Below are 144179 nucleotides of genomic sequence, written 5' to 3' on the forward strand. Positions count from 1 at the left end.
ACACTGTTAGGCAGAATCATCTGCAGTACCCTTTGGGAACACTACAGGCAATTAGGACTACACGTGTAAGCACAATTTCACCTTTGGTACAAGCCTGTAATACACAGTAAAGTGGTAGCGATGGCTGAACAGCCAGACTTATCTCAAGAGTTTAAGTGAGCAGTAGAACAAGTTACACAAAAGACCAACAAATACAGTGATTCAAATATACACTTACTCATGGTTTCTTGGTAAAAGAATATACATTTATTTACACAGTTCGTTTGAAAACATTACACTAGGAAGAGCATCTCAATATCACACACTAATAAACCACAAATAGGCAACCGTAAATGAACAAGTTTAGCTCTCCGGTGAAGTGGGAGCAAAATGGCACTTCATATACTTTTAAAAGGGGTAAAAATACAAGGTTATGTGAATCAACAGCACAAATGCATTCATATGCAGGGCAAAGGGTTTCAGTATACTACAACCAGCAATTAATCTCATAGGCCTGGCCCAAAGTCAACGGTTCAGAGTCTTTGTATTGGATAGCACAGTTCTGGTAGTAACGGTAAGGTTTTTGCCACGGAGTTTAGAAGAATTTGGTGAGGCGAAAAGTTTGACGAATGTTTAGGGAAGGACAAGCCTTCATAGTTGAGCAAAGTTCCACAAACTTTAGCGATGGCCAAAAAGATTTCAGGACCGCGTTTGCACAGTACCTTTTTAGTGAATAAGAGCTGTAGCTGAGGCAGTTTTTTGTGGCACTTCGAGCAGATCCTGCTGTTCCTGAGCTTCTCATGGGGACAAGAAGGAGGACGTTGGGAGGTTCCTGCACTGCCCAGGGATGAAGACAAAAGGTTAGCAAGATGTTGGTTTAAGGTGTGAGTGCCTTATAGTCCACGAGGTGGTTTCCTTCCCTCTGGCTAGTCGGTTTTCAACAGCACTCTGATGAAAATTCGAACAGATGGGAACAGTGTCCAGGTGGCTTATGAGTTGGTTGTTCCCACCAAACTCAACGGAAGAAGTTAACCTTGAAGGGCTTCTCTGTCGATTGGAGTTTCGGGCAATTCGGACCTGCAGCAGGGCTTCACCGGTCGTCTAGAAGTTGCAGCAGTCCTCTTCCTTCAGCTCGTCTTCGGTTCTTTCGTTCCGGTGGTCGACTCTGCTTTCCAAGTCCCAGAGACCTGATTTTAAACAGTTTCAGCCTGGCTGTCACTCAAACAGCAGGGTGGCTGTCCTTGCAGAACAGTCAGCTGGCCAATCACGGTAGAGTGCATTCAGGTCTCTTAGGAGACTAAGCACAGGGAGTTTCGGGCACCTCCCTCAAATCCTGTCCACCCCAGACACTCAGGCGCCAGAGGAGGGCTTCAGCACTGAAACCCGCCAAAAGCCAACGAACAAAGGGACCAAACCTGGTTTGGCGCGCAGAGACAATCACAAAATGGACTTTTCCTAAAAGAAATGGCGAAAAAAGATGACAGCAGTCTGTTTTTACAGATCGGTCTTGGGCGCCATATTGAAAAACATGGCTGACCCGATTTTTAGCTACCGTTGTTAGCGGTCGGGAAATATCACAGTAATTGATCTAAACCACTGTCACCAGCCATTTAAAGTAGGAAAAGGTAACATTTGACTGTTTCGTGAGTGTTTTGACCCAGGGGAAGCTAGGCAACCCCTCCAGCACTCTATAGGAAGATAGTGTGTGCTGGGTCAGTAAATTTAACTTTACAGGCTCTGGGAGACAGTAGTCAGTCCCAGAGAAGGTATTTAAACCTTGGGAAGTCTGAAAGACATCCCTGTGCCACTGCACTGAAGGTGCTGTGTGACACACAGAAAAAGATGATGCCTATGGAGTTGTTTTAAAACTCCATAACCAAAGAACACAAAAGTAAAACACATTGAAAATGAAAAGTTCAAAGCCCCAAAATATGGCAAAAGAGCTGGAGGGCTCTAAGGTAGAGGGAATTAGGCACTTGTGTGAGAAATCTCCCTAACAAACACCACAGCCCAACTAGTTCCTCATAAATCGAAATAAGTCAGACACTCTAATTCTTGGTTTACTTCCGACCTTCTAAAACTAAGCACACTGAAACGACAAGCGTAGCTATCGTGGTTAAAGAATCCCACGACATTGCTAAACAAGACTTCTCCAAAATCGCAAGATGCTACAAATCGGCCATAAACACAGCTAAATCAAATTCTTTCAATACCAGAATCAGCAATGCCAAGTCACATGCTTAAGAGATGTTCATCTGCACAGAACCAGAATCCGCAGCAGCACCCTCTACAGCCCTCACTAACGACACAACCTGGTGTTCAAGCATTCAAGCAAAACACAGTCACTAGCAACCGCTCCCCACTCCCCCAAACTCCCACACCTCAGTTCAGCTCCCCAGTCCCTCCACATCTCAATTCTTCTTAAGAGACCGCTCAGAAATAGAAGTCACAAAATTGAAAAAAGTCTTAAACCCTCAAAATGGATAGGCAATATTTGCCCTGCATCCCTCATAAACGACTGCATTGGCATATTGACCCCCATCATCACAGCTATCATAAAAGCCTCCTCTGCCCTAAGCATTAGTCCAGCCAGTATCAAAGAATCCTGGGTCCTCTCGCTACTAAAATAAAGTCCTTTGACCAAGCCATTCCCTCAAACTATAAGCCAATCACCACAGTCCTTTTCCTCCTAAAAATGTTGGACCGTGCAGCCTACTTGCAAGTCCAACAGTTCTTGGAGGACAATCAAATCCTTGGAATGCAACAATCCGGCATGATACTGAATCGGCCATTCTCGACCTGAAAAATCAACTAGACGAGATCAGGGACGAGGACAAATCTGCCCTGCTCCTCCTCTTAGACCTATCTGCAGCATTCAACCTGGTCAACTACGAAATCCTGTGCCTTCGCCTCGCCACTCATGCTCACTTCTCACCCTCAGCGACAGCCTGGAGTCATGAAAGTCTTCTCAGATATCACTAATTCCTCTCCGTCGCCCATCACTTGAGGTGTACAGCAAGGTTCCTGCATCACCCCAACACTCTACAATATCTATACTGGGCCCCTATTCAACATCCTTGACTCCCTCGGCATAGCCTACACCAACTATGCTGACATCACCCAAATCCTGATACCTCTCATAGGCAACTACACTGACGACTCCAAAACCCTTAACAAGATCTACTTCACAATACAGACCTGGATGGCAGCCAATCATCTGTTTCTCAATAGTGACAAAACCGAAATCTTAATTGTCGGACCCCCTACGACCCCAAAAACCCTCAACAAGCAATACTCTGCCTTCCAAATTGACAATTGTTCCATTGCTTTATCAAATACTTGCTAAACTGTAAGGGTCTATGTGGATGCCTCCCTCACTATGAACAGACAAGTAACCACCGTTGCCTCCTCAGCAGCCTACGCCACCAAGGTCCTTAATGCAGCCAGACCCTTCCTCTCTAAAAATAACAGCCTGACCATTGCCCGTGTAACAATTGGCTCCAAGATCGATTACTGTAATGTCGCATTCAACGGCACCACATTCAGAAACAATCACAAACTCCAATTCGTCATGAATAACGCACTTAATGCAGCCCTGAACATCCCTAAGAGAGAGCACATTTCCTCAGCCAGGAGAGAAGCACACTGGCTTCCCATCCAGGAGCCATCTGCTTCAAAACACTCTCCATTGCCCACAAGTGCCTCTCCAATACAGCGCAACCGTATCTCTCCCAAAGAATCTGCAAAGCCCACTCACCTAGACCCACCAGGACCCCCTACACTCACCAGGACCCCCTACACTGATCGACTAATGGTTCCCAAAGTAAAGAAATGCAATGCCGGAGGCTACAGCTTACCTTGCTGCCAAAATTTGGAATGACCTCCCACCATCCCTGAGAGCAGAAAAATCCTACTGGATCTTCTGTAAGACGCTTAAAACTCAGCTTTTCAAGTAATCCTTATCTCTCCTCTGCACACCAGGATTTTCCCCATGCCACACCTACCACACTAGCTTGTCCTTGCATGCTGTTTCATGTATACTAATTGTACCTTTATTACCATTGAACCTGTATGATAAAAAAACAATGTCTGTATGACTCTAGCTTGACTAGTAGTCTCTCATCTGCAGTAGAGCCTCAGTGCCTCTGGGTTGTATGTCCGCTATACAAATGAAATAAATAAATAAATAAAACACACTTCCTATAAAAATATAGATTTGATATTGATTTGATATCTTTTTGATATCAAACATTTTTGTGATTAAAAGGGGGTGTTCCCACCTGTGAAAATGTACTTGATGAGGAAAGGGGTCCCCATGTACTACTTACACTTGATACGAAGTAGCCAGAAGCCTCTAAAGAGGGGATTGAATTCTAACAATGCTTTGAGTTTTCACTGAGTGGTCCCATGAAATGTCTATTTATTCATAGACAAGTGACTTGTAAGGCAACAAGCAGGTGAACACAGTCACTTCATAGCACTGTCTATCTCTTTTATCCAGTCCTAGCGTTTGTCAAATGTGGTTTCATTTTGTGACTTGAAATGTTGCTGTCTTCTTAAGTACAGCCTACAAATTATTAAAGTGAAAGGGGCTGTTGCCTAAAAAGTAAAAACAGCCACCTGTTAGCTCTTTCCTACTACTACCTACTTACTGCTTACGGCTGTTGGGAGGGAGAGATCAACACCCCCACAGGACAGGTTTGAGTGCAGAGGCGTCGCTAGGGGAGACTGGGGGTGGGGGGCTATAGCCCCAGGTCTTTTGGTTGTAGCCCACCTATAGAAGCACAGGGGCTACAACCAAATTGCTAGCTAGCTCCGAGTCCTGGCAATTCTGACATTAGCCCCGGATCTTTTCCAGACCCAGCAACACCCGTGCTTGAGTGGTTCCTCTAGTTTTGCTTCTTTGCATTCTTCCACCCACATGTGTATCTTATCTTAGAAGTGCAGAACTGGAGGTACTTAAGTGACGAGACAGAATTTGCATTTAGAATGTGAGGTCACGGAGCAGAGCATATTTTGCAGCATTGTGATAACCTATGCAACCTGTTTGTTGCCTTTTTATTTAATATTTTATTATTATTTTTGTTTTTTCCCTTCTCACTCCGCACTCTCCTTTTGTTCCCCCTTCCAAGCACTTCTCCCCCTTCTCCCTCTACCCTGCACTTGCACGTTCTCAATGTCACTGGGCCTAGTAAGATCGTTGTTTTTGTTCTCCCCTGTTCCCTTTCCCTGCCTGGTTGCGCTCTGAAACACTTGTGTATGAGCGCGATAGAAATCAAATACCAATCAATCAATCAATCAACCTGTCAGGTGAGAGAGGTGAAACCTGTTCTGTTTGTTTCACTGCATTTTGGTGCTTGTAGTTCTGCTTCAATTCTGGATGTTCTATTGATACTGCCATGGGACAGACAACTGGAGATTTAGCTATGCTTTGTTTTGAGGTGCACGATTAAGCATCTGCGCGGCATGAATATTGCCATGATGCATTATGAGAATAAAGTGTTTGGTGTGCACACCCAAAAAAAATGTTGCCAAAAAAGCAAGCCGCTTGGTAAATGTTTCTTCCGTTTATATGAGCCATCTCCTGTGGTGGGAATTTGGCTTTAAAATGCATGTGACCCATCAGTGGTACAGTGAGCAAAAAGCGATGGCTGCGAACTCTCAATGTGGGAAAAAACCACAGAACAGGTTATCATGCCATGTTCTTTCTGGAGAGGGGCGCTTGCTTATTATTTTTGTATTTTGTTCAGTCAAACATCTTGACATCTTCATGTGTGGTTTGTCTTTTTGAACAATTATTTAATTCATTTGATAGCCTTACTTTTAGTATGTTCAGGTTTACATTATTCTCTCATATATTTATTTTCGGGAAGATGAAATTTGGCTTGCCTATTTCTTCTGTCTGTCTCTTCTCGAAACGTGTTACACTGTATAAGTAGCTCGTGAGAAAGAAATAATACTTTCAGCCATATCTATTTCTCTAGACACCTTACAATATGTGTTCCCTTATTTTTGTTATAATTGTATTTATATATTATGCTGTCATCAGTAGTTCATTCAATTCATTATTCTTAGCGGGCACACCTAAAAATGGGAATTTTGCGAAACATGTAAATGGTTAACTGAATTTCATGATTTGTTTTATGACAGATGTCTAATTAAAGGATAATATGTTCACATTGACCCAACAAGATTTCAAATAAATTCCAACCCTATCCACTGCCAATGTGACAGCTTTTTTATTTTAACTATTAAGACATGGTGAATTAACTAAAGACGACATCAATGGTCTAGCCTCAGAAGGTAGATTAAATCTAATATCAGTTTGGTTGGTCTGACCATGAAGTTTATTGCCTCCAAGAATGTGATTGTATTGGATTGTAATCCTATTGGAATCAATGGAGAGTTGCAACTCACTCTATTTTAATTAAATGAGACTGTGGCAGTCACTGTGGAATTAGTTTGTCTAGCACAACACAAGCACAATAAGTTAATCACAAGGCGAGTTCTCTGATGATTCAATGACCTGGGCATAAAATAAATCTTTTGAGCGTTATTAGACACTGGAGCCTCTTGCCCAGATGGACCTTTCGAGCAATTTTAACATCCCACCCTTATTTTGTGTCTAATTGGAGGCAGAGTATTTTAATGATATCTTACAATGTAGCTTCTCATGCACCAGTTTATCTAATAAAGATATTCTTTGAGCAGGATTTGAAACAGTAGATTCAATGGAAGAAAGTGATTTAAAACATGTACATCAGTCATATCTGCTGTTACATATGGATTAGGCAAACTGTTTCTATGAATGCATTTGACAACACCTGGTGGTAAAAGTTCTAAAGTCAAATGATTCCATTTACAATTATATGTTCACTAGGCCCCACCTTTTTGATATTGTTTATATGTTTCTTCTTTTTTTGGTAACTCTAGGCCTTCCCCACCTGCTGCTCATGCTGTCCTGTTTGTGCATTTTTGATATTCTTTGTATGTTTCCCCTTTTTTTGGTAACTCTAGGCCTAACCCACTTGCTGCTCATGCTGTCCTGTTTGTGCATTTTTGATATTCTTTGTATGTTTCCCCTTTTTTTGGTAACTCTAGGCCTTCCCCACCTGCTGCTCATGCTTTGTGCATTTTTGATATTGTTTATATGTTTCCCCTTTTTCTGGTTACTCTAGGCCTTCCCCACCTGCTGCTCATGCTGTCCTGTTTGTGCATTTATTATATTCTTTGTATGTTTCCCCTTTTTTTGGTAACTCTAGGCCTTCCCCACCATGCTGTCCTCTTTGTGCATTTTTGATATTGTTTATATGTTTCCCCTTTTTTTGGTTACTCTAGGCCTTCCCCACCTGCTGCTCATGCTGTCCTGTTGTGAATTTTTGATATTCTTTGTATGCTTCCCCTTTTTTTGGTAACTCTAGGCCTTCCCCACCTGCTGCTCATGCTGTCCTGTTTGTGCATTTTTGATATTCTTTGTATGTTTCCCCTTTTTTTGGTAACTCTAGGCCTTCCCCACCTGCTGCTCATGCTGTCCTCTTTGTGCATTTTTGATATTGTTTATATGTTTCCCCTTTTTTTGGTTACTCTAGGCCTTCCCCACCTGCTGCTCATGCTGTCCTCTTTGTGCATTTTTGATATTGTTTATATGTTTCCCCTTGTTTTGGTTACTCTAGGCCTTCCCCACCTGCTGCTCATGCTGTCCTCTTTGTGCATTTTTGATATTGTTTATGTTTCCCCTTTTTTGGTTACTCTAGGCCTTCCCCACCTGCTGCTCATGCTGTCCTCTTTGTGCATTTTTGATATTGTTTATGTTTCCCCTTTTTTGGTTACTCTAGGCCTTCCCCACCTGCTGCTCATGCTGTCCTCTTTGTGCATTTTTGATATTGTTTATGTTTCCCCTTTTTTTGGTTATTCTAGGCCTTCCCCACCTGCTGCTCATGCTGTCCTCTTTGTGCATTTTTGATATTGTTTATATGTTTCCCCTTTTTTTGGTAACTCTAGGCCTTCCCCACCTGCTGCTCATGCTGTCCTCTTTGTGCATTTTTGATATTGTTTATATGTTTCCCCTTTTTTTGGTTACTCTAGGCCTTCCCCACCTGCTGCTCATGCTGTCCTCTTTGTGCATTTTTGATATTGTTTATATGTTTCCCCTTGTTTTGGTTACTCTAGGCCTTCCCCACCTGCTGCTCATGCTGTCCTCTTTGTGCATTTTTGATATTGTTTATATGTTTCCCCTTTTTTTGGTTACTCTAGGCCTTCCCCACCTGCTGCTCATGCTGTCCTCTTTGTGCATTTTTGATATTGTTTATGTTTCCCCTTTTTTGGTTACTCTAGGCCTTCCCCACCTGCTGCTCATGCTGTCCTCTTTGTGCATTTTTGATATTGTTTATATGTTTCCCCTTGTTTTGGTTACTCTAGGCCTTCCCCACCTGCTGCTCATGCTGTCCTCTTTGTGCATTTTTGATATTGTTTATATGTTTCCCCTTTTTTTGGTTACTCTAGGCCTTCCCCACCTGCTGCTCATGCTGTCCTCTTTGTGCATTTTTGATATTGTTTATGTTTCCCCTTTTTTGGTTACTCTAGGCCTTCCCCACCTGCTGCTCATACTGTCCTCTTTGTGCATTTTTGATATTGTTGATATGTTTCCCCTTTTTTTGGTTACTCTAGGCCTTCCCCACCTGCTGCTCCTGCTGTCCTCTTTGTGCATTTAGATGCTGTGGGATTAAGTGGAGCAACTGTATTCAAGTTCTCACCAGCTACCCCCTGCCCTACTCTGGGCTATTAGCGGCAGCAGTTTCATTAAAAGGGCACTAATTTCGAGTGGAAATATGCTACTTTTTAGCCAGTTTTCCACCAGTGGAAAAGACTGTACTTAAACTTTGCATTGCATTGGCTTTACACCGGTAATCTGCTTGCAAAAAGCTGTCTGAAAATCTGCAGTGAACAACGGGGATTGGCAGATATTCTACTAGTTTTGCGCTGGTGAATTCCTGATGAAAAGCCAATGACATTTAAATTGAAATTAAATGCAAACTTTAAATTCAGCCCAAGTTCCCCTCATTGGAAAACCGGCATATTTTCACTGCAAATTAGGCCCAAAGTGTCCACTGAATGAGACCATTTTAAATCCAATAATTTGGATTGAGGATTGGGTTGACTAACAACTTCAGTCGCAGTAAGAGTCAGCAGAATCTGAGAAGACATTTGACTAAAAAGTGGTGAAATTGACATCTACTTTTGGCGGACATTTAAAGTGGGAAAATAAGTTGCCAGGCTTGCCGGGAACACCTCAGTCACACACCCATTTAAATCATAGTGCTATGAGCATTAACCTGAATGATCTTTTTTTCTAACTCTGTCACCAGCTTTTTAAAATAAGTTTCTATAGTATTCAGGGCTGCCGCTTTTTTGTTTTCTCCCTCTTATGAAGTGGTCTTATGTTCTTACTTTTGTACATATTTATTTAAGGACGTCACGAGGAAGACAAACATAAACAAATGAAACTTAAAATGTCATCTTAGATGAGCAGGACAAAAAGCGACTTTGGCTCCAAGGCTTAGAAAAGCCCCCAGTCAACTCTCCTAGCAAAATGACAGTTCAGAAAGGTAGCTAATAAGGGAGTACTCACAAGAAATAAAAAATCCTCGCTTCTCCTTTGGCTGTTTATTTGATTGGCCCTCATTCCTCAAGAAGTCTCCTGTGAGCATCAGAGGACACCAAATTCCAAGCCCCAGAGGAACAAGTGGAAGGTTCACAGGTGAGCTCCTCAAAGCACCTCAGTTATCAGTGCTGCAATCTGGCTTGTTTAAGAGATCCTATGAGTATGAGAAACACAAATGCATGATAATTTCATCAACAACATCTGTAATTACAGCATACTGTGGTCTGACTGCTGACTGCCACTGACTGCCCCTTCACACGTTTTGGACAGAAGACATTACATTTAATAAACATAAACATAGACATATTTTAAAGGTTCCTCCTTTCTTAAAATATTGTCTCCTCATGTCTCATAAAGCCCTCTTCCCCACCACAGTCTGATAGCCACAGATGCTACCTTCATAGTCCATTGATGCACTTCATTTAAAAGTAAGATTTTGAAGACTTCTTCCTTCCTTCATGGTTCTGCCTCGTCTGGGTCCCAAGGCTTATTTATTTAGTTAGTTAGCTATTTATTTATCGATCGCTTGTTAAGCACTTATACAGCAAAGAAATACTGTTTCAAAGCGCCCACAGGGCAACAGGGAGGGAACATGGGATTGGAGTAAATACAAATACAGACAATATACAATGTAAATACAGTGGGATGAAGGAACGTACAAACCTACTATGCCTTGTGAGGATTCAGCACGTGCGAGTGCAAATAGGAAGAGGGAAGTGGGGTAGGTGCTGCAGTGTCTGTGCTCGTGGGTGAAACACAGATGAAGCGCAAGGTAAGGTAAGTGCTACATGGTCTGTAGCCGCCATGGGTGGAAAGTGCAGGTCTCCAGAGTGGAGGGTGTGCCGAACCAAGTGCTGAAGGTAGGCAGAAGCTGGGGAGATTGGGTGTGGGCAGTCATGGACCCAGAGGATGCATTTGGGTCCAAGACACCAATCACACCAACTGAGAGATTAGCTGAGTAGCAAAGAATGGAAGGAGGAGGAGAAGAGGAAAGTGTTGAGGTGCTTTTGGAATTTGAGACGGTCCTGCTCAAGACGCAGAGAGAGGGGAGGCTGTTCCATAGTAGGAATCCAGCTGAGGAAAGTGAACGATCTTTTGCTCTTTGTTTAGCGAAACACTTTATACACAAGGAGTTGGTGCCAGAGGAATGTAGAGGTCTAAAAGGAGAGTATTTTGTAAGAGAGAGTTGTAGATAATGAGGTCCCGGGCACCAGACAGCCTTGTGGATGATGCAGAGGGATTTGAATTTAATCTGTACAACAACAGGGAGCCAGTGAAGACTTTTTAGGACAGGAGAGATGCAGTACCTGGATTTAAGGTCAAAGATTAGCCTTGCTGCTCTATCCTGGACTAACCGAAGGGGTCGCAGAGTGCAAGAAGGTAGATTAAGGAGTAGGCTATTGCAATAGTCAAGCCTACAGAGACATTGAGCTTCTGGGGGAAAGTCAGAAAAGGGAGAATTCCTTGGAGAAGGAAGAGTTGAAAGTGGGACTTATTAGCAATGTTCGGAGTGTGAGGTAGGAACGACAGAGAGGAGTCAAAGATGACTGCAAGGTTTCTGGCTTTAGAAGAAGGAGCAGGGGGAGAGCCCATGGTGGAAGGCCAGAGAAAAGGGAAGAAGGAGGGAGCAGCGGTCCCAATGGGAAGGATCTCAGTTTTGCTGGTATTGAGGCAGCGCTTGTGGGTAGTGCGCGAGGCCTGGATGGCAGATAGACTGTCGGGGATGAAGGAAGGTGCGAGAGTGTCAGCAGGAAGACTGATAAAGAGTCGAGTATTATCGGTATAACACTGAAATGAATCAATTCCATGACTATTAATGCAATAGAAAATTGGATTTATTAATTTTCTGGTAAACACGCAGCATCCCCCATTGGTCTAATGATTAGAACTGACGGAGAAAACTCCCCTATGACAAGGAGATCAGAGATGCTAAGAGGAATCTTAGAGCAGAATTGCGTCAAGCTAAGAAAATGAATATTCCAGTGGAATTATATTATGAAAACATGAGAAAAATTAAGAACAGATACAGGTCAGTTATTAAGGGTAAAAGAACAGCTGAAAGAACCCAGGCTTGGCAAAGATTAGTGCAGACGATCGGCTCTAGAAAAACCTGGAGTATTTGGACACTCCTAAGTGAAGCTAGAGGGAATGCGAAAGGACAACTAATGAACCCAATTGGTAGATCAGAATGGGTAAAATTCCTTGAAAATCGGAATGCCCCCTCTGGTGTAGAGGAGACAATACCTATGAATAGTGCCCCATTAGAGCCACCCATTGATGTTTCCTATGATTCAATAAATAGTAAGATCCTAGAGTTAAAATCTTCTAGAGCCCCTAGACCCAATCTAGACCCAATGGGTTGGCTAATATGGTCATCAAGAGCCAACCAGAATTCTGGGCCACTTTATTAGTCATCTTGTTCAAGAAGATTTTAATTGAAGGCAAAATACCCTGGTTATGGCAAACAGCGGTCCTAGCCTCGGTTTTTAAAAAGGGAAATCGCCTAGATCCTAATAATTACAGGTTGTTATCAATGTTAGATACAACAGGTACATTATTTGCCTCGTTATTACTTAACGAACTGCAGACATGGGTTGACCAATCAAACATCTTATGTAAATTTAAAAGTGGGTTTAGACAGGGCTATTCCACTGCCCATAATCTTTTGGTAATGGACATCATGCGCACTAGAGCACGTAAAGGGGGGCAGCCCCTGTTATATGCATTATACATAGATTTTAAAGCTGCGTTCCACTGAATCTCAAGAGGTCGTTTGTGGTTGAAATTGGAGACGATGGGCTGCCTAAAGGGATTACTATATTATCTCAAATTATTACATCTAAATACCTCAGTCAACCTCAAATTAGACCAGCATGGTCATATGACAGAAAGGTCTATCAGAAGAGGGGGGGTGAAGCAGGGGTGTGACACTGCCCCGCTTATCTATAATCTATATGTGTATGACATACCCTTAGCAATAGCTGCAGAGAAAAACTGCCCGCCTAAAATCAGTGAGGCTATCTGCCCTGTTCTAGCGTATGCAGACAACCTGGTCATATTTGATTATACCATCAGTGGAATACGACGATCCGCTATTGCTTTATGGGAATATGCGGAAAGGAACGGCCTTACGGTTAATCTGGAGAAGACTAAGGTTATGAGATATACTAGTAAAAAAGCAGCACAAGTTAACCTTACAATGGGAGAAGTTAAAATCATGTATGCTCCACACTATCGCTATTTGGGAATTGAGTTTGATCCTAGTGTGGACTATGTTACATGCAAACAAATACAGACCATTAGAGCAGCACAGGTGACTGCTATGATCTATAGTTTTACTATTAAACAGGGAGGCTTTACATTATGGGGAACTCGCCAATCATACATACAAGTATTTTCCCCCATGGTGACATATGGCCTTGAAGCACTATTACATTCTGACTTAAAATGGCTTCAGGTCATTGAGGGGAAATTTTGGCAGCGGATCCTAGGCTTAAACGCTTGTATACCCATGGAACTCATAAGGCTAGAGTTAGGGCTGATTTCCTTAAAAGCCATAATTCAGAAAAAAAAGGCAGGGCTTTATTTGAAGATGATCAATGGTACAAAAAATGCATTATGATAGCGGTCCATCAGGAAATATCCAAAAGGTATACGGCTTGTTTATTGCAAGAAACTATGACAAAATTCTTTGCAGAGATAGGATGGACCTGTAGAGGTACCGGCTACTCAGAGGAAAGGCAGAATGCATTAGGAAAACGTATTGATCTATGGGATTGGTTAGAGAATTTCGATAGGTTAAAAAGTGATCAGTTTGTACAACACACTGGCCCTCATTACGACCCTGGCGGAAAGGGGTTTACGCCAGCGTAAAGCATGGCGTACCTTTCCGCCAGACTACGAGTTCCCGTAGCGCCATGGTGATTTTTACGCCTGCTTTTTGCAGGCGGAAAAATCCATGGCGCTACGGGACTTGTTGTTAATTACGCCACCGTAATTTACGGTGGCGTAATTAACGCCTTCCCCACTCCCATTATACCCTATGGGGCAAAAATGGGAATGGGGAAGGGTAAATGGGGATTGGGGACTTACCGCCCCGCCAAGGTCGGAATGGGGCGGTAAGTCCGCCAACCACCATGGCGGAGTTGGCAGCTTTGCGCCATGGACCATGGTGCAAATTTCACCATGGTTCTCCGCCAGGGTCGTAATGAGGGCCACTGTATTCCTTTAAGAAGCAACAGAGTTACCTGAATGTATGTCCATCTAAAAGGCTCTGATGCTTCATCCTATTATTTAGAATGGAGCAACTACCAACGAGGATGGTGACGGTATCAAAGATAAGATACCCATTGAACAGCGTTATTGTTGGATGTGTAAAGATCAGGAAACTCTAGAGACAGCCAAACATCTGCTGACCGAATGCTGTGCAATGACCAGTATAATCAAGCATTATATTGGTATGTATGTGCATAATTGGGAAACTATTGGGAGATGTCCTTTTGGCTTTACTGCACTAACACTAATAGTATCCATTTGCTGACTTCCCTGTATAATATCTGGTTATAAATTGAAGCCAAACTGGGCATTACATTTTAAGCAATAGGGATTGTTATTAAGAACAAGTGGTATTGATGTGTTGGATAGAAATGTATGTATAACAAGTTTCATAAATAGTATAACAGTAAAGGATATGGAATGATGGGAAGATTATTCGAATATCACTACGGGAAGTGATAGGCAATTTTCTTTTTAATGTCTAATTGTTTTCAACGGAAACTGGTTAAATGTGTTTGTGTGTTAGAAAGGTTTGCTGTGGAATAGAGATGTGATAGTACGATGTATTTTAGTTTGATGATTAATGCATTTTATTATGAATTTATAATGAATTGTATATGTTTTTTTAGCACTGATTTTTTTTGATGTTATATGGATAACATGTTTTATTGTATGTAATATGTGTAAAGTGTATTATTTCAACTAAATCACATTAAACAAATTATTATTATAATACTGAAAGCAGGGGAAGAAGGAGGGGAAGAGGAGTGCCAGTTGAGCAAGGTAGATGTTAAAGAGCCAAGGTGAGAGGATTGAAACCTGGGGGACACCACAGGTGGAGAAGGAAGTAGGATAGGGGAAGGTGCCAAGGATTTCTTGGAAAGAGTGGTCCATTAGGAAAGAGGTCATACACTCCAGTGCCCGTTCCAAGATGCCAAGGGTATCATGGAGCTTTTGTATGAGGATGGAGTTGTTGACCATGTCAAAAGCAGAGGAGAGATCAAGTAGGATGAGGACAGCTGGGGAGTTGGAATCCAGGGAAGCAAGCAGTTCTTCATGGGTGTTCAGAAGAGCAGTTTCCGTGCCTCTGGATGCTCGGAATACAGATTGATGGTCATGCAGACCACACACAAGTTCTGTGTGCAAGGTGAGTTGGGGCAAGGTCAGCTTCTCCAGCAGTTTCCCCAGTAAGGGGGCGATTGAGATAGGGCGGTAGTTGGCTGAACAGGTAGGATCTGCAGAAGGTTTTTTCAGGAGGGGGCACACAAGAGAGTGCCTGAGGGAGGAGGGAAAGATCCAGTGGTAAAAGAGTGGTTGCAGAAATCAGCGAGTGCAGGGGCAAGAGAGCCAATGTTGTCCTTGTTGGTTCTGGATGAGCAGGGGCGAACCTCTTTGGAAGAAACCTTCATTGAGCGGACAACTCAGGTAACTTCTTCTCGTGTGACAGGTGCGAAGGAGGAGCAGGCGGTAGGCATGGGTGTAATTTTAGGGGGGGCAGGGGTGTTTGTCCCCCCAACTTTCATGGCACACCATTTTGTCCCCATTCATTTGGCTGGGGCACCTTTTATTCAAATGCCATGTCCCCCCCAACTTTTGCACCAAAGTTACTCCACTGGCGGTAGGTCGGGGGTGAGTGGCCAAGGCAGGCAAGGGGGTGTAAAATGGAATTGGCGGGTGGGTAACAAGGGTTTTCAAGATGTCCTGAGTTGTGGCGGCAAAGTGTGAGGCCAGTACATTCCAGACGGCCTGGCAAGGAAGAAGCAATGAGGAGACTGCAGAAGGGTTAGCTAGCTCCCTGCAGATTTTGAAAAGTTCAGCCCTGTTATTGGATGCACCAGACACCTGTGCCTGAATGTGGGCCCTTTTCTTGGCATGGATGGAAAGTCTGTATTGCTTTTGGAGTAGGTTTGCCGCTTCCTTTCTGCCGCTCTGCATTTTCGTTTCAGGGCTGCAAGATCGGAGTCGTATCAAGTGTTATGCTTAGAGGCGGGTTTCCGGCTGATCCTGATGACTTGGACAAGGATGTCAAGAGTATTGGTGATGGCCAGGTGGAAGTTGCTGAGAGCAGAGTCAGTTGAAGAGTCTGCTGTATGAGGTAAGGGAGTGATGAAGGTAGAAGCAAAGGCAGCAGTTGACACTCGTTTCATCAGGCGGATGTTCGTGATCGAGGTTGGCAGGGATTTTGAGGGAGTGGATGGAGAGCCGAAGGGACCCAGGTGGCAGAGAGCAGAGAATAATCTGACCAAGAGAGAGGGATAACCGGGGGGGCAGGTCAGAGTGGATAATGGCATCCAGAGTGTGACCAGCTGAGTGGGTCTGACCAGAGGGAAGAATGGAGAGGGATAGAGAGGTGCAGAGGTCAATGAAGAGAGTGGTTGCTGAGACAGGGGAGTTCAATTGGTTGTTGAGGTCACCCAAGAGGAGGAGGTTGAAGATGGTTGAAAGTAAGGGGGAACAGAAATCAACCCATTCAGAGAGGAACAGAGTGGTAGCGCCTTGGGCTGATTGATGGTAGCGTGGTCAGAGTGGAGGAGGGAAAGATGACCAACTTGCATACCAGGTTCTTAAAGGAAGAGTAGAGCTGGGTGGGTAAAATGGAAGAAGGAACCCACTCAGGGTAGATTAAGGTGACCCCACTGCGAGCACGATGAGGACAAGGCTTCAAAATAATCTTAGATGGCATTGTCCCAATATAAATGAACAAACCACCTGGATTAGATTTTTAAAAAGCAGAGCAAAATGCAAGATAAATGCACAATCACCTGGATTCGATTTTTAAAAGCAGAACATAATGCAAGATAAATGCACAATCACATGGATTCGGGTTTTCAAAGCAGAGCACAATGCAAGATAAGTGCGCAATCACCTGTATTTGTTTTTCAAAAAGTGGAGCACAATGCAAGATAAATGCACAATCAAGCTGGATTCGATTTTAAAAAGCATTGCAGGATTTTAAAAAGCATATGGAGGCAGGATGCAAACACAATCCACCTGGATTCCATTTTAAGGAGGATCGCGGTGGAAGCAGGAGTCGGAGCAATGAGATCACATATCTGGCTCACTTATTTTTGTTCACTGAAATATCTAGGCCAGGTGGTTTTGTTCACTGATATTCAGAATAATAAAATTCAAAAGGTGCTGTATATCTAGACATTAACCTTGTCATATGTTCTTAAAGTACTTTCCTTAGGGTTTGGTATCAGCTCATGGTGCACATATATGGGGCAAAAGCAGGCCTCAAATACACAATTCATTTGTATACATGAAGATAAACTTTAATGCTATTAACATTTTCTGATGATGCTGTTTCTTTCTTCCTCCATTTAGTTCCCCTGTATGTGCCTCTGATTTGTATGCATTATGGGTCTTCATATGTATTGTTTGTACTAGCACAATTGTGTAGTAAGTCTTAAATTGTTAGCTAGTTATTACATGTTTAACATTACACAATCAACCCTGACATCTTGTTTCCAACATTATAAACACAACCCCTTCTAGGGACTTTTCATTAAAATTAATGTCACATGTGATGCCATCAGGATGTCATCAATGACATTTGTGATATCATCTTTGATGTCATGGTTGTTAGTCCTTTCAATGCACATTGGTAGCGTGAGTTATGGTTGCGTACCGTACCATAACTTGGAAATTTGTGTGTTTTTTAGGTTTTTACCTATAACAATAACATCCATGTAGCAACAGTTTTCCATTGAATTTCATAGATTTTTTAGTAGTGCAATTTAACCATAACGTCACGTTAACAAGTTTTTTGTTAGTGAATTTCATAGGTTTTTATTGGGGCAATTTGACCTTAACGTTGTTTTAGGCTATTCTTTGCAATAAAGGGGAAATGTTTTTAGTAGAGCAACTTAACCATAACGTCCCTTTGACAGTTTTTGGCAGTGAATTTCATTGGTTTTTAGCAGGATACCCTTAGTTTGTAAGGAAGAACTGTGCAACATAGTGAAGCTGCTGGTACCATGTTAATGTGGACAGCAGTTGCAGACTGTGATTCTGTTTGGAGAGATTAGCAGTTGCAGACTGTGTGTCTGTTTGCAGAGATTGTGTGGCATCCAACCTGCTGAGGAAGGCAGATGCTCTCTTACATAGTGGTACCAATCACCAAAAGCAAAGAACATATACAAACCGCACCATGTGGAAGAATTACAAGTGAAAAAAGAGTAGGTCTGCAAATTGTGTACTTATGAAGCAAACAGGATAAAGGCATAGGTAGTACACCGTAACGGAATGCATGAACAACAGAAGTGACATCCGCTTTCAACAATGTACCGCACTGCTACTGTAAATGGGAACAAAGAACAAAGTGCCACAGTAACGATTGGAAAGTGCTAAGATCTCAATGTCACTACAATGTAGTATGGACACTAAACTTTATGTAATAATTACACATCTGCTGCAATATGCAATAGAACATAACCATAACATGTTTTTGTGTAATGCAGCAATAGCAAGCACCTTAGAGTGGCAGGACGAAAATGTCCCTCATGACGCAAACAGTTTCTATAGTAACCCAATTGCTATGCACAGTACAGTGAACCGTAAATTATGTAATATATGCTGCAGCATGTACACTAAACACATTCCACATTCCCTTTTCGGTAAGAGAACATATTGGAAAGGAAAGCAAGGCAGTACAAGCGGCAATCCTTGCACAACAGCATACGGGCATAGGAAATGAAAGAAACTCTGAATGGGGAAATGGACAGCCTGGAGATGAAAGTGGAAAAACTGGTGAGCAAATGCACCGCCGTAATGTTTGCGTACAAGGATATATTTTGAACAAAATAAAACAGCAGTGGCACACCTGCACTTGTACTCCTTCCCCATGTCATAGGCCACCATCCCCTCAAAAACCATGCCATGGGAGATGTTACGGTAATACATCAAGCTCTTCCTCCCCTCAAAACCAAGTTCTGGAAATCCCCATTTCACCACAATAAGTAGCCACTTCTGCTACCCCTTCCCTTTCCCAATAATGCGTATGATTGTGTACAAGTAAACAGTAATATTGTAAAAGTTGCTAAGGGTTTGTGTGGTGTTTTTTTTTCTCCTGAAAGGGGTTCTGACTCAGTTGCAAATACCGCAATTAATAAAAAGCTAGGTGTCCTACGGACACCGCAGCTGTCCGCCTATCCACAATCACAATGGAGGCATCCGTACGCCGCCAGCAAGGTCTGCATGTCTGCATGTTGTCCACCACCTATCAATGCGTGTGGGAGTGGACGTTTGTGCGTAGTGCAAGTACAAGCCTGTGTATGTGTTCCTGTGTGTCCTAGTAACAGCACCACTCTGCTGCATATGCAAATGAACTTTAATGTGCTCGAGGCGCCCACCCACTTCCTGCAAGTAGCTATACACATCAACATTCCACCTGCTGTGCACTATAAACCTCCAGCGGCTCCCAAAATGGTTGACGCACGTTTGTCGCACTATTATTCAGTTAACAAGTGGCAGCGGTGTGCATAGGACACTTCTCATGCGCATAACGTATTCCGGCCAAAATGCGTTCTGCATACACTTGTCCCAAAGGAGAACAGTGGCGACGGCAGCATACGACCGCACCAACGCTGCGTGTAGACCCTTATTGCGGGAACACCATCTGGACCCTCGGACAGCGGAAAAGTGCAGTGTTTTGTAATGTTAAGATTGTTTTTGTGAAAGTACACGCTTACAAACACACCACAATGTGCCGTTGCACATGTATGTATCTTTTTAAAAAATGCAGACCTGTTTGCCGAGTGCAAGTTCTCCACAGCAGTCCTACAGAAGTGCACACCGCAATTTCTTTGTAGCTTCACAAAACAGAGTAGGAGGCTACAGTACTGTGTCCTCTAAGTGAGTTTGGACCGAGTCTGCTGTGCTGCATTTTCTTTGCAATGAATGCCTATCCAGCTCATTACGTACTGTAATTATGAAAGCATTAACTGCCCTTCCTGTAACCCACACCCTAAGTTGCAATAGCCCCCTGTAGTGGCATATCAATCATCACACCAGACGTGAAGGTTAATTTCCTGTGCTTTTATTAACTCTTCACAAATAGCACTGATGTCAAATTTTAGTCACCTGGCATCATACATTTCAGCATCTACGAATGTGATTATCCTGCTGATGGTCCCTGTATTTAGGTGAGTCAATGTCTGTGGCGTCAGGTTGTAGGGGAGACCGTATGACAGCCCACTGCTGCCTGGCTTGCCAGGCTGCCAATGTGCTCAGCGGGAGCTGGCACACATGATCTCACAGGTTCTCCCACGTAACTTCCACCAGTACCTGCCTAATGTCCTTTACTGTGCAAGCCCCCAATGTCATTTCATAGGTAGCATGCTACAAGCGGTTTTACGTGCTATGTGTGTTCCTTCAACTACAGTGAAGGCCATACCCCAGTAAAGCACAAACATTCCTTCCTCCCTTTGCTCTTCCTTCTTTGCATCACGCCAGCAGCGATTGCGGTTAGAATGTTCCACACACATCTGCCAATCACATTGAAAAGGTCTCCATTGAACTATATTAGTTTTGTACACCAGGTCTCTGCGCACATACCACACCCAGAAGCGGTATTGGGCAATTCCTCTGCCTGCACAGTGCCGCTTCCATGGCCATCCTCAAAATCCCTGGATGGGGATTTTGTGCTGCATGCGGCCGTAACTTAATAAAGTACAACCAAAGTGGGGGAGGTCGTTTGTGCGGGCAGCTCTGAAAATAGCACATTTCGTATTAAGTTGTATTGTAGATGCTTCTGCTAAACACCCTTTCTCTCAGGTTTCAATTGCTTTTGTGTTTGCTTGTGCTTACATTGTCACACTGAAGTCTTCAACGCATCCCGTAGGTGGGCAAACAAAACAGCATTACCAATGGTGTACAACGACATACCTTCTGCTTGCAAAGACTCCGCTTTTGCACAACGACTAGGTTCATTGTTGCTGAGAAATATCCCACAAGAGGACAAAAACATGTACATGCTTCTGTTCAAAAGACACCTTCCAACCTATGGCTCGGAACAACTTTCAAGACCATTGTCCCACACTCTTATTACTATTAGGCACCAGAAAAGCACCTTGGTAGTCCGACGAAGCTTCTGCACGACATTTAGCAACCTCTTCAGTGGACGGAGGATGTGCAAACAAGGCATGTAACCCATATACATGTCGCTGTACTTCATGACAATAACATCGCCAGTATTAAAAGGGGCCATGTCTCTCCAAAGGACATACATATCGGCAATATGGCTGTCATACACAGCGCACCACAATGCGTGCACTCCTTCCAAATCTCAGTGGCCATCAAAGTGTCTTTCCTGGGCATACTTGTGCATATATAGCACAAATGCATCACTCAAAGGCAACTCAAGGCGTTTCACCATGCCAAAAAGCCTCACTACGCAGAGTATACAACAGTATGACCGGGCCTTTTACGTGATTCACACCCACAGTACCTGATGTCATATTACCCACAGTTCCATTTCTATTGGCCCACATGGTGAGACATGCAGATTGCAGCACATGTGCATCCAAAAGTACAGCGAAGGCCACACCCCAGTGAAACAGGAGAAGTCCTTCTCTCTTTGGCCGCCCTTGACTGTGACACACACCCTGCACACCTCATTGGACAATGCCCACAGTCCCATTTCCATTGGACACCATGGTGAGAAGAGCTGAATATGGCACGTACGCTTTCTCAAGTATCGCTACTGGCGCGGACCACTGAAGCATCAACAATTCTTCTTCCCTTTCCACTTCTTTCCTTCTTGCACGCCGTCGTTATGTTCTCTTACAATGTTGCACACGCATCCACCAATTACATTAAAGAGCTCTCCATGTAACAGTATGAGTTTTCAACACCAGTCCTCTGCGTACACACCACACCCAGAAACAGCATTGCGCAATACTTCAGCCTGCACAGTCCCATTTCCATGGCCATCGTGAAAATCCCCAGATGAGATTTTTGTGCTGTGTGCCGCCGTGGACCGTTACATTTCAGGCTGTCCACAGGCTTTCTTTTTTTCAATTTCTCGTTTTAGATGCTTGTTGCGAGACACCTTTTTTCTGTTTTTAATTAGTTTTCTGTGTTCTTGCAGTCACAATATTACAGTAAACTCTCCACTGCATATTGTAGATTGGCAAACAAAACCACATTGCCAATGGGCGACAAGGAAAGGCCATTTCCATCAAAAAACACAGCATTTCCACAACTAATGAGGTCATTGTTGCAGAATAACATCCCACACGAGTGCGCACAATCTGACAGGCTTCTGTTGATGTGACACCTCCCAGCGTCTGGCTCGGAACAACATTCATCACCAGTCACCCATACTCTTCTTGGTAGTATAGATGAAACAAGCACCTGGGCAGTTGGAAAAAGGTGACTCACTGCATTCAGCAACTTTCTGATTCGACGGAACAAACCTAAACAAGGCACGTAACCCATATGCATACCGCTGTAGTGAAGGACGACGGCATTCCACAGTCCCAAAGGTGGCCAAGTCTCTGCAAATTGTATGCATATCAGCGAAAATGCGCTCATAGACAACGTTCCACAAAGCGTGCACTCCTTCCAAACCAAAATTGCCATCAAAGGCTCTTTCCGAAGCATGCTTGTGTAGATCGAGCACAAACACATTACCCAAAATCAACACGGTGCGTTTGGCCATCTCAGCTACCCTCACTACGCATATTAATGGAACAATGTATGACCGGCCCTTTCACTGAACCATACACTCAATACCTGATTGGATAATCTCCACAATCATATTTCTATTGGGCTGCATGGTGAGAAGCACACAATGTGGCACGTGCGGTTCCCAAATTGCACGCAGGGCTGTGCCCCAGTACAGTAGCAGTCTTTCCTCCCTTTCCACTATTTCTTTCTCCACCAGTACCTGATTGGCTATGTGTAAACAGTCACACACGCATCCACCAATGGCATCCAAGACCTTAGCATGTAAGACTGTGGGATCTACGCAGCACTTCAAAGGTACCATTACTAAATCAGCCTGCAAGTATCCAGTCATTGGAAAACACTTGTAGTAGAAAGTTATGTGAGAGAGTGCAAAGTTGTTGCATCCACGTTCACCCACATGAGCACCCAGCACGATAAAATGTAGGTATGCTAACTTCTCCCACAGTATGTGTACAACTTTGTTAAGGAACACCTCTGCGCACGGTATCTGCCACTGAGCGGCCATTACGTTCTTTACAAGCAAACTGGATGCTTGCCCATCCCCAACCATTAAGTAGCACTTCAGCGATATGTGCTTGCAACATTCTTATTTGCCCACATCATACATTGTAATATTGAAACAGGAACTTTTTGCTTTCCTTACGACAATTCGACGAAATCTGTTACCCACTAACCCACCTACTACATAAATCAGGCAAAAATAGCTAGAACCAATAGCTGCATCGAATGTATCACACTAGGCGAAAGGAGCTTTCCCAAACATCACTATGTGCACAGCTGCACTTATGTCTAGGTACCACTATTGCCACAGTCTTCTTTTAAATCTGCCCCTTTCTACTGTCGGCCCTCTGGAACACATCCAGAAGACAAGTATGCGATTTAGGATGCAATATGGCCTGCACTGAAATATCACCAATAACTTCCAGTGGCTGCTAAAATTAAAATGAGAAGACTGTGCATTATGCAAAAGGCTTTCTGGGACCTCTATACCTCCAACTGTGACTTCCTATATATTTGCATGCGCGAGCACTTCCCTCATCTGCCTCCAACTCCCTCAGTGCCACGCACGTCTACAAATAACCAGTTTGTATTTTGTATTTATATTTTATTTATTTATATTGCACACCTAACCCCAAAGGGGTAGCAAGGCGCAGAGGCAACAAGAGGATTGCAAAGCTTGGTTACATACAGGGCAAAGAAGTCCCGCCGTGGTTACAATGCTGGACACGCCAAAAAGAAACAACGCGCACCGAAGAGGCATCGGTTACAGAAATATACAACATAGGAAATACTATATACAATACATCGGTTGTCTAGTGACAAGGTATCTGCACTGATCAGTTGGCAACCTAAATATACATATTTACAATCATAGTGGTGGAGTGTCAGGGCAGCAAGAGAGCTTGTTAGGTGTCATGAATCTTGAGCCAATGGATGGTCTTAGTTCTGAATAGGTGGCAGGGGAGGTCCTTCCTGCAAGGAGGTGGAAGGGAGTTCCAATATTGTGCTGCTTTAACCGGAAAGCTATTCCCACCCGACATAGAACGCTTAAACCTGGGCACCAGGAGGAGATTGGAATTGGTCATTCTAGAGGGGCGAGCGGAGGTGGGTCTGGTGAATCTAGAGATAAGGTATTGAGGGGCTTCTTGGTGGAGGCATTTGTGGGTCAGGGAAACCGATTTGAGGAATATTTTGTCTTTGGTGGAAAGCCAGTTGACAGACCTTCTAGTATCAGAGATGTGGGTTTTCTTTGGGATACTGAGGGCCGCTCTTAGGGCATTATTTTGAACGATCTGAATTTTGTTTGTGATATGTTTGTTGCATCCTACATAAAGCGCGTTGCAATAGTCCAACTTGGACAAGATCAGAGCCCTGGCGAGGGTGATACAGTTAGACGGAGAGAGAAAAGGTTTGGCTGCTCTGATGAGTTTGCATGTGTAAGATGTGGCGGATGCCATAGCATTAACTTGTTTTTTAAAGGTGAGAGTGGAGTCTAGGTGGAAGGCAAGGGTTTTTACCTCCTTGGCTACCGTGATCTTATTGTTGTCAATTACGAAGGAGAAGTAGTTTTGGTCTAGTTTGTTCAGGTTATGTGAGGACCCTAGAATGAGGAGTTCTGTTTTGCCATCATTCAGGCATAGACCGTGTGAGGCCAACCATGCCTGGATGATGAGGTACACTTTGTTGAGGAAGGCCAAATCCTTGTCATAATCCCCCGTCAACGGGATGAGGATCTGTGTATCATCGGCACAGTTAGTGTAGGTGATACCCAGACCGTCTAGATCATCGAAAAGGGGCTTCGTGAAGATGTTGTACAGGTCGGGGAGACGCAAGATCCCTGAGGTACGCCACAGGTGATGGGTGTTGGGTCGGCTGCTGCTAGTAGGGAGAAGACTCTCATTGTGCGGTTATTTAGAAAGGATTGGATCCAGTCAGTTGCCTCTTGAGAAAAGTGGGCGGCTTTTTGAAGGTGGTCGCATAGGATCTCATGGTCGACCAGGTCGAATGCAGCCGAGAGATCAAGAAGAAGCAGTAGTGCCACTTTACCCTGATCTCTCAGCTCATCTATCTGTGCCTTGAGATCTATGAGTGCGGTTTCAGTGCCGTGTTGAGGCCTGAGGCCCGATTGTCTGACACCTAAGAGATCGAAGTGCTCAAGGTAATGTTGGATTTGTTGGTATGCTATTTTGTCGAGGATTTTAAGAAGGAATGGTACTGTAGTGATGGGCCGGTAATTGGTGGGAGTAGAGGGATCTAGATTCATTTTTTTAAGCAGGGGGAGGACCCATGATTGTTTGAGATTGTTAGGTACGCTGCCTGATGTGAATGACGCATTTATTAGTTTGGTAATAAATGCTGCGAGATCACAGGCCGCATCCTTTATCAATTGTGCGGGGCATAGGTCCCCATGGCAATTCGAAGGTTTGAGGGTGAAGATGACCTTTTCTACCTCTTTAGTAGATACTCTGTGGAAGTTAAAGTGGGTAATATGCACAGGGGGGTGTGTCTGAGTAGGGTGTCTCTTTTTAGGGGTGGGGATACTGGGTTTGGTAGAAGAGAGAAGGGAATCTTTTTTAATGTTTATCTTAGTCTTGAGAGAGGAGATTGTTAGCTAAGGCATTTTGTATACCCGTGCACCAATTTCTGTCCTTGAGGCACAAGTCAGGAGCTTGGATGGGAGATTCCACCTCTTTTAGTATTGTAAAGAGCTCTCTAGTGTTGGATTTGGCGTGTGAGATTTGAGTACTGTAGGACGTTTGTTTGGCCAGGATGATTTCTTTTTTGTAGTGAGAGGCTAGTTTACTCAAATTTTTCTTATTTTTTTCTGAGGGAAGTGATCTCCAAATTTTTTCACAGCGTCACTTTTCTTGTCTGAGGGCTTTAAGATAGGAGAAAACCAGGCGTTGATATGTTTTCTGGGTTTGCTTTTTTTAAACTTCAGTGGGGCTATGGCATCAAGAGAAGAGAGCATGACTCTATTATATATGTCTACCATCATTGAGGGATCTGTGTGGTCCGGAATGGCATTCAAGGTCGGTGCGATAAAGGGATCAAATTTTCAGGCGTGATGTTCTTTTTATTTCTAATCTGAACAGCTGGAGCTATACTGTCCATTTGCGCTGGTGTCGCCTCTAGGGTGAACAAGATCAAGTAGTGGTCTGTCCAGGGCTGTGGGAGTATAGAAGAGATCAAGACTGGGCAATTGTGCACAGCTAGCCAGTCCAGGGTTCTACCTTTGGTATGAGTGGGCTCTGTGATTTTTTGGGTAAAGCCTAGTTCCTCTAAAGTATTATTAATTATTGTGGCGTTAGCATCTGTGGGGTCGCCAAAGCCAAGGTTAAAGTCACCTAATACGATACTTTGTGAGGAGGTCTTAAGTGTATTTGATAGGATGTTTGTGAGGTCTTCTTCAAAAGATCCTAAGGGGCCAGGTGGTCGGTAAATGAGGTGAATGGAGATGGATTGTGTATTAGATAAGGATAGCTTTGCAGTTAAGGATACACAAGATCCTATGTTGGTTGGTGACTCAATGGTCAGAGGGAATTTAGTTTTTGCTATAATGGCAAGACCTCCGCCTCGAGAGGTGGTACGATCGAGTCTTAGTAGCGTGTAGTCATCTGGTAAGGCTAACATAATTGCGGGGCCTGCTGTTGGATGTAGCCAGGATTCAGTGACGGCTAAGAAGTCCAAGTCTTCATTGTGGAGTAGGTTGGCAATGTCTGTAGCGTGGGCTACCATGGAGCAGGCGTTTATCAGTGCTTCCTTGGTCTCAGATTGTATTGGTTTTAGAAGTGTTAGTGAGGGTTTATGCGTGTCTTTCTGGGCGTGGATTGGTTCACGATAGAGTCTACTGTTTAGTTGAAGAGGGTGCTGGGAGGGGCTGTGAAGGCTGGTAGTAGCCTTGCTATGGGCTAATTTGGTTAAAGGGTCATAAAGCATTGGGAGCCTGGCATGTAGTTTGAGGTTTCTCTGGAGGACAGTGCAGGGTACAGAGCTCATATCAGTTGGTTTGTGAGAATTCGGTAGGGACTCGTGTGAAAGTGAGTTTGGTATCATGGTCGGGTATTGGGTATTCATAATATAAAGAAGTGATCTAAGTAGCACAGCATAGACCGTATGGAGATACATTGTGTGCGTAGGTGAGATAGGAAAGTTTCAAGGTGGTTGTTGGCAGTTAGCATGCAAACGTGAAGCACCTGGGTATGAGAGAGGAGTAGTATGAGTACAGGGGCAGTAGCACACCACAGATGGGTTAAATGCAATTCTGGGCGCAAAGCACCTCTAGGCTAGTCAATGCAATAATAGATAGGCTAAATGCAATCATAGATGGGCTAAATGCAATTCACTTAGTGGTAGGTATGCTTCTTCACCTGTATCCTGCCTCTGTAACAGCCTCCCTGGCTCCCTGACACTTAAGGGGTTTCATCGGCAGTTCGAGAAAGCACCTCAAACCCTTTCTCTTGGCGTCTGCTGTTTATTCCCCTCTCCCCGGCTAACTGCCTGATGTACACTCATCCTGCAGTAGTTACCATGCAACTCTGGTATGTCGGATGTGAATTCCAAATGCGCCTGTGCCTATTGAATAGTATGTAATGCGGAAGTGCTGTATATATAATAGTAGAAACGGAAGAAGGAGTGCCTCAACTTTAATGGGGTGTGCCCCTCGCTGTAGGTGGGAAGGGGCACGTGTTACAATGAGACCTTCGGACCATGATGCCTTTGCAAATGGGACAATGGGGATTATCAAATGATGTGTGGAGGGTGTGGGTGACAGGAAGGGGTGGTGGTAAATGTCTCCAAATGTTGCTGCAGTGTGGTTGACTGAGAAGGAGGGACACAGAGTTATTATCGTGGGTGATACTTTTGTGCAAGATGTGCTCAGGTATGCTTTGGGAAGACGCTTTGATACTATTAGTTGGGAGGAGTGGAGGCTTTTTGGGGCACAGTCTATGAGTGGGGTTTCAGTGCTATGGTTCTCCTTTCTACATGTGTGACATCTGTCGGTACAGTGGATGTCGTGGTAGTACATTATGCAGCACTACATTTGGCCTAGATGTCATGTGCACGTTTGCTACATCACCTCAAGAAGTGGCTATCAGCAGTGATGCACATTTTTCCCACTGCCAAGGTGATTTTCTTCTCCATACGACCAAAAGGGGCTTGGAACCATGCTGGTGTAAGTTGCCGACAGCCAGAGTTTGGGAGCTGTTTAAAAAACAGAGGCTTGTGTGAGTTTATGTGCAGTGCTGGGATGTTCGGCACCGACTATGACAGCATTAACAAGCAAGATTGTCAGTGATTGCAATGAAATGTTATTTTTGGACCTCCATTGGCAATGCTGTTTGGTTTGCAATTCTGCAGTAAGATTTGCAGACAATCTTGTAGAACGTGTTAACATTAAGTATGTTTAACTGTAAATGTGAGGAGGATAAGGAAACAGAAAGTTATTGAAAGAGAAACATGTTTTTTTGTATGAAAGCACTTACGTAACAGAACCAGGACACAACAAAAACAAACCTTTTGTTTTTTGAGACAGTTGTACACACCCAACCCACTACCCTGTTTTACAGTTCCCCTCCTACGGACCCCCCAACTTCCCTAGCACAATAACTCAGCAGATTAAGGTGTACTTGTACTTAAAGGTCACCGTCCCCAGAGAGATACCAAGGCAACTCGGCAGGGCTGCAATGTGGTATGCTGGCTGCCATCAATGGATACGCTCTTGGGTGCACAGTTTAGGGCCTTTGGCCATGTACCCAATAGTCTAGTCCTTACCCACATCCATCACACCAAAACTAGCTCATTAAGGGGAACATTTGCCACATACCACAATACACAAACGTAACATACAATTGGTTTTTGAAAAGTCAACTGATGACAAACTGTAATAGCACCGTGTGGCTCCCTAATGTCAACGGTGGTGCAATAATGTACAGCATATAGAACTGCACACATTCAAGGTCAGTGGTGCTGTTCTACCACGTCTACAAGCTCCTGCACAACCATTTATTGAACATCACCACAATTTGATACATATATACTTAAAACTAGATGTCTGCGTTATGGTGGCATACTACAGTGCATGCTTAGGCTCTTTCAGACCTTGCTACACCCTTTGGCCTTTTGCCACACACCCAACAGTATACACCTGGGCCACACCCAACACTACATAACAGAGTCGTGCAAGTGAACAAGTGGCCAGGTACATGCAGGTCACCCTAATAATCCAGTGCTTAACCACTGCACACACAGGACACACTACACAAGTTGTCACTTCATGAGGTCCAGGCATCCAGTATGCAGTGTACAAATTACAACCAATCCCCATGTCCAGGAATCCAACATGTTATGCAATAATCACAAATACCACATCAAAGGCAACAATGTTAAACCTAATTCACCCAGGGCACATAGTTTGCGGTTCATTGTACCCACCCATTCTTTTAAAGAGCTACAGGCATTGCACACGCAACACACCGTACTACAGTGTATGTTTCAATGTTTATGTCGTCTTCATTATACTCTGCTTTCACCATTGCTGTACCAGCACTAACCGCTTGGCCATCACCACACAAAACACACTCTACTACAACCCATCTTCTACTCCTCATGTCATGTGTAATGCACTCCCCATCTCCAACAGCGCCTGCCAACTTCCACCCTGTTCACATCTTCACATGCATGCATCTATGACATTGTGTTGCCTGTGCTAAAGGGTATGTAATTAGCTGTATACATTATCCATATTGCACATTTGCAATCCAGACACCTTCCTTCCACAGCACAGTGTGTTACAACACTTCCTCAAGCAAAGGTTGTACTAGGGCCCAACCAAAGGAAACTCAAAAGGTGACGTATGCCTCCCTGTTGTACAACAGGGCCACTAATAAACAGCATATGTTAATGTACGCATGGCTCCTCACTTCTGCTGTTCTATCAAGTGTACAATATCGTCCACAACCATTGTGTGCTCCTCACTAACTTCAAACGCTTGCAGAGTAACAACTGCATCACTGCATTATGTTCTGGTGGCTCACATGCAGGCCTAGCCTGTTGGGTGCATGACCTATGGCCTTCGGCTTTCGGCCATGTACCCAACAGTCTAGGCCTAGGCCACACCCACCACAACGTAACAGAGCCATGCAGTCGAACATATAGTCATATAGCAGACATCAGAAATGCAACATACGCACCACCACTTCCACCCATCCACCACACCATAAAGCAGGGAGGCAGGCACACATGTTCCACTTACCCTAATGCAGTCACAGATTGATGCGTTTGCACCGCTACCCACTTCCTATCACTAAGTACTATAGGCATCTCAACCAAAGAATAAAAGTGTCACTACATTTCACCTGCTCCCAACACTGTACTATGTACTTACAACCAATGATTAGTTGTGCATTGTAACACTTACTAATCCCAGCACTACCCACTAGGCAAGCACATATAAGAACCAGGTGCACCGTGACCTCTTCCATATGTACACCATTCTGTTACTGCAGCCATGCAACACACTACACGACTCGTCACTGCTGCATTTCCACCCATACACCGACAAGTGTACACTGCTCTACCAATCACCACACCCACGCTGCCAACATTATGTGCACTGCAGCCAAAGCACACACATAAACTCACCATGTAGCACCTACTTCCAACCAATGGACACACTTTTCAGTGCTAGGGCTGCAGCCGTGCATCGAAAGTGGTACAGACTTACCTCACACAGCACACCATACTACGAATTATGTGCACATCCGCAAGTGTCCTGCAATGCACTGGCCTTCTGCAAATGTGCCTGCAACCACTCATCACAAAAAGGCATTTACTCTGCAGCTGCCATTTCATTATGAACGCTGCTTGCAGTTACCACGCAACAGTGTTGTCTGGTCACGTAACCGCACATTGGTGGAGTTTGAACCGCTAGCAAGGGAGCGTCTTCTTCAAATGAGGTATATGACATGAACCATTTCTCACTCCCGCACCTTTTCCATCCCTTCCTCCCACCACCAAATAACGTCCATTATGTTTCTCCGTCCCTTTCGCCGCCGCATTGTCCTCCCATACAACATGCCGCCGTCATTTTACACTTTTAACAGACATCCCCTGACCACACACTGCAGTGCACTCAAACCTTTCTCCACTGAAATGAACAGGTAAATGGGTCGCTGAAGCAGAGCCTCATCAGACCACTTTCAGTTCGCACACCAATACTTACAACAGTCCCAGACATGCTCACAATGTCTTGCAGCCTTGCCACACACACCACAACACTATCCTCTGATACACCATGGCAGCATTTCCCGAAAACATTGACGCACCGCACGCTTCCCTCCAGCCAACCACCGGCCGCGTCCAATTTTCACCATCATCACGGTGTGCCGCACGCCAATCAGACTGTGGTCCGCGGAGCAAACAGGGAATTGGGTCCGCAGAGCAGACCAAGATATCAAAACATTTTTGGGATGTACATTTCTGCGATTTGCAACAAAAGTACCAGTCGGATTTCCACCAAACACACAAAAGCACGCTTTCTGGCCCAAGCCCCCGCTCCTGGCGCAATTTTGGTAAAAATCAGTCCAGCCGTTCGGCCTGTTCTTCCCCATTCAGTCTATGGGGAAAAAAAGAAATTTGGGACCCCTCACTACAACTTCGCCCACCCCGCACGACACCTCATCCAACTTGGCGGAAAAATGCAAAGCTGGCCATATACTTTTTTTTGCAAAGTTTGGTGTGAATTGGTCCAGGGGGAACGAAGTTGTAAGCCGCTGAAAAAGTATACTCTTCCTATGAGTTTAGCAACTTAACCATAACTACAGGGCCACTACTGCGGCCCCTGTAATATCTATATCTATATTTATAGATATAGATATTACAGATATTATCTATCTATATATATATCAAAAGGTTTTGATGCACCTCACATTTTTCACCACCCAATCAGCGGACATCACGCGGCTCTCTGATTGACCCGGGAGGGTGTCCGCGTACCGAAAAGAAGTCAGTTCACTGAATGAAATTGCATGAAATGTTGTGATATCATTCTAGAGTTGACCTTGAATGGTTCTACGAAGTTTGGTGCTGTTTTGCAGGCTACAGGGCTAGCAGTGGTACAGAAAGCATAGAAGGAGAAGTTGGCCAGAAAGAGGCAGCAAGTTGAAGATTGAGAGAAAGGGTGGGGAAGAGTGAGATAGAATGGAAGAAAGGATGCAAGATGCAGAAGGTGCGATAATAAATGAAGGCCTGTACACAAGAGGAGGAATTGGGGAGCATAAGGTGTGAATTGGTAGCATGGCTTGGAGTGTGTGGCAGGGACTTATGAGTGCAAGTTCCTCCTTGGCAGTATGACAACTCGTGAGTATGCGCATGACTGGCAGAGTGAGAAGTTTGGAAGTGTACATTGTGATGGGGAATTGGTGAGTGTGAGGGGTGTTGGTGAGTGGGGCATCTGGGTGCTTGGAGGACATAGAAAGGGAATATTTTTACAATTGCAACTGATAATGATCAATAAAGTTAATAATATTAAATAGGCACACATATCAAACCTAAAAAATAGAGGTAAGCAAACACTGTTCCGTCAAGCCTGGGTCATCTGGGACTTTTCCATTAAATTGATACAAAGGGTGATAACAATGACAACCTGGCTCTCTTGTAGCCTCACACACAGCCTTTTTCTTGCAACTTGCCAATTTTACACCCTGCAGTCAATGCAAAGTGTGCCGCAAAAATGCTGCAATAAATAAAATGATGTGCTGCAAAATGTGCATCTTTATGCCGTAAAATTTTCAATTTCATGCTGCAATATCCTGGAAGGTCTGAAAAGTACATTAGATGTAGACCTATAATTAATGTTAAAAGAAAGTATGAAATCATATTTTTGTCATAACAATTACTAGATAAAAACAAATTTAAAATATAATACACACAAGCGTAATTCCTAAAAAAGGTTGCAATAGAAACACAGAATATTAAAAGAATCTACAACAACAAAATACACATAAGCATTCAAGTGTAATACTTTAGATGTACACCAATATCAATTAACAAGCTACGTGTCATTATAAATACATATTATTTACTAAACAATAAACGTAACATTATGAAAGTTAAAACACACTAAACAACTAAAATGGATTAAAATAACATATACAGTAAAAGCTTAGTAACATTTATGACTACAAATAACAATTTATATATGCATTTATAGTCATTACACTGCATATAAATGCAACCATGTAATATGTGTGCTGAATTAAATATAGTAAATAATCCAAACTGTAAATACTAACAAAAGCAGCACAAATGTAATACACATTAAAAACATAAATACATTTACAAAGGTTAACATTTTTATTAAAAACAAACAAATATTCACACAACTCATTACATTCTTTCACTATAAAGCATTTTAGAGTAAAAACAAAATATTGCAATACAAAAACAGGGTTAGTTAAGGTTACCAGGATATTTGAATTAAATTTGTTTTAAATGCATTAATAAAATGTATTATGTTATCATTATTTTTTAATCTTTTTTTAACCATTTCTATTTTTCGGTAGAGACATAATCAATTACAACATATAATCATTACACTTCGTTATCACAATGCATAAACCAAATTTTCCTTTCAGGGTTATCGTCACCCGTTGCTGCGTAAATTGTCTCCAATTTTTTAAACTGTAAATTATTATCCCTCCACCCTCCCCACCGTCCCTTTTTAAAATTTTTAAACAATTTTATTTTCTTGCCGAGGTAAAGACATTTTACTTTCAACAAATGCGCAAGAGTATAACTTTTGACAATAGGAGCCCGCGTTGTAACTTCGTTGTTTGCTGCTATACAACAGAAACCTCCCAGTTTTATCCATTAATTCTTAACTTTCTTCCTCACCCCCCACTGAGATCCTTTTTCTCTAGGTTCCAGAGTCTTTTGTCCCTTCCGCTAAAATGTCCCCATGTGAGAATCCCACTCCTTTTGTGCTCCTGGCTGTCAGGAGATATAACGTTTTTTAAGATTCTGAGGTTTGAAGAAATAGGCTTCTCTTTCTTCGACAAAGTTTTGGAAGGGGGACCAAGTAGACCAAAGTCTCTGCAGTGTTCATTTCTTTCATACACAGGTTCTTGAGTGTAACAGTTAAACAGTTAACTCCCCCCCTTTACTTTTCCCTTGTTCCCTTTTCACGTCGTGCTGATTCTCTCTCTCTTTCTCTGTTCTGGGTTGTTAGGTAATTGATATATTTCTGAGGGTCCGTGGTTTATAGAAATGGGCTTCTCTGTCTCCGACAAAGTCTCTAAAAGGGGACCATATGGACAAGTATCTCTGGTATGTCTCTGTTCTTATGGCAGTTGCCTTCTCCATTACTTCCCATATTTTCACCCACCACCATGGTGTCGTCGGGCCCTCTAGCGTTTTCCACCTTTGTGCCAATGTCATTCGTGCTGCTGATAGTAAGTGTGTTATTAGAGTAGATATATGCCCCGAAGCCGTGTATATCCCCTTTGACTCTGCTCCCAGCAGGATCACCTTAGGTGATAGTGGTAAATCTCTGCCAGTAATGTCTTTAATGTGTCCCAGTATCTCCTTCTAATAGGTAATCGCTTTGGGACATGTCCACCACATTTGGACTAGATCTCCTCTCCCTCCACATTGTCTCCAACAGTTTGGGGGATATTATGGGTTTATTTTGTGTAGTCTGTGGGGTGACATGTAACATATGTGGCATAATTTATATGCTGCTTCTTTAATTGCTGTACATTTGGAGGATCTATTAGCTCTTGTCCATATCTGGTCCCACTCTCTCTCCATTATCGGCTCTCCTACATCTTTTTCCCAATTCCCTTTATATCTTAAGTTGGCCGTTGGTTGTGCTCCATCGAGCAATCTGTAGATTCTAGATATCCCCCTCCATGGTTCCCCCTCTTGCATTGTTAGTTCCAAGCCTGTTAGGGTTCTTCTTCCCGCTCTTTTCACTGACGGGTGGGAGATCCAGTGTCGTACTTGCATGTATCTGAACCTTTAATTTTCTCCCAGAACGAATTTCTTTTTGCATTCTAAGAAAGGTAATGGGTCACTGTTTTGGTACATGTCCTGCAATGTCAGAGTGTCTGCGCCTTTCCATCCTTCCCAGAAATTCTTCTTCAAGCCTGGGGTGAAGTCGATGTTATGTGCTATTGGGGATAATGGGCCCAACCCTCGTTTGATCCTTTTCATTTGCATGGCTCTGTCCCAGTTACTCAGGGCTGTTTTAGTAGCTCCTAGTAGCTTTCCTTCTGCTTCGCAGGCCTTGGGGTTCAGTGCTAGCAGTGCTGTTATCAGGATCTGTGTGGGTGCTTGTTCTATGGCTCTCCATCCTTTGGTGTCAGCTGGGTTAGCCCACTGGAGCAATGGGGGCCAAGTGCGCTGCCATGATGTATCTGCCCAGGTCTGGGACCCCCAGGCCTCCCAGGAGCAGGGGACGGGTCAGTATGTGTCTCTGTATTCTGGGTCTCTTTTTCGCCCATATGAATCTAAATACTGCGTTTTGAAGTTCTTTGATTATCTGTGGTGGGATCTCCACGGGTATTGAACTGGTCACATATAGTAGGCGGGGGAGAAGGGTCATCTTTACCGCTGCTATTCTGGCAAACCACGATAGTTCCTGATTATCCCATCTCAGCAGGTCCGCTTTTAGTTGTTTCCAAAGAGGGGGGATGTTTGATCTACATAAGTCCTCGAATTTCTTTGCCAAGTGAACTCCCAAGTATTATAGAGTGTTTTCCTCCCATCTCAGGGGGAATCTCTGCTTCATGCAGTTTATTGTATTTGCGTCCTCCATTATGTTTAGTGCTTTTGATTTATTGTAGTTGATTGTAAATCCGGATATGGTGGCAAATTCTTCCAGTGTCTCTACTGCTCTCGGTAGTGTATTCGTAGTGTCTCCCATATAGAGCATCACACCGTCAGCATATAATGCTATTTTCGGACGGGTCTCCTTGATTTGCACTCCTTTTATATCGGGGTCTCCTCTGTACCGCGCTGCTAGTGGTTCCATAGCCATTGCAAATATTAGTGGACATAGGGGGCAGCCCTGGCGCGTACCCCTCCATATCTCCACTTGTTTTGAGTCGTGGGCGTTTATCCAAAATGATGTAGATGGGCGTTGAACATTTTCCAGGATCATCCTCCTGAATTGTGTCCCACATCCGAATTTCTCCAGGATCATCCGAAGGTATTCCCAGTCCAAGCTGTCGAAAGCGCGTGAAGCGTCTAGGGCCGCTATTGCAAATTTCTGATTGGTACGTCTCCCCCATTCAATTACATCTATGGCTCTTCTAACATTATCTTGGGTGTGTCATTCCCTGACAAAACCTGCTTGATCCTCGTGGATGATATCTGGGAGGATCTGCGATAGCCTATTCGCTAATATCTTTGTGTATAGCTTTGCATCCTTGTTTAGGAGTGCTATCGGGCGGTAACTTGAGCATTCGGTGGGATCCTTGTTTGGTTTCAGCGCAAGGATTGTTGAGGATCTTGCCATATCTGGGGAGATCGAGCCAGTGTCTCTGATTGTGTTGAAGAGACGGGTGAGGGGGCCCAGTAGTTGTGTTCGGAATGTTTTGTAGTACGCGTTTCCGAAGCCGCCTGGGCCCGGGGTCTTGTTCCTTGGTAATGAACATATAGCTTCGTTGATTTCTTGAGCTGTGAATGGCCTCCTCAGGATTTCTGCGTCCTTGTCCGAGATTTGGGGTAGATGAGTAGCCAGTAGATAGGATTTTTGGTCTGTCGCATTTAGCTTTGCTCCCTGTAGTAGTTCCTCATGGAATAGAATCATTATTTCCAGTTTCTCCTCCTCTTTTGTGATCATATCCCCTTTCTCGTTTCTTAGGGCAACTATATAGTTACGGGATTTCTGTTTGTTTAATTTGGCCGCTAGACATTTATTTGCCTTACCTCCATGGACGTAGTATGATTGCTTAGTGTTAAGCAACGTCTGTGCTACCGCATCCGCAGTGTGACCTTCCAGTTGGGCCCGAACCTTCTTTAACTCTCACCAGGATTTCTGCGTTTGTCGGGACGTGTGGTTTTTCTCTGCATCTTTTAGGGCTAGTTCCATCCTCCGGGTTAGTATCGCTCGTTCCCTACAGTATACCGCTGCCTGAGCCATGAATTCTCCTCGGATTACAGTCTTCCCCGCATCCCAGACTGTTTTCCAGTCAACCTCGCTGTTGTTGTTCTCTTTAAAATAGTTGTTTATAGTTTCTTCCATGTGTGCTCTAAGCACAAGGTCGCGCAAGATCAGATCAATGAGTCTCCACGGCAGGCGTTGTTTATTTTCCCCTCCGTCTATTTCCAGGCTAACTAGTACTAGGGCGTGGTCTGTAATGTATTGTGTTCCAATTTCCACCTTAGTCACCTGGGGGATTAGAGTTGCTGATACCAGGATCATGTCTATCCTGGAGTATCCTCTGTGTACTGCAGAATAGTGAGTATATTCTCTCGTGTCTCCTTGGAAGAAGCGCCAGGTCTCGATTACTGCTGGCTCTCTGTGGATCTTTCCCAACACCTGTCTGTTTCTCTGGTCGGCTGCTGTAGGGGGCAGGGTTTTGTGGTGGCTAGGGTCCATTATGCAGTTGAGGTCCCCTCCTATGATTGTTTGGCCTTCACACCAGCCCCCTATTTTCAGTAGGAGATCTGTGATGTATCGGTCTTGTTTGTCGTTAGGAGCGTATGTCGCCAGGATTGTGTAGGTCTTCCATTTGATAGATCCTTTGATTCCCAGGTATCTCCCTTCAGTATCACTAATCATCTATTGTTTTCGGAAGTTCAGTCCCTTAGCCAGCAGTATTGCGACCCTTTTTGTTTTCGAGCCGCCGGAGGCAAAGTATTGTTGTGGGAATGCCTTGCTACACCTTCTTTTTTCATCCGTTTTCAAGAGGTTGGTTTCTTGCAGAATCGCTACCTTTGCAGGCATCTTCTCGAGCCTGTTGAGAATCGCTCGTCGTTTCCCAGGGGAGTTCAGCCCTTGTACATTTAGTGAGACGATCAGTGTATTTGCCATTTTTGTCTGGTATATGTTTGTTGCTTCTGTCTTTTAGTGTGTCTTGTTTTGGGTTAGTTTGAGGTGGCCCACCTGCTGTGGTCAGGTGTTTCCTCAGTTTCTCTTCCAGGCGCTTCTTTATTTAGTGTCTTCTTCAGGGTGTTTTGTTCATGATATTTGAAGGGGCCTGCCAGTTTTTTTTCCTCTGTTAGATCTTCTTTTCCTTTCGGATGACCATTCCCATTGGTTGTTTTGGCTGCTAGGTGTGCTATTTTGTGGGCTAGTTTCGGTTTGGCTTTGTTCTTCCCCAATTTGTAGTAATGAAAGGCCTTCCTCGCATGTACTGATCCTTCTTTGTTTCTCTTTCCAGGGAAGGCTAGTCCAAAGGGGAATGTCCATCTGTATGCGATTTGTTTGGCTTGTAGTGTTTTGTGATTGGTTGCATAAGCTTCCTCTTATGTAAGGTGACTAACGCTAGGTCCTGGTACAGCTGGATTTGCCCTCCATTGATTGTTCATTCTTTGTGGGTATGTGCGGCTCTCAAGATGTCTTCTTTCAGACTATAGGAGGTCATAGCGATAAGAACATCTCTAGGTCTCACTCCTGATTCATTCCTTTTGGGGCCCACTCGGTGGATTCTGTCAAATTCGAATCTCTCTGGGGGTGAGGGGCATCGTTCAGGATGCTGCTGAAGCAGTGTTGCATGGTGTCCCGTAGGTCTTTATCCTGGATCGTTTCTGGGAGGCCCTTGACCTGGATGTTGGATCTTCGTGAGCGATTTTCCAAATCTTCGGTTTGGATCTCTTGGTTATTTGTAGCTCTGGCAATTTGGTCTAGTAGGCCATTGTATTGGTTTGCTTCCTCTGCCATATGTGAGAGTCCATTTTTGAGTGTGTCCACTCTGCCTCCGAGTTCGCCTATTTCTTGTCGTACCTCTTTCAGGAATGTCCTCAGCTCTTCTTTCATTGTTTCTAGTTGGGTCTGGAGCGTGTTTGTTATCCTGGATTCCATGCCCCTAAGGCAATCGAGTAGTTGTTCCTTATTTATAGCCATGTCAGAATTGTTAGGCGTCGTTGGTTCTCCCTGGTCCGGAGGTTCTTGGGGGGCACTTTGTTGTGTTGTGTTCCAGCAGCTTTCTAGCAGACGACTTTGGTTTTTCGCCGGTGTTTTGGTTCTTGTGTGAGGGGTTTTCCCTTTAATCCCGGGCATCAGGTTCTCTCCCCGTTGAGACTACATGTGGGCCTCTTGACACTTGTTTTCGTGGGTCTCTGCTAGGGATGGCTCCGTCCGATTAGGTTTCCTAGCAGTATTCCGTGTGGTTGTGTATGATAGTGTCCCCAAACACCAAGCTGAGTCTGATCAGCGGGGTGTAAAGGGTACCAATCACAGAGTGTGGGGTACCCCCAGATAGTCACGCTTTTAATGTAAAAGACTTGAGTTGTACCTTGTATATACGTGGATGCTTGTCTGCGTCAACTCGTGTGACCCGTATTGTAATCTTTCCCGAGGATGTAACTAGACAAGGATTGAGGGTGGGGCGTCTGTCTCGGGCCCTCTTGCTCAGATCAGGGTGGGGGTTGCTCGTCACGAAGCTCTTATTTGCTGCACCCTGTCCAGAGCCAACGTTATCTGTAGCTCCATGCTCAGGTTAGTCTCATATGGTGGCTGATCAGGGCATCTGGGGTTCCCGTGTATTATGCTGAAGGAGGCTCTCTCCTTTCAGTGATCGCCTTGGTCTGGTATTTGAAGTGGTAGCTGGGAGAGATCGTTTTATGGGAGGGCCAAGCCTCTATGGGAGCTCTTGTGATTATCACAATTTTGATGAGCTCTGATGAGCTCTGATGAGGATAAATGGTGCCCACTGAGGCAATGGGGCCAATTCAGGACCATAACAGGAGGACACGTGGGCCGCTGCTCCTAGGGTGATCAAGGGAGTTATGCTCTAGTAGGTTCCAACAGGTGGTCCGCGGCGGCCATAAGCCAGTCGAGTAGCGAGAGCTGGGGGGAAGTGAAGGGGGCTTCTATGCAGGCAGTCTCACATGATTGCATCCAGGCTCGATGGGCAGATTGCAAATGGCAGGGTGGGCAGTGGGCTACCCCAGGATAGAACAGAGGTTTGTAGCAGAGTCTATAGCACCCACCTTATAGCCAATGGGGTGGCTAGTCCCGTATGTCCACCTGCGAAGTGCCGCGCCTCCAAGGGCAGCTCTCCCCCCACTGAGGAAGGCCCGGATCCGGGGCTGATGAGGTACGGGGGCAGCGTGTGCGCAGGCAAGTCACGTCTCAGAGGGCCTGCACCGGTAGATCACCAAAGGGGCCATTGGTCCATGCCCGTAAGGAGCCGCGGGGGGGCACCGCCAGGGCCGGTCTTTGTGTCAGGCAGTGCAGGCGGCTGCCTGATGTGTGAGCCTCTAGGGGGGCGCCGGCGCCGCACCTGAAAGTCCGAGAGACAACATCTCATACAGAAATTATGTGCATACAACTTCAAATAGAAAGTGTCTGCAGTGCATTCCATTTCGGTGCTCCTGCAAAGACAGGCCGCACCACGTTGTTTTTAATGTATTGCATTCTCAGCTCAGGGCAGCAATAGCAACAGTGTTTCTTTCACTTCCCCATGCCGGTGGCGCCAGCCAGCCAGACCCCAGGCCTGGCCGCATGTGTTCTCCTTCAGCATATGCACTGACAGTCACACAGGGGTTAATTGATTGGGAGCAGCCAGCCTGCACTGCTGCGACCCTGTGTCAGTTGGTGTGAAAATTGATGAGGAATCATCAAGGGAGGCTCAGCCAGCCAGGCAGGACGTAGGTAGTCAGGTGCCCACTGTCATGTATTGGCACAGCCATCTTGGACATTTTTTGTTACACATACATTACTACTTCATTATGGGCAAAGCCAATATGAGCGATTTCTTATGTCGAGATATCGGAATATATTGGCAGAGCCAGCATGGACATGTTTTTTAACTGTTACATAAGTGCATTATGAACAAAAACAATGTCAGTGAATGTGCTTTTAGGTGGGCCTACTGGCATGTTATCGGTTCAGACATGCTGGACATGTTTTGCAACATTGGTATTGTAACTGCATTAGGAGCGTAGTATGGGGATACTGGTGCTGCCTGCAGTCAAATGTTTTCCTGCGCTGGGATTAGTGCATTATGGGCAAAGGCATTATGTGTGTGTTCTGATGTGGCAATACTGGCATGTGCTCGCACAACCAGAATTAACATGTTTTCTTACAGTGGCATTACTGGTATCTTGGGGGGAAAACAAACATGACTTTTATTTTAGGTGGTATTACTGTCATATATAGCCACAGCCATCATGAAAATATCTTCTTACACTGGAATATATTGTGGGGAAATGCATGAACAAAATGTGTTGGAGAATGCTCCTGCGTTCTGCTGGTGACTTGGCATCTATTGTTTTTCATGTGTTACTCTCACGTTCATATATCAGGACCCTCCAATGAAAATATTCCCCAGCTGCCACTGGCTGCCAGACAATTGCCTTCCAGTTGGTCCTACCATTTGGTTCTACCAATCGGTCCCCCAGTGGCCACCGAAAGGGATGCAGCAACGACCGACTTGTAAAGTGTTTTATTTGAACACATGTTACTTCTTGTACTTTTTTGGATTGCAACGTTGCTGAAAAAAACAAATCTGTGTTCCCGCATTAGCACACTTTGTCATTCTCACTTTGGTGCCAGTATGCGGGGTGGGGATGATGCAGGGGGTGTGACAGCGTTTTGGCCAATCAAGGTTTTCCTAAACTGTCACACCAGCGAGGGGGAATGTGGGGGTGAACTGTAGAGCAGTGGTCTTCAGACTTTTGCATGCCAAGCACCCCTAGGAAATGAAGTTATGAAATCGAGCCCCCTTTTCCCCCCCCGTTCATTGGGGTCATGGGAGAGGTCCTGGGTAGAGGGGACATCATAGGGAGAGCTAGGAGCAAGGAGCTTGCCAAGAGACAAACCACTCCCATTCTATTATACCTGTTCAGTCTCCAGGGAGAGTAAATGCGATATAATGTTTTTAAAAGTGGTCCCGCTGAAGCCATTATTGGTCATTTAGTTTGTTGGTAGATCAGACAGAGTTGTAGAAGAGTAGCACTTTCAAATGAGCAAGAGTGAGTGGGTTGCTTGCGTGGCAGTAGGGTTGGGTCAGAGACTGTGCGAGAAACCTCATGCCCCAGGTTGTTTCATTATGGAACTATGGAGTGGGGGTTAGCAGAGGCCAGTCTGATCCAGAGAGCATCAAAAACCTAGTTACTAAGCATGTGATTTACAGTGTAATGTGCACACCATTATCTTGGCAATTTACTTTTAATTCATTGCCTTGTCTGTTTCTCGCCTTTGCCTCTCCCTCGTCCTTCTGCAGTCGTTCTATCTGTTACACTGGCACCCCTTCATTCTCTTACACCTGTTCTACCTCCCTCCTTTGCTCTTTCTATTGTTTACTCATTGTCCCTCTTACACCCTCGCCTTTCTCATCCTCTCAAATGCTGCTGTTTCATTCTCCTTGTTACATGCGCACATTTGTGTCTCCTTTGTCCCTCTCGGTTTGCCTCCTTTCTTTCTCCTGTTCTTTCCTTGGCCTCCTGTTGTTTCTCCTCCCCATCCCCCTTGTTCTGTCTCGTGTCTGTCCCCATTTTTTCTCCTTTTTATTTTGCCCCCTCTCTTGCATTCCATCTCTTGCCTTTCTTCAACTCTTGTTCTGTCACTTGGCTCTCTACCACTCTTCAACTTCTGTCACGGTTGTGCATCTCTCTGGCCTTTTTCAGGCACGTAAGTTTCCTCCCTGCAATGCATCAGGCAAGATGTTAAACAACACACTATGTTATTGTTCCTCCTGCCCATAAACCGTAGGCAACTTCGGCCTTTTAATTCATCCTGAGCTTTAGTTTACGCACACCAGACACAGGGAGAAACACAAATTTCACTTCAGAATCGTACAACTGCAGAGCCTGATCAATGCAGTTTACTTATGAATATTCCGTAAGAACACACACAGCATGCTAATACAGAAACGGCAAACGGAAATTGCAAACAGGTAAGTTTAGGAAATGGATAGCATAGCAACCAGTGAAAATGAAACTCCACCCAGAACGACCTGCCGAGTGCACTTCAGTCATAAGTTAACAGCAAGCTATTTGGAAATAGCTGAGTTGATTAAGCTCATGCGACCCACAGCAACCTTCACATCAGTGGGTTCAATCAGGCTTGTACTTGTGTGCAGGGCATTGTCAGAAGTGCAGGCTCAACATGCAGCTAAAGGTTTCGACCAGTGTTATGGATCAAATATACTTTAAAATACACAATGTGCAACACTACAACAGTCTCTCAAAAAGGATCAAAATGACTTTATTGATTAGCGGAAACCTTTTCATTGTGGTCCAAACCAAGGCTCCAGTCTGATCCTGGGTTCAATCCTTCTTTTTAGGAGAGCTCAGCATTTTCTCGTGTTGAGATCCTTACACAAGGTGCTTGGTATGCATTCTAATCTCAGAGAAATCAATTTGTCCTTTCATCCCTCTGACGAGGGCAACATGGAGATGGGGAAAGTAAACACACGTGGGGTCAGATTACAGAACTTTTGCCCCAGTGCATGTGCAAATGTGCATGGTGTTAGCACTAGGGCAAACATGGCTCTAGAGCAAAACAAGTATTCATTCAACGAATCTTTGCACTAGGGCAAAGTTTGTACACGTTCTAATGAGCAATGTTATTATCTTAATGAAAAACTGTTTTCTTTCAGTGCCTTTTTGCACCAGGACAATGCTTGCCATAGTATTAGCACTAGGGCAAACTTTGCCCTGGTGCAAAAATGCTTTGAAAGAATGCTTTTTTTGCAGATGGCCAATTTTTGACTGAGTGCTAATATTGTGCAAAATTGCACTTGCATCGGTGCACCATTTCTGTAATGTGGGCCTGGGATTTACACCAAAACGAGGCTGTAATCGTGTGATAGAACGTAAATAGTATATGCTCACAGTTGTGCCATTTTGTTTCAGAAGCTCTTTACAGGCATTGCCTTGGGACTAATGGAGGAACACAGGCACATCTGGTGCCCTTTTACTGAAATTGGAAATGTTATTAACTCTTTAGTTTTTGAGCACAAGCCGTCTATAAACTCTTTAACAACATTGGTTTAGAACGGAACATTGTAGCATTCACTTACTGAACAATGCAAAACGGAACAATGCAAAGCGCGTGAGTGCAAACACTGCTGACTGCTGTGGTCCGAAGAGCAGGTGTGCACTGATCTCAGGTCTGGCCATTTGTTAGTTTTGTTAATATGGTGTGCCAAAGGTAAGCTCCTTCAGCATGCTGTGCAGTTCTTTATCTCACTTCTGAGAAAATGTGATAATTTATATGACTTTTGATAACTTCATAAAGACCTCTTTGTCATATGCTAACTGTGCACGCATTGCAGTGCGTCACCACATAGCGCTCAAGGAATGCTTTTAAAGTTCAGAATGGGTGTTAACGCCTGCCTTCATTTCCGAAGAGTAACAATGAGGAGACGAGTCCAGAACGGGGGTCGATCACACTCGCAGGAGACATGTCCCAGGCCAGCCTAGGACAACTCGAACAAGGATTGGCAATGTCAACAGCTTGGGCTTTTGTGTGGTCATGGGAAAGGCACTTACCATTCGCAGCCATAGTGGTATTAACTACCCATTGTTGGTAGCAGGTGCAAAATGGTGTGGCTAGTACCTGGGCTTCTAATTTCAGTGCCTGGCAAATGTTTAAAACATATGCACAAGCCATAAATGTTGTCTTTCGCCAATGCTACTTTTTACCAGGATCTCAGTGAAGGACACGCAGAGTGCTTATAAATTGAGTGGCTTTATTTCCATCTCATTCTTCATTTAGTGCCCCTATTTACAACATTTGTAATATCAAATGTGTGTTGTCATTTTTGGGGGAGAGGGGCACCAATGATGCTTCCTGCCTGGGGTGCAATCTGGACTAAGACCGGCCCCGCACCGCCCTCGCCTCGCGGCCGTAGATGTCGCTGCTCTGGTGTCTGGGGCGCAGGACGGGGGGGAGCAGCCCCAGCCGAGCAGCGTTCACGGGTCCTTAGGGGCGCAGCGGGAACTCACAGCGCGGCGCCTCGATCTCCGCACCTCCCGGCCGGAGGAGCCGCGCATGTGTATCGATGCGGGAGGGCTCCAGACCAACCCGCCGCAGAAGTTAGGAAGCCAGGTGTCTTCCTAACTTCCTAACTGGTGTCCCAGCCCCCGCCGCACAGGTACAGAGTCGGGGGGCCGAGCGGGCACCAGGGGAGGACCGGCACCACTGATCAGGATGGCCCGGCGGCACCCGGACGAGGAGCAGCAGTCATATGGCCCCACATCCAGCAGGCGGGGCACATGCAGGAGCCAGCCGCCCGCGGTGCCAGCCCCAGGGGGGACAGTCAGCCACAGCGTCCGCCAGGTCGCCGGCGCTGATAGCAGGGCACAATGTGCTCTAGGAGATGCAGCAGGCGCGGGCTGTCACCCCGGGCGGGCCCGACCCCGCTCGCCTCAGGGACAGGCGGCCAGCCGCTGAAAGGCCGCACACCCCGCCGAGACAGCAGGCAGTCGTTTTAAGGCACCGAAGGTCCAATTTTCTTTGGCGTTGGGAGCGAATATAGCCCAGGGTATTAGCTACATAAAGTGATGAGTTTCACGGCTGGATGGAGCCGACTCCCGTTGTTGGTGCCGGATTTCGTGTTCTATTTTTTTAATCTTTTATCTTCGTATTTCAAATAAACAAGCCAACATAACTGTATCAAGCAAGAACAAATCACGAACAAAATATACATCACGTAGTTTGGAAAATAAGCAAGACCTTGTACTAGGAAATATTCTAATAGCACATCAGGACATATCACAAGCACAGTCAATCCATTCCTAAAAATACAATCCCGTAATGAAGTTGAACAAAACACTGAAACAACAAAGACACAAACACACTCACACACAAAACACAACCCTACCTCTTCCTATGCCACGTTCATAATAGAACATGAAACCTTGACATTAACCATACACTTCATTAAAAGGCACCCAAACCTCCAAACATAGGTCCTACCTGTCTTGTTTCAAGAACATAACGTTTTCATAACTAGACAAAACGTGTAATTCAGCTAGCCAGTCTTCCATCTGCAGCTTTTTCCTAATTTTCCAAACCCTAAGTATTTGCTTTTCCGCCATTGCAAAAGCCTCATCCATCCACACCTGTCACTATAAGCAACCTTACATCTGCCCATATCGGACAACAAAATAACCTGTATCACATCCAATCTATCCAATACATCCTTCCAAAAACTCTGAACCCTGGTGCATTCCCACAACCAACGCATGTTTCAATGTCCCCTTCGCCCTACCACAACCCCAACAAACGTCAGTGTCCAGTAAACCAAGCTTATTAATTTGCACATGAGTCCAGTTCAGACATCTTAAGACCTTCTGTTAAATGAGTTGCAGTTTTAAATATAATGTTGCCTTAAATCGTGCCCTCACTAATTCCAGTGCTCTACTGAAATATCACAATTCATATCCGTTGCCCAAACTATGAATTATTTCTGATGTTTGTAGACTTTAAGTTTTTTGGTGGTTTAATTCTGTTGTAAACATTTTTTTAAAAAATAATATAGATGTAGATATGGGAATACACAGTCTGTATTTCATGTATGTTTTCCTTGCAGGTTTGACGCGTTTTATTCATTGTTTGAGTTTTCAGTAAAAAGTGTATTTTTAAAGAACATTACTTGCTGCTGATTTACATCTCTGGAGAGTACAGCCTGCCTTGGGCCCACATGGCCAACCCAAGGCGAGGGAGATATATTATCTACTTTATTTGTGTAATTTGTATGACTGAAACACCGCTGAGTCAATTGTACTTCCAGTGGGGGCATTGATAATTACGTTTTTGCTATATTTTATTATTATGGAAACACATGGTCTAATTGTGGCTCTAGTGTAACTGATAAGTAACCCCATGCCATATGCTAAACTTTCTGCAGGACATAGCTATTTGACAACATCACTTTGGATGCTTTACCATATATTATAATGCAGAATAAACACTCCTGAAAGAAATTTAAAACCGAAGATTGAGGATTGAGTCTTTGATGTGACCTTGCTTTCTAAATTAGAAGAGTGACACTATGGCTGTTGTGGCAATGAGGCCACATATAAAAAGATCTGGACTGCCGTCAAGTAATTGTATGTGTGATAATATTGTTTATGCTGTAGCATTCGCTTTTCTGTGTCCACTGCCTAATGGCTTCCTTAACTGTAGTGTGCAGATGAGGGTGCTATCTAAAAACTGAATTACTCAAAGAGTCTATACTGTAATATTTGATGCAACGTGATGTACCCTTAACCTTGTTTTGTCTTAATAAAATTGTTTGGCTTGATACTCAGATAATCAAGCAGCTAAAATAGCACTGAGGATGCACTTTTTTAAGTGCCAATTTTCGTAAATGCATTGGTCCCGTTATTCACAGAGAAGAAATGTAAATTTCGAAGCAGGCGATGAACCAGTGCAGATGAGGCACTGGCCAGCCCCAATGCATACATTAGTGTCAGGAGAGCGCTCATGACAGTAATGTATGACAGGTTCCCAGCACCCACATGAGGTTGGAAATGCATTTGACATTGACAGGCCCTTAATCATCCCGCCATTGTGAATGTCAATGAAGAAAAAAGGCATTTCTATCCCTCTTTGAGGAATAGACATGCAGGTTGAACAGCAGTTCATAGTGCACCTTAAAAAGGTCAGGAACTACCCGGGCATGCACTGCCCAACTCCATATAGCGGACCGGAAGAGTAGTAGAGGAATATGCTTACTTTTGCACATTTTAAATGTCATCCTGTCTGTGGATTTGGGATCATATATAAGTAACTCCTATACGAAGTCTGAACACTGGGAACTGAAGGTGCTGCATAAACAAAGGGAGCACCATATTCAGGACATAGCTATTCTATCCACAAATCTAAATCCAGCACTGTCCGAATCAGTATATATGGTTCAGTGATACAAACATTTCAATGTTAGAGTGTTGAGAAAAATTAAATGAGCCCCAAGCCCAGTGTATTGTGCGCTTGGTGGTTCAGACATACAGACATATAAATCTTTTCACACATGCATATTTGTAAAAAAAAAAAAGAAGAAAACTCTATGGTCAATATTATGTCCCCAAAATGCTCTTTGATTTTCTGTGAAACAGTTTGCAACTTTTCTGGGTTCATCTGTCTCTTGCTTTTCTCATATTTTGAAAGAGTACAATAGCCAAACCCAACTGTCCATCTTAGTATGACAACCTTCTATCGCAAAATAATTTAGATGGTTTATCTAGGTTTTGATAATGTCCTTTGCTCTGCAAGATAAGACTAGCGTTCTTAATATGAATACAATTTATATTGGAAGTGAAGATTAGAAATGAAAAATGTAATCTATTAAAAATCCAGTTTACAATGCTATTGCTATAAGATAAAATTCTTTTAGTATTCGATCTATGAAAGTCTAATCAAAGCAGGTTCTCCCCTGCTCATCCAGAACTATTAAGGACCACATCGACACCCTTGCTCCAATCTTGGCGGATTTCTGCAATCACTCCTTTGCCACTGGAACCTTTCCCCTCCCCCTTAAGCACTCTCTTGTGCACCCCCTTCTAAAGAAGCCCTCGGCTGATCCTCCCTCTCCCTCTAACTATTGCCCGATCTCCATCGCTCCTTTCTTGGGCACACTCTTGGAAAAGCTGGTCATCTCCCAGCTTAATCTACATAAGGAATCTGTTGGGTGCCTCCATGACCACCAGTCTGGCTTCAGAGCTGCCAGAAGCAGAGAAACTGCTCTCCTGAACACCCGTGAAGACGTGCTCTCCAATCTTGACTTTAATCTCCTGTCATGATGCCCGCTCCCGGGGAGCCGGTTCAAGCCCTGCGTCCCCGAAAGCAGACATCCAGTCCCCAAGGAAGGACCCAGCAACCCCATATAGGGGCCCTTTGGACAGTGTCCTGGCGCCTATGGCGCCAGGCTCATAAAAGACATCAGTCCTGGCGCCATAGGCGCCAGGCTCATTATGGGAATGCTTGGGTGCACTTACCTGATGCAGACCATGCTGCAGGATCCCGGCCTCCTTTGAGGCCTGAAAGGAACTACTTTACCTGTGGGACTAATTTACCATCCGGGCGTGGTCGGGGAAGGATACATACCTGATTGGAGGAAGGATACATACCTGGAACGCCTTCCAAGGCTATTTAAACCCCACCCAAACAGCCACACGTGCTTCGCGTTGTTCTGCATCTAGCAGCTGGACGCTCACCGTGTCTGCTCCTGCATCCTGACTTCTGCCACGCCTGCCAGCATCCTGGATCACCTGCAAAGGAAGAGAAGAAGAGAACAGAAGAAGGAAAAGTCCTTACCTGCTAAATCCGCATCCCGGAGACATCTCGCCGACAATCCTGAAAAGGAAGACTTTTATTTAAAAGCTCATCGCGTCGATTGCTGCAGCGCCGCATTCCACTCACCTTTACAGGGCGCCTCCATGTTCAGCAGCGATCATCCGGGTTCGCCGTCACGCCCCAGCGCCTAGGGAAAAAAAGACAAGAACAAAAGGTGAGAGAGAGAAGGGAATAGGGCAAGCTAAATCTCCATGTTAAGACTTACCGGTTGATTCATTCCCTTTTCATTTCGGGCCCGCGCCGCATCCTGGCATTTCCGGACCCTGGCCCCTAAGGGGAAAAAGAGACATCAGCGTTAATGAGTGAATGAAAAGACATTACCAAAAAACGCTCATTAAAGACTTACCTGATTTCTACTAGGATTTCACCTCTAATCTCGGGTCGGTGCCTGTTCCCCGGCACTCCGTACCCCGGCCCCTATGGGGAAAAAGACACTAGCATTAGCACATTAATGCATGGACACAAGGGGAACCTCTTATCAAAAAACTTACCTGGAAGCCAAGCAAGTTTGGTTCTCACCAATCTGAAAATCCAGTGAAGTAACTGGATACCAACGCGCCCCTGCATCAGAAGTAGGATGGAGAGCTCGTCTTTCCAGACCCTGAGGTGAGACGCTACGGGGAATCACAGAAGGGTTTCGAGGAGGGTGAGAGGGGAAAGTGGGAGGCCGATTGCATTACCCCGCAGACAGTTAATCCCCTATTTTCGCCTACAGAAGGATACTTCTGCGAGCCAGACAAGCCAGATTTGGGGGCCCGGTCCAGTCCGTCTTCCGAACCCTGCGCATCACCTTAGAAGAGGTCACAGCAGCGCGAACCAGGCCAGCGCCTCCGTGGGAGTCAGGTGAGCGTTACATCTCCCTTCTGTCCTCATTCTCCTTGATCTATCCTCTGCTTTTGACACGGTCAACCATGCCATCCTGCTCAGTCGTCTCCGGGACAACCTTGGTATTATTGACCATGCCTTGGCCTGGTTGTCCTCCTTTCCCACTGAACTGTAACGCTTACCTCTGGGTCTGTCGACGAGTGCTGGTCCGGTCTGTGCACACCGCCTGATGTTGCCCAAAACTCTCCCTCCCCTCTCCTCACTGTAGGTTCCAAACACCCAGTGGTCAGAGAGGCAGTAGCGATCTGGAAGGCTTGGTTCTGCTTTGCGTTGCGCCTCCAGACGTCTTCACCAAAGTCTTTCCAGTTGTGATTATGCTGTTGCCCAGTTTCCTTCACTGAGGCTTCTACCAGTTCCTTCACTGAAACAAGGTGGATAACTAGTTGCTCCACTAGGTCAGTGGATTGCCCAGTCCAACTGCGACACCCACTATCCACCCTTTCAGTATGGTAAATGTTCCAATGTGCTTTTTCCCCTCAGGCACAGTATTCAGGGGTCAGCACGGAGGTTGCAGCGCTGTTTCCTGAGTCCAACTGACTTGGTAAGTAATGCGCGGGTGGTGGGCAGGATGAGAACAGTTACCACAATCCCCGCTTACCCTTATGTCTTTTTTGTGTCTTTTTCAGATGTTGCGGTGCGCAGAAAGCAGAGGCACAAGAAGAATCCAGCAGATGATGAGAAAACAGAGCCGGAAGAAGTCTGCGGCTGCACGCGTTCCGGTGAGTATTTCAATGGATCTTGCCTCGCAAGTCTGTGCTGCTCTGGCCTTGACACATAGTGCAGGACTTGTTTCAGGATGTCTTGACAGGTAGTGCAGAGCTGGCTTCAGGATGTCTTGACACGTAGTGCAGAGCTGGTTTCTAACGAGGAAATCCGGGACAGGCAAGCATCACGCTGGCAGCTGGAGAAAACGCTAAGCACTGGGTGTGGCCCAGGGCAGGGTTTAAATAGCCCTTGGCCCACCCAGAACAACTAGACCATCAGGGAAACTTGTATTATGGCCCCCTAGCGGCCATGTTGAATCCTGTTAACGGGGCCATTTTGGAAGGGGCTATACAGGCAACAGCCTGTAGTTGTGCCAGGCAGCTACCTTCTCAGTCCAGTTTCTTCCTTCAGCCTTGGGATTGGTCCGGATCGTAACAGCACTCTCCCCCAAAGCCCCCCCCAAGGAGAGCCACTCCCGGTCCTGGTCATTCTGGATGTGCCCTACGTTATTGGGCCACTAGATGAGGTGCGTGGAGGTGTTCCACTGGTTCCCAGGCCCGATCCAAAACTCTGTAGCCCTTCCAGTCCACTAAATAATAAAGTTTCTTTCGGACTATCTTGGAGTCCAAGATTTTTTTGACCTCCTATTCGGCTTCCCCCTGTACCATTATAGGTGGAGGCCTTTTGAGGGTGTCTCGAGTGCCAGTATGCACTGGCTTCAGTAACGAAACATGGAATACGGGATGTACACGGAGCACTGGTGGTAACTCCAGTTCCATGGCCACAAGGTTGATGATGCTTTGTATCGGGTACGGACCTGTAAAGCAAAAAGAGAATATCGAGGCTGAGTACCACAAAAGGAAATACACCAAATGCGGGTTTACAAAGATACACAGATCTTTATTCTACAACTAAACAGTTTTCAAAGAAACAAAGTATCAAATATCTATCTGCCCTCAGTACATCATAGCGAATACCAGCCCTGTCGGTGTTAGAAGTGAGTGGGACTGTACATCAGAACATTCACTCTTTTATACAATTCTAACATGATGTCCAGCCCATCTACAGGTTAATCATTCCTAGGGCTAGGGGTTCGTGCCACGTTCACTTCTAATTTATTCATCTATATGCATATGGATTATATCCAGTTTATATGCAAATAGGTCACAATGGCAACAGTGTGTCTTTGGATTCAACATTAATCCTTCGTACATGTTTTATACAATATAGTCAAACAAGTATTCACATTCAGTATTTAAACAGCATTGTGCTTAATATATGCTCGTGGAACAGTTTTGTTGGCACAGGTAATCCTCGATCTACAGGTCAACGAAGGACAATGGGCCTCATTACAACCTGCCATTCCGGGACCGTGCAAAATCCGTGACGGCGGTAAAAACGTTTCCGTGTCCGCAAGGTTGCGGAAAAACCGTCCGATTACACGCTGTCGGTCGCGCGCACCACACGGACTCGGAAACGTTGTTACCGCCATCACGGAAAACCCCACGGAAATGGAAATAACGAAGCCACAAGTGGCGCTAAACCCGTTTCCGCCTCCGCCACCACGGACACGGAACCAGAAATACCATGATCGCCAAAACAGGAAACAGAGAGGCGGCCCTCATATAAAAGCACAATCCATTGCCATCCAGAGCCAGCACAAGCACAATCCTAACTCTGAGAAGCCAAAAGGGACCACCAGCATGACTGCCAGGATTCCTGCTCAGAGGCAGCGCAAACAGCGCTTCAGCGAGGTGGAGCTGACCGTCTTGGTGGAGCACATTGTGGACAATGCTGTGATGCTGTTCAGCGCCGACCAACGGCGTGCCACACAGCAGCGGAGGAAGGAGGTGTGGGCCGAAGCTGCACGCAAGTGCACCGCCGTGGGCGTGGCAGTGAGGAGCGTGAAGGACTGCCACAAGCGTTGGGACGACCTGAGGCTGAGGGTACGCAACCTAATTTCCACGCACCGCCAATGCAGCAGTGGGACAGGCGGAGGACCCCCTTCCCCACTGAGGCTGCAAGCATGGGAGGAGCGTTGCAGCAGCGTCCTCCACCTAGAGGGAATCCATGGGATCGGGCAGGCTGAGGCAGGAGTGAGCCCACCTGCAGATGCCGGTAAGTGCCCAAACATGAATGCCACATGTAAATATGCAGTTGTGAGTACTGGGCCAAAGGACCCATTAACAACCCCCCCCCCAGGCAGTGCATGTGTGGGCCAAAGGACCCATCATGATCCGTATGGCAACCAATATCACTGAATGCAGACACCAGCAATCAGATGCATGTGACTAACACTATTCAATGTACAATCTTAATGACGCATGTGATGCACCCATCTGCCACCACAACAACACTAATTTCATGCCCTTTGTGTCCCCACAGCCATTTCAAGTGACAGTGATACTGCACAACAGGCCAGCCAATCTGCATCGGCAAGTACACTAGCCACCGCCACCACACAGGAGGATGCTGCCGGCAGTTCTGCACCTCTGGCCACATTACCAGCCACTACAGATGTGCGGCACACCACCACCACCGACATCCCCACCGTCTCCACACTGGCTGAGTCTAGACAGGTGCCACGGGAACCTATCATGGACACCCAACACAACACCGAAGGCAGCAGCACTGCAGAGGGGGCGGCCTGCAGTGATAACAGTGCCCCGCAAGAGCACTCGGAAACGGGGCCACAGGGGGAGATGCCCACATTGGAAGACCTGTGCTCCTTCCATGAGCTGGGGTTCAGCCCCACTTCACTGGGGAGTCCCATGAGGTCGCCCACCCCATCCATGGCCGAACTGAATGCCCGCATGCAGCGGATGGAGGACCAGCAGGCTACCCTCACCCAGCTGGTGGAGAGGCAGCTAGAGGAATCCAGGCTGCAGAGGGAGAGCTACAGCGCCTCAGTGCGTCGCCTGTCGAGGTCCATTGGACGCTTTGCGAGCACCATAGTGACCCTTGCACGCCATGTGCAGGAGGGCAACAACCACACCTCCAGGCTTGTAGAGGCCATGTTGGTTGGCCAACAGGCAAATCTGGCACGGATGCCCTCAATCCCAGATTCTGGGCCATCAAACACTACCACCCCATCCAGCTCCACTACTGCCAGTCCAAGGAGGCGCTCGAGTAGGCTAACGGGTCCTTCGGGCAAGGTTGCACAGGCACAGAAGCGCACGCGGAAGTGATGGCATGTGTGTGGGGCAGTGCAGGACACATGTGGACTACAAGGGTGTGAGAGGGGTGGGCACGTTTGGGTGGTGGGGTAGGTAGTTTTGGGGGTTTGGACAATGGGCTCTGGGTGGGGGTGGGCACGTTTGGGTGGTGGGTGGCCCCGGGTGTACAGCTTCCCTAACCAATGCACCTTCTTCCCTGTTGTTATCACATCAATAGATCACCATTTCAAATCAAGACATACATGTGTGGACATTGATCATTTATTTTGCAGTGCAACTATTAATTCATTGTCGTCACCATGTTTGTGCATTTCTGTGAATGTGCTGTGACTCAAATGTAAATGCCAATCAGGGCATCCCGTGCTCTCTGGCCATCATGTGGACCCCCAGGGGGAGGCGGTGCCATCCCATCCCCATCTCCATCCCCATCCCCATCCCCATCCCCATCCCCATCTCCATCCCCATCCCCATCTTCCTCATCTGCGTCTGGTGGCATTGGGATGTTCCTGCGCAGGCATATATTGTGCAGCATGGCACATACGAGCGTGATTTTGCCCGTCTTCACTGGGCTGTACAGCAGTGATCCGCCAGATCTGCTCAGACAGCGGAAACGGGCCTTCAGCAGTCCAAATGTCCTCTCAATCATTCCACGTGTGCGGATATGTGCCCTATTGTATGCCTCTTCATGCCTGTTCCTTGGTCTCCGTACAGGTGTCATCATCCATGGCGTGAGTGCATATCCCGCATCACCTACATGGGATGTAGATGGGGGAACATGTCAGTGTTTGTGGCATCATGTCCTCATCTGCTGCTGTGCATTCTTGTATCATCATTCATTCATGCATATGTACCATGCAGTGTCTGGAGGTATGTTTCGGCCATCACGAGGTATGTCGCTGACTGCATATGGGCCTACACATTGACTTGCATGTTTACTGTGCCCTGCGGGTGAAATTTGATTGTGTGCATGTCATGGTGCAGTGCTGTCCACACATGGCAGAGTGACTCCACTGTACGGAAGTAGTAAATACACGTCGTCTCATTTACACGCCTCCCGTGCTTTTTGGGGCAGTGTTTCAATTGAGGGTGGGTGTCTGCAGTGGCACAGGGTTAATGGGACAGTGACGGGATTGGCTGTGGCAGCATGTGCACGGGCACATTGTGGTGCCCTGTCATGTCTTCCTTCATGATGTTTGGCATCTGCTGTGTATTTGGTAGATGGAAGGGGGGTGATGCATGTGCGGTCACAGCGGCACACTCACAATGCTCATTGGCCTACACACACACCACTCCGACAGGGTTGTAGCATCTTCAGCTGTACTCACCCAATAGCCACGTGCTTTGTCCGGCATAGCGTTCCATGTACCGTGGCAACGTGGAATTCCGCAGTACCATTGAGTCATGTGATGAGCCTGGGAAACGTGCACAGCAGTGTGTAATCAGTTGCATGGCATCACAAACCATCTGGACATTCAAAGAGTGATACTGTTTCCTATTGCGGAACACCGCCTCAATTGCATGTGGTACTGTCAGCTCGACGTGGGTGCAGTCAACTGCGCCTATGCAATTTGGCATGCCTGCTATGGCATGGAAGGCCAACTTGGTGGCAATGACCTCGGGGAGGGTGCGGGGTAGGGCTATGTGTTCCGACACATGGCGCAACAGGGCATCCAGTACGTGTACCAGGATTTTTGAGAAACACGGTTGTGATATGCCGTGCAGCTCACCAACCGTGTGTTGATAGGTGCCAGTACCAAGGAAATGCAGAACTGAGACAACCTTCAAGAGGGGGGGGATGGCGGTGGGGGTGTCAATTAGGCTGCTGATGTTGTCCTGAATCATGGCGGTGATGTGCAGGATTGTTGCACGGTCCAGCTGGTATAGGGTGTGGATCTGTCCTGGGGTGAGGTTCCAGGGTGAGGCCCTGATGCGTGGTATTGGTGGCTGGCGGCGGGGTCGGGCTGGCTGGGCAATGGGGTTTGCCATAGCTGCAGGGTTGGCTGGTTGCCGCCTCCTCCGCCTACGCCTCCTCCTCTGCGCCATTACTGCCACCATGTGCAGTACTGCTTGTTGGTTGAGTAGGCCCAGTCCCAGTGCTACTAGACCTGCTGCCTGCATGGTTCTGTGTTGTGTTGGGCTGGGTGTGGCCCTTTTGTAGGCTCCCAGTGGCCTGCTAGGTCCAGCTGGGCTGATTTGGTGCACCTGTGCCCTGATTCAGTTCAGCAGGCAGTGTATAACGCCATGTTCGCGCTGGCGGCTGTTCCGCCACCGTGATCACGGTATTTCCGCCATTTTTTTCCCGGTATTTCCGTGTCCGCGCTAGTTGTGATGCTCACAGTGTTTAGTGTTGCCGGTAACGGAGGGGTTTCCGGACTTAAGGGGAACCCTGTTTCCGCGGTGGCGGTTTAGGGTGGTGCTATTACCGGGGCCGCGGGTCATGATTGCGCGGACATGGAAACGGTGCCGGTATGGTTTTACCGGCAGTGTTAATTCCGGACCGGAGTACTTGTAATGAGGCCCAGATGTCTCCTTACATGACCCTAACATTTGGCCTACGGGCAGTTTAAGCGTTAACTTGTATGCAGAGGTCAAGACGGCCATGTTACAAACAGAAGAACACTGTCCACCATTTTAGAACACAGGGCGACTTTGGAGTGAGAATCAAAATGGCGGATAAACCTAAGATGGCGGCTAAATCGATCTAAGGTCAGAACCTTGCAACGCAGATTTCTTTGCAGAGCGACTGGGCTTAGGCCATTATATACAATAAAGGAGGTACAATATGAAATCCCATTCGACAAACCCTCCTTTTGGCCTAAGCCAAGCGCTAAACTGCTTCTAGTCACTCTACGAGTAACTCCACGTCTCAATGTCCATACATCCTGAATCACTTTCGGAGATGTCAATTGCCATTAGATCAGTTACTAAGGTTTCTTTCAGAACATATTCATTGGAGTTCTTGTCTGGGGTGTATACTTTATGTCCTAATGTACCCATTGCTTGTGCGCAACATTCTCCTAACATCGAACCTATACCAGTAAGACATTGGGCCTCACTATAAGGTTGGCGGAATGGGTTTACCGGCACTGGTAAAGGTGCCGGTGCCGGTAAACCCGTTCCGCCCTATTACGAGGTCTCCTCGCGGGACCCGCAATGGGTGCCTGGAAAAACCAGGCGTCCTTACCGGGTCCCGCGAGGGGACCAGGGAGCTAACAATGGGCCTGTCATTAACGGGCCCGTTGTTAGCTCCATCCCCATTCCCATTGAGCCCTATGGGGGCTCGAATGGGAATGGGGATGGACTGGGTCCGGGTTCCTCGGACTGGGAATTACCGGGTCCGCCAAGGTTGTGATGGCCCGGTAATTCCTCATTCGAGGAACCCGGGCCCGGATTGCGGTATGGAGGCAATCATGCCGCTAAAAGCGGCATGGTTACCTCCAACCTTCTAATGAGGCCCATTGTATACAACAGCAAAGAAACAACAGAATACCTAAAATAGTCAGCAAGATCAAAAGTAGTTTCTATCCCTAAGATCGCAAGAAGTCCCAGAACCAAGCGCTAAGATCCCAGTTTCCCTCGGGAACATGCACTTCTGAATTTAGGATATGAGGATTCTGTATTGCCTTGAAGATAGGTGGGGAGGAATCTGGTATGAAAACACAGCAAGCGGACCCTACCAATTTACATACTCCACCACGTTCAGCCAGGATGACATCTAATGCCATCCGGTTCTGAAGTGCTACTAATCTTACTGCTTTCTGTTCTAGAGTCATATTATAGAGTATGTCAGTGGTCCGGTTGATGGTCCTCTCCAGTACTCTCGCTAGTCTCCTGATATCTTCAGTTCATTATTTGTCCCCAAAATGGCACAAAGGATTTAGCTACACCTCCTAGAACTTGTGCTGAAGTGTCATCATTCTCGTCCCGCCGTGGACGAGCCTTTGAAATGTCTACAGTACTAGAAATGAATACCCTGGGTAACAGAATCCCTAGGTAAAAACTTCCCTGCCAATCCCTGGGTAACCATGGAAATGCTACATTACCGCAAACAAAGTAGACAGGTTCGCCTACATACAAAGGTCTGTCCTCGCTAGTCAAATTCGCAACATTGGCGCAACCTTTAAAATCACCCATTAACAAAGTACCATTCCTTTGTATGAGGAAAGAAACTGAATCGGGGATATGATTAACAGTTTAGGAAGGAGGCGTGGCATCCTTATTGCCTATAGGAGCCATCTTGAAAGAGATCAAAGATTGAAAAGGACAGTACAGTCTATCAGAAGGCCTAATAGAAGCAACATTAAGATTACTCCTATTTGCAGAAAGCGAGCATCCCAGGGGCGTCAGAATACTTTTTTCAAACTTGTTCAAGTTAGTCCCATCGAAATTCCCTGAGATTCTATTGTTCCATCGACCAAAGAATAGTGCTCTAAGAGAAGCATAGCATGCAGTTGTCAAAGGTAAAGGATGGATATTCCAACCTAGCCCCTTATCCCCATGTTGCGGTAAATGTGAACAGACCCAACAATTAGATTTGTTAAAAATGGCATGTGCAGCATTCATGATGAGTGATAGTGTGTTGTGATAATTCTGTCTGTGCGGAGAGTCTCTAGGAGATAGACTGTGGCATTGTAGCCTTCAAACGAAAGCGCCAATGTTATTTGCTGGCGACCTCCTGGCCGAGCGTTTTCTTAGTCCTTCCACAAACGCCAGCCAACAGAACCCCCTTCTGTACAAATGATCGGGCCAAAAAGGCACGCCCTTTGATGATTTCCCTCGACGGCACAGCCGAGCCGTGCAGTAAGTCTATTTCCTCGGACGTAGATTGTACCTTGTGATTCCTGGTACTGAGTGATCTGTGAACAACGTGTCATCACTTCCCGTTGGAAGCGACGAATCCAAAGCTGGATCTGATACAAGATCCGGAACAAATTCAAAAGACGAAACTTTTGGAGAATGTGGAGATGAAAGGGCTGTTTCCCCAGCCCCAAGGAGAGTCTCTGATGCACTCTCGATGGTGGTTGCTGCTTCGTGATCATTGGTTACAGCATTGGTGAAGGGTTCTGTATCTTCTGTATCGTATGGCACTGGGTGTGGAATCCTCTTGGTGTGCGTTGCATGTATCCAATTCTTCCGTCCTGCTACCCGCACCGCAGTCTGTGTGACCAGCAAAACTTGGAAGGGGCCCCACCAACGAGGTGCGAGGCAAGAAGATCACTCAAACGATTTCACAAGGATCCACTCTCCCGGTCGTATGCTGTGACCGGGACCCTTGTACCATACAGGTAAAGCCTCTCGCACCTGGTGATAAATCAAATACAGATTTTTAGTTTACTGGCTACAGTAATTACAGAGAAGTACATTTCTGACATCTCGTAAAGAACGAGACTTCGGAACATTCCAAAATATTAGCTGGCCTATCCATAACCACCTGTCATGATCACTGCTTCCAAGGGGCTAGGACCAGCCCAACGTCCTTGGAAGCAGGCCTCTAACCTTCATCCTAGGCACCAGCCGGTCCCCATTGGGACCTTTTGGACCCTGTCCTGGCGCCGGTGGCACCAGGCTCATCAAAATCACTGGTCCCGGCACTGGAAGCGCCGGGCTCATAACATGTATAAAGATGCTTGGGTGGACTTACCTGCAGCAGACCATGCTGCTTACTTACCAGCCATATGGGAATCCTCTACGAGCCGGGACTAGTTTCTTACCTGGGTGGGGCAGGCTCCACTCCCTGGATACAACACTGGAACTCTTCTAGAACAGGAACTTTTTTCTTTCCTGGGCGAGGCAGTGGAGGAAGACGCCTCATCACTCCAAGGCTATTTAAACCACACCCGATTGATGCAACGTGCTTCGCGTTATTCTGCATCTGCAGCAGAACGCTAACCATGTCGGTTCCAGTCTTCATTCTTCCGATCCTGAACCTGTGAGAACAAAAGCTTACCCTTCTTGTATCCAGCCTTCAGAAGCACCTGCAAAGACAAAGAAACAACAAGTTAGCACAGCAACCCTCACTCGCAGCACTTTCCTCACCTGATCCATCGGCAGTTACCAACTCTTCGCGCTGCTCCTCCGCCATTATAAAAGCCTGTGAAGACAAAAGCATAATTATTCCTGTGGGGAATTTACTTAGCGGCACCCCTCGAATTCCGGTTTTCTTCAACGCTGCATTCCTGCACCTGAAAGAGAAAAGGAGAGACATTAGGCAGGCTATTTACTCACGCGCCATCGCGCCCTCCACAATTAGGCGCCTGCAAACACCCCGGCGTTTTCCAGAGTCTCTTCAGCATCCAAACTCATACCTGCAAAAGAAAAGAGACAGTTGGAGTGCATTTTGAAAACAGGCAACAGGCACTTACTTACGCACTCCCAAGCGCTTCATTCCTATGCGCTGGCTCGAACTCCGGCTCTCTTCAAACCACCATCTTCCGCCTCAAGAGCCCTGCAAGACAAAAGGCACCATTTGAAAAGAACATTATACAGAGCCCTATTCCATACTAACGTGCCCACCCACCTAAAGACTTTAAGGACATTCAAGGTGCCCGGAAACTCACCGTTCGTGCAGTTAACGACGGTTAGCAATCCTCTGAAGTCAAGAGGCCTACGTTTCAACCCAGTGAAGGAACTGGTAACGGCACCCTGCACCAGACGCAGATGGAGAGTCCAGCATTCACCTATCTAAGGTGAGCACTTTGACCTTGGGGCTCCATGGAAAAGTGAGAGGGGTAGAGAGAGAGACACCCGACAATCCCAGGTCATTAACCCCATATTCTTTCACCTGCAGACATCTTACTCTTCGAGTTAGACACACCGTGCGAAGAGGCCCAGCCCCGGAAGCCAATCGAGTCCTGCACTTCACTTTTCAAGATACAGTTACCACCCTGCCAAGACCAGCGCCTCCGTGGGAATCAGGTGAGCGTTACACCACCTCAAAGGGAGAGAGCCCAGTCTTAGTTTGAGGGGTTGTTCGCATAGATAACAACACGATCAGTAGGGCATCCAGCCATTTTAGTTTGGTGCCAGCACATGTCTTAGCGAGCTTGTTCTTGATGAAGCTGTTGTGTCTTTCCACTAATCCAGCACTCTGAGGAATCTAGCAGAATGGAACCAATTATCGATCTGTAATCCTGCGCATATGTGCAGAATTACAGCAGCGATAAAGTGTGGACCATCGTCCGACCAGATTACTCTCGGTAACCCAAACCTTGGAAAATATTCCTTTAACATAGTCTTTGCCATGGTCATAGCTGTGGCATCTTTGACAGGAAAAGCCTCAACCCATTTTCTAAAAGCACAGACAATGACTAATACATACTTGAAATTGTTGCAACGCTCCATCTCAATAAAATCAAAATGAATAAGCTCAAAGGGGACAGAAGGTGGACCAAAACTACCCCTAGGAGTTGATGTGCCCTTCCCCACATTATGCTGCAAACAAATCATGTACCCCTGAATAAAGCGTTCAGCTATTTTAGGGATTTTGTCATTCACCCATACTTTTTGCAACATTTCAGTAATTTTACAAGCACATATGTGGGTGGGACCATGAGCCATAACAACCATCATCATAATATATGCGTCAGGCAGTAACCACTTCCCTTCAACTTTGTCCACCCAACACCCATCATCATCCAATTTCCCCAAGCCCTCAGCCCACTTCTTAGATTCTTCTAATGTGGCATCGGCTTGGATATACCTTACGGAATCAATACCCTCATCCAAAGTACAGGCATTTGTGGCTTCCCTTGAAGTATACATTTCAGAGGAGAGATCAGTGGCAGTCTGTTTGGCTATCTGGTTAGCAAAAGCATTCCCTTTTCCTACATTGTCTACAATCTTTTGATGCACTGCACATTTTATGATAGCTAGCTGAGTAGGGAGTGCAAATGCTGAGAGTAACCGTACTATCAAGTAGCCATGTTGGATTTTTGTACCATGTGAAGTCAAGAAACCTCTTTCTGCCCAAAGTCTACCAAAGTTGTGAACCACCCCAAAGGCATACTGACTGTCAGTATATATGTTTACTGTAAGCCCTTCGGAAAGTTCACAAGCTCGGGTCAATGCTATAATCTCTGCGGCCTGCACAGAGTTATGCGTGATTCTCTTGGTTTCCACGGTCGTGCTCAATGTGGTGATTGCAGAAGCAGCCGTGGATGTACCATCCGGAAGTTTGAAGCAGGAGCCATCGCAAAACAGCTCCCCTTGTGGAGTGTTCAAAGGAGTATCTTTCAGATCGATTCTACCCTTTGTCTCTTGTTCGGTAGTGTAAAGGCAGTCATGTGACTCTTCGTCACTGCAAGCAGTACCTTGCGGGAAAGGTAAAAGTTCAGTCGGATTAAGAACACAACACCTCCTAATTTGTATGTGCGGTGCAAACAAGATCAATTCATATCTCGTTAGTCGTGCGGAGGTGAGGTTTTGCGTTTGTGTTCTGTTTAATAGAACATCTATAGAGTGAGGCACCATCAGGGTTAAAGCATGGCCTAGAACCATTCCCTCGCTCTGTTTTAGGAAGACTCAGCAGCAGCAGCAACAGCTCGCAAACATCTTGGCAAAGCACATGCTACAGGATCAAGGGCGGAAGAAAAGTAGCCGCATGTTGCCTATTCTTCCCTCCATGTTCCTGAGTTAATACAGCCAAAGCACATCCATCACATTCATGCACATACAACACAAAGGCCTTTTCATAGTTTGGTGTGCCCAAAACTGGTGCCAAGCACAATGCAGTCTTGAGCAAATCAAATGATTGCTGGTGCTCCAAGTTCCATGGTAATGGCGAAGAAATGCCCTTCTTTGTCAAAGCCAATATTGGTTTAATCACTAATGAGAAATTGCGGATCCACTGCCATACCTATCAAGGCTCTAACTTCCTTCTGCGTATTTGGGACAGACATGCTAGAAATGGTTTTATCCGTTCAGGCGTCAACCTTCTTCCCTCCTTTGACAGGAGATAGCCTAAATAGGTGACCTCCTGACAACAGTATTGACATTTTTTAAGCAAAGCTTTATGTCCATGTTTAGCCAAGTGAATAAGCAACAACACAGTGCCCTCCTTACAAGTGCTCTCAGAGTCAGCAGCTAAAAGCAAGTCATCAACATATTGAAGTAGTGTACAAGTAGAGGGCAACTCAAGGGTATCAAGCTGTTCTTTCAAAGCCCTACTATAGATGCTCGGACTTTCCTTGTAACCTTGCGGTGCACGGGTGAAGGTAAACCAGCATCCCCTTAAGGTGAACGTGAATAGATATCTACTGTCTTTGTGTATAGGAATATTAAAGAAAGAATTCTTTAGATCCACAACACTAAAAGTGGTAGCTGAAGCCGGGATCATAGTTAATATTGTCGTCATATCAGGCACAATTGGAAATTATGGAGCAACGATCTTATTGATGGCACGTGGATCAATTATGAAACGAAAGGGAATTGCATTATCGCCTTTTTTGTACACGGGCAAAATAGGACTATTGCACAAACTAGCTGCAATTTCCTCAATCACCCATCAATGCACAAATACGAAGATGATGCATTTCAAAGCTTGCTCACCATGGACCGAAATCCTATACTGTGGAATACATGGCAGCTTTACTCCATGTTTCAAGACAATTTTAACAGGTTCAATTTGCAAGACACCAACGTCATTATCATCAAAAGCCCACAAACACTCTAGAACATGACTAAATTCCGGCGGCAAAGGTCTGGTCAAGAATTGAGAGACAGAAAGTTGCTGTGGTGAAATCGTCAAACGTACTCCATCAGAAGAACAATGAATTACTGCATTTAATTCCTTCAACATATTCAACCCCAACAAATTCTCTCCACAATTCGTAGTCAAAAGGAATGGACAGTGGTCCGTAAATGGACCCAAAGAAATAGGTACCAGCGAAAACGGACAGACAACTGGTGTGTTAGAGAACCCTACAGAAACATTGCTTTGCCCTGACAGTGGAATGTTTGGAACCCGCAAGTGGTCAATGGAACACTTCTGTGCCCCTGTATCTATCAGGAATAGATGTTTCCTATTTCCCACTAACATCTCAAAGTAGGGACCTTTCTGATTAACGGGAATAGGCGTTGGTTCCAAACCCTGTTTCGGGCAATCCTAGCGAAACAGAATGTCATCAAATGGAAGTTCTTCAGAAAGGTAAGCAGCAGAAGGATGATCAAAAATGTTTCTATTATCCGCACTAGGTGCCTGATTGTCCTGCGAAAAAGGTTCCTGGGAATCCTGTTAAAACTGACCTCTTCCAGGACCCCCTATACCTGGGTGACCTCTGGATCGTCTACCCATATTTCCAAATGTGTTATTCGACCTCTGTTTGAGGATCGGGCATTGTGCACGCCAATGACCCTCTTGTCTGCAATAAGCACACTGGTTAATGTTTACAGGACGCAAGGGCACATCACCCTGTGGAACATACTGACCTCTAAACTGCATGCTACCCCCTCTAGGGCCTCTAACAATTTGTTGCAATAGTACTTTTGTCTTTAAGTCACCTTTTCTCTTTTCAACTCTTTCCTTTTCATTATTGACACGATTCTCGTAATACTGAGTCATGTGCAATACTTCTGACTGAGATTTCGCTTGCCAAGCGCTCTTGGAGGACATCATTTGCAGCTGGATGTCAGGCAGCAATCCACGCACAAATTTGTCCACGAATAATCTTTTCCTAGACTTTGTGCCTAAATCTTGTCCACTGAAATCATAAAATACCTGTTAGAACCGATTACAGAACTCGGGAGCACCCTCAGACTTCCCTTGGACACAGGCAGTAAGCTTGTCCCAAATAATTCTCTTTTCAGGAATAATAGTTTTCAATTTCGTAACTATTCTGTCAGGTAAAGTTAGTATTACCTGAGGCGGTCTTTCGCCAGCTGGCCTTTCTCCATCGAGTCTAACCATGTTAGTCCATGTATCCCTAGTCCTGGTACATCATCTACAGTTCTAATCTGTTTCCACAAGTCAACAGGCACGAGTACGGGAAATAACAAATCTATATCACGTAAGGTGAATACCGATGATTGCAAGACAGACTCTATTTCTTTGTAGAACCCTTTGGGATTCTTCCTAATGTCGGGAATAGATTGTTTAATGGTGTTCACTTGCTGTCTCGAGAACGGGATGTGAACAAGCTGCGACACATAATGTGAAGGAATATCTTGAGCAACTGTGCCTGTTGAAGGATCAGCGGGAACATTTGGGACAAATGTCAGAGGGACCTCTCTCATAGGCAACTGAGAAGTAGGCAACTCCGAATGCTTACTAAGCAACAGAGTCAAATTGAGCGCTTAAGCAGCTGAAGAAGTTTCAAACGAAAAAGCCCTTTTATAAATACTCAATAATTCTGCGGGACAACAAATCTTTCTTTTTACACACTCATCCTGTAGGTACTCTACCATTACCTGTATCACTTTCCTCTGCCTTTCTAGCGTATATTGACTATACGTGTCATATACTTCTACGGGAGTTATCGACATATCTGAGATCCATCTAATCGCATCTTTCGTACAAATATGTGTTTCCTCAGTTATCGATTTCCGACACGGAAGGAACCGTTTCTGTACGAAAATAACATCCAAACTATCACCATCTTCATCATCATACTGTAACCTTTCCAGCTCCCTTCTATACTCAAGAACCCTCTCAACATGCTTTTGTACTTTCTCCGCAGTATCTCTAGAAAATGCTAAAGTATTCAGATCCCTCAATCCTTGTGGGAGATCTATGTGATTCAGCCTGTTCCACATTACACATAAATGAATTCCTAATCCCTCGATAAAAACGTTTTTCTCAGGAAGATTGTCTATATTAGAAAGTGTGGCAAAAACATTAGCTTGTTCACCCTTCTCCATGAAATGCTTAGCTCATGCAGTTAACTCACATTTTTTCTCTGGAGACACAGTATTACGAGTTACAACCCTCGATCCCGCGCCCCGATCTACTACAAGCGGTGTAGAACCACTTGGAAGAGGGCGAGTAGGCAAGTTTTGAACATCAGAGAACAGAGGTGCTATTACTGGTACAGCAGGCAAAGGTGGAGAAACGGGTGGGGGAGCAACAACAAGAGGGGGAAAAACAACTGGAGGAAGAGGAACAGCAGGAGGAACAATACGAGGAGGAATAACAGCAGGAAGAGGGACATATGGAGGTGGCGCAGTGGCACCAGACCTTCGCTCATTTAACAGTTTATCGATAAATTCATCAGAAACATAAAAGTCTTTAGAAGGATAGATTTTCTGTATACCAAGTGAGAAAGCCCTATCCATATTCCTAACTGACTCAGACTGTTTATTTTGGTCATACAACAACGCTTTTTTCGGCATTTGTCATATGGCAGCGCGCATGCTTTTCTCTACTCTTAAACTGCTGCAGAGCTTCTTTCTTCCAATTCTGTAATACATCGAATGCTGCAGGTCTAGCCTTTTTCTTCAATAATATAGATTCTAAGTATTCAATACGAGGGATTTCAAAACTACCATTGATTGGCCACTGAAGTTCGGAAGCATGTCTAGTTGGCTGTGCCAAATATCATTAAATACTATACTGCCAATGCCGTGCTTACAGTACATAGTACACTCCGGTGACCCCTCCATTGGTGCAGGTCGGCCAAATTCCAAAGATTGTCTGTCCTTGCGGAATAATGCCCTGAAGCAGGCAATTTCCCAGGCATATCAGAATACTGGTGTTGCCTGGTCAATTATTGTACTTTCAAGAACAATGCGCCAAAACAAATGATCAGGATACTTAAGAATCGGGTCACGACTCACCTGATCAAATCCTAAGGAGGTCCGATCGGATTACAAAGTTTTCTAATAAAGATTACCTTGTGTTTGGTGATTTCGGCAAATCTGCCCGCCTCGATATATGGACCCTCATCAAGATGCCGACTCGGACCACATGCTCACCGTCCAGGGATCGGATCGTTCGGCGCTGCTGAGGTATCGCTTCTCATCCAAGAAAGGTGCCCCCTTTACACCATCCGATCCCGGTCCGATAGCCGTGTCAACCTTCAACGAGCTGGCATCAATCTTGAGGGTCCCTATTCGGGTGCCATCTGTAAAAGCAAAAAGAGAATATCGAGGCTGAGTACCACAAAAGGAAATACACCAAACGCGGATTTACAAAGATACACAGATCTGTATTCTACAACTGAACAGTTTTCAAAGAAACAAAGTATCAGATAGCTATCTGGCCCTCAGTACATCACAACGAATACTAGCCCTGTTGGTGTGAGAAGTGAGTGGGACTGTACATCAGAACATTCGCTCTTTTATACAATTCTAACATGATGTCCAGCCCATCTACAGGTTAATCATTCCTAGGGCTAGGGGTTTGTGCCGCGTTCACTTCTAATTTATTCATCTATATGCATATGGATTATTCCCAGTTTATTTACAAATATGTCACAATGGCAACAGTGTGTTTTTGGATTCAACATTAAGCCTTCGTACATTTTTTATACAATATAGTCAAACAAGTGTTCACATTCAGTATTTAAATAGCATTGTGCTTAATATATGCTTGTGGATCAGTTTCGTTAGCACAGGTAATCCTCGATCTACAGGTCAACGAAGGACAAGGTCTCCTTACATGACCCTAACATTTGGCCTACGGGCAGTTTAAGCGTTAACTTGTATGCAGAGGTCAAGACGGCCATGTTACAAACTGAAGAACACTGTCCACCATTTTAGGACACAGGGTGACTTTGGAGTGAGAATCAAAATGGCGGATAAACCTAAGTTGGCGGCTAAATCGATCTAAGGTCAGAACTTTGCAACACGGATTTCTTCGTAGAGCGACTGGGCTTCGACCAATATATACAATAAAGGAGGCACGATATAATATCCCGTTCGACAGACCGATGTACCCGGGATGGAATTTCTTAGGTCCCTTTAGCTGTATGTGCTTTGTGGACAGCCATACCTTGTCTCCAATCTGATAATGGGGTTCTGGTGTTCTTTTCCTGTCTGCAAAGCGCTTTTGGTTTGCCTTAGTTTCTTGGAGGGTTTGCGTTGCCCTTTTTAGGGTTTCTTTAATGCTGGTGTGCAAGGTGCTCACGGCCGGCATGTCCAAAGCCTCTGGTGGGACTAAAGTTGAAGTCCGTGGATCCCGTCCACATAGGAAGAAAAAAGGCGAAATTCCAGTTGAGCTATGCACCATGTTGTTGTATGCATATATAGCTGCCCATAGTATTTCCTTCCAGTCCTGATCTGTTTGGCCAAGCATGCACTGAAGATATTGTTCGAGTGATTGATTTATTTTCTCGGTCTGTCCATCAGTCTGTGGATGGTGGCTAGTAGACAGACAGACCTTGATCTGAGCCTTGGCACAACAAGCTTTCCAAAATCTGGACACAAACTGGCTCCCCCAGTCTGAAATCACCAATGAAGGGAACCCGTCTAGTCTGACAATATTGGTTAGAAAGATTTGAGCTAGCTGCCCTGCATTCGGTATCCCCTTTAGAGCAATGAGGAGCGCCATTTTGGTAAGAAGGTCCACTACTACCAATATGGTGTTAAAGCCTCTGCAGGGAGGTAGCTCTGTGATAAAGTCTAAGGAAATTGTATGCCAGGGAGTCTGTGGAATCGAGAAAGGAATCCTTGAGGCTTGGTCCTGGATGCCTTATTGCTACCACACACATCACAAGACTTCACGTGTTGTACAATGTCCTTTCGCCAAGTAGGCCACCAGAAATGTTGTTGGATTTTTGCCATGGTTTTTGCTATGCCAGGGTGTCCTGCTGTAAGGGCGCCGTGATAAGTTTTCATGATTAAGTCCCGCATTTCCTGATGTGGTAAGTAAAGGCGTTTTTGGTAATATGGTAGGTTGTTCAGTCCCAAGCGTTGTGGTCCCTGTCAAACCCATGTTTGCACTTCCATGGGGGTTATGATTGTTTTGATTTCTTCATGTAGCTTTCCCAGTGTGGTCTGATGATTCCTGATTAATCCAATCACTTTTTCTTCGGGTATAATAGGCGGAGAAGGTGGAGATGCGTATGCATCCATTTTCTCAGTGTTCCAGCCGATCCGTGATAGTGCATCCGCTTTTCCGTTTTTCACCCCCGGACGGTTGCTGACTGTGAAATCGTAATCCGAGAAAAACTGAGCCCATCATAGGTGTCGTGGTGTTTGGGCCCTGGCTGTCTGCAGGAATTGCAGATTACGATGGTCGGTAAGTACTGCAACCGGGTGTTGTGCACCTACAAGATGGGTCAGCCATTCCTTAAAAGCTGCTTTTATGGCGGGGGGGCGCTGTTGCGCACGTTGGAAATGGCCGCCTGATCTAAGAACTCCCACTCCACCGAGAAATCCTGAGCTAGTTTATCCATCCAGCACTGCCTGTTTCAGCTCGGACGATCTGGGGGGCTGGCCCGGCCGCCCGTGGGTGACCAGACGAAATCCTGAGGCTCGAGGTCCAGGGACGCCAGAGATACGGCACGATTCAGATTGACCGGTGCACGGAGGGACAGAAATCCGGAGGCGAGCTCCAGAGCAGTTTACTACAGAGCCACGGCGCGGCTGAAACGGCTGGGCCCAAGGTAGGAGGAGCTTGGTGCTGGCTCGGCCCTGACACTCTTCTGGTGACAAGTTACGGGATCTGGGCTACCGCGGCGTGGACGACTCTCCGGTCCGTACCTGCCCATGGCCCGACCCAGCCCCGGTAGTGGTTGCCGCAGTTGCTGAGCCCCAGAGAACTCCTTACGAACCCTACAGTGCGGTGCGGGGCGAGGCATCCAGTGAAGATCGCAGTATGCGGCCTGAGGAACTCTGTGGTAGTAATACCCGCGCTGTCGACCGGTAAGGAGGCGAGGCTGGGCGGAGAGAGAGCCCCCGCGGGGTGCCACATGGTCGGCCAGGGTAGCGGCTAAATCGGACCCGCAATCACCCTTGTTGAGGCGGTAGGCTCCGGGCCGGCAGAGCACACCCTGGGAGGGTGACCGGGCTGGGTGTAGGCCCCGGTGCTGACGGTGGCGCGGGACCCCTACTGGAAAACTGTAGAATATTTGGGATACAGTATACTGCACCACCTGGAACGCCATTCATCATGGGGGAACCACAGAGGCCGGCAAAAGGCTCCAAGACTCCGGGAAAGCTGAGGAAGGGCTCCTTGGATGCCTACACGGGTGGTCAGGGTCAGGCTGCGTCAGCTGACGCCCACACGCCGACACCGATAACCCTGCTGCTGAATCCATTGAGAATTTGGACAACCTAACAGCTATAGTCCAAAATGGGTTTCGCTCAATAAACACAAATTGGATGACATAGTCTCTACCATCGGCTCCTTAAAGGCTGAAGTGGAGAAGGAAAGCCTACGCATAATTGAAACTGAAACCCGCATCCGCACTAATGAAGATACTATCTCGCACCACAGCCGTGATATCATCCAAATTAAGGAAAGCATGACGAAGCTACAGAACAAATGCGAGGACCTAGAATCACGCTCTAGGCGCAATAACATTTGTGTCGTGGGCGTAGCGGAATCATTTGGAAAGGGCCAAATGGAGAAACGTCTTGAGACACTGCTTAAAACCCTATTCGGACCGGAGGCTTTCTCGGAACAATTTCTGGTGGAACGAGCTCATCGTACGCTGGCCCCTGCACCTAAACCAGGCGCGCCACCACGCACTATAATTGCTCGGCTCCTCAACTATAGAGACAGAGACACAATCCTACGAAAAGCGAGAGAGGCGGGCACCCTTCACTATGAGGAAAGTCGCATACATTTCTATCCTGATTTCTCCTCTGGAGTTCAAGCGAGCAGAAGGTCCTATGAGCCAGTTAAGAAGCTCCTAAGAGAGCGCCAGATTCCATACGCTTTAATGTTCCCGGCGAAAATGAGGCTTCAACATGTGGGCAGGTCCCATTTCTTCGAGTCCCCAGCGGAGGCCATGCATTATATTGAAACTTAAATACCCCTTCCTCCCAGAGGGGGAAGACCAGCACAAAACAGCAGGCTCAGACCCGTGGAATGAGAAACACTTGTGTGTCGACCCTGGTTGGGCCCGGGGCCCAGATGGGTAACTGATTAAGGTATACCAGGCACTTTGCTTGGTGGAGTTGTTGGACCTGATCGGCGGCCATGTGAAGTAACATGGCTACCTGTGGAATGTTCCATAAGTTTGATGGGGTACATTGTCAAGTTGGGGGTGATGATGAGGGGGGGTGGGTGGGACAGGGTGAAGGGACTGTTGCGTTCAGTTGTTGGATGGACTTATGGTGGCATTTTGTTGAGGATTTTGGCTACCTTCCGGATCTACCTCTAAATGGAGGGTGGAATGGGACGACCTGTTGGTTGAAAAGTAAAGTTTTGGTCACGTTTGGGCTGGCACTGATTGTATGGCACGAATACTGTGAACACGTCAGATTTGACAATGGATAATGCACCATCGCAGGTCCCCGGTAGTGGACTACAGGTTAAACTACTGACGTGGAATGTTAGGGGGTTGAACAATCCAGGTTAGGAAGATCTCCAATTACGTCTCCAGGCATAATCCCCAAATACTGATGTTGCAGGAGACCCATGCAGTGGGGACGGGTAATTCTCACATCCTGCCCGGGTGGGGTCCCCTGAGGTTCAACACGGACTACTCGACTCAGTCCAGAGGGGTTCTCACCCTTATTCACCCAGGCCTTGGGTTCCGGTTTGGAGGTCACAAGGTTGATCCCCAGGGGAGATTTGTCATGGTTTGGGGGGAGGTGGCTAACCAACAGCTTCTCCTGGTCAATACATACGGCCCCAACATCGATGACCCGGCCTTCTACTTGGATATGTATCAGATGGTTATATCACTGGATGTTTCCAGTGTCTTGTGGGGGGGACTTCAACTTGGCCATTGATCCGGTTCTTGATAGATCCTCAAGCAGGACAGCACTGAATTTTAGGCATGTCATTGCACAGCTCTCACTGGTTGATGCGTGGAGGGAGGTCCACCCGGGCAGTAGAAGATACACGTTTTATTCCTCGGTACATGATTCCGAGTCCAGGATTGATTACTGGTTGGTCTCCACGCCCATGACGCCCTCGGTTGAGCGATGTGAAATCCTGCCCCGCACCCTCTCAGATCATTCCCCAGTATTGTTGGAACTACTATTCCGAAACACCCCACGTCCCTTCAGGAGGTGGAGGATGTCTGGTGGAATGTTATGTGACCCCGGGGTAGTCGAGTCACTCCATGTTGAAATTTTGGAGTTTCTGTCCAATAATATTGGATCGGTCGACAGACTCTCGACAGTGTGGGAATCATTCAAGGTCAGGATGAGGGGTTTGTTGATGTCTAGAACTGCGGGTATGTTGAAGGCTGTGAGGTCCGAACTGTCGTCTGTTGAAGGAAAGTTAAATGCACTTGAGAAAACATATTCAAATACACAAGACAAGACAGTACTAGCTGATATACACACACATCTCCAGGAATTTGACAAGCTTGCACTGAGGGAGGTCCGATATATGGCGGCCCCGATTCGGGCGCGCAGGTACGGGGAGGGCAACAAGGCTGACAGGGCAATCTCCAACCTAATTAAACACGATAAACAACCCACACAGATCACAAGTATACGCACGCAACAGGGGAGGGTTCTCCTTGGGGATGAGGACATTAACAGGGAATTTATGGAATTTTATAAGAGGGTATATTCAAACCAAGATGAGAAAACATCCGCAGAAATCAAGACCTATCTTGAAGCCCTCTCCCTCCCTAGGCTCCCTGACGAAGTGCGCCTGGCGTTGGATCAGCCGGTAACGACGGAAGAGATTGGGGAAGCAATCAAGGATTTGTCAACAGGCAGGGCACGGGGGTCGGACGGGTAGGGCGCTGAATTTTACAAGGAGTTCCGTGAGGAACTTGTGCCGATACTATTACAAGCATGGGAGGAGGCGCTCTTATCCGGCAGATTGCCCTCAACTATGAGAGAGGCCATAATATTGGTACTCCATAAGCCCAGGCGACCACCACAGGACGTTTCGTCCTACAGGCCCTTGTCACTCATCAACACGATGCTAAAATCTTTGCAAAGGTCCTGGCGAATCGCCTTCTGCCAGCAATCCCAACCCTAGTCCATCCTGACCAGAATGGGTTTGTCCCTACTCGATCTACAGCCCTAAACCTCAGACGACTCTTTGGTATTATGGCACAGATCGACCCCGCGAGGAGCGCAGTGGCCATATCCCTTGACGATGAAAAAGCATTTGATTCAGTATTGTGGGTCTATCTCCTTTCGGTGCTTGAGGCGTTTGGGGTGGGTCCCACCGGGGTGGGTCCCACCTTTATACGATATATAAAACTCCTATATACGGAACCTGGGGCTCGTGTCCTGACCAATAAAGCCATTTCCGAGATGTTCCCCCTGGAGAGGGGGACCAGACAGGGGTGTCCTTTTTCGCCCCTACTATTCGCACTGACCATTGAACCTATGGCGGCCGCTGTCCATCTTAGACACTCAGACAAAGGGATCACAATGAAGGGTTCCACCCAACTAATCTCGCTTTACGCAGATGACACATTGCTATATATCAGGGAGCCTGAGGTAAATATAACACCCATCATGACAGAGATCCAGGGGTTTGCAGACTATTCTGGGTATACTATAAATATGTCCAAATTGGAAATATTCCCTCTAACAGCTGCCACCCGATTCCCTACAGACACAGGGGGACTCAAGTGGTCCGAAAACCACATTAGGTACCTGGGAATACTGGTCTCCAGGAACAAGCTCACACTCTATGCAGATAACCATGAGGGCTCCCTGCAGGCCTTAGGCTCCAAGCTTCAGATTTGGGGGCGGCTCCCAATTTCCTTAGCCGACCGTGTTGCCATTCATAAAATGGTGGTCCTCCCTAAACCTTTATACTTATTTGTCAATATTCCTATATGGCCGGGCAGGGTCTTCTTTTCCAAGCTCAGATCCATGGTGGTAACATTTCTCTGGAACGGTAAAACAGCTAGGATTAGCTGGGAGAAAATGACAGAACCCTATTCCTCTGGAGGGATAGCGGCTCCCGATTTCAAGCTTTATTATTACGTCTCCCAAGCTCAATTTGCAGAATATTGGTATAATGACGAGAACAGTACACCCCATGCATGGATAGAGGAACATGCCACACATCCCACAAATATACAATCAGTTATTTTCGATCCAAAGTATAAAGACACATGTGAATATAATCCGGTTAGCTGTACAGTCAGGGCATGGATGGCTATATTTAAGAGGCTGGGAGTGGAGGTCCCCTACAATCCAGAGGTACCGCTTTGGGACTTCCCGGGTATACCCCTCACGCATGACGCTAACATACAGGAGTCCTGGGACCCTAACGGGGAAATGAAGCTGGGTGACATGTTTGTTAATGGTGCTTTTGTGGACCGGGTCTCTTTCTGAGGGCACTGGGGGGTGGACCCCTGAAAACATTGCAATATTACCGTATGAGGTCTGCATTCCAGAAGCGGTGGCCTCTCTTCCCGGATGAACCCCCACCTCATCCATGTGTGCAGTTAGTGACATATAAAAATGGCCTGGGATTTCTAGGTTATACAAAGCTGTTCAAGCTCACACCCCCACATTGAATCAGATAAAGGAGCAGTGGGAAGCGGATTTACATGGGACCATTGAAGAAAAGAAATGGGCCAGTTATTGTGCATTATCCAAGAAGGTCTCGCTTAATGCTGGCCTAAGGGTGATCCAATTTAAAATCCTGAACAGGCTACATTATGCACCGGCCAAAATCGCAAGGTTTGCTCCAGACACCTCTGACGCTTGTCCTAAATGTAATGCTCCTCAGGCTGGACCTCAGGCTGGATCCTTTCACATGTACTGGGAATGTCCGGGACTGAGGGGATTCTGGAGGGTGGTGGCTGAGCTGCTGGAAGAAATCACTGAGGTGCCCCCCGATTTGACTCCTCAGAAGTACTTGTTTGGGGACATTGGCAAGCAATCAGAGAAAATGAGATGATTATTTAACATTTCATGCGCTATTACCAAAAAATGTATTTTACAGAAATGGAGAAGTTCTCTTCCGCCCACCATGAACCAATTCCTACAAGAATTGACACATGTCAACGAGTCAGAGTAACAGTTTGTTTTAACCCGACCCTCGGCATGCAGACCTAAGGACATTTGTGGCCCGTTTAGATTCTACCTATGTAATATGATTACTGATGCTGACTTGTCGTCATAATATCGCTATGTGAAATGTAACGGATATTTTACTCCTGATGTAACAGTTAAACAGATGTGCTGTGGTGTAACAGCCTATACGTGACCACTAATAAAAAAGAGTTTTAAAAAAAAAAGCTGCTTTTATGGCAAGAAGTTCCTTGTCGGTTACCGCATAGTTTAGTTCTGCTGGATTGAACTTCCTAGACCAAAAGGCCACCGGATGTAGTTGGATGGTCCCAGAATCCCTTTGGGACAACACCGCCCCCATCGCCACATTGGAAGCGTCCGTTTCAACCAATAATGGAAGGTCTGGGTTTGGGTGACGGAGTATTTGTGCGGTGGTAAATCATGTTTTCAGTTCTTGAAAAGCTTTCTCAGCTTCAGTGGTCCATTGAAAAATGCGGTTCTTCCTGAGCAATTATGTGATTGGATGGACTACCTCTGAGAAATCGGCAATGAACCTCCTGCAGAAATTTGCAAAGCCTAAGAAGCTCTGGACAGTTTTGAGGGAAGAGGGAGATGGCCAATGCAGAATTGCTTCAACCTTGCGTCTGTCCATCTGGATGCCCTGTGGGCTGAGTATGTATCCGAGAAACTCCACTGTTGTGACGTGAAAGGCACATTTTTCAAGTTTTGTGAACAGGTGGTATTGACGCAACTTAGCAAGGACTGCCCTTACGTGATGTACATGTTGTTCGATGGTTTCGGAATAAATCAGGATATCATCAATGTACACCTTAGCGTAAATGTCCAGTAACTCTCAGAGTACATCTGTCATGAAATACTGAAAGGCTGCTGGGGCATTGCAGAGCCCAAAGGGCATGACAGTATACTCGAACAGCCTGAATTTGGTGCGGAAGGCCATCTTCCACTTGTCCCCAGCCTTCACGCGAACCAAATGGTAGGCCCCTCTGAGGTCCAATTTTGTATAGCGGTTTGCCCCTTTTACTTGGTCTAAGAGTACAGGGATCAGGGGCAACAGATACCGTTTTTTTACTGTAATTTTGTTGAGCCCCCTTTAGTCTATACATGTTCTCAGGTCCCCCTCCTTTTAAGGACGAAGGAGAGAGCTGAGGAAACTGGAGATTTGGAAGGTCGAATTAATCCATTGGCAATGTATTGGTCCAAATATTCACACAGGTGTTGGTTTTCCTTTTCAGTGAGGGCGTAAATGCTGCTGCATGGCAACTGTGCCCTTCGGGATCAAGTCTATCTGACAGTCGTAGGGCCTGTGAGGTGGTAACACATTGGCCTGTTCTTTGCAAAAAACCTGGAAATCACTGTACTCTGGGGGCAATTGGCCTACGATTCCTACGACAGCTCCTGCTGTCTGTATTGCTGACTTGGGTTTTCCTTGGGTTTCTTCTGAAGCTGGATAACAGACCTGACCACATTCGAGTGAAAACTTCACCATATGCATATGCCAGTCTATAAGGGGGTTATGATTTGCTAACCAGGGCATTCCCAGAATCAACTGGAATTGAGGGGCATTGATCAGGTCGAAGATGATATTTTCCCGATGACCGTCATGGCATAGCATCACAACAGTACCAGTACATTGGGTCAAAGGCCCAGAGGTCAACTGAGTCCCATCCACGGACAGTATGGTGTCAGCCTTTTCCCTTCTTTGGGTAGGCACCCCTATCCATTGAGCCATAGTGATGTCCATGTAATTGCCTACAGCTCTGCAGTCGATATACGCTTCCAAGGCGTGCATCCATTGTGGCTGCTCGGGGCAGAGTAGGATGACTGGTGTTGTAATATGCAAGACCGCTGACGTCTCTCCCTTTCCCAACAAGCCGGTCTCTACTCTTGTCGAGCCAAGTCGTTTTCTGATGGCTCTGGTGGCTCTGTCGTGGCTTCCATTGCCCCTAAAGGTTTCCGAGTTGTTTTGTTTGGGCAGTCTTTCAAGAAATGTCCTGCTTTGCGGCAGTACAAACATAGTTGTTGTTTTCTACGTTGCTCTCTTTCCTCCTTGGTCAGTGGGCCACGAATACTCCCCCACTGCATCGGTTCTGGTGCGTTGTCAGTGGCCAGTGGCGTGTCCCGAGGACGGACATACAAGGGACGGCTTTCAAAACGGGCCCGGTCGGACCTCCTTTCCTGAGATCTATGATCAAGCTGGACCACCAAGTCTATATACTCAGCACATCAATCAGGCGGATTCACGACCTGAGCAAGAACATCTTTCAATTTGTTTCATAAACCTCGATAGAACAGGGTGGTCCTCTTGTCCTCCGGCCAATTAGTTTCAGCCACCAAACGATTAAATGCTGTGATGTATACCAATAGATCTTGTGATCCCTGCCGGAGACCTAGTAGCTCCGCATCCAGAGCATGACCCCGAGTGCAGCGGGAGAAGAGTTTATCCATTTCTTGTTGAAACTGTGCAAAGTTATGTAGAACGGGATCATCTCGATCAGCCAACAGTACCGACCAACTAGCGGCATGTCCTCCTAGGTATGATAGAGCAAAGGCTACCATTGTTTGGTCTGTCAGAAATGCTCCTGGTCGGCATAAGAAATGGAGCCGACACTGCGTCATGAACACTCCATATTTCGGTTGGTCACCCAAGAATCTTTCCAGTGGAGCCAAAGGGACAGTAACTCGAGTAGTTACCTGTATCTGGGAGGTTGCTGTTGCCCCTTCTGCTGAACTTGGCAATGGGGTTTGTCCTGCCCGTGTACTGGTGAGGCGTCTTGCCAATTCTTCAGTCCTCTTCCGGTTCACCACCAACTCTTTCCTTACAGCACTGGTCTCCGAGCGTGCTGCATGCACCTCAGCTCTTAATTCGCAGCAAAAGGGCCAACTGGTGGACCTCTGAAGCCAGGGCTCTCGCACAAAGCAAGAACGTGGGCTTAGCGTTCTGTAACGCTTACCTCTGGGGCCCTGCAGGATTGCCTGGTCCGGCCTGTCGACGGGTGCTGGTCCGGTCTGTGCACACCTCCTGATGTTGCCCAAAGCTCTCCCTCCCCTCTGCTCACTGTAGGTTCCAAACACCCAGTGGTCAGAGAGGCAGGAGTGATCTGGAAGGCTTGGTTCTGGTTTGCGTTGCGCCTCCAGGCGTCTTCACCAATGTCTTTCCAGTTGTGATTATGCTGTTGCCCAGTTTCCTTCACTGAGGCTTCTACCAGTTCAGTTCTATTTCGCCCCAGTTCCTTCACTGAAACAAGGTGGATAACTAGTTGCTCCACTAGGTCAGTGGATTGCCCAGTCCAGCTGCGACACCCACTATCCACCCTTCCGGTATGGTAAATGTTCCAATGTACTAATGTCTTTCTGCTTTTTCCCCTCAGGCACGGTATTCAGGGGTCGGCACGGAGGTTGCAGCTCCCTTTCCTGAGCCCAGCTGACTTGGTAAGTAATGCGCGGGTGGTGGGCGGGATGAGAACGGTTACAACGATCTCCGCTTGCCCTTATGTCTTTTTTGTGTCTTTTTCAGATGTTGCGGTGCGTGGAAAGCAGAGGCGCAAGAAGAATACAGCGGATGATGAGAGAACAGAGCCGGAAGAAGTCTGTTGTCTGCACGCATTCCGGTGAGTATTTCAATGGATCTTGCTTCGCACCGCATAAGTTTGTGCTGCTCTGGCCTTGACACATAGTGCAGGACTGGTTTCAGGATGTCTTGACACGTAGTGCAGAGCTGGTTTCTCACGAGGAGCTCCGGGACAGGCAAGTGTCACGCTGGTAGCCGGAGAAAACGATAAACACTGGGTGTTGCCCAGGGCGGAGTTTAAATAGCCCTGGGCCCACGCAGAACCACTAGACCATCAGGGAAACTTGTATTATGGCCCCCTAGCGGCCATGTTGAATCCTGTTAACGGATCCAGTCTCTAGGGCCATTTTGGAAGGGGCTACACAGGCAACAGCCTGGAGTTGCACCAGGCAGCTACCTTCTCAGTCCAGGTTCTTCGTTGAGCCTTGGGATTGGTCCGGATCATGACATGAACGACCCTCTCAGGTCCAACTGGGGTCTTCCCTCTATTCTAGTTCTCTCCCTTCTTGTGGTGTTCCCCAGGGGTCTAACCTCTCTCCATGGCTCTTCAACCACTACCTGGCACCTCGTGCCCACTGCATCGCTCCTTTCTGCTCAAATGTTCAATGTTATATGGATGACACTCAGCTCCACTCTTGTTCAGGCTCCACTCAACCACCTCTGCTTCTTCTCTCATACCAGACTGTCTTGCTGCAATTCAGAAATGGTGTGCCGCCAATTATCTCTGCCTTAATGCCAGTAAGACTGAGATCCTCCTCATTGGGACCACCACTCTCTCCTTTCCTCCCTCTCTCTATGGCCACCCACTCTGGGCCCTCTTCCTGCTACTTCCTGTGAGACTAAGAACATTGGTGTCCTCTTCAACGCTACCCTCTTCTCCTCTCCTCGCTGAAGTTTCTAAGAAGTCAAACTATAAACTGCACCTCCGCAGAGGTATTCTTCCTTTTCTCACTTTCACCCAGAAGCTCACTGTCTCCAGGTCCTCTCTAGGCTTGACTATTGTGACAGCCTCTTTCTAAATCTTCCTGCCTCTACTGTTCGACCTTTACAATTTATCCAGCCCAGGGATCGTATCTCTCCAGCTGTGAAATCTCTTCACTGGCTCCCTGTGGCTGCAAGGATCAACTTCAAGACCCTCTGTATTGTCCACAAGGCTGTTTGGGCCCTGAGAACACTCTAACTCCAACTTTCTCTTACAAAACATCTTCCTTCTCGAGTTCTCCGCTCACCTACCTCTAACTCTCTGAGGGTCAGACGCTTCTCCAAGCAGAGAGTTGGAGGCATATCTATCTCTTCCTTGGCTGGGGCCTCTCTCTGGAACAGCCTCCTTGCCGCTCTCAAACTTGAGCAGAACCACCTCCGGTTCTGGAGGCAACTCAAGACCTTCCTTTTCGCTTTTGCTTTCTCTCTTCCTCTCCCCTGCTGATGCACCTGACTCCTCCACGCACTGGTCACCTGGTCACCCTCTGAACTCGGGCCCAGGCTCCTGCATGTCCAGTTTCCCTCACACTGCCTCTGGGGTCCCCAGCACTTAAGAGTCTGTATTTGCAACCCTACAGTCCCTTCTCTCTGCACTTATGAGCCACCCGTTGGCTGCACTTGTGAGTTAACTGCACATCCCCCTCCTGCTTCGCCCTGGCACTTATCCCCTTCCCTCTTCCACACACTTGCACGATCTGAATGAACCCAGGCCTAGTAAAATCGTTATTTTGTCCTATCTTGTTTCCCGCTCCTTGCCTTGTCACGCCTAGAAACACTTGTGTACAGGCACGTTATAAATGCCACATCATATCATATCAATAGTTTCTTTTGCAAAAGAATACAGCACCACCTAAGCGCTGAAAAATCTCTTTTTTCCCCTGGTTGCGCATTTGTCAGCAATGGCTGTGGTGACTCTAGTAAACGTGCACCTGACAACCCACCTCTCACCCACATAGAGACAGACATACAGTGAGACACAGTAAGACAGAGAGAGAAAGAGAGTACAGAGAGTTTAGGATGTGCTGTTATGCCGGCCAGAGGTAGTGCATTTTAAAATGCACAGAAATGCTCTGATATACACAATTGGGTATGTTTCGACGCATGCCACATCCTAGTTTAAGGCTTGGAGACCACCAATGTTATTTTATGTCTGATGCAGCGGGCTATATTGAGCATAGAATAATTGTGTGTGTGTGTCATTGGGCCTCATTACACGGATGGCGGTATTAGCACATGGACCAAGGTGCTATTAGCAACTTGGTCAATGCCGGTAAAATACCGGCATCGCCTTGGTGGAAAGGGGAATTACCGCCCCATTCCAAGGTTGGCGGGGCGGTAATTCCCCCTTCCATCACTGCCCTTCCCCATTTTTGCCCCATAGGGCATAATGGGAATGGGGAAGGTGCTAATTACGGCACCGCAATTTTGCGGTGCCGTAATTAGCACTAAGGTCCCTTAGCGGGTTGGTTTTTAACACCTGCAAAAAGCAGGCGTTAAAGCACCAACCCGCTAAGCGACCTCGTAGTAAGGCGGTAATGGTTAATGGTCACCATTACCATTAACGGTGACCGTTAACCATTACCGCCATCCATGTAATGAGGCCCATTGTCTCGTCTTTTGACGAACCAAATTCCAAACACTTTTCCATCCTGCCTTGTGCCTCCATTCTCTGTTTTAGCGTTATTTTTGAGGATTTCGCTTTTGACTTAGACCACATCATACTTGTTTAAGTATTACAGGCCAATCATAATCTCATGCTAGCTCTGCTCAAATAGAGGCCTGCTTGGGCACAACACATGTAGTTTTGGACCATGCAGAAGTTACCTTTATATATCATCGCGCCTTGCTGCTTAGCAGCGTGTGCCTTACGTGCTGAACCTTCTGTTTATTATACACAGAGCTTCCTGTCTTACATTTTTACTAATTTTTACAAATAAATATAGATGCAAATCCCTCTTTTTGTTTTCAGAATGTCTTTTAAAGGGGGCGCTGTTGAGCGCCGTTCAAGATGGCCGCCTGAAGGTGACTCTCCGTGGCAGACGGGTCGCAGAATCCTTTTTCGTGGCACTTCTCGCACCTATACCCGTATCCTGAGTACACGATTCGACGGGGGATGGCTTGGGCTCCATCTGGTCTGAACCCCGAGAAGAAACGGAGCCGGGGACCGTGAGATCCTGACGCCGTCTGTCTCTGCACCCCTCCCCCACCTGTGAGGCGGCTCACGCTGACGACCGGGCCCAACTGGGTGAAGTGCCGGGCCTCTCCACTCACTGGTGCCGCCGCCCGCCCCCGCCAGCGATCCTCACCCGCCCCTGCTGAGACGGGCCGTTCATCAAGGCCCCCCCCGGAGTCTTCATCCCGCATTCCTCCCACGGAGGGTGGACGCATTCGGCGGCGGCTGCTACGGGGGCCCGGCGCCGCCTCGCGGGGTGCCCTTGGCGCTGCTGCAGACCTGCTCCTCCTCAGCCGCGGCTCTGCTCGCCGGGGGGACCGGCTATCGGAGGCCCTCCCCTCCGCCTCGCCCAAGGACAACACGTTGGAAGCTCTGCGCGCCGAGGCTGCGCCGGCGAGGACCCCCCCCTTTTTGGCCTTACCGCGGCCTGCACCGTGGTTGGGCTCCCGGGGGGCCCCGCTGCTGGGGTACACCGGAGAGTGGGTCGAGCTGCGGCGCACCCTTGTGCACCTGGTGCCGTGCTCCCCCCCCAGCCATACGACACGGGTCCTCAGACCCAATAAGGTACGTGGAGAGGGGACGCTCCCTGTGTTGCACCACGGTCTGGGCACTGTCGAGGCCAGACTCCTGGACACGAGGGGGCACGCCACAGTTACAGGGTCCTCTGCCCATTACAGCTGAGAAGCCTCCGGTTCTACTTCCACCCTGCTCCGGGGACCTGCTTGTACCTGTGAAACCTACTGGGGGGAACCCGGTACCATCTACGTCTCGGTGCTAGCGGGCCTCTTGTCCTGAGGTCCGCCGCTGCCTGCTGCGTTCTACACTGCCGGCCCTGAACTACAGCCTGCTCACCGCACCGGCAGTTTATAGGACTGAGTGGGGCTCTTCCCCATCCCGCCCTAATAGCCACATCTGGAACGTCGCTTCTGCGGTGGCCACTGAGCGCTGCTGCTCACTACCCCTGCGTTTGCCTACGCCCGAGCCCCTCGGATCGCGCCTTCCACATCATCTGGAGCTGACTGAACCCTTGCAGGCTGCATCGGCAGTCACAAGCTTTACGCACACGCAGCCGCTGCCATTTACCTCCCCTGGAGGTCCACCCGCTCCTCACCATTCCTTGCACGCTGCCCAGCGGGTTGTACGGATTGAGCTCCTCAACTCTCTTTCCTTGAGCCGCTGTGCTCCCCCTCTTACACCACTGAAACTCAACGTCGCCAATATGACCAAGGGAGCTGCAAAGAAGCAGAGTTCCATCAATATGTTTGCGAAACCACCGGCGAGATCATCGGAGGAGGCCGCTGACCTAGCCCCTACTGCGTCATCATCCGCCACAGCTCTGGAGTCCCAAAACATGATGGACTTTATCCGGGAGGGCTTCACCGCACTCCACTCCAAACTAGACGACATGAACGGCACTATATCTTCTATCAAAGCCCACATCGAGAGGACGGATAGCCGGGTGGCGGAGGTTGAGACACGAGTGAGTTCCGCTGAGGATGCACTGGGCTCTCTACGCTCTGAGATCGTCGCTCTTTCCAAACGAGTCCTGGAGGTGGAGAAAAAGAACGAGGACTTGGAATCCCGATCAAGACGCAATAACCTCCGAATTATAGGGGTTCCTGAGAATGAGATCCATGAATCAATGGAAGACTTTGTTGAACACACATTGCTGGCACTCCTAGATTCTCCCAAACTCTCCCCGCAATTCACTATAGAGCGCGCACATCGGGCTCTGACGGCTAAACCCAAACCTGGCGCTCCTCCTCGTCCCATCATAGCCCGTGTGTTGAATTTTCGCGACCGCGATGCCCTCCTTAGGGCTGCGAGACTCAAGGGCGAGCTCTTACTGGGCGGCGCAAGGATCCATCTCTACCCAGACTTTTCAATGGCTGTCCAGCGCGAACGCAAGTCCTTTCTAGCAGTAAAGCGCAGGCTGCGTGATCATTCAATCAAATACGCAATGCTTTATCCTGCCAAACTTCGCATAGAACATGCCAACCGGGTGTTCTTTTTCACACTCCCTGAGGAGGCCTCCAGATTCCCGGACGAACAGTTCCCGGGCTGACCCCCACCCCCCCCCCTCTGATCATGGCTTGTAGAAATTTTTCGAGCCTATCGTGGAGGGACCAGGCCCGGTCATTCCCTTACTCTGGAACCATGCTGTTTCTTAGTTTTGTACTCTGCTCTGAGTGTTTCTCCTTTATGGTTATGTGCCACATCAATATGTGCAAACTCTCCGTTCAAGTTACGTGCAAATTTTCATTGCTGGCACCTTATGTTTCACGTTGACCTGCCGTGCCCGGAGAGACACGGCCAATCCGGCCTACAGGCTCCCAGGCGCTGATGCCTTTGGTTTGGTTTTTGTTGAGAGGTTTTGGGATCTCCATCCCTCTGTTTGGGGGAGGGATGTGGGTGGAGGTGGGACATGTTGGGGGTTATGTTATAAAAAGCTTGGTGTTGGCAGCAGGGATGGACAGCAGGGTGATACTCAAAGACTGGCACTGCAGGAAAGCTAAACTGACCTACTGGTCATGGATATTCTTTTGGATCCGGCATCAATGTCTGGGGGTGACGTGACTTTCATGAGCTGGAATGTGCGGGGGTTGGGTAATTACAAGAAGATGAGGCAGCTCCAGCTGCAGGCTGAGCGCCACGGGTCCAAGGTTCTCTTCCTGCAGGAGACACATGCCCGCACGGAACAGTGCATGAAATTTGCCAAAACATGGGGCCCCCATAGATTTTTCACCAACTTCTCTTCCCAAAGCCGCGGGGTAATGACCCTCATCCATAAGAGCCTCAAGTTCAGTCTTATCTCTTCACAAATAGACCCTCAGGGTAGATATGTGCTGTTACATGCCACACTTCAAAATAGGGAGATTGTCCTGCTAAACATTTATGGTCCCAATATAGATGACCCGGACTTCTATGCTCAGGTCACGTCTCTCCTCGATGGATTCCCCCTTGTCCCCATCCTCTGGGGGGGTGATTTCAACACAATTTTTGATGTAACCCTTGACAGATCTGGGTCCAGACCCCGCCAGCTTTCCAGAGCGGCCTATGCTGCGCTGTCATCCCTACCCCGTCTCGCTATGGTTGATGCATGGAGGTTTTTTTACCCGGATTCCCGTATCTATTCCTTCTACTCCTCAGTCCATGATTCCTATTCCCGCATCGATAGATGGGTGATCTCCAATGAGTTGGTTAAGAATGTCCTACAACTGACGATCCTCCCCAGAACCCTGTCCGATCACTCTCCTGTAACCATCACTGTGAGTTGGGGGCCGGATCCCGGTCGAACCCGTTGTTGGAGGCTGAAGCCCCTTTCCCTTCTAGACCCGGAGTTCTGTTCTGACCTTGAGGTGTCTATTGAGGAGTTTTTTGAGACAAATACAGGCTCAGTAACATCTCAGGCTACTTTATGGGAGTCCTTTAAGGTTTATATTAGAGGGATGGCACTGTTGAAGGAGAGTGGTATTCTTAAGTCGATTCACCGAGAGTGAATCTAAATTATCGACCCTTGAGGCCAAATGCTCGCTACACTCCACCCCGGGGACCCTGGCGGAGATCGGGGTGGAGCTGGACACGTTCCGATCCCTTGCGGAGCGCGAACAAACATTTTTGGATAACCCTGGCATGGCAAGGAGATACGGAGAGGGCGAGCGCCCTAGCCGATTTCTAGCGAGGCTGCTCCGTCATGAGACGGGGGCCCCGCGTATACTTGGGATCGAGAGGCCGGATGGCTCCATGGCAGTCAACTCACAGGACATTAAAACGGAATTCTTTACATTCTATGAAACCCTATATTCCAACTCCGGTGAGGTGCCGGTGATGGAGATCGATTCCTTCCTTGATGCTCTCCCCCTGTCTACTCTCTCCCTGGAGGCCGCGGGCTCCCTGTATTCTCCACTCACGCTGGAGGAGCTTTCTGACGCTGTAGACTCCTTATCCTCAGGGAAGGTCCCCGGCTCGGATGGTATCCCAGTCGAATTTTATAAGCGCTGTAAGCCATTGCTGCTCCCTCACCTGATGGCGCTCTGGGATGAATCGGTTGAGGCTGGTGTTTTTCCCCCTTCACTTCGGGAAGCCACAATTACAGTACTACTTAAATCGGGTAAATCCCCCTCGCGCTGCGGCTCGTACCGCCCGCTTTCACTTATCAATTGTGATGTAAAAATATATGCCAAGGCTCTGGCGCTTCGCTTAGCTCCCTTTCTACCATCTATTATCCACCCGGATCAGGGGAGTTTTGTCCCAAGTCGCTCCACCTCTCTGAACCTTAGGCCCCTTTTCAATATACTCAACAGAATTAACCCCGAGACACAAGCGGTGGCTGCCATTCTTGACATGCAAAAGGCGTTTGACTCCGTTTCATGGCGGTATCTGTGGCGGGTCCTTGTGAACTGTAAATTTGGTCCCTCATTTCTCTCATGGGTCAAATTGCTGTACTCTGCTCCTGTGGCTAGGGTCCGCACTGACGACCGTTGTTCCCCTCTCTTTGAGATCGCCAGGGGGACGAGACAGGGTTGCCCTTTTTCTCCCCTGATCTTCGCTATAGCGATAGAGCCCTTCGCTGATATGCTCCGCCAATTTCACGCACATAGAGGTCTTCGCACCGCGGGCCACGCGGACATAGTGTCCCTATATGCGGACGATGCATTGCTGTTTATACGTTCTCCCTCCATCAATTTAGCCCCAATACTGGAAGAAGTTAGGCTTTTTGGCCGAATCTCGGGCCTTAAGGTGAATTGTTCGAAATCCACACTTTTCCCACTTACAGAATGCACCCTCCTGACACCCAGGGGTTCACATGGGCCCAGAGTACTGTTACTTACTTGGGGATTGAGGTGACACGCCATCGAGCTTTGACTTTTCACGAAAACTACCAGAAGTATCTCACACACCTGTCATCTAGAGTTCGGATCTGGGATAAACTCCCGATATCCCTTGCAGGCAGAATAGGCCTACTGAAAATGGTGGTGGTGCCCCAGCTACTATACAGGTTCACCAATATCCCCGTGTGGCCAGGAGGGGACTTCTTCAGCGAACTGACTCGTACAATCAACACTTTTCTCTGGCACTCAGGCGCGGTCCGTCTTAAACTCGACACCTTGTCCACCCCTATGGTATACGGGGGCTTTGGTGCTCCTGATTTCCTGAAATACTGGCTGGTATCCCAAATTCAATACGCATCCCACTGGTTTAGCATAGAGGACTCCCCCCCACAAGTCATGCTCGAGAAGCTTGCGGTCTGCGACCGTGATATCCGTTCCCTGGTGATACAACCCGTCCCCCTGGCGATGGACTCACAGAGCCCGGTTGCCTGCACATCCTTGGCATTAGCAAAAACATTGAAGCTGTCTGGCACTGTTCACGCCTTCCACGGTAACCTTCCTCTCTGGAACTTTTTCCCCGGGGTCTTACGGGTATCACCTGCTGTGGTTCGACGCTGGGCCGGGGTGGGATACGAGCTGATGCGCAATGTGTTTGACCAGGGTATATTTATTGAATGGCCCGACCTCCCATTGCCCTTGAGAACTGGCCAGTGCGTATGGCTCCAATACTCATCCCTTCGCAGGTTCCTCAAACGCCACTACCAGATGTTTCCAGCATTGCCACCTGACGACCCTATCATTGAGGAACTCACCTCCCCTTCACCCACTAGAGGTAAAATATCCAGATTATACACTATGCTACAGTCCAGATCCATCCCAGATTTCACTAAACTGAAGCGAGCATGGGAGGTGGACCTGGGTGTTGAAATGTCCGACGAGCGCTGGGCACACCTGTGTGACTGCATACACCGTGTGTCTTTCAACTCTCGTTTCAAGTTGATTCAGTTTAAAGTTTTACACAGGTTTCACTTCACCCCGATCAGATTGCACCGCATATCCAGTGATAACCCGTGTAGCTGCCCTAGATGCGGTCAGGACTCTGCTGATTACATCCACATGATTTGGTCCTGTCCCCGCATCTCACAGTTTTGGGAGGCAGTTTGTTCGACGGTGTCTGCTATGCTCGACCACCCCATCAGTCCCTCCCCGGTGGTTTGCCTCTTCCATGACCTCCCAGGCCTCCCCCGGAATTCCAGGAAACTAGCCGGCCTCTGCATGCTTCTCGCAGTACGTTCCATCCTACTTTGCTGGCTTCGCCCCTCACCCCCCACACATGCCCAATGGCTAAGAGCGGTCACATGGGCCTCGGACTCAGAGGAAGCCTGGTCTCACCTACAGCCTACCCACTCCAGGCCCAGGAATATCTGGCTTAGATTCCGGTCCTATATGTCGGATCTGAGTACGACACCGGACACGTCCTCCCCAGCTGCTTCTCCTCGCCTTCTCGGGTCCTCACCCCTCACATAGCACCCGGCCATTTCGCTCATGTCCTCAAAAATGCCTAATGTTTATGCTTATACCGTAATGTAACTACTGTATGCCTGTATTGCATATATTGAGCTCACACTGTATTTTCCTGGCACTGTTCGCCCATGGTTTGCTGCCACGCTAAATGAATAAAAAGAAGTTTAAAAAAAAAAAAAAGAATGTCTTTTAAAAAACGGATGCAATGGAAATTAGGTCTCGCTTGACTCTACAAGTTGTCTGTTATGTCTTGCAGTCTGAGCAAAGCAAGATCGCAAGTTTTTCCCCTTTGCATTAATTTAAAGGGCTACAGAGATGTTGTTCAGGACGACAACTATAGCAGAGGCAGCAGTTTGTTTTTAAGGCGAAAATAGATCCTGGCTTCATGTGCAGGGAGCCAGATTCAAATTCAAGAGCGTCTCGACCCTGATTGCTCCAGCTTCTAAGTGCTGCAAAAATTGCCATCAATACCACTAGGAATTCCTTGTACTCAATTTATCAAAAGGGGTGCAGTGGTTGCAGAGCTGAGCTGGCCCAAACTGACAGGTGAATTGAACCTATGCCACATGGCATCCTGTTCTCAGGATGAGAACCGTAGCGCTTGAGTCAGCCGCTTGACAACACTCAGGAGCTAACCTCAATTTAACAGTGGAATAAGTGTGGAAGAATACAACATGCAGATTATCGTATTTACAGTGGTGCACAAAAGAAATACGGACAAAGGCAGATACACTGTCAAAAATATAAATATGGTTGAACACAGATGGAAATTTGGACACAAATGTATAATTTAGGAGCCTTTATTTAAAAATATTTGATTGCCAATTTAGAAGTATGATTGGTTAACAAAGATATAAAGGAATAGTGTTAGGTAGGATTTGGTGCAATCACACTCTGTGAGACTGCACAAGACTTATCTGATTGGTATTAGGTAACCCACCATTTGGTACAGGTCTGTACTACACAAGTTGGTAGTGTAACTGAGCAGCCAGGCCTAGCTCAAGAGGGGTCAATGTGAGCTGTAGAGCTGTACAGAATAAATCCGCCAATACAAGTAACACTTACACCCAAGGTTTCAGTTATGAATATATATATATGTATTTATTTACACATCAGTTTTAGTTAAGCATTCTTTAAAAAAAGGCAATTGTTTGTAACAGTCAAGCAAACTGGGATCTCTTTACGACGTCAGTAAAGTTGGTGAATACTCTTTGGACATGCTAATACATTTCTCCTACACCCTGAAGGGACTTTAATAACAAGGATAGTATTGCATTTATCTTAAACACCAATATACTTTCTAGACTCTTGATTTCAGGAAAGAAGGGTTATGGAAATAGAAAGGTTAGAACAACTTTCTCGTAACAGAAGACATTTTGAATCCTCTATGCAGTAAAAACATTCAACAAATTACAACTTATGAAGGGAGAATCAATACCAAAGTCAATAGATTAGAAGGGTGCCTTTATGGAGCCAGGGCAGCCAAAGGCAATTGGACCAAGTCGATAGTTCTGATGCACTTCTTGGATAAAGTCTTTCAGAAAGTCAGATATTTCAAAAAGATCACTAAAGGCACACAAGCTGTTCAGCCTGTGCAAGGGGAGGTTAAATCAACTCAAAAAGGTAAGACAGTGCACTTCTCAACTGAGAAAGCAAGACTTACGACAATAAGGTAAATACCCCAAGCACCCACAGTACCTCTGTTTTGAAGAAAGTGTTCCAGCTGGATTCCTCCTTGCTCCAGCGAAGCAGACCCGTGTTCCTGAGCCTGAGTCATGGGGATAAGAGGGAGGATGTCTGGTGGGCTTCTGCAGCAGTTCTTGGGAGAGGACTTCATCAGCTATGAATTTTCTTGGATTCAGCAGCTCATCGTGGTTTCAGCGCCTCACAAACAGCACTGATGCAGAACGAATATCCCTTGTTGGACTTTCCTTGCTTCCTTGGCTCTGAACTCTGGTGAGGGGACTCTGGTGAGGGATTTTCTGCTTCTGGAGTGTCCTTAGGAGGGTCCTGGAGCTTTTGGCCAGATTCATTCCACGGAAGACGTTGCACTCGATAATGGACACTCGATCCCTGGAATTGGGCTTCAGCAGCACTGGAGAGGCACAGCAAGTTGGGGATTGCGCCCAAGTGGAGTTCTTCACAGGGCTAGTTGGTCCCACAAGCCCAAGGGGAGAAGTCATTCAGTCCGGAGCTTCTCTGTCGATGCGAAAAGGACGTCGGCCAGCAGCTGGGCTTCATCGGGCACTTCGAGATCCAGGCGGTTGCAGCGGGCTTCTCGTCACGATTTATTTTTCAGATTTATTTTTCAGATGTTTCTTCAAGTGGTCCCACGAAGCTCGCCTTTTAAGCTTGTGCTCATTCATTCACAGCCCTAGGCTGTCAAAGGCCCAGCAGGGTGGCTGTCCTTCCCGGAAAGCCAGCTGGTCAATCAGGACTGGTTTCGATCAGGCACACCTAGAGACAAAGGTCAGGGGAGGTTCGGGACCCTCCCTCACTTCCTGTCCTTCCAGACACACTGGAGCCGCCAAAGGCAAAACACACAAAAGGCTCAAACCTGTCTCAACTTTCAGAATAAAAGCCAAGAAAGACCTCAGAAGCAGAAAATCACGATAAAAGAAGACAGGGGCCATTTTCACAAAATGGATGCCGATGGGTGCTCTACTGCAGCTGAGGGTTCAGCATGCAGTAAAAATGCACGTTGGTAGTAAAAAGTAAACCACTTCCACAAGCCATTTAACGTAGTGACATTAACAAAAAATGTTACATTAGAAAGTAGGATAAGGGGCTAGTAAGTAACCCCCCAGCACTCCACATAAAATGGTGTGTGCTGGAACTACATAGAAAAAAGGGTAAAATCAATTTCACCTTACTATTGTTGGGAACAGTAGTTCGCCAAAGAAAAGGTATTCAAGCCTTAAGAGAAATCCATTGGACTTCTCAGTGACACTGCACTGAGGGTGCCGTGTGTCACCATACAAAAAGCAGATGCTTATGGAGTTTATCAGACTCCAAAAACAGTGAAAACATACAATCCTATTCAGGGAAAAACACAAGAGGGAGTGAGAAAAAGGTCCCACTCACTCAGGAGTTAAAATGAAAAAGTCCTAAATCAAGCAAAAGAGCTGGGGCGCTCTAAGGTGGGAGGAAACCAGCACATACATGACAATTCTCCCTAACAAATATGGATGGTAGTTACCACCCCAGAGTTACATTTTGTAGTCATTTCTATTTACTCTGGTTCTTGCTGGATCATTCGAAGGGTACCTGTTGTTTTGTAAAATAAGAGTTTATGCTGCGATCAAGGAGACCCTGGGTCTGGCTTGTTTATGTGAACATCAGCGATCATTTCAAAATGCTGCCAGTGACTCGTGTTTGTATGTTTGTTTTGGCTGAATGTTGCCGACGTGCTCCAGCTAAAAGAAAGAGTGTACCATTATACTCTTTGTTAAATACAGCAACAGAAGTATTTGGAGGAGGCGCTCAGAACCACCACAGTTTACCTTCCTCGATACTAGGAACTGGAGCGCTCTAGAAGTTGCCAAAGTAAAGATACACGTCAGGAGGCATGCGCGCAAATCACCTGGTAAAAGAGCAGGGCACATGTGTATGCGAATGCGCCAGTTGAATGTAAGTTTCTGCAGTGTCCTGGAGGCTCCTTCCCTTTACGTTGCACCCCAAACATGGGATGTTAGTATCTTGATATGGGATGTTAGTATCTTGATAGTTCCTTGATTTCTATGTAAGGTTGGAAACAGTTTAAACAAATATGGAATTCTCCCCCAAATATCAGTTAACGACAACATCCAGGAAAAGTTAGAGGCCCCATTCATGGATTTTTTTGCACGGTTCAAAGTGACTTTGCACTGTTGAAAAGTGACTTTGCACTGCCAACACAAACCCTGATTCATGGTACTGTGCATCGTGTATTTTTGCATTGCAAAGTCATTTTGTAGTGCAAAAATTACTTTGTACTGACTTTTCACTGCAAAAATACACTTTGAGCAGCTCCATGAACCAGGGTTTGTGTGAGCAAAGTAAAGTCACTTTTCAGCAGTGCAAAGGCACTTTGAATTGCGCAATAAATTCCATGAATTGGGCCCAAAATGTCGTATTGTTTGTGAGTGGATGCACTAGAGCATACATGGTGCAAGAGCATGCCTGGAAAGCAAAGGTACTACGTGTTCTTACTTGGGTTTAGTCCTTAACGTCACGTGCCTAGCCTCCCACAGAGACAAGCTCTGTTACCCTGTGTGATCTTGCACAATCCTGTTTCAGGTTATGTGGAAAAAGTATGTGCCCAGACTTGCTCTCAGTTTAAACTGAATACATCCCTCAACATGTGGTGTTCTTGTGGGTCTATGTGGGACCCTCTGGCTGCCAACAAGGCTGACTGAATCCGCCCGCAGGTCGGAGCAGCTTACGTTTTTTTCAGGAGGGCCAATCAAAATCATTGAATCTCCAAACGAGATTCAGTGCACTTTGGGAGGTTCGAGAGCCTTATAAAACGACCAAATCACTTTTGATTAATGTTTGTGGAATATGTTAGGCTCAAAGAGCGGGGGTGCACAGGCCAAGCCCTCAAGCTGTATTTCAGAGTTGTGTAGGCTTTTGCAGTATTTTGGTGATTTTTTTCTACCAGTGCATTAGATTGAAGTGATTTTTGTCTCTTTTGTACACTTTGATAAATGATACAAGCAAAGTTTAAAATGACTACTAAGACGTTACCATGGCAAGTCCTTCGCAATAACCTGGCTCAAGTAAATTATCTATGAGACTAGTTAACAAACACATGGGTACGGGTTGAAGGATTCAAACGACATGCACATCACCAGGAGGGACAATGGAGGTGCCATCTCTTGATACCAGGAGCATTTTCCCATTATTATGGCCGTATAAATGGATGGGGTTGGGTGGGGTGGACCATATCCCAAGACATATTGATACCTCCCCTGGTCTATAAGGCTATTAGCACATGGTGGTTTGGTGGTAGTAGCAATACATGTTTTGGAGTTTTTGTGGTGAAGTAACAAAGGTTAATTTAAGAGTCAGTAAAGTAAATAGTTGAGTTTTTAAATGACATGTGGTTTTATTTTGTAGTATTTAAATAACATGGTATTCTTCATAAGATAAGCATTTTAATTGCAACTTGGTTGAACTGGGGTTGTGTAAAAGAAAACAGTTTCTCTGTAAGAAAGTGAAAGCATTTCCCAATGTTTTAGCTTTCTCTTTCATGTGTTAGATAGCATGTTGCTTCAAAAAAAGTCCCTCACAGGGAGGAAATGCCTTGGTGAAAAAAATCTTGCCTAGAAAAATCTTTCCCTGCCTGCTTCTCAAGACAGAATGTTCAGGATGCAGTCAATACCAGTAGCTATTGACTGCACTCTAAACATTCTGATTGGCTGAGAGGAGGTCCAAAACGATCTCAATGTGCTAATAATGTGTATTGCATCTGCTGCTTCTCTCTAGATCAGATGTGCCCGACATAAAGCGCCATTGATAGGGCCAGTGTTTTTAAAAAAAAACATTTTTAATTGATTTAGCTGACAAGTCAACCTTTCAATTTATACAAAATATACATTACATTATTATGTACAGTTAAGATACATTTCGTAATACACAATATGCCAAGAAAAACAAAAGAAATAAAAAAAATATTTTTTACAGTTCATCTCACAATATATCCTTACATCAACCAATTAGTTAACAGTTTTCTAGGCATTTTACCCTTCCAAGATCTTATTTTCTGACAACCTTAGAGATTCCAAGTATTTCCCAATAGCCACTTCGATTGTTGTTCACTGACAATGAAAAAGCACCTCCCACATTATATCTGAGGTCATAAAACAATAATCAAGAAATAAATTTGCAAATGTGTCACTCGAAAATCTCTCAGTACGTGACATTGGGCCTCATTCCGAGGTTGGAGGTAAGGTACAAACCATGCCGGTAATGATTTACCGGCATGGATTTCCGCTCCATGCCATTCTGACCCTTCAGACCGTAAATTACGGCACCGTAAACAACAATGCCGTAATTTACGGTCTTGGGTCGCGCGCGCACACCACCATGGCGTAATCAACGGCATGGCGTAAACCGGAGCTGATCGCAAGTAAGGAGCACACGTAAATAACGGTCTCCTTAAGGCCGTAAAGTACCTTACTGTGCATGGAGTACATACAGGCATCTCAGAGAAGGAGTTAAGAACACTGAGCAGTCAGCTGATGTGCACGTGGTTCATCAATGTATGTAGGTAAATTCCTGGCGGGTCTTGGGCCTACCTGCCCTGGCATGGCCTCAACTGGTGGAATAGGTCCAGGATCTGCCGGAGCACTACGGCCAGGTGTTTCCTGCTCCACAGAGTCACTGCTTGATGGCAGGGGGACATTGGTGGGCTCCGGGGTGTGGACTGTGGGGTAAAAGTCCTCCTCAGTGGCACCACAGATCGATAAGGGGCTGTCTACATTCTCCTGGGTGGCCGTAGCTGCGCTAATTGCATAGATCGCTGCATTCACATTTCTGTAATTTGGGGTTTGTGGCCCTCTGGGCATTGCAACAGTACTAATACATATGAATGTGAATTGAATGTACGCATGTGTACGCATGTGTCGGAGTGACTCATCCTGCCATAGTAATGTGCAGTCTGGCTCACACACTGCCGAACCTGATGCACAATGTGCATGATGGAATGTGCAAGTTACTGCACTATGGCTGATGTGTGTTATGTACTTGCACTTGGCCCTTGATTGCGTTGCAGTTGACTCTGCATTAGTTGGATGGGGGGGTGGCTACATGACAAGGTGCCTTTTATGGCCGGTGGGGGAGTCTACATCATGCAATTGCCATTGGCAGTGTTGGCAGTGTTGACTTTGGACACTCACCTCCATCGGCAGACGACGTTGCCCCGCAGTCCATTTCACCGATGCCCTCTATGCATTCCGTGCCAATCATTGCGGCGCATGTCTCCTCCCATGGCTCAAGTCGCACAGGGGAACTGGGGCCCCCTCCAGTCTGCATGGCCTGACTCCTGTTGGCAGTGAGGAGTCCCCGCACCCGCACCCGCAAGTCATCCCACCGCTTGCGGCAGTCCTTGGGGGTGCGAGGGGTGGAGCCAACAGCGCTCACCCTTTGGGCGGTTTCTGCCCAGATGTTCTTTTTGCGGATAGTGGACTCCCTCCGCATGTCAGGGCTGAACACCACGTCAGCGTGTTCTGCCAGGTAGTCCACCATGACCTGGAGCTCATCAGGGCAGAATCGCTTCTTGCGGAGCCGGTCCGCAGACTTCTTAGGTGCTTTAGGCATAGTTCCTGGGTTCCTGATGCTTTCCCCAACTTCGGATTGCTCCCAAGGGTGCTGCCTGATGAGGATGGTAATGGATTGTGTTTTTAAAGATGGCCGCCGCGCTCCTTCCCGTTCCTGTGCGATGACGTAATTTCCGGTTCTGTTGTTTTGCGGTGACCGTAATTTACGGGATCCGTAAATTACGGTCCCCGTTATTTACTGTCGCTGCTGCTTCCATGGCGGTGTTGTAATGTACGTGTCGCAGCAGGCCGGTAGGGGTTTTTCGGGGGGTTTTGCGGCATGCCGCTAGGTACTTTTCCGGCATGGCGAAAAGCGCGTGTCCGCGAGGTCGGAATGGGACGCAATTAGCGGTCTGTCACCTTGCCGGAGTCGTACTTTCCGCCATGCCGGAAACGACCGGTACTTACCTCCAACCTCGGAATGAGGCCCATTCTGTTAACAGGTGTTTTAGTGTTCCTAGATGCTCATACTTTTTGCAAAATCTACAATAATTACAGGGCGTGTGTAAGTTCTTACATTTGCTTCCCCTTGCCTCTAGTCCCCAACCCAAAATAAAGACAAAACAATCGTTTCTCGTTTCTATTCCTTTGTTTTCAAAACCTAAAATACGCTCCCATTTGTGTGTAAACCAAGGAATCCTTCATGTGTTTTAGTCGCCACCTTAGTGTGCCCAAGAACCCTATGTGAATCCATATGCCTGCCTCAGTCAATAACTTGACTTTGATGTTGTTCTCTAGTTTTAGTTTCTTTCTAAGAAAGTAAATGAAATAATGAAATGATGAAGGGAGGTAGTACTTTATATTTGGAGGGAGGGTGAATGATGAAGAGGAGGTTTATTTTTTCAAAGGATGAAGGTGCTAAATGCCCAGAGCCGGTGTTGTCTGAGGTGGGAGATTCATTAGGGGATGGCTTGGAATGGGGAGAGAAGGCAGTGCTGACAATTGCGGGTTTGACACTGCCACATGGAGAGAAGACAAATCAGGAGAAAGGGCTGGCCAGAGAGGTTTATCATTGCCATAGGTGGAAATGGTGGAGGCTGTGCTTAAGTTCTAGGATGGTGCCAAGAGATTAACTGCCTGCAGAAAGTAGTGGAAACAGCTCTCCATCATCTGCAGTAGAGTCGCCCCTTGAGATGCCACCTCCAAGCAGCATCTAATTAATGTTGATGAGCATCGAAGATCATAGCCTGAGATTTCAGCTGTCAGAGGTTTAATTCAGCAAAAGCATGTTCCCTGAACAAGAAGTGCCTACGGTCTGCCCACCCCACCTCAGGTCGGACCTAGAGGAAACCACAATTGTCAAGGAGGAGGAGAAATATCAAGGTGTCACTCCTTCAATTTAACACTTTGACTTTGCAGACCCTGACTTCCTGCAGAAGGGCCAAGACCCGAAGGAAGAGTGGTACCCACCAACAGCACTGAAGCACAGGAAAGAAGCACCAGAATCCTCCTCTGCACCAGCAGCCACCAGTGGACTACAGACACGTTGACCAGGCCAGCAGCAGCCACAGCCGGAACATCATCCACCACTCCTGGGCCGGACCAGCTCCCACTAACAGGCCGGATACAGAAAATTGTCCTGACATGGAAGTGAGATAAATTCCTATTAATTACTCATTGTCATAGGTCAACAAGTGCTCTAATGTATCTATAACACTTCCTAGTTGTTTAAATCAAAATCTAGCTAAATTATAGTCCTGAAAAAGAAGCACATTGACAGATGCATTGGTATTTTTAAAACTTGCACTCTGCTAACATGATTTAGTCTGCATTTATTTTCGCAAGATGGATACAAGTGTTTATAAAGCTAAGACATACATATGTGTGCTGCTCTGCATGTAAAACAAAAATTGTTAAAGCAATATACAGAAAGAATTCACATGGACATGCATAAAACAAGAAAGAATCATATATAGAAAACATAAGCATCACACGATGTTAGAAATCACTAACTAGACACAGCATACTTAACACTTAAAATTCTGGCACATCGATCAAATCAAGGGCACAGGGGTCTATGTTATGCTCAGTTCTATTCACTACGTTTGTGCAGCCAATCTACTGTGTTCATTAATAAATCATATGGGGCTATATGTTTCGGCGGTGATGTCAGAGAAGTACTGCCTTCCTCAGGAACAAAACAGAATATTTTAGTGACCCCTGAGGAACAAAGAATAAAAATTGAATAAGTAACAAATGCACCATAGAAGAAAGGCTGGGCTCACATCCACCAGCCACCACCATGTGACTACCAAGTCCATTTACCTCCATGAAATAAGATTAAAATCAATTTTAAAGTGAAAAAAGCACCTAGGTGTTTTCCTCCACTGATAGAAAGGATAGGAAAACTTAACCAGAATCATGTATTTTAAATTCTAAATTTTCTGCGAGTCATGTGAGGGGTCTACCCACAGGACAGACTTACACTCTCAGGACGAGGTGTAGACCTTGTTCAGAATTTGGGCCTGTGCTGAGTGGGGAGCAGGACAGTCTCCAGTTTATAGACAGAATAAAGGATGTTCAAACCACTTGAGTATTGTGACTTGCACTTAGTTGGATTACATTACAATAGCAAGTATACTACACAGGCATAATTAGCTATACAGAAATGTCCCCAGCCACCACTACTGGAACAGATGCTGTCATCTCTGTACCAGCAGCAGCCACTGGTGGAACAGCGCTAGCCACCACAGATCAGCAGCTGCTGCTGCTATACTATCAGCCATCTCTGTCGGACCAGCAGCCACTATCGCCAGACCCTCACCCACCACTGCCAGACCACTAGCTGCTTCCAAAGGACCGGCTGACACCACTGCTTGACCTTCAGCTGTCACTTGCGGACACGCAGCCATCACTGCCAGACTTGTAGGATCAGCAGCCACCACCGGCCTCTTCTACTGGCCATGTCAGCCCTGGCTCTGCTTCTGGAAACACACACACCCACACAACACCACAAAAGACAGCCATCAGCAACCACAAACTGCACTGAGACCAACACTGACACAGCAACTACCACCCCCACAGCGACCACCACAGGTGCAGCTACCACTGCATTAACCACCATCACAGTGACCAGACCATTGCTGACATTCCTCAGCAAGGAGACTACAACATGGGGCTATATAGCCAGCACACCACTGAGAGTGGCTTGTCAGGTCTTTTAGGTTCCTGCTCTGCAGGAGAGTGGAATCTGAGTACCACCAACAGAGGGCTACAATCCCTTCCTTGGTTCCAAGGTGACATCACGCTTGTTCAGTGGGTTGCTGTTGCACTGCTATGAGATGGTTCTTGGGAGTGTGGTGGCTGTCTGACAGGCATGCACCAGTAAGAACAGCCACAGCAGTAACAGGCCGTGAGACAGGAGGAACGGGCCATTGGAGGACAGAGAGGACTAGAGGGACATAGTAGATAGGTAGCACCAGAGGAGATGTCGAGGATGGTCCACCTGAAGGAAATTGACAAGATTACCAGAGTGGAGGACATAACTCATCACAGAGGCAACTTCCAATTTCTTTTCTCTTTCTATCACAAAAAGAACAGCAGATTTGGAAGGATGCGCAGCTCTCCCCCTTCTAGACCTATCTGCCACATTCAACACTGTGGACCACTCCATACTCGCAGACAGGCTACACTCCTTAGGAATCAAAGATGCTGCTCAAACGTGGACCTCCTCCTTCCTCTCGAACCACTCACAAATAATGCTCCCCCCTTCTTTCTCCTCCCTCTCCTGCCCTGTTCCGAAAGCGGTCCAGTCGGGAGCCTCAACTATCTCCGCTCCTCTTCAATATCCACCTTAGCCCACTCCCTGCACTCATATGATCTCATAACCCTATCTGCTAAAACTTTGCGGACGACACCCAGATCATCCTCAAGATCCCCAAGTCACCAGCCCCCCACCCCCACCCTGACCTCTCCTCCTGACTTTCTGAAAACAATCACTGGATGGCAGTCAACCACCTAATCCTCAAATCTTGCAAAACAGAAATCCTAATATGCGGCAAATCCGCTCTCCTTTTCCAACCTATCCCATGGCCACACTCCATAGGACCTACCCCTGCAGCATCCACTTCTGTAAGAAATCTCGAATGCATGCTAGACTCAAATATATCTCTCTGCCACCACATGAACTCTGTGTCCAGAACTTGCCTCTTCCAACTATGCATCCTCAGGTGAATCTTCCCATACCTCTCCTACCCACAACAAATCTTCGCCATTCTTGCCATCATCCTTTCCTGCATATGCTATGCAAACTCCCTTTACTTAGGCGCTCCAGCATACCAACTCAGGAAACTCCAAAGAATCCAAAACTCTGCTGCCCGTCTCCTCCTTCTCCTCTCATCAAGAGATCATAACAGTGCTGCATTGGCTCCCTATCAGCCGAGGGACAATGTTTAAGGCCATCACTCACTGCACCCTCCATAACACTGACCTGACTTCCTTCAATATAAGCTCACACTCTATCAACCCTCCAGAAAGCTAAGATCTGGTTCAGCTCTTCTCCTTGTTATTCTACAGCTCCACCAGATTGGGAGGATCCTCATCCTCCATCCAAGCCCCCACCATCAGGAGCTCCCTTCCACTCCACATCTGATGCATCGGCAACCATCCCTCCTTCAGAAAGGTCCTCAAAACCCAGCTATTCTCCACTGCAATATGAAAACCTCTTATCACCCCTATCTTTACTATCACAGCATCATTTGCATGCATCAGTCTCTCACACATCTAAACACCAACAGCAGGATCAAAGACAATCTCCATCTGAGCTCAAGGTACACGCACCACTTCGGTGGACATTTGCCACAGGCATGGCTTTCCATCCACACACTTTAGAATGCAGCTACGACTATGAAAAATGTGGTCCAGCTGGACACGACGATTTCGCCTCCTTACACCAGGTGACATCAATATTACCCAAATCATAGGTGGACACAATATTCTTTATTTGCTTTAGTATGCAAAGTATATGTGGAGCATCATTGTATACAATAAATACAAACATGTTTTACATCTCTTATGAGGTTGGACATGGAAATATTGTTTTTAAAATTGTAATCCAATATTATGTATTGTATCATATGTTGAAGAAAACTGTACACCCTGTAGAAACAATTCACTTCAACACCTGACAGACGCTGAAGCACATTTGTTGCAGGGAGGAAGATAATTTCAAAACTTTAATAAGTAAACAGTACCTTTTCATTTCATTCATAAACATGTAGTATGTAATTGTAATAAGTGTGTGAAAATGTCATATAACTAAATATAACCATTATATATTGTAATAAATATGGCAAGCACTCTGGAATGGCTAGTGTTATGCGTCTCAAAAAAAGAAATAACTGAAGAAGAACCTACTAATGGTAAATTATTTTATATGTTTTACAAAATAATACAATTCTGTTGTGTATAAATAAACTATTGCACTCAATGTATTACATATCGCTCATACTTCACAATATAGAACAACAACAAGAAGAACAGGGCAATCATGAAGAAAAAAGAAGAAAACATTTAAAGTAGAATGGAGAATATTGAAACACAGATGAACAAATTATGAGTAGATACGAAGCAAATAAAAAATCAAATTGCAGAACTGTGTACACATGTCAAAAATCATGTGTTTTTCCGAAATATTTGGCCTCATTACAACTTTGGCGGTAGCCATGCCCTTAATAAGGGCATGGCTGCCACCATAACCGGGTCCGGCGCCGGGTTTCCTGAATGGGGAATTACCGGGCCATTCCTAGTTTGGAGGGCCCGGTAATTCCTCCTTCAGGGAACCCAGGCCCAGACCTTCCCCATTCTTATTTGAGCCCCCGTAGGGCTCAATGGGAATGGATGCAGGGAGCTAACAACGGGCCTATTACGACCGGCCCGTTGTTAGCTCCCTGGTCCCCTCGCGGGACCCGGTAAGGACTCCTGGTTTTACCAGGCGTCCTTAACGGGTCCCGCGAGGGTACCTCGTAATCAGGTGAAATGGGTTTAACGGGTCAGCATCCATTTGCGGCACCAGTTAACCCATTCCGCCAGGGTCATAATGAGGCCCTTTGACTTTCATTGCCCTTCCTGTACATGTGACCCTTTCTCCCATCAATCAGCCCAGTCATTTCAAGAGAACATTAGAGATCAATGTTTTGCCGAGATCTCTATCTCTAATTCTCCTAATCATGCACGTATACCACCTCAAAAATATTATTTAAATGTAATGTAAATATGTAATGCAATGTAATGTAATTGGCATTTATATAGGGCCTATTCCCATAGGTATGATCTCAAAACACTGTCCTTTTTTTTAAACCACAATTTGAAGTCTGCGAACTATACACATGTTAGCATATGCAACATTGTATAACAATGAAGTCACTTGGTGTGCTGACGCGTGCAAACCGACTGCCATGTCCGCGTTGTCAATTAAGTGCTTTTATTTAGTTTGTGAATCTTGAATCGCAGTCGTAATGGTGTGCCAGAATGACATCAATGAACCGTGTGGAGGTTCGCAAAACTACGTTCATGTCCGCAATGGCATGATGCACTTCAAATTAGCTTGCAAACATCATGGCTTGATTGCGGTCATCGCAGTGCACCCAGTTGATGTCACACGGGTGGGCTACAGTTCCCAAACATCGCGATGTGGTTGTGGATGGCTGCGAATATCATGATGGGACCACAGACGATGTCCGTGCTTTCGGGGAAATTCATTTCACGCCCACCCTAACAACTCTCAAGTTGAAACTTTACCCTTCCACAGCGGCTATTAACAGTCTTCATTGTTTTCTGAACTTTGTACAACTTTTAACACCCTTTTTTCACCTCTGAAGTGCGCAGACAGTGCAGAAGAGCATGGACAGTTTCACCACGGGGTCCCACCCATTTCTTATACTCATTCACAGTCTGGCAGAGTAGAGGACACAAGGCACTTTGGAGCTGCAGATCGTGTAAACTGGCTACTACCAAGTCATGGCCATGCCTACCTCTCAGGGGCCACCACCACTACCTGGAGTACATGGCGAAGGGAACATGGGCACTGCAGCAGATGAGCTGCAGGAGGAAGAAGAGGAGGATGATGCAGTAGACGAGGTACCTTCTACATCTAGTGGTCGGAGAGAATGCTGGGTGTGGCAGTTTTTTACCACCATTGCCGGAGTGCTGAAGGCTAAGGTTGCTCGTGTGCGCTGCACTGAGTGTGGTGTCACACTCAGTCATGCAAAACAAAAGCGGGGATGGCTGGAAGGTTTGAAATTAATCTTTACCTTTGGCATTGCTCTGGGCAGTGCTCCAGACCATCGTTCTTCAGTCTGCCAAGCCATTACAGAAGGATAAAGACCATATGCAAATCAGGGTTGTTCTATCCTCCCCCAAAAGCGGCAGTCCAACCCGAACTGCTAGGTCACATCCCTTCTGCACGAGACCACAAACATCCCCAGACATGTTTCGGCCTCATTGGGCATCATCAGTGAGGAGTAGCTTGGGTCTATAGGCCCACCAGGCTAAGGACCCATGTCTGGGCATACCCGTCCCACTCAGGGTGACTTATGCAAAACAGAAAAGGTGATGGCTGGAAGGTTTGGAATTAATACTAATCTCTGGCTTTGCTCTGGGCAACCCTCCAGACCATCATTCTTCAGCCACACTCAGTCGTGGCCAGAAGGGACAGTACTCCTTCTGCACAACCTCCATGCGTCACCACACCCAGACTTTCCACCCGACTGCCTCGAGAAGGGCAGTGCCTTTCTCAGAACGTAAATTGAACTCTTGTTCTGCACCATCCTCTTCCACTCCTGCCCACACTGGTACCACCTCAGCTGGACAGAGGATACCTCCTTCTGCATCACAATATATACAAGAGGCAGGTGACCCTTATCTTGAGAGGATAACTGTCCTTTGTACATACTGTGATGCACTCATCTGCCAGGGAAGAAATTTTGCAGCGCCTTTGAGGCAGCAGTAAAAGCCCATGGAAAGAATTGCCCCCTTCCCTAGTTACATCACAAGTGCCCAACATCTTCCCTTGTCCACCTGTCCCTCCTTTACTGTGGTTGGTTGGTGCCCCTGCTCTCCCCATCCTACCTCCATCACTCCATGCATCCTACCGACATTTAAAAAAAACAACTTAAAAAAAGAAGAATAGCTTCCATAGGAAAACAACTTTCAGAGTCTAAAAATAGAATTAAAATGACATGTACCGTAGATCCCTATTGTGTCCACCTGCTTTATGTTAATTCATAAAGCAATCCATAGGTATCTCCAGTGTTTCCACCGGCATGAAAACCATGTTGGTGCAAATACTTTTGCATACTTTGTATAGCCCGGAGGAAAAAAGGTGGCAGAAATTAAGTTCTCTTCCTCCCCTCTTCTCTGCCATACAAAGAATTGAAAATGTATTGTCGTGTGAATGGAAAGCGTTCAAGACTTTCTCAAGGCTTTTACACCTTTCATTCACATTACCCCGCCGAAAAACATGAGCTCCCTTTCCATGTATTTCCACCCTTGATTTCTATAGGATTTTAAAAAACATGGAATGCTACTCTATCAGCCTTTTTGTTCTTGTAAGAGTGTCACCTCAACGTACTCATGCAGTTTTTCCTTAGATACACCTCCCAATTTTATTTCTTTCAAAAAACAGCTTGCTCTTTTCCACACTTGTCTCTGCGTAATTCGTGAAAAAAATAAACATGGTTTGTGGAAAAGGTTTCATCAGACCTGTGAAAGTATCTTTCATGGCAACTGCAAAGATACACCAGTTATATTACATTAATTATTACCTCCACAATGTACTATAATGACTTCTGCAGAATTTACAGTGGGACCCCTGTGGAGCCTGCCTGCTTTTGGAGTGCTTTTCAGTGGGTGCTGCATTAAATACGGAAGGCCCAGCAGGGGCATAGCCTGGTCATTAACATAGTAGGGGGGGGGGGCATAGCCTGGTCATTAACATTGGGGGTTTGTACGGTTTTCTCAACAAGCTTTACAGTGTACCCAACTAAAAAGGAGAGTGTGGCGAGTCGGTATTGGGCACTATATTGTATAGATCAATGCCGAGTTGGTAATGGGCTCTTTATTATATACTTTTAAATTAAATAATAGCTATTTTGCAGTATGACTTCTGTGCCTTCAGATCTTGCATTGTAAAGCCAACACTGCTAGGTGTCCCTCAGTTATAATCACAATAATCGCATAATTTCCTGTTTCTTATCCCAAGTTCTACATTGCCCTTTCCGAGAACCCACACTCCCTCGAACAGCCAAATAAAAAGCACTGTAGTATGAATGATTTCACGTAAATTATCAGAAGCATACTATGGCTCACGCTTGCTGTATCCATCATTGACGTACACGCACTTCAGCGAGTAGCATGCACTATGCAGTCTGTTACACCATCCATGGGTCATTCTCAGTGTAGTGCATACCTAAACGCATCACTTCCAGGTGATACCAGTTGTGTCACGTATGGTAACTAAGGCACAGTGATGTACAGTTATATGTCAAGGAACACAACCTTTTGCCTTGTAGAGAAGCTGGGATTTGTTGAAGTCTAGATGATGTAGTAGAGACCAGGCTGGAGCTAGGAACATGTAGAATCAATATGGTAAGTTAATTCTTTCATAACCATGGATAGAGGTAATACATTAGGTTGTTTCATTTTGATACAAGGGAAGCACATCCACCATACATATATTCACCAGCGAACACTCACAGAGCTGACATGTCCAGGGTTCGATGCATCATCCCATTTACAACATCATATTAACTCATTGACTCAGGAGACAAGACCATTTAGCCCAGCTTTTTCTTCTATGACACTATGTAATTCAGGCAGTACTCTACATCTGCACCCCAGCTGTAGGTGTTCTTCAACATGCAATGCTCTACCCATAGTTGTGTTTCAAATATTACACTAGTATTACGTGCTTGACAGAGCTGACATAAAAAAGACCGAACCCCCTGGTAAATCAACCTGACCATCCAATCCTATATATAATTCTCTAAGGCTATCTGTGCTTTGGGGTCTGGGCACATACACTAACTTTCGGAGATGTTCCTAAACCCAGTTAGACTCTTCACATATGAAGGAGAAAATATCTCCAGCAACAACATCAGACTAGCTGTGAAGTGGCACATGTTGAAAACGTTTTATCCTTGCATTGAAATCCTGAAGCTGCCCAAATCAGCATTTTTGGGTCATAGTTGTAAATGCTTTAATCCTATGGTGTACATTATCTATGTGGTGATTATAACATATAATTCGTTCCACACAGACTTATTTCTCAAATGTAATGATTTGTGGGAATTCCTATGTTGCCAAAATGCAATTTGTTTTTACTCAAAGCAGACAGGAACCTTTGTGCTCTTAGCTCCCTTTCCCTTTCTCTTGATGGTATTTCCAAACTGTCCATTTTGCAATAACAATCTTCTATCGGAAAATAATGTCTGTGGTTACTCTAGCTGTTGATACTGTAGAGTGCAGGAAAAGTATTCAGGACAGTATATCCTATTCGTGCGAGAAACTGAGACAACTTAGGATGTATGATCAATGAAGGATTCTGGCTTGTTCATTATTTGAAACTGGCATGCAACATACTTAATGTTATGTTATTAAAATATGAATTTTTGTGAATTTTTGTGAATTTCTTTGATATGATATGATATGATATGATAGTTTATTTATAGAGTGCCTATACACAATGTGTTTCAAAGCGCTTCAAGGCAAGGGAGGGAACAAGGGAAAATACGACGACATTCTTACAGGCCATGAACAGTAAGGATGTGAAATTAACTATCATACTCAGCCTGACGACATTTCAGATAGTGCAAGTGCTAAGACATAGATAAGGAAGGGAGGGGGAGAGTGGGAAGGAAATGGAATCAGACAGGCGACTATCATACTAGGCCTGACGACATTTCTGGTAGAGCCGGAGGAAAACAAAAGGTGAGGGAGAGGGGTGCATAAAGGGAGGGGAGGAACAAAACAACTGACTATCGTACTAGGCCTGACAACGTTTCAGATAGTGCTGGAGGGAGGGAGGGAGGGGAACAGTAAAGGGATGGGGGAGCGACAGACGAGGTTGCTATCATACTAGGTCCAGCGACAATTCTGATAGAGTAAGTGCATAGAAGAAAGTAAGGGGAGGAGGGGAGGAGATAGGAAAAGGGAGAGGGCAGGACAGAACAGAGAGTAAGCAGTCAAAAAGAGTGGAGAAGCAAGAGGGGAGAGCAAATACAATTGCAGAAGTCAGTAGTAACACATAATGTTGCAGGTCTGGATACAAGATGAAGATGGGAACAGCATGATTCAGGGCCACCATGAGTACAAGATGCAAAGTAAATCCAGCATGAGAGTTGAGAAAGGGTGACGCACCATGAATCAATGAAGTCCATAAAAGTAAAATCCAGCAATGGCCACAACACGGTGACGGTGAAACCAGAATGTGTCAGGACAGACTCCTGTGTGCAGGAAGGGGGGGCACAAGGGAACAACACAGGGGGACCAGAGAGGGTGGGGATGGGCTGTGGGGACAGAGGGTGTAAACACATGTTGGTCCATGCTTACCTGCTGTTTTAGCAGGCGGTCGGACCCTGGATCCTCCTGGTCCGAACAGCCCAAACAGGAATTGCCCTTTTCTTTCACTGCCCTTCGCTTTGGACGCCCAGGCGAGACATGCCCTTGATCTAAGAGTTAAGAGCAGGAAGGAAGAGGCAGGGCTAAGAAGGTGGGTGGTGCTTAGGCCATGTGACCTAGATCAATTTACACCTGCTCTCCAGCTGCAAAGGAAAAGAGGCTGGAGGGCTCCTTAAGTAGGGAAAAGAGCGGCAAGCAGGAAGGCACCAGGCGGGCGGGGCTTGCAAAGTGGTGAAAAGGAGCGGCAACCAGGAAGGCACCAGGTGGGAGGGGCTTAGGCCAGGAGACCTAGATCCACTTACACCTGCACCCAGCTGCAAAGTAAAAGAGGCTGGAGGGCTCCTTAAGTAGGGAAAAGAGCAGCAAGCAGGAAGGCACCAGGTGGGTGGGGCTTGCTAAGTGGTGAAAAGGAGCGGCAACCAGGAAGACACCAGGTGGGCGGGGCTTAGGCCAGGTGACCTAGATCCACTTACACCTGCTCCCCAGCTGCAAAGGAAAAGAGGCTGGAGGGCTCCTTAAGTAGGGAAAAGAGCGGCAAGCAGGAAGGCACCAGGTGGGCGGGGCTTGCTAAGTGGTGAAAAATAGCAGCAACCAGGAAGGCACCAGGTGGGCGGGGCTTAGGCCAGGTGACCTAGATCCACTTATTTAATTGTCTTTTTCTTATATTGCTATCTGCTGGACAGCTCTTATGTCATAATAGGGATTGTAATCACTCCCTAGTCAAAGTAAAAGGGTATTTCTCAGTGGAAGTGGAAATTACACCTCATTGTCAATAGTGGTATTACAATATTTACACCACATCAACATGATTGAGATTAGATGATAAAGATTTTGTGAGTGATATTGATATCACCTATTTCTATTAAGGTTGACTTTTTCTTTGTAAAACAGCACTAAGCACTTTATCAATGCTCATTAGATGGAAATACGTGTTTAATACTTTATTTGTTTTTTTATTTAGTGTGTTATAGTTCTTACAACTTTTCACACAATTTAGAACTTCTGAATACTAAAATCATATATATAAAAGGTATAAATATAAAACCAGCAAAATGACCCTGTACAATTCAACTAAATTAAAAAATTATGTATCATATATTCTAATAATTATGTTGATTGATTGATTCATAGGTTATGTATAATGCGCCTATACACAAGTGTTTCAAGGCACAACCAGGAAGGGAGGGGAAAACAGTGGAGAACAAGACGAGCAATCTTACTAAGCCTAGTATCATTTAGATTGTGCTAGTGTGCAGACAAGAAATGCAGGGGAGAAGAAGGGGCAGAAGTGCACCCAGTGGAACAGTTGTTAAGTGCAGGAAGGCAGGGCCTCCAAGGGTAACATGCCCAGGAAGTGCAAGGATGGTCAGGTGGCAGTGCAGAAGGGCCGAAACCAAGTGCTAGGGACTGGGCAGGGGCTGGGGTGGAGCCAGGTGACCTATATGACTCAGGCGAGCACCAGGCAGCCAGACAACGGAACAGCAGGAGGAAGGGAAGGATAGCAGATGGAACGCAGAGAGAAAAGGAGGTGGGGAAAGGTTAGCAAGGGAGAGGGAGAGAGAAGGGAGAGGAGAAAAGGAAGGTCTTCAGGAGCTTCCGGATTTTAAGGAGGTATGTTTCAAGGTATAGAGTGGCCAGGAGGCCATTCCAGAGGGAGGCACCTGCAAAGGAAAGAGATCTACAACCCAGTCTCTGCTCAGAGAATTGGAGGTAGACGAGCAGAGAGCTCTGGAAAGAAGGTAATTAGCAAGAGAGTGTTGGAGATGGATGGGGTAGATTTGATCAAAAATATTTTACCTAATGTAGAAGTGACTAAATCTATTTTACCCAAAATCGAAAATTAACTTTTTGCTTTTTAAACTTTTCTATTTATGCGGGGGAGACCCCCCGCAGCCACCTCTTACCCCTCCCTACACTATTAACCTTACCCCACACCATTATGCACTACACATATACCACATTAACTACCATTTTTGGTCAAATAGAATTGGTGCAGAGGATCTTGAACTTGATCCTTGAAGCCACCGGGAGCCAGTGGAGGGATTTCAGTGCTGGAGAGATGCGGTCCCTGGGCTTGAGGCCAAGGATAAATCTTGCGGTCCTGTTTTGGATGAGTTGCAGAGGGCAGAGGGTAGAGTTAAGTAGATTGAGAAAGAGGCTGTTGCAATAGTCAAGCCTAGAGACAACCAGGGGTCTGGAGACAGTGAGCTTCTGGGGGAAGGTGACAAAAGGTAGAATACCACTGAGGAAGTGCAGTTGGAAATGGAACTTTTTGGAGATGTCTGTGTTGTGTGGAGAGGAGAGAGTGGAGTCGAAGATGACCTTGAAGTTTTTTGCCTCACAAGAGGGCGAAGGCACAGGGCCAAGGGAGGCCAGCCAGAGTGAAAGTGGAAAAGAGGGAGCAGAGGTCCCAATGAGAATGATCTCTGTCTCACTGGCATTAACGCAGAGATCATTAGAGGCACACCATGCCTGAATAGCGAAATGACAGTCAGGGATGAGCGAGGCGGAGGATGAGGGTAGACTGAAAGAGAGCTGCATGTCATCCGCATAACACTGAAAATTAGAGGAAAAGGTAGAGATCAGTTGGACCAAGAGGGCCACATGTTGATGAGTGCTAGAATGTAGACTCCTTTTTTAGAGAGGATAGAGAGTCTATATTGCCTTTGAAGTAGGCAGCAGGTCAGTTCATCAGAGGGTGAACCTGAAGCTCCCCATTTCCGTTCAGCTGCTCTGCACTTGCATTTCATGGCGGCCAGGTCGGAGTTGTTCCAAGAATTTCACTTTTTGGCAGGCTTCAGGTGGATCCTCATGACAGGGGCAAGGATGTCAAGAGTTTTAGAGATGGAAAGGTGAAAGTTGGAAAGGGATGTGTCAGAATGGGAGTCAGCCACAGGAATAGGTGGAAGAGAGCAGGTGGAGACATAGGCTGACACTCTCTTCATGGGTCTGATGACCTTGAAGGAGGGTGGCCATTGCCAGGGGAACAGGAATCTTCAAGTGAGAAGAGAGAAAAATGTGATCAGTCCAGGAGAGAGGACTAGTGAGAGGGTTAGAGAGAGTTATGTCAAAAGTTATGATAGCTTCCATGGTGTGTCTGGCAGAATGGGTCGGACCATAGAGTAGAATGGAAAGTGAGAGAGAGTCGCAAAGGTTGTGGAAAAGCCCTGAGGAGTCAGGAGAGTCCAGGTGGATATTGAGATCTCCCAGGAGGAGAAGCTGGGAGGTAGAGGAGAGGAGAGAAGAAGTGAGGTCAGCCCACTCAGAAAGGAACAGGGTGGCCTGGCCAGGTGGCCTGTAGAAGGTGAACAGGGTCAGGGAAGAGCCAGGAGAAACAGAGTGCCTGAAGACCAGGCATTCAAAGGGGGGGTAGGCTTGAGTGGGAATGATGGAGACAGGAATCTACTCAGGAAAGATCAGGGCTACTCTGCCTCCGGGCCTGTTGGGCCTGTGCTCGGAGAGAATCTTGTTGCCCACAGGGAGAAGTCTGTCAAAACTTGTGACAGAGCTGGCCTTAAACATTGTCTCGGTAAGGGGGCGAGAACATCTAGATTCAGCAGTTCAAGGAGGTGGCAGATGTCAGAGGAGTGTTTGACAGCAGAGCGACAGTTTAGAGTAGAGGTGTGGAGCAAGTTGAAACTTTTGAAAGATTTCCGGGGAGGGGTACAGGGGACAGGGGTCCCTACTGGAAGTAGCAGAGGAGCCAGGTAGGTATAGGAAGGAGGAGGCAGAGGAGCCAAGGAAGACGTGGGTGGCAAAGGGGCTAGAGGTGGCAGCCAAAGGAGGCAAGGTAGCCAAGAGAGAGGCATCTGGCAAGGGAGCCAGAGAGGTAGAGGACGAGTGAGGCAAGGGAGCCAGGAGAGCCAAAGCTGGCAAGGGAGCCAGAGTAGCAGAGGGTGGGGGTGGAAAGGGAGCCATGGAGGAAGATGGCAAGGGAGCCAGGGTGGTTCAAGAAGTTGGTTGCAGAGTCAGTGTAAAGGTAGCCGGGGTGGCAGACGGAAAAGGGTTGATGAGGCGATGGAGGCACCTATCGAAAACTAGAAGGTTGTGCTGAGGCCCTTGTACCAGGATATGACCATTGAGCTAGACATTCATGATGACTTTGGAGGAATGGAAGGAGGCTAAGAGGACCTCCCTACGTGTGCCACCATTAATGGGTGAGGAGGAGTAAGGAAAGAGCAGAGCGACCATATGAAAGGTCCATAGGTTGGGTAAAGGAACGACAAAGAGGATGACAGTGAGAGTCTCTTTGGCGGAAGCACTGACATAAGTGTCAGTGATGAGAAAGCCTGTGTTGGAGACCAGTGTGTCCTTCTTAAGCTTCTTCCTACCAGACTTAGTTAGAGGAGAAGGACAGGAGATAGAGAAGCAATTAGAGAAGATGGGTGAAATAGAGAGCACGATAGTGGGTGTGGGAGGGAGAAGAGGAAGCACTTTGCAAGGCTGAGCAATTGAGGTGCAAGGGAGGGGAACGATGGGAAGGGAAGGTAGAAGAGAGAGCACATGGGTACACCAGTACAGGGAACAGGCTACGAACAGTAGGTTACAGTAGGGTAACAACTTATACAACAGAGTACAGAGAACAACAGAACAGCACAGGCAATGAGTACCAACATTGGGAGCTGGCTCAGCGCAACCTAGCGGGGAGAGCTGGGAGCCAGAGTGGGGGAACCTAGAGAAGAGGAGAAAGGCCTATTGGAAAAATCAAATCATGAGAACAGAGCCGTGGCCCAGTAAGGACTGTAGGCAAAGGTAGTTGCAGGGGTTCACAAGCGTTCAACTTCTTCACTCCATACCCTCCCGTGAGCTAGCAGCCTTCAGATTTCTAAGACAATTACCAAATCATCATTTACAACTCATCGATAACACTGCAGAGGTTTCCACAGAGGTCTGTTGCTCTAACACTGCTTACCTACCTGCATGTATAATCTTTCCCACTAGTGTAAACTCCTAGTTTAAGCTCCACCACCTGTCCCACTCTAATGATGGCCACAACTAGGGAGAGGCTATATCCAGATACACATTGCAACCAGAAAGCTCTTTCCATATAGTATTCCAATCCTCCACACGCTTCCCATAATATATTTCATCAGTACCTGCCAATGCATTACAATATGTTAAAACACTGCAGATTCCAGACTGCCTGTCTCCTCACGCATTCTGCACACTCGTTTTCCACTGGCACACCAAGCCACACCACCCTAATCACCTGAATGTTTAATTTATTCAACTTGGTAGGGAATTTGACGCAAATACTGTTGTGGTTTCCTAGAAGCAAAGTGCATCCTAGCAAATGTACATATGGATTTCATGTTCCCCACGTGCTCGTGATAAGAGGCCCAATGCCATTTTTCAGCTCGCCTCTTAACGTGCACAGTAACACTCCAACAACAACTTGCTGATTTAGGGACCAAGCTATCAAATCAAAGAACCGTTCATTACTACTCCTGCTCTGCTGCAAAGGTCGATAAATACCAGCCATGATTGCTTTCTTAAGCAGCAGTAAAATTGAGTTTTCTTCAGCAGTCATTATTTTGAGATATGCATTTTCTCTGTTGATCTTAATGTTTAATACTTTATGGGTAGACTTTTTAAACGAGATCGGATTTTGAAATAGTACATTTTATGTTTTCTAACCATGTATTATGAATGACCCGTTTTTAATTTTGTATTGGCATGTTTAAATATTAGTGATTACGAAATGTTTGTATTCTCATAAATTAATTAAACGGACTCGAAATGCACAGATATGAACTTATTAGGATCTGTTGGGTAACGTTTTGTATTTTTATGATTTCAAATGAATATCTGTGTAGGTTTTCTAATGTCTAAGGTTTACGAACTGGGCATCATTTCACTATATTTGTGGTGTGGGACCCTCCCCAGTGTGTTGCCCTTTTAAGGGAAGGTGTCCCTCCCCCTGTGTGTTGCCCTTTTAACGTGGGCCACTTTGTCATGGCCCAAGCTAATAAAAGGAGCCTCTGCAAACAAGCCCAACAGAACGGCTGCAGACTCCCAAGAGGAACGACTGAGCCTGTGTCTCATTTCATGTAGGCTGCAGACCTGCACGTGGAGGCACAGGCCTGCATGCCCTGATGCCGTAGGACCCTCATGCCACCACGGTGGCAGATGCCCGCACGGTCAGGGGCATGGCTGGCTGTGCCCCCACCCCTGATGGTGCTAATGCCATATAGCACCAGGGGGCCTGCCGGATGTCCAGGGCAGGCCACCCACAACATTGGCGATGAGGAGTGGACTACCGCATTCTGCTTTTTCCCTGCTGTCCCTCCGGTTTTGTTTCTTTGTCCTTCCAGGGGAGGAGGGGGAGAGGAGGAGCGGCAGTCCATTGCCGTGGAAAGGTGCAGGGGAGCAAGCTACGTGCCGGCCACAGCCCTCATTCATGAGGGTGCTTGTGCAGCCAGGATCGGTGCATGGTAGCCCCCCTGTGAGAGGTGCACCCCTGTGACGTCCTCAGCCGTGAGGGGTGAGAGAATGAAGCGGCTGCAGCCACGAGATGGCCAGGACCACTTGTAGGGGGAGAGATGTCTGCCACCCTCCTGGGGTGTCCTGGAGAAGAGCTGAGCCCTGCCAGTGATGTTCCCCCAGCCGCAGCCCGCTGAGGGGGGAGCTTGTGCGGCCGGGGTGGGAGCTGCTTATAATCCCTCTGCGGCATCTGCCGTTAAGAGAGGGCCGAAATGTAATGCTCCGGTGTGGAGCGAGAAAGGAGCAGAGTGAGTGCCACAGCCAAGGGAGCAGTGCTGGTGCCGTGGTGCTGGATACCCACTTCCCGAAATATGGAGGGGAGTGCCCGCCACCTGCAAAGAGAGGCCCGCCGGCAAGAAGGAAGAGAAGGGGGAAGGCATGAGTACCCTCCCATAATGAAAAGAACAAAGCATCCGCGGATGCAACAAAAGTGCGGAGGAGGAATGCCCCCGCAGGCGGCAGCACCATGTGCAAGGTGCTACACCGCCAGAGCCCCACTGAGATCCCAGGCTCCCGCAGTGGTGAATTGAAGCCCAACATCGGGGCTGCCAAATAAAGAAAAGGAGGGACAGATAATCCAGCGGCCGGTCCCCCATTTTACTCCCGGGCACAACGGTGAAACTGACATGAAGTTGAGAGGCTGCCCCCGCCCAGCAATGACGAGGGCAGCACTCTGATGCACCAGCAGGCTTAGATGAGACCGGGCCGCCGGCTGTGATATTCAACACCAGCCCCAAGTGGAAGCCCAAGTGGAAGGTGCTCTGGGGGAGGAGCAAGGAAACAGGAGGCCTCGGACCAGGCAGTGAGAGCAGTGAACATAGGCTGCCCGCCTCAACAAGCCAAGCGGACAGCACTCTCCGGGATCTGCAGCCCCGGCTGTATTCATATCAGGCCCATTCTGGCGAGGGGTGCAGCTCTGTGTAAGAGCAAGAAGGAAAAATAAAAACACCTCCACTGAAAGGAACGATGTCCCAACGCCCCCACACAGTGCATACAGCACACCCCATCTAACAATGCCATCAGGTGGCTGTTGCTGGCAGTGGGGAGGAGGGAGTACTCCCTCCTCGAACAACAAAAGGAAAGATGTCACGTCTGTCACTCTCATAAGGAGCGGCCCGACCCAGTGAGACCCGTAGTGGCACTCGTTGGTGCCGCTTTGTCATGGACAGAGGATGGTGGTGCAGTGCTGCTCCAGCCTGGACCTATGCAGAAGGGAGTCCTCGTCGCCGCCTGGCAGTGAAACAACATGCAGCTCTGGGTTGGGCTGTAGGAGAAAAGGGCCACGCATGGCTAAAATAAGGGTGCACCACCTCTGACAACCCAGGATGTCCAGGCAACTGGCCCGAATCAATCTTGGGCCATTGGTGGTGAGGTCAGGGCATACGTGGAATGGGCTCTGGGGTGATAAAGGAGGAGTGACCACGCCTTGCTCGAGAACTTGGTCAGTCCAAAAGAAGTTGTCAGCGAGCAGACAGTCCTTGGCCACTCCAACCCGTTTGTCTCACCTCCACAGATTGTCATCCTGGCAAATGATCTCTCATCTTAACCTGTCACAAAATGGAGACATTTCAACAGTGGTATCTGAGCAGACCATGGTTAACTACTCACCTATTCCAGATGCATACTGTCTGTCGGGAACATCTGGAGTTCTACGATGGCCTGCCAGACCATAGTGACTGCCAGCTGTGGGACCCCGACATTCAGGCAACGCCATCTTTTTGCCAATACTCCAATGGGCAACATTGCCTGTAATGCCATCTGGACCCCCCAATCACAGGACAATGCTTACGAGGTGGGCCCATGGTACAGCGACAGATGGTGCTATGAAATAAAATGTCAGCCTATGACCTCCCGATGATCCTGGGGCCCACCAGTGGTGAGAATGTGTGCACTCTAGACCAACACACTAAACAGGCAGAAGGCCCTATCCAGGTCAGAGGAAACATCAGCGGGGAAGTGCCCAGAAGGTCGACGCCGGAGCACGTAAAAGAAATGCAGTATGGTCCAGTACGATCCTGGGCCCATGAGAGGGGGGCCTAGACAAAGCAAGACACCCGGAGTGGAGCATGGGCAATAATCAACAATGCCTATGGTGATGAAGGCTGGGCGGTCACGGGATGAGGATTGCAGAAAAGCAATACTGATACTGCATAAAATCATGAGTTGTCCTCCTACACTCAGCACGGCAACAAGGAAGTGCAAGTCTGCATGGAGATGTGCTGCTCCGAGAGTGCTCATGGCGGACTAATGGGCCAAGAACCCTTGCACGGCCCAGTGTGCCTCACACCTGCACGGCGTACTATGCAAGCACACAAGTCGGCGGCCCCGAAACGTAAGAAGTGGCAAGGATGTGGCAGCTGGCCACCAATGTCGCCCTACCACTGGTGTGCCCACTCTATTGCAGACAGTGCAATACCACCTACTCCTGCCTGGAGGAGGGAGCTGAAGAAAGAGGTGGCCCCTAAGATCCTGCTGGTGGCGGGTGCTCTGGCTGGTGGCAGCTTCCTGCCCACACTCCCACCTGGGAGGAAAACTGCAAGTGGTTTAATCGCCCTGCTACCGGTATGCCCCTGCCAGGCCCGCTATACATAGACCAGGCCGATGTGGCCATGGGTACAATTCCTACAAACCCTGAACTGGGGCATCACGTGCCCCGTCATCGGCAGTGACTCCTGCCCGGCAAGGGGGAGGAATGGCCCAGACACCCTGTCATCTATGTCGGGCAACCCAACATCTCGAAACCCTCAAGTCCACCACTGAGAAGAAGTTATATGAGGCAATGGAGGGTTGCAACTCTGTATGAGTGCTTGTGCGCCCTCCTGTTCCCCGACGGTGAAAAGATACTCCTGCATAGAGGAGGTTATCCAAGAAGAAGGGGGGTGAGTAACATTCTGGCACCCCTGCCCTGTTGACATCCTGTGCCACAGCGTGGACACCCTGCCCTCTGTGTCTCCCTGTTTGCTCTAACAGCCCTGGAATAAGCCGATGTAGCCCCTTGTTGCCCCCAGGCACGGCTTTACCAGCCTCTGAACTGGAACATTCACCGACCTGGACCCGTTGAAATGACTATCCTGAATAGGTGCTGGAGCCAAGTGAACTCGTCTCTTGCAACCCAGCAATTGCGTGGAATAGACTCAGTGGCCATGTGTTTAGATGCTGGAGGCCTGCATGCAAATTGTGTGCTTAAAGTGGTCCCAGGTAAATGCATGTGGGGCTGTACTTCCATAAGTGCAGAGTCATGCTCTCAATGGTGCCAGCGGTTGGCAATGGCTTCATTCAATGGTGATAGTTCGACTGGCCCCAGGTTAATAAAGGGTGTTGTAAAATATGGTCAAACTGCCAACTTTCCACAGGCCGTTCGCCAACCGCAAATGTCACCCCTGGGCAATGTGTAGAGTATGTTAATGTGTGTAGTCAGTTGAGGATCATGGGAATCTGTGTGGGTAGGAATGGCCTATCTTATTTGCTGTCGAGTTAAGAATTTTGAAGTAGTCCAAGTAATGTTGTTCTGTAACAGGGGGAGGGGTGTGTTTATGGTTTTGGTAATTAGTGTTGGTTCGTTATGAAAAAGGAGGAGTGTGGTGTGGGACCCTCCCTAGTGTGTTGCCTTTTAAGGGAAGGTGTCCCTCCACCTGTGTGCTGTCTTTTTAACGTGGGCCTTGACTGTGTCATGGCCCAAGCTAATAAAAGGAGCCGCTGCAGACTCCCAAGAGGAACGACTGAGTCCATGTCTCATTTCATGTAGGCTGCAGGCCTGCACGTGGAGGCACAGGCCTGCATGCCCTGATGCCGTGGGACCCTCATGCCAGCACGGTGGCAGAGGCCCACACGGTCAGGGGCATGGCTGGCTGTGCCCCCACCCCGATGGTGCTGATGCCATATAGCACCAGGGAGCCTGCCGGATGTCCAGGGCAGGCCCCAACCCCCACAGGCACTGGGCCTGTCATATGCTGAGGTTCACAGCACGATGAGGGGTGCCTGCCGGATGTCCATGGCATATGGTATGTACAAATGGAAACTCTGCAACTTACATCGGAAATTGCTGGAGGTAGAGAAGGAAGAAACAGTATTGACCATCCTGGCTGCATATATGAAGGAAGCAACTCATCTGTTTCCACGTGTACGGAAAATATTCATAAATGAAATGTTACATGAAGCTGATATATCGGAGGAGCTATTGATGCAGGACCCCACACGTGCCAAAAGAAAAAGGTACTTGCATGACTGGATTAATACAATTGAAAGTGGGAAAGCCTATAAATCAAATCAAGTTGACATATTAATAGAGAAAAAGATGAGTCAACGGAAAGATATTTAGAAAAATGTCCATGTCCCCACCTTAGACAAATATTTTGCGTCTGCGACTAAATATTCACCACACAAGAGAGATTCAGCTTAGAAGAAATCAGATAAAGAAAGATGAAAGCATGTGTAGGTTCGAATGCGGATCCACTGAAACTGAGACCCTTCAACACCTGATCTCCGAACGTCAACAACTAAATAATAGACGTAATTTCTATTTTACACACCTATTTGAGGAATGTACTATATTAAGCGCCGAGGCGTTATGGACACAACTCTTGTTGAGTAACTCTGAGAGAAAACAGATTGCGATTGCAAAGTTTGTGGATTCATTGAATTTGGAAAAGGAATGAAGTAGAAATTAACTTTTATGCTATTATATAGTCATTTTTTTTGTCTTTCGTCTGTTTTCATCTTTTGTTTTTGTTTTTGGTTTTATCTTTTTTTTTTATTTGTTTATTTTTAAATCAAGGCAGGTTGACAATTACAAAACATTATGAGCAACAATTTAGGCATGTCGATCCCCAGTCCTTTTCTCCAGATCTCCTCCCCTCCTCCCCTCCTCCCCCTGGCCCCGAGACTGGATTCCTCCTCCTTAGGTTGCCCGCTTTGCGCCTCATCGTCTATGTGTCTCCTTCAGGGTTCTCTTGGTCCTTCAGGGTCCACCGGGCCTTGGTGCGTTTGTAGGTCAGGGCGGGGAATCGCTGGTCATATTCTAGTATTGGGGCCCAGATATTCTCGAATCGGTGGAGAGTTCCCGCCTTCGCTGCTGTCACCTTTTCTGTAATCAATATATCCCAGAGCTTTGTCCACCACTGGGCCATGAGCGGTCCTTCTGGGGATTTCCAAGAGCGGGCCAGCACTGTTTTCCCTGCTAGCAGACAGTGGGTCAGTAGTTTTGCTCTGTTTCCAGAGCGTGGGTAGATCGTGGGGATTGGAACTCCCAACAGAACTGGCTCTGGTTCCAGCGGGATCGCCGTTCCGGTGATTTGTGTGATGGTTCCCAAGCATGATTTCCAGAATTGCTGGATCTTTGGGCATGTCCACCACATATGGAAAAAGGAGCCAGGGTGGCCGCACCCTCTCCAGCAGGAATAGTCTAGTTGAGGGTTTATATGGTGGAGTCTAAGGGGCGGGTAAGACCACCGTAGCATTATTTTATACACGCATTCCCTGTTGGTGATGCAGGTAGATGAGGCATGTGTTCGAGTCCAAATGTCTACCCAGGTTTGGTCTTCTATTGGGTGTCCCAGGTCTGCCTCCCATTGGGCCATGCAGCGAGTTCTCGTGATCAGGAAGTCGCCCAGAAAGCGCCTATATATGGTGGATACCCGCCCATGAGCTGGGAGGTCCCCAAGTGTGAGTTCCAGGGCGGTGAGAGGGCGCGTTGCTGCCTGCAGAGTTTGGGGGTGCAAGCACCAGTGGCGCAGTTGGATATAAGTGAATCTGTCCCTTTCATGGAGTTGTAACTTTTCCTTACATTGCTCAAATGTGAGGGGTGCCTCTCCCGCGTATGGCTGGTCTATGGTCTCCAGGCCACCATTTATCCAGTTTTGGTAGTTGCCGGGGTGCGCTCCAGGTGAAAATGCTAGATTATGAAAGATCGGGGATCGTGGGCTCAGACCTCTTGGCTCTCCTTTTCGTTCCAGTGCCCAGTCCAAGGATCTTAGAGTATGTTTAGTTGATAGGAGGAGGTCTCCCCAGTGCGCTCTGAGGGGGGGTGGGATGTGTGGCAGAAATCGTAGGGGCAAGGGCACTTATGATTGTTCCAGTTCTACCCATCTAGGGCGGTTTGTGATAGTTTGCCACACCTGGATCTGTGCTAATTGGGCCACCACTCTGTAGGCCTGCAAGTCTGGGACCCCCAACCCTCCCAGTCTGGAGCCCCCCAGTAGCATTTTGAGGGGGATTCTCGCCCTCTTACCTTTCCAGATAAATTTCAGCATTTTTCTCTGTATATCACGAAGAGTTTGTGCGGGGATCGCCACTGGAAGGGAGGCGCAGGCGTACAGGAACCTCGGAAGGAGGTTCATCTTACAGGCTGTAATGCGTCCCAACAGTGAGATCTCCTGGGTCGCCCAACGTTTCAGGTCTCCTTCCAGTTCTTTGAACAACCGGGGAAAGTTAGCTTTATATGTTTCTTTTGGGTCTGCTGGGATGTGGACCCCTGGTAAGGGATAGCCCTTTTTGCCCATGTAATCGGGCACATCTTGGCCAGTGGTTCTCGCTCTTTCGGGGTGAGGCCGATGCTTAGGGCCGTTGATTTGGCGAAGTTTACTGCAAAGCCTGAAACTTCTCCACAGCTGGCTATTTCTCTTAGTGCATGTTTCAGGGATGAGTGGGCCTCTGAGATCGTGAGCAGTACGTCGTCCGCATATAGGGCGATTTTGTGTTGTGTGGGGCCGACCTGCGGGCCCTTGATCCGGTTGTTTCGCCTAATTCTCTGGGCAAAGGGCTCCATAGTGAGTGTGAAGAGCAGAGGCGACAGCGGGCAGCCCTGTCTAGTTCCACAGGACAGGGGGATTGGAGCCGAGCTGTGTCCATTGATTCTCAAGAAAGTACTTAGTCCGTTATAGTTGGCCAGGACCATTGTTTGGAATGCTGTCCCAAAGCCAAAGGCCCCTAGGGTGTGTTTCATGAATGTCCAATCCACACTATCAAATGCCTTGGCCGCATCCAGGGCCATTAAGACCAGTTTCTGGGAATTCTGGGAGGCAAGGTCCACCAGGTTTAGGGTTCTCCGGATGTTATCTCGTGCCGCCTGGTGTAAGATGATGCCTGCCTGGTCTGGGTGGATGATCTCCGGTAGGACGCGACTCAGGCGGTTCACCAGAATTTTCGTGTATATGTTCGCGTCTATGTTCAGAAGTGCAATCGGTCTGTAGGAGGTCAGGTTTCTCTGATCTTTTCCTGATTTGGGCAGGAGGATGGTAGTTGATTCCTGCATCGATGGGGTTACCAATCCCGTTTCCCTGAAGGAGTTGAAGAGTGTTACCAGGGGGGGAACCAGCTGGGATATGAATAATTTATAGAACCTGATTGAAAATCCGTCTGGGCCCGGGGTTCGTGTTTTGAGCGACTTAATGGCCTCCTCAATCTCTTCCTCCGTAATGGGCTCCTCCAGTTCACCTCTTGCCATATCGGGGAGTCGGGGCAGTGCTGCCTTTTGCAGGTATTCCGTTTGTTGCGATAGGTTCTGTGGGGTTGCTGTCATGATCTGGGTCAGATGGTCCACCGCTAGTTGTTGTTTTTTAAGTTCTGAGTATTGTATACTCCATTGGAGTCGCGCAGGCCAGCGATCACGTTAGTTTGTCTCTGTTTGGCCAATTTGGCCACCAGGAATGTATTCGCCTTGTTGCTCTTTCGCGTAGTATGATTGTTTGGCCTTCGCCATGAGTAGTGCAGTTTGTTCCGCATAGTGGGCTTCTAGTTTTTTCCTGGCTGTGCGTATGGTTCGCTGCGTCCTGGGGGACCAACCTTTTTTGTTGTGGACTTCCTCTGCCTCACTCAGCTCTTCTTCCAAGGCTATCCGGGCCTGTCGCCTATTCTGGTGGTAGGCCGCTCCCTGGGCGATCTGGGTGCCTCTAATCACTGCCTTCATGGCGTCCCAGTTATTCACCACAGAGGTGTCTGAGGCGGGTTTTCATCGAAGAAATTTTTAATCCCCTTTGCGATCTTGTCTCTTGTTGCCATATCGTTGAGGATCGGGTCATATAAAGACCATTTACGTGGGTTGTTGAGTTTGGGGTTGTGGGCCCTGAGTTCTAAGATCACTGGAGCGTGATTGGATATGGCTCATGTGCCGATAGACACCTCCTTGACGAAGGCCAGGGTTTGAGGGGAGGTTAGGAGGAGGTTGATCCTCGAGAAGGTTCGGTGGACGTATGAGAAAAAAGAGTAGTCTATTTCGGTGGGGTGGAGCACCTGCCACGCGTCCACTATCTCTAAGGATCTGAACAGCTGGAGGAGGCTCAGCACCTGGGTAAAGTCGCTCAAAGTCGGGGGGTGTGATCTGTCTTTGGTGGGGTCAGGAACCCCATAGAAATCCCCTCCGATTATCGTTTGGCCCTCTACGAAACGTGCGAGGGAGGAACCCAGTGAGTTATAGAAGTTCGATTGTCCAGCATTGGGGGCGTACATCGAGATGAAGGTGTATAGGTCTCCTAGCAGAAGGCATTTCACCGCTATGAATCGGCCTTCTGGGCCCGTTTTCGTTGCCAGTACCTGTGGGTTTAAGTCCTTTCTGAAGAGGATCGCAGTGCCTCCCTTTTTGGTTGCTCCAGAGGTGAAAAATTGAAGTGGTAATAGCCGGGAGCGAAGTCGGTTAACATCCGCCGGTAGCAGGTGGGTCTCCTGAAGTATGGCTACCGCAGCTTCCTCATCCTGGAGTTTTAGTAGAATTGCCTTTCGCTTGCTAGTAGAGTTTAGTCCATTGACGTTTAGGGAGAGAAGTCTCAAGGTCTGAGGGTCTGATATTACTTCTCTCCCCGTCGCTTGGGTTGGGGGGGAGTCACAAGAGGGTGATTCAACCGCCATTTCCGTTGTGAGCCATGAGAGTATCATCCTGCACTTGAGGTTTTAACGTGGGACCCCAACGGGGGCCGCAACTTTAACTAGTGGGTGGCCCGACATTGTGAGTACGGACGCATCCTTGGCCAACAGGGCCAACAATCCAATCGAGTATTGTGTACTGTGGGTTTCCAAGGAACTAGAGTTGGAACGTTTCCTTGGAGGGGGTATGAGCCATGGGTATGGCCCGCCGCCACCGTCGTTGAGATCTATTAGTTTAGAAGTGAGGTGGTGGATCCCTATTAGGTGAGGCCAGGTGAGCTGAGGCTGGAATAGTATCGGTTCCCTGGGACGCGGAACCACCTTTGATCATCTCCTCCTGTTGTTCCGCTGTATTTTCGACCATGATGACCGTCTGGGCTTCGGGTAGGGGGGTGGCTCAGGGTCCCCAGCCGCCTCTGGGTTCGGCATGGAGGGCTCTCGGGGTGAGGTCGGATGCATGATTTTATCTGCGTGTTCCAGGTGGCTAATTCAGTGCAGCGTGCCTTTATATGAGAACTGCAGAGCTGTCGGAAATAACCATCTGTATCAGACCTGTTGGACCTGGAGGAAAAGTGCCAGGGGTCGGAGAGCTCTCCTTTTCTGAAGGGTGAGTAATGAGAGGTCTTGATAAATCTCAAGTGTGGTGCCCTGGAAGGTGATATCATCTCCTTGATGGCTGATCGCTGAGATAGCCTCTTTGGTTGTGAAGAAGTGGACCCTGGTAATAACATTGGGGGGGGATCTGAGTCCACTCCCCGGCGTGGGCGTAGCATGTGGGTTCGGTCTAGCAAGAGCTGGGATTTGTCTAGGTCTGGGAGTAAAGCCTCGAAGAAGCTCCCCATGGACTCCGCCAGCTTGTTGTCAGGGACGGAGGCTGGGACGCCACGGATGCAGAGGTTGTTGCGACGTGCCCTGTTTTCCAGGTCCTCCTGTTTAAATTCCAGGATCTCGTATTTGTGTTGCAGGGTATTTATGGATCTCTGGATTTCCCCTAGATGGTTGTGTGATCCCGTAAATGGTCTTCGATTTCTCTGAGCCTCTGCTTGACCTCCGTTACCCTCTGGTCTGTCTGCTCCACTTTGGTGGTGAGTTCTGAGAGGCAAGAGCGGAACTCGGACTTAATGTCAGCCATGAAGGCCACTAGGTCCCCTTTGGTAGCGAGGGCACCTCTTTCCTCTTGAAGTTTCTGTGGGGTGAGTCTAGGAGGGTCTTGCTTCTTACTTTTATCCGATGTGGCAAACATGGTGGTAATATCCGTGCCCTTGTTGGCCTTCGTTTGCTTAGACATGATGGTTATGTGGAGCGGTCTCGGCCGAAGAGGTCACAGAGTTCTCTGGAAAGCACTAGGATTGTGGGGGAAGCCTCTAGGAGTGAATATTGCTCCAAGCTCCCTGCTTGGTCCGGTCTTGCATGTTCCTGAGAGTTGTTGGGGCGGCTGGTCGTGTGCTTCCACAGTTAGCTGTCGAGGGGCATTCTAGCATGGAAAGAAGAGCTGGCGGGAAGAGCCGTTGCCCTGAGGCGAACCAGTTCACTGGGTGGGTATATGGGCCGGGACGCCCCAGGAAGCTTGTAAGGGGGGAAGTTTGTAGCAGGTAGGGCTTCAGCTGGTGGGACTGCCGCATGGAGCGTTGGTCCGGGAGGGACCCTGGGCCGTTGCTGGGGTCCCCTGCTGATCTAGCAGGCTAGGTCCGGCTCAGGGTGTCCAGTTGTTGCGCGGAGAGGGGGCTTTGCTTAGTGGGACATACGAGGTTAGAGCTTATCTGGGCGGCAGGAGCAGCCCTGGGGCATCCGCTCAGTGCCCCACGCCCCCGGAGTAGATCAATCAACGGGGAGACCCTGGTCGCCTCCGCGCGTTTCTCGTGTCTGGCTCGCGATGTTGCCGGCTGGTGCTGGGAGAAGGGCCGACGTCGATCCTTAGGGCGGGGGTGGGGGGAGCCACCTGCAACTCCCGATGTTCCTCCGGTGTGCGTGTCAAGGCTCTGAGTCAGCTCGGGAGGAGAGGAGGGAGGGAGCTAACTTCAGCATATTGCCCGCAGCCGAGCACACGAGCGCCGCGCGCCCCAGGTACAGGCCAAGGCTGGATCTCACGTCTCGGGCCCCGGCTGCCTCCGACTCGATCTGGGTGGCTCTTTGTCGGCGGGTCTGCGGACCTCCCCGGGATGTCAGGCACCCGCCCACTCCTCCTCTCCAGCTCCCCAGCACTCCACACGCCCGTCACCGCGAGGTTCGTAGTTTGCTGCTGGGCTCCGGCGTGGCCGCCATCTTGCTTTCCTCAGGTGGTGACAGGCGCTGGATTTGGCAGCCAATTTCGGATTGAACGCTCCTGCGTTAAATGATCATTTTGGGCCGGGTTGTGCTGTGATGGTTCTGGTCGTCTTGGATGGCATTAGTGGCTCGGTACCCGCAAGGGAACCGCATGATTTTGACGGCGGCGGAGGGCATCCCACGGGCGGCTTCAGAGGAGCGACCACATCGATGGCGCTCCAAGCCACGCCCCCCTTTATTTTATCTTTTAAGAAATAGATGTTTTGTTATATTGTGGTAATGTTTTGTAAAGGTTTATTTTATAAAACATAAACACATTTTAAAAAAAATAACCAAAAAAGTATCTATGTACGTTTTCTAATGTGTAAGGTTTACTATGATTAACCAATTCACAAATACATAAAAATAAGAGTATTTCTCAAGTATTGACTAGGCAAGCAAAATGTTTCCAAAATGCCTTCTGCATTTACTAAACCCTATCCAGGAATGTACAGTACATACACATTATAAATTATCTAAATAAACAGTCAGTGATTTTTTTTAATGCGGTTTAGGGAATATTTGAACAACTTAAAATAGAAATGCTTATCACTGCTTGGGAACAGTTATTTAAACATTTCAACTACTTGATAAGTGCTTGAGAGTTTGATAAGTGCTTGAAGGTTTAGCATTGATTTGCCCAGTGACTGCTCCAAGGAAAACCGCAGAATGAAACTAATTGAGAGCAGGGCTGGAAGCCGAGTGATCACAGAGCTGGTAGCCAGCAGGCCTCTTGTAATTGACAACCGTGTATTCATTGAGGAGCGGGATACCCCATATACCTGCCCTGAAACTATGCCCCTGGATTTAAATTTAAATTCTATCCTTCCATCATGCTTATTGTGGTTTTATATAGCGCAAACCTAGCTAGGAAGCAACGGTGCTCTGTACATGTCATTGAGAGTAAAATATGTGGGCAGGAGGGGGATTAGAATATGTGGCTACTTTCGTTCTATAAACTGGTGCCCTTGTTTCCCCACAATACTTCCTACTATACAAGTAAGCTCTGCGCGATTGTGACGTCCTACCTCCACTGCCTCTGAAAGTCCATTGTCCCAGATTATTGCATGTGGAATGGTCAATAACTATTCATAATCCATTTTCCATGCCAAAGAACTTAAAGGATTATCGAATAGCACATGCACGGGAATCTGCTAATGCACTGTGGAGTAGTCCCTGTGTCAGATGCTCTTCTCCTTCTAGTCACTTCTCAAAAAAGTCCATTCCCCAATGTAATAGTCCCCAGCCAGTGTAATCATTGGATATTCCATCAGGCTTCTACTGAAAAGTGTTTTACGGTAATAGTGTATTTTTGTAATAGGTCAATTGTGCTAGATTTAACGGGCATTATAAAAAATAAATGATTGAGGCAAATTGATAACATTGCTTTAGAGTGCACCCACGCCAATATTCCCTGCAATTATTGGTCTTTAAGTGCAAAAATGGTTTCCTTCCAAGCGCACATTATTTTCCATGTGCTCTACTGACTAGGTTTGTTAGCATGCATACTTTGTGAGCTATAAACTCTGATCTCTGTAAGAACTGTAGAAGCGAATTTCCTTCTCACCAACCACTGCAACTGTTTACCAATCAATCAATACTGTATTCGGCATAAAACCAAAAAGTACAGAATAGAAAAAAATACGCAGTACTACAAGGATAAAATACAAACAAAAGAGAGCAATTGTCCTCTATGCTATTATTGCATAGAAAGGCACATACAAGCATATCCACAGTATCCACAGTGATCAGTTTAAATGTTAAAAAGGCATGGTAAAATTATTTGATCATTAGTAGCTATTGCAAAAAGGGGAGAGATAACTTGCAGCCCCTGTAATAACAAAAATATTAATATCCCTATAATTAGTTATCCAAACTATTGGCAACAGTTATAGCTTTATATCCCGAAGGCTTTATCAATCTTGTCCTACGAACCCACGCTCAGAAAATATATAGGGCAACATGTGAGGCGAGGTCCAGATCCTCAGTCCCTCTGCAATAGTTCAGAGCATCCGATGTATAACGTCCACTAGCTTCTCTGAGGAGGGCTCTTAAGTAACATATTTTCAATGCCCTGTACTCATCACAGATGAACAGGAAATTGACTACAGTCTCCTCTTCCAAATCAAGCATAGGGCAAATCCCTAGCATATTGAGGTGAGAGAAAATTGAGATATTTCTTAAAAGCAAAATCTGGCTTGGACAGAAGGTATTCTAGGCCCAGACTCAGCCTATTGGCAGCATCTTCCAAATGTTTCCATGCCAGGGTAATTGCTGCCTTTTTAATTCTCCCTTCAGTGGCTTTGTCCTGGCCAGATCATTCCATAGGCTGGAGTCATTGTCCAAGGTAAACATTTGCCCCCTCTAAACCCAGAACATGGATCAATACATTGCGATATTTGACAAGATCCTCCATACTCCACAACCTACCCCAATAGGCAACAGGGTGGTTCGAGGCTATCTCCTCGATTAATCTGACATTGGTCGTAAGATGCACCAATACATTAGGCGAGATCTGGTGAAGAAGGAGAAGTTTAAAAAAACAGTTTTGCACCCTCTTGAGCGTCAGATCATTACCAAAACCCCACAATTCTGCACCAAACAGTACAGCAGGGATTGCTTGTGTTTTTTTTTGTATAACTCAATAGCTGGAGACACTGCACCCCGTAAGGACCTGTTAAGGAAAGATCTAACGCTTCCAGTGTATTTTTCCAGCCTGATGTAAGCTTTGTCCACTTGGGCAGACCACAGCCCTGTCTTGTGAAATCTTATGCCCAAGTAATCATAAGATGTCACTTGTTCCAACCTGTGATACGCAACTAGAATGGACAAGTCACATCACCTGGCAAATTGAGGCTTAAAAACCATTCTTGCGATGTTCAAACTCAATTTGAAGACCTCATTAGGGAATGGTCAGGTCAGTGTATGGGGGAGAATTTCACAGCTCACTACAGAGCTCAGCAGGAGAGAGGGGATGAACCAGTAGTCTATCCTGGGTTCGGTATCATCGACTGATGAGTAGAAAGTGTATTGTAGGTCTGTGGGGTGCGTCCCTCTCCAGGCGTCGGTCAGAGCCATTTCCTGTAAGGCTTGATGTATGGTGTTGGCGGATCTGGTGAGTGTCCTTTGTCTACTGGAGGACCTATCCAGTAGTACATCTAGGATAGTGTTAAGGTCCCCACCCACAGCACCCATGCATCAGTTGTTGTGCCTATTTTGTTAAGGAGATGAGCATAAAATTCGGGATCATCCGTATTTGGACCATAGGAGTTGACCAGTACCAATTTTTCACCTACCGCTGTACCCCATACCACTACATATCTACCCAACAGGTCAATACTGCTTTTTTCGGGGGCAAACCCCAATGAGGGGTGTAGCAGCGTGAGGACACCTCTGTTCTGTGATGAGTATTCAGTGCAATAACTGGAGTTACCCCATTGTTTCAGGACATTTTCTTTAGTCCTCCGCAATGCATGGGTTCCTGACGCATTACTATGTGCGGGCGATGCCTATTAATGTATGCCCCCACCTTGCTGGATTTTGCTCTGTTGTTCAGACCCCGGATGTTCCAGGTTAATATTTTGAGTGTCAACCTGCTGCGGGTGTGTGCCCTCTGTGCCATTTTAGCAAATTACGATCAATTTTGGGAGGGGAAGGTGTCACCATGGGGGGATCAGCGCATGACTCTGTGATTGCATTTTTAACAGTAAACACAACAGCTAACTGCTTCTGCAAGTGCCCAACTGGGGCTCTCAACATGAACGACCATGTATCTGGCAAACAAAACAGTCCCAAATTCCCAGTACCCACCCCCGCCCACACCATCTGACCCAACTTGATGATGAACCCCATTTACAACCCTGTGATTTCACTCGGAGAGGGGGCCGAGTGCTGCAACACCGCTCTTTCATAGCCGAGCGCGTGTCATCCAGCTTTCTTTAATGATTAGAGAATTATGAAAATAAAAAAGTAGTGTTTCCGCTTTCTGTTGTTACAAAAGTGTGTGTCTAGCTGGAGAAGAGAGGAGATTAAGTGCTGTGGTCGATCAGTATGCTGGCACGAGATCTATACCGGCTGCTGTAGAAGATTTTGATCGAGTTTGTTTCTTCCAGTTGAAAGAGGAATAGCGGATTCCACATAGGCCGATGCAGCTGCCGGGGAGTCAAAGAAGTGTGCACGTCTGCCGTGTTGTATATGTAGCTTTGCTGGAAACAATAAAGCGTATGGAACCTGTCTAACTCGCAGCTGACGCTTGATGGATTCATAGGAACGTCTCTGGGTTTGGACTCCGGCTGAGAAGTCCGGATATATATGTATATTGTCATTGCCGTGTCTCAGAGGGCCCTTTTCTCTTGCCAGTCTCAAAACAGCGTCCCTATCTCTATAATTCAGGAGCTTTACGATGACCGTGCGGGGGGGCACCTGGTTTGGGTGGTGGGGCAAGTGTGCGATGTGCTCGTTCGACCAAGAATTGAGGGGAGAAAGAGTCAGCTCCAAGGAGGGTCCTCAAGAGGGTTTCAATTTGGGTTTCCATCGGACCTTTGCAAAAGGATTCTGATATGTCGACAATGCGTATATTGTTCCTTCTCGACCTCGACTCCAAATCGTCACACTTATCACAGAGTTTGTTCATTTCGCTTTTCAAGATAGTGATGTCATGAGTGTTTTGGTGGGTCGAATCTTCATTTGCACTTATTCTGTTTTCGGCATCCGTAATTCTGGCGCTTTCCTTGTGCACCCTGGCTTTGAGGGAACCTATTGTAGAGACATTATCGTCTAACTTGACATTTATTGCCAGGAACCTATTTTGGACCGTTGTTAGGAGATGGTCAAACTTGGAGTCTTCTGTAGCTGGGGGGTCAGCAGCTGTCGCTGGGTTCGAGCTGTCGGAGGGTGTTTGTGAGTTTGTGAAGGAATCCATTGGCCCGGTCTTCCTGCTTTTAACCACATTTTTTCCAGGCATCATGCGGGTATACACTTGGTTATATCGATCGTTTGTTGTTAGGAACGTGAGTGAACACGGAGATATGGTCTACCTCGGCCTGTGAGTAGGATTGCACCCGCTCTGTCCCCAAGGTAGGGCGATTTTGGCTGTGGCAAGTGTAGATTTCTAGGTGTATTGGCCAATCTGTCTCGCCATTCGATGTGTGAGCCGATTTGGGCAACAAAAGCGGATGTACCAGAGGTTGCGTGTCTTTATGATTTGGTGAGCATTAGTCGTGCGTTCCGTCTGTCCCACCAATGCTCTGCGGAATGGACTGTGTCCTCCCACGTATCTGCGTGATTGCAGTATTCCAGGACTTGTAGCTCGCCCGTTTCTTAATACTGCGATGGGATGTGTAGGGTTATTTGGGAGATGGAGTAGGGTGCGCCGTGGGATGTGTGTCGTTTAGTGTTGTCCCGCATAGGGTGCACTTTCCGCAAGTACCACCAATTCCCCCTATGAGCTCAGGAATGGACTGTGCCCCCTCACGTGGTCATGTATTTGCACGGATTACACCGGTGGGAGCCAAGGAGTTCCGCCTGGATTACTCTGGATTAGGGTTGTGTTGCCCCCTGCTGAAACAGTATGCAGATATGAGGAGGATCAATTGTACTCCAAGACAGCTAATACAGAGGGGCACCAACAGTGGAGAGACCGTACCGTCCCTGCGCCAGAGTTGAATAGCTGGAACTAATTGTCCCAGTGCAAATGTTTCAGGTGGGTTCTTAGGGCAAAGCAGGCTCCACACGTGAGGTAAGCGTTCGCGTGATTGTAGAAAGCCTTTAAAACAATGGGGACCTTCTTCAGTGGCCCCCTGCTAAAGTATCCGGCAGGACCGCACGCAGTGTGCCAACAGTAGTGCCTGCTTCGCTCGTTAGCCTGTGGGCGCCCCGCACGTACCACACGTTCGCAGCCAGTCCAGAGGATTGGAGTCAGGGAAGCTGCATTTTTCTCCCTCTTTTTTCCCCCCTTTTGGTGCCGTCGGCTGCTAGATGGAGCCCGCCGCCAACAGTGGGGGCTCAACGCCGTCAGTGCCCCAAGGGGCAGCGCGAGGACCGAAGGTCTCCCCCAGCACCAGGAAAGTAGGATAGAGTTGGGTGCGTACAATACATGATATATTCAGGGGACAGGCGGCGCTTCTCCTACCAGGGAGGACCCCGTCCTCGTTGGGCATATGCCGTCCTCCACCCGAGGACGCGAGGCAGTCGGATCACGGAGGTCCTCGTCCACCCTCCGCACAGCCCGTAGAGCCGGGTCCGCCCGCGGCACGGCCCGTTCACCACCAGGAGCCGCGGCACACGCGTCGTTCACACTGGAGCCGTGACGTGGCGCTGTGCCCTCCGCTCGCGTCGCCGCTCGTATCTGGGCACACCAGGTCCGATTCCACCCGCTATCTTTCCAGGAGGATGCAGGACAGCTGCTATGGTCAATACTTCTAGTCTGGTAGCGCAGAGGAATGCAATTAAAGGATATATTTATGGCAGGATTATACGCCTAAGAGGAGCTCCACTCCTAGGCGGCCACCTTGTTGCGCAATAGCACCCACGCTTCTTTGCACAGTTTGTTGAATTGCAAGGCGAGGCACCAAATGAGGAGACAGAACTATGGGCAAGGAGAGATTGCAGACAATCCCCAGCTGATATGTTGTGGCGGCAAGACTGCACTGGCAAGGCAGTAATGCTGTATGAAATGTTGACAATATCTTTCGACTAACTCCACCACCCCTTCCACAGCTCAAAGCAACACATTGCAGCTGACATACAAGAAGATTGGTTTGTGCCCAATATTCAGGAGCAAATCACCGACATGATCATACACTGCACCACTTGTCAAACTTTCAGAAGAGGCATGACCCTCCGAACTTTACAGGGCACTCTGACCTGCCCTATTGGGCTGTTCCGTGATCTACACACAGATTATGCGGACATGGGTGAGAGATGCAATGGGTTTGATTGTTGTGGTATGCCCTTTTTCATCGTGGCTTGAGGCAGGACCTTGTGCACACCCGGGTGCCAAATGTGCAGACACATTTTTAGTCTGTGTGGTCTTCCTTTCATGGGATGTGTGCGATGTGTTAAGGTATGACAACGGCACACATTTGTTCAATGAGCTATTTAAAGAGATCACTGCACTACTTGGCATTAAGCACCAGATGTGTTCAATTTATCACCCCAGGCCAACAGCATTGATCAACGGCCTCCTCAAGAGCAAACTGGCTAAGCTTTGCACCACGGTGAAAAAGAACTGGGTGCATTGCTTACCCTTGGCCCTCTTCAGTCAATGCACACAGCCCAGCAAGGACCACCATTTATCACCCCATGAGATGGTTAGTGGTTGGCGCATAAACATACCCATGTCACCTGTCAGAAGGGCATCAGATGCCCACAAGGCAGCAGCAATTTTAGGTGAAGAATGTAAAGAGTATCTGAAAACCCTAACACGTGCAATTAAATGTATCTCCTGACAGATTGCAGCGGACCGACCAGAGGACACATTGGACACTTCAAACACAAATGCGACAGGTTCCCCGCCCGCTCAACCACAGCTGCCTGGAGAATTCATTTACGTAAGGAGCTTTGATAGGAAATGGAATAACCCCAGATTTCATGGTCCCTACGAAGTGTGGTTTCCACTCCCCTCACTGTAAAAGTAAAGGGGCTCGATATTGTATACACCTTTCTGACATCAGCAGGGAACCCCTAAACATTACACAATCACCTTTAAAGCACTTTATATTGTTCATACAACTCAACATTATGTTTCAATTAATACCAGTCCTCCTCTCATTAGTAAGCACCCACTGCTTCATGCATATTTTATATGATTTTCTCTCTCTCTCTCTCTCTCTCTCTCTCTCTCTCTCTCTCTTTCTCTCTCTCTCTCTCTCCCTCCCCCACCCCACCTTTTGTGTGCATTGTTTTTAGGTGACAGGGTGATGGAGCCGGCAACTTCAGATACTTCAATTTATGTTAGAAAACATATTAGCTCTGAGATTGTTCCTAGATGCTCATATTCATATATGTGTGGCATGCATTTTAGTGCAGGATTATTTACCATTTTTATGTTTATTTTAGGAATTTATTGGGGAGCTTCTTTTATATGGGGAGTTCATATAAAAGAGGGGGGGAGAGGGTGCATTCACAAATATAACCAACATTACTTTAAATATGAATAACAATAGTGAGGGGCATAATAACAGCCATAACCATTCAACAAGTACACCTGCACGTATGAGTGTGAGTATGATATTCAAGCATTTTTTCCCATTTATTTTTAAAAGATTTTTTGTAGCATAAGCGCTTATGATGAAATTAGCAGTAGAAGTGTTGTGAGCCAACCCATTAGGCCACATAAGAGAATTAAATGGCAAGCACGAAGGAGGTGTATGATGCCTACCATGGGCTTGCCCTTGACGCTATTGAAGATGTGCGGCACCCTGAGACGACCAACAGCTGGTACACGGATATGAGTAGGGAGACAAACAGAAAACGGCAGCTGCTATGTATGTTAACTAATCCTGCATGCGTTGTGTGTACCCAAGGTATTAGTACCACAGGAAATTGCAATCATAGGGGCATAGTGCCTGGTTCATCTTGCGCTATGTTGTGTTGAAAGGCACCTTCCAGACACACAGATTGCAACTACAGCTCATCGATCCAGATCCCCTGCAATGTAACGATAATCTAAGAGACATTAAATGCCTGCAGCAACCATATTTGGTGAGCTAATGACTTAAATAAATAAACAATAGTTGGAAAGAGGTCACACTCAGCTGTTTGGCAGAGGGCCTCCTGAGATATGAAGAGGAACTCCTGGCTCAAGTGAAAGCAACCTGCTCACATTTCTGGACAGAGCACATTACAAAGTTGACATGGATTGCAGCAATGGAAAAAACAGTGAAAGTACACCGAGAGGAAACATATGAACTTTGCTTCCACAGCGAAGGAACTATTTTTATCGAATGATACAACAACATCCTCCTTATTCCAGACCTGAAGAGAGGTATGGCAGCAGTGATGGATTACTATTTGGTCTACGGCCAACAAGCATATTTGCACCTCCCGCCATCATGGAGGGGCTACTGTTCGCTGGCAACGCTGCACTCAGCCTTATTAGTAATCCCGGAAGAACACTTCCAATGGGGGCCAATATCTGATACAGTCTGACCGTTTCTCCCATGTTTAAAGAACAGAATCTGTTTCCTCCACCAGAGTTTCACACCCTACCTGGAAGAGGACAATATGAAAGGTTGTGGAGGAAGAAAAGATAAAACTATCTATCCAGAGACTCAGCCGCTTTGTTCACAGAAATCCCTGATGAATACAGACTTTTCAGCTCGGCAGAGATGTTCTTCACCTCGCTTTTGCAACCCGGCACGCAGGCAGCGGCCAATGCAAAATGGCTGCAAATTGTAAACTGGGAATTGTTCAAGTTTGCAAATGATACCGAACATGGGTTCAACGTCATAAAGGTCGAGCTGTGGCCCCTAAGACTGATGATGATGCAGAACTGCTACGTCTTCGATATGTTGACGGCAATAGAAGGAGGCGTATGCTGTAAAATCGGGGATTCATGCTGCACGTTCGTGCAGTTCGAAGATGCGGAGAAATGGTCATTATCACAAATAATTGCAACCGTACATCGCCTAGGAGTTTGCACGAAAATAGAAGGAGGCATGCAAGGAAATTACTGGTTTGACGTTGCATTTGATTAGGCCCCACCCTGGTTAGGTGCCATCGTGAAGATGCTGGTACATTGTGTTCATGCTGGTAATCTTTTGCACCTGCCAAATGGGCCTCCAGTCTGGTGCCAAGTAGCGCAATGATGATGGTGTCAATTGGGGTTTCAAAGGTACCTCGCAATACAAAAGATAGTGAAATACAAACTGACCATGCCATCCCTCACATGACCCCCATCCCCTATGGACCGCTGGTATCACACCACTATTGTCCCACCCCCTGACCCTGAGAACTATGAGGAAGTATGGGTGGATCTGACAGGCAATGGGGGATGTATTTATATGACCTGCATGCCTGAGGAACATGCACGATCAGGGGAAAGTTTACGGTTCGTGTGCAGGGACTGGATACCACAAAAGGGGACACCACCATATGAGTCAGCGATAAGGAGAGAGAATGAGCGCATGCATGGGGGGAATTAGTTACTGTAGAAGTAACGAAAGGGGGGAATGTTGGGACGGGAAGTCACCCATTCTACCCCCGTAGGCCCTTTAGAGTGAGGGGATCCCCCATTGGAAGAACTATAATAGACCACCAACGGGGATGGGGGCATCCTTAAGGTCCCCACACGTTCACAATATTTTACGCAATTCAGCTGGTTAGGCATAGTGCGCACCATAGTCGATACATAGGGCCTGCATGGCCATGCAGTATTTAGTGTGTTAGACACAGGCCGCAAGCTCGAAGGGGAAATCTTGAAGAGAAGGTCCCAGGAATGGCCCCCTTCAGCCCCATGAACATGACGACCGAAGAGTCAAGAACGCACAAAGCCACTCCTTATTCGGACATCCCCCAGGAGCACCAGTGACTGACATGTATGTAGAGAGGTATTCCCTCAGAGCCATTCCAACCTTATCCAGTGAATGTCTTTATGGATACAGGTGCTTCAACAGTGGTCATGGATCCAAATGCCATGTTGAATGACGTTGACTAATGCTGAGACCCCACTGTGCAGACGTCATTATTGACACCACAACATAGTCACATTAGTCATGAAGTACACTTGCAACCATGCACATTTTTACATAAACACACACTCATTTATATGAAGAACATACTTACACAGTTCTGTAGATAGAGGACAGCTACATATTGTCAATGCTTTTATTCTTTTTCTCGTTAGCTAAGTGCAGAAATGCTGAACGCAAGGCAACGAAGAGCGCAGAGCAAGCTTGCAGATGCTTAAGGCAACTAATCCTATGGAACTACACAATCATATAAGGAGACTGGCAGGACCAAATAGGACTAATCAATAGGCAATATAGCACTATATAAGTGTGCAGAAATCATAGTATTAGTGTAATGGAAAACATATGAAGCCTCGACCGCAAGGCGAGAAACGAGAAGAAAAGCAGAACCAGGCTGCACAAAGTAGAAAGGCCAGGGATCGCAACCAAGGTCAGAGACAAGCAGCACATTCCAAACTTAACACAACAAGGAGCTAACTGCAGAAAAGCAGAATAAATCCTCACAATTGCAGACCAAAAGAGCTTGATTTTGTGGTCCTCAACCACGTGATGTGGCCGAGCTAGACAATGGATATTCACCCACGGTGGGACAACGAATAGTTATCAGCAACCAAGACAAGAAGTGACACATGAACAAGTTACAATGTTGCAACGTGGAGAGCACACCCATAGGCAAAAGTGGTCCATAGGCAAAAGTGGTGTTGCTACCAGATACATTGGGAACACATTGTCATTTCACATCACCTTAAAGAGGTGCACAGAGGGCTGAAAACTGAACTGGGTCCCAGGCCTGAGGAGACCAGTTCCAGTCAATCAGGGGACAGAAATCCAGGGGTGGATGGCAGGGGGCAAGGGCCAATGTTAATTCTGCGACCCTGCAACAATGTAATAGATAGCTTCATGGGGAAAGGGCAGGCCAGCCACCTGACATGGAAGATGTATGTGGGCAATCCATAGTGTCTACCGCGCCAAGCACCCAATGAATATGGGTGAGAGGTTTTTGGGGGAGGGCCCAGGTGGTGACGCCATTCTGAAAAAAATGGGTGACATGTTTTTTGGAATTGTGACTCTGGAGATTTGCGAATGTCCTGCATGATCCCGGTCGGTTTTTGTAATCAACCACAGTTCTAACTTGCCCTTGGCTGAGTCTTCCATTTATTCTCAGGGCAAGGGTTGCTGGCCATTAGGAGATGAACGGGCAACCTCGTAGTAAACCCCAGACCTCTGGCATACTGTGTCCTCTCAAGAATCTGAATAAGCCCAAGTGATGTTGAGAAGAGGCCCATGCTGCCATCCTCCAGAGAAACCCTTCTTTGTTCTAAAGTTGTTGCCAATATGTTTGCTCTAGAAAGAATGTGCCCTGCTAGGCCACAAGACAGTACTGTGCGCCTTGGTGCATGCGTTATCACAAACAGGCCAGAGCAGGCCTCTGATCCTCACCCAGCCAACCACGAGTTATAGCCCCTGCAACGGCCTTAGTCCCAAGAACCCTGAATTCCAAGATACAAGTTGACTCCAGACCACCGACCATAACCCAATAAACTATAAAAGATCTGAGAGTATGGTTGCCCCATTTTTATTTTATATTGACAAGATTTGTAATGCAAGGTTTAGGGAGGGATAACTTATAGTGCAAAGGTGAGGGTGGAAGCCTTGGGAGACGATTGACACGATCAGGATGAGTGAAGTATGTGTGGGTTAGTGTGACCTCGAGACTCCCCCTGTGCCAGTCTTTGAGCATGCCAGGTGCACTGTAAAATGATAGAGTAGCACTGTTCACAAATGTAGCTAATTCCTTCTTTGGCCTTGGTTCCCTGGAGACGATGAGCCCAGCAGACCCCACATGATGGAAGACCGACGGACGGGGCTGGGGCCAATGACCAGGCATCCCCTATGGCGCAGGCTGACCATGTATAGGGTCGCACCAACCAGCCACACGGGTTTCCACTGTACACAATGACATGACCTATGATTCTGTGTCTCCTTTTAACCTTCTGCTTGTACCCTTTTTCCGCAGAACATTCTATGGCAGTACAGTTCTTTACTGATGCACCTATTTTTGTAGAAATAAAACTTGTTATCCTTGCAAAAGTGACTTAGCCCTTTTCCCCTAGCGGGTTGTATTTTTTCTGGTTTGATCATTTATGGGCGTGCCTTCAACAGTCAGAACTGCTTAGTCACATCCCTTCTGCACAAAACCAAATGCCACCAGACCTTATTTTGGCCTCATTTGGAATCATCATTGAGTTGTATCTTGGGTCTCTACGCCAAGTGGTGTCGTGACTCATGTCTGGGTATACTCATTGCACTCTGGATGACTTCAGCAAAACAAAAGATGTGATGGCTGGAAAGTTTAGAAGTAATCTTAAATGTCTGGCAGTTGTTCTGGGCAACCCTTCAGACGATTGTTCTTCAGCCTGTCAAACTATTATGGAAAGGCAAAGACCATATGAAAATCAGGCTTTGTCCCAACCAAAAAAGCGTAGCCTAAACTACTTGATCATATCCCTTCTGTACGAGACCATCAGAACCCCAGACATGTTTCGGCCTCATTGGGCATCATCAAGGAAGTGTAGCTTCGGTCTCTAGGCCCAGCAGGCGCGAGACCCTTGTCTAGGCATGCCCGTCCCACCCGGGGTGACTACAGCAAAACAAAAGAGGTGATGCCTGGAAGGTTTAGACTGATTCTTAAATCTCTGGCAGTTGGTTAGGCAACAGATCATCCTACTTTCCTCTTAATATAGATTGGTCCCGTCGGACTCGCAGAACCTGCAGGCTGAGATCAACAGCTTTTTGCCGATGGATATTCAACTTCTATGGTGGTGCTCATGCTCCATGGACTGTGGTTTCCCTACCAGTGTTAGCGCTGTCATTTCGTTTGCAATCCTTAAACTTTCAAAGAGTTCTTGTTTACTCCTAGAATGCCTTTGGCGCCTTAACTTCAGATTAATTTGCTGCGCCGGTCTTCGAGCAGAATCTTTCTTCTTTCCTGGGAAGGCAAAGAGTTGTTCCCCAAAATGGCAGTGCAGGGGTATTCTCTATCTCATGGGGTTATCTTCCTTGAGGGTAAAGGTATGGAGAGGTCTAAGGCTTGCCGAACATTTTTCTCTTCAAAAGTTAAACATGACAGAGGATGGTGAGACTGGTATAGAGCCTTTTTCCTTTTTTAAAGAGATTAACTGTATGTGAAATGAAAATGCTAAAGAGGTCTCTCTTTAGATAAATACCCCTGACTCTGAGTAGGATAGAGTTAGAGTTTATATCGCAAATATGGACAGAAGGGTTGTTTAACGACCCATAAGGAATAATCCCCCTAATTGAACATTCCAAAATCTGTACAACGAATTCCTACAGGTCAAGCATTGTAAACCCGTGTGTAGTCGGATAAGAATAAATGTTAGATAAAAAACCATCAACCTTCTTTTATCAATAAAAAAGATTTGAATCCATCATTCCATTTGAATAGATCACAATAATATTTATAAAAAACATTTGTAATACTATATACCTAGTGAATATCACAATGGTGTTAAAACAAAAGGTGGTTCCTATTTTAGCCACCATTTGGGCTTCTGATTAGAACCATTTGGCATCTCATACAGCTTCATATGGCTTAATTCACTCAGTCACTTCCCAAGCGTCCCGACATGTTCGCTCCCTTACATACTCATTCAAAACAGTAGAGTTGGAGTTTCATCAGGGGAACACCACCTCAAATATTCACATTGTTAATATAAATCTACAATAGATACATAGGGCCTCATTACGACCCAGGCGGTAAGTTACCGCCTGGGCCGTGACTTTACCACCATGGCGTAAACTACGTTTACGCCATGGTGGTTGGCGGACTTACCGCCCCATTCCGAGGTTGGCGGGGCGGTAAGTCCCCAATCCCCATTTACCCTTCCCCATTCCCATTTTTGCCCCATAGGGCATAATGGGAGTGGGGAAGGCGTTAATTACGCCACCGTAAATTACGGTGGCGTAATTAACTCCATGGTCCCTTAGCGCCATGGATTTTAACACCTGCTAAAAGCAGGTGTTAAATCCGCCATGGCGCTAAGGGACCTCGTACTCAGGCGGTAAGGGTCGGCGCTGTTTACGCCGTCGTAAAACCCTTACCGCCTGAGTCGTAATGAGGCCCATAGTAAAAGCATCAACATTCTCTCTAAACTTATTTCTTGTCATATAAATTGGCATTTGGAGTTCCAAATAACTCTTCCGTGGCCTTTCTTGTCTGTCTTCACCGACTGTCACAGTGTCTACAATACAGAATAAACAGTATTTAATACCCGTTTTTCAAGCCTTTATTCATTCAGGCTATTTACTGCATTTCACTACGCAGAAAAAGAGTTTAAATCTCTAAACTTTGATGGCAACGTTAATCAGTGTAACTGTGCTCACTCACCTAACAAACAACATCTTGAAAATGTTGTACAGCTAGTTCTGGTTATTATTATTATTATTAGAGTTAGGGGGTCATTCCGAGTTGGGCGGTAGCCATGGTGCTATTAGCACCATGGCTGCCTCCCAAACCGGGTCCGGTCTGGCAGAATGGGGACTTACCGGGTCATTCCGACCCTGGAGGACCCGGTAAGTCACCATGCCAAATACCATTCCCCATTCCCCTTCAAGCCCTCATAGTGCTCAATGGGAATGGGGAAGGCGCTAATAACAGTACAGCAAATTGCGCTACCGTTATTAGCTCCAAGGTCCCTTAACAGGAACCGCAGAGAATGTGTGGTCAGACCACACATCCTTTGCGGTTCCCGCTAAGGGACCTCAGAATTGGGCGGTAAGGGTTTTCCGGCACCGGCATCATTACCGGTGACCGTTAACCCTTACCGCTCAAGTCAGAATGAGGCCCTTAGAGTTTAAACATCTCAAAATCGACCATGGACACATTTTTACCCTCACTGAGCCAAGGAACAGGAACAACCTTTGTATTCTTTCTCAAGTAAATACATGCTGGCAGTGTTGCTCTCATTATCTTTGCCAGGCAGAGTACAGCCTTCCATGTGCAAAACGAACCTGGGGGAGAGAGCTTCAGCCCACTAGGTATAAGTGATTATTGGTCTTTCCCACTGTGTTCAAGGCAAGGAGTCAGTGGCTGGCAGGTCCTGGACGATATGCACAGATCTCTGAAAGCAGGTTTTAATCCAAACTTTGTGGTTTGCAACTGAATTTAGTCTTCTCTCTGGTCATGCACTGGCCCCAGTTTACAGAACTATAGGTCATGGATGCCTGACCACAGCACTGACAAAGACATTTATGCTTTATTTCATATGAAGTGCTTGGCCCACTGGCTCGTGAGGCATGCCAGTCTTTTATTCCTTTTGGCACTCCGTTCCCCATTAACATCCACCACCGGTTCCAGGGTCAGCGTGTCCTCTGGTTGTGATTCATTCTTCTGTTGTTTTATTTTTCTCATGGACACATAATATACCAGCACACAAACAGGAGCTGAGATGAAACTTCAGTTTTCTTTGATCTCCTTCCAGGAGCTGGGAAGCTGGCTCGAGGAGGCTGATTTACTTAAGCTTTATACACTTAGCCCCTGGGCTGTAACAGAGTAGACCCCAAAGACTGAGCTAAAAGCCTGAGCTTGGCATGGGTGTTTAACGAGGTTTACAGGCACATGACCTGCGCGCATTAGGAGGTTAAAAAAAAAAGGAGACAAACTGCCTGGAGTGCTTGGTGAAAACTGTCTGTTTCCAGCAAACTGAGCACATGAAAACGTTCTGAGGAAGGAGAAGGGAGGGGTTCAGCTTCCAAAGCAGTGCTGCAAAGATACAGAGTGGCGTGAAGTGGGGGTGTCTCAACCAAGGTCAGGCTGCATCTGCCAGGTGCGGCCCAGCAAGATAGAGTGTGGCCTCTGAGGACCAAGAAGTTTATATGGGTCACATATGTCAGGAGTGACACAGGTTGTCAGATTAGGAATGGGGGGGGCAGGGATTCTCATGTAAACCCAGGCAGCGTCTGTCAGGTCCGGCCTGGTCAAGCAAGAGAGATGTGCAAGTGGCAGGGATCTCAGCATGGTTCTCCCGTGATTAGAGGGGACGCCCCGCTGAGAGCCCGGTCTGTGACGGTGACAGGAGTTACGAGGCACATCCTCTTACTGGTCAAATCAGTGGGCATGATACTCAAGATGAAGGCCTGCAGGTCTGTCGGGCCATATGGCTTATCTAACATAGTTATAAAGAGTGATCATATTTTATGGGGAACCCTGCTTTGCCTGTTATTTTTATATATTTATGATGAGGGAAGCATACCAAGTACATGGAGAAGTTCTATACTCATTCCAGTTCACAAGAAAGGTCCTCACAACCGGCTGGAAAATTTCAGACTGCGCGCAATGCTAGACTGCAGTGCAAAGCTCTTTGTATCCATCCTTCTCTCACTCTTGTCAAAAAAGGGGAGCAGAACCACGGATCCCTTGTGGGCTCTTCTGACCCTTATCTGACCCTTATCTCTGATAGTTATTCCTATCTAGGCACAGCTGTTTACCTCGCTTTTGTAGATTACTCCCCAGCCTTTGATAGTGTGATCAGGTCAAGGCTGTAGGAGAAGCTGAAGAGGTGGCGTATAGACCTGACTTTGATGTATTTCATCAAAGCATTCCACTCTGATACTGAGGTGAGGGTTTGGACATCTGAGGATGGAGCCCTTATAAAGCCTTTTGCCATCAATAGAGGCCTTAAGCAGGGGTGCCATTTGGCTCCATTGCTTTACAATCTGTACATGGCAGAATTATTATTGGCACTAAGGGTGGTGCGTAATTTTCTTCAGCATTACGCACATGAAAGGCTGCATTGCATCACCTATGCAGACAACACAGTCTTGCTGGACCGTACTGCCATAAGTCTCCAAAGATCCTTGGAAGCATTATATACTTTTGCAGCAGAGCTGGGGTTGTGTGCCAACCCCTCAAAAACCAAGATGATGATGGTGGGTAGGGGGCTCATGGAGCGCCATCCTTCAAGTGGAATCTAGGAGAGAATACCCTAGAACAAGTTGGCGAGTACAAATATCTAGGACTGGGAATTAGACCCAAAATGACCTCGGCTCATTTATGTGAGACAATTGGCAATAAACCCTGGAAGAAATGGACGACAATTAAGAAAATCATTGAACCACATGGAGTTTGCTCATTGGAGGCAAACATTTGAGCGTATACGACCGCAATAGTGGCATGCATTTTGTACGCACTGGAGGTTTGACGTCTGAGGTAATTTAATAGGCAATCTAAACTAGAGTGGAAAATCTTACGCTCTATGGTGGGTCTGCCAGCAATGGTCCCGGTCGGGGTGAAGAGGGAAAATCATAGTATGCCTTCCATCCCGAAAGACACCCCAACCGGACGAAGCACCAACAACAATATGTCCGTCGATCATACGAGCTCACAGCAATTCCCACTGCTCCCACGATGGACAACTACCACGAAAGATATCCTGTCAGCAGACCTTACAACCCTGCAGCAATACAAACTCTACCCAGAGTGGACGAGGTCACACAAGACAGAGCTGGAAAAGGCTACATGGACAGAATCGACTAAAAGCACCAAGAAGCCATGCCTCAAGTCGTTAGAGGCATCATGACGATGCAGCTGGTCCATATGGATTTTTGTACGGTTCTGGCTGGGTTTAGTTGCCATTTCTTTTTGTAAAAGTCTTTCTCTTGTCTTTCTCTGTGCACCAAACCGGGGTGGGTTCCTTTGTTTGCCGTCTTTTTGCGGGCTTCTGCACAGAAGCCCTCCTTAGGCGCCTGAATGTCTGAGGGGGACAGGATGTGAGGGAGGGGTTTGAGACTCCCTGCACAGGGTCTCCTTGCAGACCCATGTCACACTCTAGCATGATTGGCTGAGGTGACTGTCCCGGTGGGACAGCCACCCTGCTGTGTGATTGACAGCCAGGCTGTGTGAATGGGGGAAAACTGCATAAAAAGCAGGTGTCTTGGGTTTGGAAGTCAGAGTCGCCACTCGACCGAGAGAACCAAAGAGGAGCTGACAGAAACGGACCCCTACAACGACTGAACCGCCAGGTGAAGCCCTCCTGCAGGTCCGAATCTTCATACTCCAACGACAGGGAATATCTGCAAGGAATCTTCTCCCCTTGAGCTGGTGGGAACAACCAGTTCGCCAAACTGCCCGCCAGGCCTCCCTCCTCTGGTCAAATTTGCTGTACAGAGCTACAGTGAACCGGATAGCCAGGAGGAACGGATCCTGCTTGCGTTTTAAGGAGTGCACCTTTAATTAGTTGCTTTGCTCTGCTGCTGGTTTCTTCCCTGAGCAGTGCAGGACCCTCCAGTCTTCCTACTTCGTGTCAGTCCGACAGTCGCTTCAGCAACCGTGAGCCTGCAGGATCTGCCAGGAACATCTGCCTCAGCTAGAGCCTTCTTCTCCATTTAAGGTACTGTTCAAA

Source organism: Ambystoma mexicanum, chromosome 9, assembly GCF_040938575.1.
Source record: "Ambystoma mexicanum isolate Mex_15411 chromosome 9, UKY_AmexF1_1, whole genome shotgun sequence".
In the NCBI taxonomy this organism is placed as follows: domain Eukaryota; kingdom Metazoa; phylum Chordata; class Amphibia; order Caudata; family Ambystomatidae; genus Ambystoma; species Ambystoma mexicanum.